This window comes from Saimiri boliviensis, chromosome 3 (genome assembly GCF_048565385.1).
Source record: "Saimiri boliviensis isolate mSaiBol1 chromosome 3, mSaiBol1.pri, whole genome shotgun sequence".
NCBI lineage: Eukaryota > Metazoa > Chordata > Mammalia > Primates > Cebidae > Saimiri > Saimiri boliviensis.
In genome coordinates this window covers 80,746,488-80,877,107 of record NC_133451.1, presented here as the reverse complement: position 1 = coordinate 80,877,107, position 130,620 = coordinate 80,746,488, and the positions used below count along the sequence as shown (strand labels likewise).

At 38.3% G+C, this 130,620-nt stretch overlaps 2 protein-coding genes across 3 annotated transcripts; both read right to left on the bottom strand.

Annotated features, from left to right (window-relative positions):
- Positions 1 to 69,825: 69,825 nt before the first annotated feature.
- On the bottom strand, positions 69,826 to 76,694 carry DMP1 (dentin matrix acidic phosphoprotein 1). Of its 2 annotated transcripts, XM_003923991.2 has the most exons (5): positions 76,641 to 76,694; positions 75,779 to 75,826; positions 73,609 to 73,641; positions 73,387 to 73,434; positions 69,826 to 71,201 (listed from the first exon to the last, which is right to left on the bottom strand). In XM_003923991.2, the coding sequence occupies exons 1-5, from the start codon at positions 76,692 to 76,694 to the stop codon at positions 69,843 to 69,845; spliced, it is 1,542 nt and encodes a 513-aa protein (XP_003924040.1). In that variant the 3' UTR covers positions 69,826 to 69,842. The 2 variants fall into 2 exon arrangements, with proteins under 2 accessions (XP_003924040.1, XP_003924039.1); XM_003923990.2 differs by lacking the exon at positions 73,387 to 73,434.
- A 30,182-nt stretch (positions 76,695 to 106,876) lies between these two features.
- Positions 106,877 to 111,940, bottom strand: DSPP (dentin sialophosphoprotein). The gene is made up of 4 exons (XM_039468600.1): positions 111,890 to 111,940; positions 110,644 to 110,730; positions 109,525 to 110,508; positions 106,877 to 109,045 (listed from the first exon to the last, which is right to left on the bottom strand). The coding sequence occupies exons 1-4, from the start codon at positions 111,938 to 111,940 to the stop codon at positions 106,877 to 106,879; spliced, it is 3,291 nt and encodes a 1,096-aa protein (XP_039324534.1).
- Positions 111,941 to 130,620: the final 18,680 nt, after the last annotated feature.

Below are 130,620 nucleotides of genomic sequence, written 5' to 3'. Positions count from 1 at the left end.
AAAAGCCACAGACATTCAAGGGCAGCCTGTGAAAGCAGCCAGGAGGGAGGATGTACCCAGCAAAGCCACAGGGGTGGAGCTGCCCAAGGCTGTAAAAGCATCAGTGTAACCTGAATGTAAAACATAAAGTCAAAGAAAATTATTTTAAAACTTTAAAGTTTAATAACTGCTGTATTGGATTTGGGACTTGCATGGGGCCTGCAGCCCCTTTGTTTTGGTCAATTTCTCCCATTTGGAATGGGCGCATTTACCCAATGCCTGTACCCCATTGTATCTAGAAAGTAACTAATTTGTTTTTTAATTTTACAGGATCATAGGCAAAAGGGACTTGCCTTGTTTCAAATAAGACTTTAAACTTGAACATTTAAGTTAATACCAGAATAAGTTAAGACTTTGGGGGACTTTTGAAAGGGCATAATTGTGTTTTAAATTGTAAAAACATAAAATTTAGGAGGGGTCAGGGGTGGAATAATATGGTTTGGCTGTATCCCCATGCAAATCTCATCTTAAATTGTAGTTCCCACAATCCTGATGTATCATGGGAAGGACTTGGTGGAGACAAAAATAGGGGCAGTTTCCCCTATCTTCTCATGACAGTAACTTCTCATGAGATCTGATGACTTTAGAAGGGCCTTCCCTCTTTGCTGGGCACTCATGCTTTCTCTTGCCTGCTGCCATGTAAAATGTGTCTTTGCTCCTCCTTCACCTTCTGTCATGATTCTGAGGCCTCCCAGCCACGTGGAACTGTAAGTCCATTCAACCTCCTTTTCTTTATATGACCCAGTCTTGGACATTTCTTCATAGCATTATACAAATAAACTAATATAGTATGGTTACTTGTCTCAGAGCCATTTATTAAAATCCTATGCTTCCTAAAAAATTGAATGACTATCTTTGGCATGCATTAAATTTTTTAATGTTTACTGGTGTCTATATGTGGTATATTTATTTTATTCTACTAACTTGATTATTACAGTTTTATACTACATCTTGTTATCTGGTAACACCAATACTTTCCCAACGTGTTCTTTTACAAACTTTTCATAAATTCTTCAAATAGTTATTCTTCATTAGAAATTTAAGATTATTTTAACTACACTTCCCACCCCCAATGACCTACAGAACAACTTGGATTCTAACTGAGGTTGCGTAAAGTCTATGTATCAATATGTTGATAATTTATTTTTACTAAATGTGATTTTTATGTCCAATAATGTTATTTATATCCATCTGTTTATATCTTTTTAATATAGTTTAGTATGCTTTTATAATTTTATTCACATAATCCTATGTCTACATTGTTATATTTATTTCTATGTTTTCTAAAATAGGTTTTTATCACTATTGGGAATGGAATACTTTTTTCATATCCATTTTCAGTTGTTATTACCAGACAGAAAAAAAGGTATTAATTTGTGAATACCTTTTGTTATTTACTTTGATTTTTTTCTCTACAGTTTTTGGATTTTATAGGTATAAAGCCAAAACGTGGACAAAATGTGTTTTTTGTAACCTTTTTTATTTGGTCTTTGTTCCTTAAAAATGAAGTCAATCACATCTAAAAATTCTCTTCTGACTCCCATTGTTTTTCAGAATTAGAGTACTCCTACTTATTGTTCTCTTGATATAACTTCCAGTTTGAGTTCCTCTTTGATTCATGAATTCTCCAGGAGCATGCTTCTTTACATTCACATAGTTAAGATTTTGGTGAGAGCCTCTTTCATTATTTGCTTCTAATTTTATTGGATTATGCTACCCAAATGTAAGCTATAAAATCCCTGTTTTTTAGCTTTTAAAATTTTCTTTATAAGTAAATGCACAACTGATTTCTTTCATAGACATATAGAAAAATATAAACTTCTACTGGAGGGAAACTCAGTTCCTCTACATTTTTGCTTAATGTTTTTGGCTATTGAAACCATACTATTCTAAAAGGAGTATGTTAAAGCCTTTAACTATCATCTTATTTTCACTACATTTTCCTTGTTTTGCTGACACTTCAATTTAATGTATTTAGTTTCCATATTGCATGCTATAACCAGGTTTATGACATATATTTTCATAAATTTCACAAATTGTACCTTTTATCATTAAATAATGTTAATCTTCATATGATTTAATAAACAGATTTTGAAGAGCTACTTAATAAATAGCATCTCTCTTCCCCATGTAAATAGAACAAGATAAGAAATAAAAGCTAATGAATAGTATCAATGGCTGGAATGCTGTGATAATTTGTAGATCCCAGTGTGAAAATGAAAATGTGAGCCCCCTTGTTTAACAGCCATTAAAAATTTCAAGATAGGCCAGGCGCAGTAGCTCACGCCTATAATCTCAGCACTTTGGGAGGCCGAGACGGGTGGATCAAGAGGTCAAGAGATCAAGACCATCCTGGTCAACATGGTGAAACCCCATCTCTACTAAAAATACAAAAACTTTCTGGGCATGGTGGTGCACACCTGTAGTCCCAGGTACTCGGGAGGCTGAAACAGGAGAATTGCTTGAACCCAGGAGACGGAGGTTGTGGTGAGCCAAGATCACGCCATTGCACTCAGGCCTGGGTAACAAGAGTGAAACTCCATCTCAAAAAAAAAAAAAAAAAAGAAAGAAAGAAAGAAAAGAATTTCAAGATAATGACAGCAGAACATAATGCTATTCAAGAGATTTTTAAAGTATGGAACACTGTGTGATTAGTTAGATTATAAAACCATGCAGCTGGCCCAGGATATGGAAGTCTAAGTGTTAACTTTGTTACTAATAAATCTGATAGAGCAGAATATATGAGAGCTAAATTGGCCTGCTAACTACTTATAGCTACTTATAGTTAGCAGGCCAATTTGGTAGATCTGTTTATGACTGACCAATACTACATTTCTGGTAGTCTAAGTATAGTGTTTCAAAAGTCAATAATTTGCTGGACGCAGCAGCTCACACCTGTAATCTTTGTTTTTTTGTTGTTGTTGTTGTTGTTGTTTTGTTTATTGCATTTTAGGTTTGGGGGTACATGTGAAGAACATGCAAGATTGCTGCATAGGTACACACATGGCAGTGTGGTTTGCTGCCTTCCTTCCCCTCACCTGTATCTGTCATTTCTCCCCATGCTATCTCTTCCCACCTCCCCTCCTCCCCGTCCCTCCCCCATTTCCCCCCAACGGACCCCAGCGTGTAGTGCTCCCCTCCCTGGGTCCATGTGTTCTCATTGTTCAACACCCGCCTATGAGTGAGAACATGCGGTGTTTGATTTTCTGCTCTTGTGTCAGTTTGCTGAGAATGATGGTTTCCAGGTTCATCCATGTCCCTACAAAGGACGCATTGGGAGGCCGAGGCAAGTGGTTCACTTGAGCTCAGGCGTTAGAGATCAGCCTGGGAAACATGGTGAAACCCCATCTCTACCAAAAAATAGCTGGGCACGGTGCCATTTGCCTGTAGTCCCAGCTACTTAGGAGGCTAAGATAGGAGGATTACTTGAACCTGGGAAGTTGAGGCTGTAGGAAGCCGAAATTGCCTCACTGCACTCCAGCCCGGACAGCAGAGTGAGACCCTGTCTCAAAAAAAAGTCAATCATTTAAAAATCTTGTTGCATATAATTAATGTGAAATGATGGCATCTAATAGGTAATTTTGTGTATGGAAGAAAATTCTGAGTAATGTCATTGAGCTTCCTCTTCCATATTTTTTGCATAGTTCACTTTCTCTTAACTTTTGCAAAAAGATTTGTGGATGAGTCATGGATAATAAATGTCCCAGGAGATTCTCTCCGCTTCCTTCTGCACGTGCTAGGAACAACACAGGCATTGGCCATGTGCACCATCTCTCACCACACTGGAACTGGACTTCTACCCTGACCTAAAGAGGCCACCCTAAGTGATGAGAAAGAGCCTGTTCTTTACAGCAATTTTATTCTTGGCTTTTCTTTTGAGGAGACACAAGTGAAGTACATAATTAGTGTCAACAATGATGGCATGTGTTTATTTTTTTATGATGTGGACACCCAGCTTCTGGGACCAGCTTTGAGGTCAATGCTTGAGAGACCACCCATATGGTTTCATTTTTTTGTTGTCTTTGTTGTCCTAGAAGATTAAGAGCTAAAAAAAGATCATGACATACTGGAAAAACGGCATATTACAAAGAGGATAAAACATAGTTCTGTGGTACACCAGTCATGCATGATGTATTCCCGTTTCTCACATTGAACAAACCAGTAGCAATATGCTATGAATAGATTCAGACATAGCCTTGAGATTTGCAGAAGCCAATCAGCTATTCTAATATTATTAAGGGTTGTGTGCTCTAACAAGTCAGAGGGAAGAAAGGAAAGTATTAGGAATTCTGTTAGTCTTTAGCCAGTGGATGGGAAGACAATCAATGATGGTGGTCCCATAAGATTATAAAAGAGCTGAAAAACTTCTATCACCTAGTGACATCAGTGCCACCATAAGCTGCACTCGGACCAGCTAATATTTCAATGACCTAAGCAAGGCCCACAAAGACAAACTTCACATATTCTCATTCATTTGTGGAAGCTAAATGTTAAAACAATTCAATTCATGGAGACAGAGAGTAAAATGATGGTTACCAGAGCCTGGATAGGGTAGTGAGGAACAGGGGGAAAGGTGGGGATGGTTACTGGGTACAAAAATATAGTTAGATAGAATGAATAAGATCTAGTATTTGACAGCACAATAGGGTAACTACAGTCAAAAAATAATTTCTTGTACATTTAAAAATAACTGTAAGAGTATAATTGGAACATTCGTAACCCAAAGAAATAATAAATGCTTTAGGTATTGGAGATCCCATTTACCACAATGTGATTATTACACATTGTATGCCTGTATCAAAATATCTCATGTGCCCTGTAAGTATAGATAGCTATTATATACCCATAAAACTGTAAAGTAAAAAATAAAAATAGAATCTCTGTATAGGTTCTCCTACTAGTCCCTTTTAACTATTTATTATTAAAATGTTTTCTTTCCTTGCTGGATTTCTGAACCACCTCTTTGAAGGAAGTTTATGGGAGAGGTAAAAGCCAGGGCCTTGTTCCAGGATGTGTGGGATTTTCCTTATGATCTAGGAATTTATAAGGGAGTTTATATAGCTTTTACTATTTCCCAGACAGTTGCGATAGGTGCTATTTCCTTCCCCCCACATCCAACACACACACACAATTCAAATACTGTTCTCTTTCCTTCTGCCACACTGCTCGGCTAGAAGCACTACTTCCTGGAAACATGGCTTGTCTATGTGACATTCCATTTGGCCATACTTACTCTGCTTCTAGAAACAAGTAAAGCTGTGGCTCACCCTTGCCTTCTATATCTTCGCAAATAAGAAACACTGTTTTCGTCCTTCAAGACACTCATATTAATTTTGTAAAGTGTAAAATTTTCAGCTTTTTGAAATATATCTATAGTAGTTGGGTCCAATTCATTCTGTCACTGTGCTATCTTCTCTCAGTATCCTCCCTTGCAACACTGGTTTTCATTTACCTTGTTGCTTTCAGATGACTTTTTGGCAGACATGAAGGAAATGCTGATTTTATGTCAACCCCCACAGATTTTAAATTTCTTGGACTATAACTTTCTTGAAACACTCTGCAAAAAATCGTAGTCCAAAAAGATAAGGATAAAAGTGAAACATAGTTAATAGTCTTATTTGTTGTGTGCCAGTTACTCTGCTACTACAGGAGATAAAATATCGTGCTAGACAGACACTGTCTGTTATATTCTAGTTACAGACCAAAAGAAAAAGAGTAAGAAGACCTAAATAAAATAGTTGAAAGTTATAGTAAGTGCACTGAAGGAAAGAATATGCCAATCACTTCTTAGAGCTGACAGCTGCTGTTGTTAGGTTCAGGTCAGATTTTGTTTTTAGTTTAAAAATTTAGCCACAGATGATTTTTAAAACTTCGGGCAGCATCTTTCTTTATTTGGTAAACTTGGAAATGTAGGTTCTATCCATTTGCCAGAACTGGCTTTGTGGCTAACCAGAGATTTAAGAGAAGGTTTGAGCAGCTCAGTTTCTTTTCCATTGAATGCCACAAAGTTAATGTTATCTTTCTTTTCAAGGGAAATTGTTTCTTAGTTAAAAAATTAAAACACAATGTTTCTTATTGGATAAAAACACATATATTCGACTTAATAAGAAGAAAAATTAACAAGTCTTATAATAAATAACTAGACATGTCCCTGATCTTAGTGAGCCAATGTTAAATATCTTTCTTTTCTTCTTTGGGCACTGAAATTTTTAGCTAGAGTTTGTGTCTAAGGCACCATGCCCATTCCTGATATAGATTAAAGCAAGGAATATAATAACTTACAGATTAGGCCACTAACCTTATGCCAAAAGATGTTTGGATGTTAGGAAAATTTTTAGAAAAATCAGTCAAAGACATTTGAAGAAAACAATGTGAATGTGCTAAAGAATGCAAAGGTGAAAATTCTAAGTTAATGGAGAACATGAGTGCTTTCTTTTATTCAATTAAGAAAGAAGTTTGTAAATCTGTTTTTACCTATGATCTTTTATGAAGTCAAATAATTAAGGATATGTTACAGCCCCTTACTAGTTCTCAGAAAGAATTTGTAGAATTATAAAGTATCTGTTCCCATCTATTTTCTGTTAAAGTGTGTTTATTTTGCAAAAAAAAAAAAAAATACAGATAAAATAGAAAATATCTTGCACAGTATACCTTTTTGCCTTCTTTAAATAAAGCAATTTTTTTCTTTCTTTTCTTTTCTTTTTTTTTTTTAGAGATGAAGTCTCACTGTATTTCCCACATTGGTCTGGAACTCCCGGGGTCAAGCAATCCTCCTGCCTCAGCCTCCCAGTGTGCTGGGATTTCACGCATGAGCCACTGTGCCGGTAATAAAGCAATTTTATTTTCATTTTACTGACACAGGGTAACTATTTAAATTTCTGGGACTATAACTTTCTTGAAGTACTCTTTAAAATGGTCAAAGAGTTATCCAAACAGAGCACTAAAGAGTGAGTATAGCAGGGGGTTATCAAAACTAGTTAAGGGATTCCCCAAAATTAGGCTACTTTCTATTAGTTATATTATTCTTTTAACCTTCTGGCCTGCAGACTCCTTTATTTATGAACTGACATGATAAATCAAGACACTTTTAATCCAGTTTCACATTGTTAATAGCCAGTCATATCCCAAAGTCTGAAGTGTAACTTCCTAAACTGAAAATATGGAGGTGCTCTACTTACACTCTGATGATCTTGAAATGATTGATGTTTTTCTTGCATATACTTAGAGAAATGTAGAATATATTTAAATGCAAAATGTTTATGATTTTTTTATTAGATTAAATAGTATAAATCTTCCTTAGCATCATGAAAATCCAATCTAGTACTTTGTTTTTCCTGGTAATATTTATTCATCTTTAAACAACATAACAAGTATGTGGTGATGATTTAAATGCTGCTATATTACATTCAAACCTCACTATCTGTGTTAGTGCTGAAAACCGAGAAATAGTTCCTGGTGGCTCTTGGAAGCTGAAAAACCATGTGTGACAAAACATGGCCAGAATAGAGTCTTATTCTGTAGGCCCTGATGGCAAGAGAACAGAATGATTTTAATGTCACTAATCCCAAGGAATTTTGCAGTTTTAGTTTTGCCTCACAGAACTCTAATTAAATTCAGATAAGAAGAAACTAAAAGAAAAATAGTGTATACTATTTCATATGGATATGTAAACACACAAAGTCTCTGGCCTCAAGATTAATTATGTAGCTATTTTTTATTATACCTACACTATTTGATCTGATCATAAAATCATCTAGAAGGGGTAAAAGGAAACTTTTTCTCTTAGCTGTGGCATGAAGACATTTTTAAAACATTGATCCTGTCTTTCCAATTTCCCTCAAATTTCCATTTGAGGAGCTAGGCTCTCTGAACCTGTCTCCTCCGAGAACGACACAATATGAAGTAGAAGGAAAACGGAATCTTCTTTGCTTTGGTTTTTAAAATCCAAAGCCTTAGGGGAAACAAGAATAATCCTGGCACAGAAAAAAATAAAAGGCAGATTAGGAGCCTATTCCATGAGTCACATGGAGAGAAGAGGGCAGGAGTTGGATGAAGGAAAGTGGATTTGTGGGTGGGAACCAGGGAGCTGAGCCTTGCTCCACCCATCTTATGGAGTTGGAGTTCCTGAAAGATGGCAGGACCCTCAAGAGGTTTTGTAGAGACTGGAAGAGAAACTGTCGCCCACTTCCTGGTGTAGAGCCCTGGCGAGGTGGGAAGATAGCAGAAATTTGAGGTGCCTAGGAGCAAAGGGCAGGAACTTTCTCTCTCCCTTCGCAGAGTCCTGATGAGAATGGAAGGGCTGCATGTCGAGTCCAGTCCCACAGAGCCAAAGGCAGACTTAGATTTCCGTGCTTCAGACCTGGACAGAAGCAGCAGAATAATTGTTGTCTCTCAAGTGTGATGAAAAAGAAACAAAAAGAGTTGCCACACTTGAAGGGGCCACATGGACAGGATGAGGGCTGTCTCCTTACAACCTGAGTGGACTTAATGACTTAGGACTCGGTAACTGTGAGAACAGGTGACTGAAGATCTTGTGCCTCCTCACAGGACCGTGGCACCACTCAAGCCTCTCATTTAGACACAGGTATGGAGAAGTTCCTAAATCTCCGAATGACTTTGGTTAAGTTTGGGCCACGTAGTGTACTGGGAACTCAAAATAGAAATCGCTGGAAAGAAAGAAAGTGTGGCACACTAGGCCAGTTGATCCATCTCTTTCCCAGGGACTAGCTCTGCAATTTGGGGGCTATAGTCAGACCACAAAATACTCCTTCTCTTACATCTTTCCCTCAGGGCAATGGATGCCTGAATGCCTCGTGTTTATATGATTCTTTTCTGCACCATCAGCCCATATGCCCCACTGACCACTGGACATTTTCACTTGGATGTCTCAAAAGCACCTTAAGATTCAGAATCAGTTCTCTTCAGTGTGTGGTCTCATAAGTGAGACACTTTGTAACCATAATACTAGTGATAAAGTCAGCTACCTGCCCTAGTCTTCAATAGCCCCCTTTTGTCACCACCCATCTTCAGTCTGTCACTTCTGTGCATTTCTACCGCTATCACTTAAACCCAAGCTACAACCACCCCTCCCTCTGAAGGGGTCTACCTGCATTCACTCTGTGCTTCTTACTCATTCTCTACACTGCAACCTGAATTATTTTCAAAATGAAACTCTGAGCATCTTATTCCTCACAACTCACTCCCTATACCTCACTCAGGTTCCATTGTGCCAAATAATTAGCCAGGTGACAAAGCTCTGCATGAGCTGCCTTTGCAAAGCCTCACCTTGAGTCACCTGCACCCCAGGCACACTGGCCTCCCTTCCCTTCCATAGGCAAGAAAAGGTCCTGCTGCCTCAGGGCTCCTATCCACCCATTCCCCTGAGAATACTGTTCTTCCCTTCCTCAGTAGGCAATTCCTACTCATACCTAAGATCACAACTCATTCTCCCTGACCCTGCATCTCATTTAAGTCCCCCATCAGTGGTCTCCAAGCACTAGGTATCTCTCCTTCATAGCAATGATCACACCTGCACTGTTTATTTGTTTGTAATTGCTTTCCCCATTAGACTGTCTGCCTAATGAGTAGCGAGACAATTCTGGACCCTCATTTTATCCACAGTGACCCAGGCGCCCAAATCATTCAATGCCTTTAGAAGTCTTCTCAAGCGAATCCCTATGAACAGCAATAGCAATGGTTGGCACTCTGAAAACTCTTTCAAGGCCAGCATTATTTGAGCATTCATTCCATGTGTTAGCTCTCACAACATCATGAGAGGTAGGTAGTGTTATTGTCATCTCCGGTTTTTGGGTGAGGAACAGGCACAAGCCTCCCCTAGCAGGCAAAAAGCTCTGACATCGTGTTCCTCCCCAGCATCCCTCACTGCTTCAGAATATGTGTTCCACCCAAGAGAGGCAGCTGCCAATGCCCAGTTTCATGATGAGTTATGAATTTCATCTGTATCAAATTATGTTAATTATAAGACCATAGGAAACTTGCATACATTAAATTCTCTTGGAATTTGTATGCATTCTCCATCTATTTAGTTAACATGTATTGAGCACTTACCAAATGCAGGTTATGTGCTGGAAATTAAAACATAGGAAGGAGAATGAGATGGTCCCTTATTGAGATAAATGGTGAGGGTGAGATAGATGAAGACAAATAAATCACTCAGTACAATTTGATGGAGTTGGTAGGGTTTGGCTCTGTGTCCCCACCCAAATCTCATCTCAAATTGTAATCCCAACCTGTTGAGGGTGGAATCTGGTGGGAGGTGATTAGACCATGGGGGTGTTTTTCCCTATGCTGTTCTCATGTTAGTGAGGGAGTTCTCATGAGATCTGATGGTTTAAAAGTAGCATTTTCCCCTGCACTCTCTCCCTCCTTCCACCATGTAAAAAGATGCTTCTGCTTCACCTTTTGCCATGATTGTAAATGTTCTGTGGTCTCCCCAGCCATGTGGAACTGTGAGTCAATTCAACTTCTTTTGTTTATAAATTACCCAGTCTCAGGTAGTAGCTTTCTAGCAGTGTGAAAACAGACTAATACAGGAGCCTTTATGGAGATGTCTACAAAGTGCTGGGGAGAGGGTGGGAGGGGGAACCAACAATCAGGTTTTTCTAGTAGATGAGGGTGGTCAAGAAAATAATCTGTTATCCCCTGGTTTCCATGAAAAATGACTAGTGGAGTCCTGTGAAGGATTCTTTCTTTTTTTTTTCCTGTGAAGGATTCTTAATACCCCTTATGCTCCTCTGTATTTTTCATAGCCCCAGTATTTGTTTGCTAGGGCTGCTATAACAAAAATGCCATCAACAGAGCGGCGTAAAAACAGAAATGCATTGCCTCATGGTTCTAGAGGTAGGAAGTCTGAACTCCGAAGAACAGGGTTGGTTCCTTCTGGGGACTGGGAGAGAGACCATCCCACACCTCTCTCCCAGCTTCTGGTGGTTGCTGGCTATCTTTGGTGTTCCTTGACTTACAGATGCATCACCAGTCTCCGGCTTTATGTTCACATGGCATTCTTCCCATGTGAGAGTCTGCTCTCTCTGTCCAAATTTCCCCTTTTTATAAGGACACTACTCTTACTGGATTAGGGGCCACCCAAATGACCTCATCTTAACTCCACCAACAATGTCTGCAACAACTTTATTTTCAAATTTCACATTCTGTGGAACTGGGTGTTAGAATTTCAACATATGAATTTTGGAGGAGGGAACACAATTTAATAACAGCTCTTTTCATCTCCTAACAAACTAGGTAAGTTATTTGTTTTTAATATTTATTATTACATTTATTATATTTATCATTATAATGTTTAAATTTATTTAAATTAATTTAATTGATAATTAATATTACCTTTACATATTTTAATAAATAATAATTTAATTTTTTAAAATTTTGCTGATTATTAGTTTTTGCTTATTTTTTGTTCTCTTGGTTTTTGACCCTGACTATAATGTTAGCTTCTTGGGGAAAGGAATGTGTGATCATTTGTTCACTGATATATCCTGCATACCTACAACAACAGCAGTCGGCTAATCAGAGGCAGTCAGTAGGTTTTTTTTTTTTTTTTTTTTGAGACAGGGTTTCACTCTCTCATCCAGGCTAGGGTGCAGTAGTATGGTCATGGCTTACTGCAGGCTTAAACTTCTGTCTCAACCAATCCTCCCACCTCAGCCTCCCTACTAGCAGGCCTACAGCCATGCACCACCATACTCAACTAATTTTTATTTAAAGAGATGGGTTCTTGGTATCTTCCCCAGGGCAGTCTCAAACTCCTGGCTTCAAGTGATCCTCCTACCCTGTCCTCCCAAAGTGCTGTAATTACACATGAGCCATTGTGCTCAGCCAGTAAATATTTTTTAATGAATGAATCAACAAGAAAGAAACAGGTAGAATGGAAAGGGTTTGTCTCCTACCCTCATCGTGCTTCTGGGTTGCAAAGAAATGCTGCAACTAGATATCAGTTATTCAAACAGATGACAAACAAAAATAAATAAAATGGTTCAGGATAGGGTGGATGTCTGTGTTGGGAAAGATGAGAAGGCAAAAAGAATGACAATTTATAGCCTTGATTTTCCCCCGTCTCATTCTTAGGGGTTCTCCCCCAACACCGCGATCTGAATTTTTGAGAATGAAGGCAGGCTTCCCAACCTCTAATACCATGGCTTTAAATCCTGCTACGGGACCCATTTCCTCCCAATCTTCTCCTACGAGCAGCTGACCTCTTTGGATTTTACATTTAAAGTATCCAAGTCCAGAATTTCACTTTCCGGACTGAAACAGAAGCATCCTATGATGTATCTGGTACAGAGTCACAGACAACAACTAGATAGATTTTCTTTTTAATGCCACCCACAGAAAAGCATTTTTGAGGAAAACTCTTTAAAGAATCAAAAACATCATTCTCTACCCTCTTCAAGTTTGTCTCTGTGCTGTGGTAGCATTGTATCACATAAACGTTTATTTATTCTTGTGAAAAATCATCTTTTCTAAAACTCATTCTTCAGAAATATAATATGAATGGAATTGAATGTCTTTCTTCAGAATTCTATTTTGTGGGTTGGTGTGATTGGTGGGTGTCCATCAAAAACCATTTTTTAAAATAAGCTAAATCTGCATGTCTACCCCTCTGCTAGGAAATGACCAGCACTGTACTCTTCTCTGGGGGCCAGTATTAAGATGAAGACACAGAAGGTTTCTCTCCTGCCACATAGGTGCTGCTTTTACTGACTGCAGTCCTGATTCTCATATTTGCTCCCTTGCATTTTTCAGAGATGAATAGGTTCTTGTCAAATAATCTCTTTCTTAGATTGTTTTTCTCTGACTCTCATTTCCTCCTCTTTTCAATTCATTTATAAACCCCAAACCTGCTTCAGCATACTTCTATTAAAGTGTCTATAAAAGCATGAGGGAGGCTACCCCCATGTCAGCAGCTTACGGGAGTCTTGAGCTCCCAGGTTGCATGGTCTTCTGGCAGGGCGCAACCTAGCAGGGTTTGGGGAAGCGCTGCCTGCTACCTCCCCAGGGGCCAACAGGTGCCAAAGCCTCTATCCATCACTGCAAGGTCTCAGGTCTGAAGTCCACTGCAGTCAGCCTTCCTTGGTGGTGAGCTGTGGTCAGAACCACCACCCCCCACACTTCTCCTCTGGGCAGCCCCACTCTCGTGCTTGTTTACCTCTCCTGATCAGGCCTTGCCCAGGTAAGTGACCTGCCCACAAGGGACATTCTGCTTGAGAATCTTTTAAAAAGTCAGGTTTATTAAGGCATCACTTAAACAATAAGGTACAGTTGGATGGGTGCTGACAAATGCATACAGCCCTGAAACCAACACCATAATCTAGATACAATATTTTTATCACCTTAGAAAGTTTCGTCAGGCCCCTTGATGTTGAATTCCCTTCTCCACCCTCAGCCATACAGTAGGCAATGAATATTTGATTAGCAAATATTTAGTCACCTATTAGACAAAGTGAGTTCTAATGTGCAGTAGCAAGAGCTCAGTCCAAGTGCCACAAGGGCAAAGAAACCAGCCATTTAACCTACCAAACACGAAATACACCAGGAAAAAACAGGACAAAAAAAGCAATAGGGGAAGAAATGTTTTAATAAAATAATCGCATTTTGCAAAACCATAAACTCCTAAAAGCTTCTGAAAAAGTCTGGAAGTTCCCTTCAGAATATCTATAGAAGAGCCTGTCTCTTCATTTCATTCTAATTATAACCATTTTTTTCCCCAAGTAGTGATATTTACAATAAAAATTTTAAAACATTTATTGATTTGTTTGGTAATTACTAGTATAGTCAGTCTTTAATTTACAAATGGGTTGTGATTTAAAAGTTTATTAGAAAATTAAATGCTTCCTAATATTTTTTCATAAATATGTTATCAAAAATGAGTACTCAAGTATTGTATAAGCGTATTCTAATATTTGTTAGTGGCCTGAATTCTAGATTCCAGAACCTGGGAACCAAACAGTGCAGAATCAAGGTACATATAGGATATAGGATAAATTTTTAGGAAGTAACAGGGCTCGACATTGATCAGAATATAGAAGTGACCTCTATGGAAGAATAAAATCACTGCTCCTGTGATTTAGATTTGGATAACCAGGTGGATGGCAGTGCTAGCAATTGAGAGATATAAAACACAGAATGAGGAGTGGAACTGGAGTGAGAGGATAGCAAGTTACATTTGACATTTGTCCCTACATGGGACATTTAGGTAGAGAAGTCTAGCTGGAGTTGGTTATAGAATCTGAAGTTTGGAGAAGATGTCGTCTGCATTGAGGCAATTGTTGAACTCACAAGACTAGATGAGATTTCCTAGAAGAGTATACGGTATGAAAATGCAGTTGACCCAAACTCTGAGGAAACCTAAGTATACAATATATGGCTCCATAAAGAGCAAGAAAAGAATCAAAAAGACTTTTTGAAATATGATTAAAGTAAATCTGAGTTAAGTGTCACATCCACCTGAATCTCAAAAAGGTTATGAAAAAAAATGTCAAGCTTTAATAAATTTCTGCTGGCTGCTACAGTCTGACAATCTGTCAGTTGCATCATAATCACCTGAGAAGCTTTTCAAAGATAAATATTCTAAGCCCACTCCTGTGTATTTTGATTTAAGAGCTCTTTCACAAGACTCAAAACTCAGCATTTGTAAAAGATCTGACATTGTGCCAGCTTTGGAAACTTCTTCAAAAAAAACTTTCACTTCTCACTGCCTCTAGTTGCACACAACATTTTTTTTGTATAGAAGAAAACATCTGGATGTATTTATTGAACATGGGAAAGCATGACCAATGACAGAAAGTACCTTCTATTTACCTAGTAGCACAAACCTTTGTGACTAAGAGAAACGTATAATTGCCAAGATAAGAAACACCTGTAAATAAAAGAGATAGTTATTATAAAAATAAGCACCTGTACAGTGTTTATTTTATTGAAAAGATAATGGTTTAGAGGAAGAATCCAAGCTATAATAAAATTAATTATCGTTCTGCATCCACCCTAAAGAAGGGTTTCCAGTGAAAGGAATTCATCATCACTATTCAGATATGCACATGGCTACTTGTATGTCAACTGCTATAACTGCTTTCTGACCTGCAACATTGGATATTTGGATAGTTTCACACAGTTTTAGCCATCCAGTATTCCATGGAATACTGATTTTCCTAAAGATGTTACTAAGTGGTTCACTAAGTAAATGTTTGTCACGTAATTTTTAAAATTCCTAATTACTCTTTCTCCTTTTGGAGCTTCACAAAGAATATTAGAAATATTAAGGGCCTTGAAAAGTCATACAGTCAAATGAGTTCATGTCCTTTGCAAGAACATGGATAAAGCTGGAAACCGTCATTCTCAGCAAACTGACATAAGAAAACCAAACACCACATGTTCTCATTCATAAGTGGGTGTTGAACAATGAGAACACATGGACACAGGGAGGGGAACGTCACACACTGGTGCCTGTTGAGGGGTGGTGGGGCTAGAGGAGGGATAGCAGGGAGTGGGGAGATAGTGGAGGGATAACATTAGGAGAAATACCTAATGTAGATGACGGGGGATGCATGCAGCAAGTCACCATGGCACATGTATACCTATGTAACAAACCTGCTCTTTCTACACATGTACCCCAGAACTTAAAGTATAATAATTTTTAAAAATCATACAATCAAGGTTCAGTTAATTTTGTTTGTTCTATTGTTTCCTGCTATGGTTTGGATGTGTCCTTCAAAAGTTCATGTGTTGGAAGCTTAATTAGATCCCACTGCTCATGCTATTGCACTAGGAGGTGGATCTAACAAGAGATGATTGTGTCATGAAGGCAGAACCCTCACGAATCAAACAATGTCATTATTGCAGGATCAGCTTAGTTATCTCCAGAGTGGTTGTTATAAAGCAAGTACAGCCTCTGGTTCCTCCTTCTCTGTCTTGTGTGTTCACTTTTACTTCTGCCCTTCACTATGGAATAATGCAGCACAAGGTCCTCATCAGACACCAGCACCATGCTCTTGGACTTCCCAGGTTTCAGAACTGTAATAAATAAATATCTTTTCTTCATAAAATACTCAGCCTGTAGTATTCTGTTAAAGCAACATAAAACAGGCGAAGACATTCCCCAAGTTCCTTATGACCACATTTTGCTTTTTACATGGAACACAGTCTTAGAAATGTTGCTTTATATAATACCATGAAAAAAAAATTAAATTCTAATGAGATCAAGAAGCAGAGTAATTTGTGGTCATTTGTTGAACATGAAATGAACAGAGCTTTAATATAATTTGTAATAATAGCATTTGATGGTAAATCTTGATAATACAAAGTTTCTAGGCTAAGATAGAGTATCTAAATGTACTAGTAGTGTAAATGACAATTTAAAAGAAATATTTTAGAAATTTAAGGTGGCCTACTGACTTCAAATATTTTAGAAATATTCATCTCTCTAAACCTATCAGTCTAATTAAGAATATTACTACCTATTAATTAAAATAATTCCTAGGAGCTTTTTCTTGCTAATGCTATTCCATATCCAACCTACCTTTCTAGTTGCATTCCCCCAACCCCAATCACTACACCAGACTTCACAGTACTCTCAGACACAAAATGAATTTTCAGAATCTTCCCACCCTTGCTTGCACTGTCACATTGACCTAGAATTTCTTCATGATTCATATCTCAAAACTCCACTCAAGTACATGTTTTTCTGTGATCTCCTCCACAAAACACTAATGACCTTACCATATTGTATCAAGTTTGTATAAATTTATCTCCCCTCCAAAGTTATGAATCCCAAGAGACCAAGAACTAAGTCACATTTACTTGAGTAACATGTAACAAATAGGGCTTTAATATATTTTTACTGCAATCAAATGTAGAATATTCTATAATTCATTCTTCTTCCTAATTAAAATCAATACCTTCCCTTGGTCTGAATTAAAGAGATTTAGTAGAAGGCATAGTACAAATTCTACCCCCAACAAAAGCCTTCCCTTAAAGTTTGGGCCCATTTGGAGATCTAATTTATAATAGTTTGTTAAGGCGGGAAAAAAAAAAAATTGAAGACGCTCATCACATGAATCCTTTAGACACAGTGGGATTGATTAGTGATGTAGAAACTTTGGACTAGCAAGAAAACATTTTGTTCTGATGCAGAACCTAAAATTTGACAATGTAAGTATATTAATCTGTTCTCACAATGCTAATAAAGACATACCCAAGATAATTTATAGAGAAAAGAGGTTTAATTGACTCAGTTTAGCATGGCTGAGGAGGCCTCACAATCCTATAGTGAACAGCGAATAGCAGTAAAGTCACCTCTCACATTGTGGCAGGCAATAGCACATGTGCAGGGAATCTGCCCTTTATAAACCATCAGATCTCATGAGACTAATTCACTATCAGGAATGGTACAGCCACCATATTCAATTACCTCCCACCCAGGTCCCTCTTATGATGCATGGGGACTATAGGAGCTACCGTTCAATATGAGATTTAGGTGGGGACACAGCCAAACCATATCATTCCACCCCAGCCACTCCCAAGTCTTATGTCCTTGCATTTCAAAGCCAATCATACCTTCCCAGCAGTACCCCAAAGTCTTAATTTATTTTAGCATTAACTCAAAACTCCATAGTCCAAAGTCTCATCTGAGACGAGTCAAGTCCATTCTGTCTAGGAGCCTGTAAAATCCAAAGCAAGTTAGTTATTTCCTAGATACAATGGAGGTACAGGCATTGAGTAAATACAGCCATCCTAAATGGGAGAAACTGGCCAAAACAAAGGGGCTACAGGCCCCGTGCAAGCCTGAAATCCATCAGGCAGTCAAATCTTAAAGCTCCAAAATGGTCTCCTTTGACTCTATGTCTCACATCTAGGTAACACTGATGTAAGATGTGGTTCCCATGGTCCTGGGCAGTTCTGCCTCTGTGGCTTTGCAGAGTATAACACCCTCTTGGCTGCTTTCATAGTCTGGCATTGAGTGTTTGCAGCTTTTCCAGGCACATGGTGCAAGCTCTTGGTGGACCTACCATTCTGGGATCTGGAGGATGGTGACCCTCTTCTCATAGCTCCACCAGGCAATGCCCAGTGGAAATTCCATGTGGCGGCTTCAACCCCACATTTCTCTTCCACATTACCCTAGCAGAGGTTCTCCATGAAGGCCCTGCTCCTGCAGCACACTTCTGGCTGGACATCCAGACACTTCCAAACATCCTCTGAAATCTAGGCAGAGGTTCCCAAACCTCATTTTTTTTACTTCTGTGCACCCAAAGGCCCAACATCTTGTGTAGGCTGCCAATACTTGGGGCTTGCACCCTCTGAAGCCATGGCCTGAGCTGTACCTTGGCCCCTTTAGTTTTGAGCTATGGCTACAGTTAGAGTGGGTGGGATGCAGGTCACCAAGGCTGCACAGAGCAGGGGGGCCCTGGGCCTGGCCCACAAAACCATTTTTTCCTCCTAAGCCTCTGGGCCTGTGATAGGAGGGGCTACTGCAAAGGTCGCTCACATGCTCTGGAGACATTTTCCCCATCCCATTGTCTTGATGATTAATGTTCGGCTCCTTGTCACATATGCAAATTTCTGCAGCCAGCTTGAATTTCTCCACAGAAAATGGGTTTTTCTTTTCTATTGCATCATCAGCCTGCCAACCTTTTGAACTTTTATGCTCTGTTTCTCTTTTAAACTTAAGTTCCAATTTCAAACCATATCTTTGTGACTACATAAAACGGAATGCTTTTAATAGTGTCCAGGTCACCTCTTGAACATTTCCCTGCTTAGAAATTTCTTCTGCCAGATGCCCTAAATCATCTCTCCCACATTCAAAGTTCCACAAATCTCTAAGGTGGGGCAAAATGCCACCAATCTCTTTGCTAAAACATAGCAAGAATCCCCTTTACTCCAGGTCCCAACAAGTTTCTCATCTCCATCTGAGACCACTTCTGCCTAGACCTTACTGTCCATATCACCAGCAGCATTTTGGTCAAAGCCATTTAACAAATCTCTAGGAAGTTCTAAACTTTCCCATATCTTCCTGTCTTCTGAGCCCTCCAAGTTTCTAGTGAGTTCCAGACTTTCCCACATTTTCTTGTCTCCTTCTGAGCCCTCTAAAGTGTTTCAACCTCTGCCTGTTACCCAGTTTCAACATTGCTTCCACATATTTAGGTATCTTTACAGCAACAACCTACTCTACCAGTACCATTTTACTATATTAGTCTGTTCTCATGCTGCTAATAAAGACATACCTGAGCCTGGGTAATTTATAAAGGAAAGAGATTTAATTGACTTACAGTTCCACATGGCTGAGGAGGCCTCACAATCATGGCAGAGGTTAACGAGGAGCAAAACCGCATCTTACATGGCAGCAGGCAAGAGTGCATGTGCAGAGGAACTGCCCTTTAGTAAACTATCAGATCTTGTGAGACTTATTCACTGTCACAAGAACAGCACAGGAAAATCCTGCCCCCACAATTCATTTACCTCCCACCAGGTCCCTCCCATGACATGTGGGGATTACAGGAACTACAATTCAAGATGACATTTGGGTAGAGACACAGCCAAACAATAACATTAAGCAACATCAGCAACAACAGAGTACAAGAGCCAGGCTTTCTTCTAAGGGATTTACATGGACTTATTCATATAATCCTCATAATCATTCCATAAGTTAGTCAATATTATTATCTCTTCCACTTTAAAAAGAGAAAATTGAGGCCCAGGAAAGTTAAGAAACTTGCCCAATATTACACATCATGTGAATAGTAGAACCAGGATTCATCTTCTAGGTTCATTTTGATGGACAAAGTAGAACCAGTAAATGCCACAGGAATGGGGTTTCCAGAACTAAGATACTTATGTTTATAGCTCAGTTCTAAGAGTTTTGTGATCTTGGATAAGATATTTTCCTCTTTCTGTCTGTATTTTCATCATTAAAAATAAGTTATGACAGTTTTTAGAGTTGAGTGAGTTCTTTGCTGAGATCATCTGGTTGTCTTGGGTTCTAGCTACGAAGAGTTCCCTTATCCAGACTTTCAGGGTTGTCCCTGAGAATAAAGGACTTTTCTGTGGAAGGGCTATTCTACCTCAATAGTCCATGTACTGTCAGGAAGGGCCATTCATTCTACCTCAATAGTCAATGTATTGGAGGTTGCTTTGAGATTAGGAAATTTCAGTATCTTATATGCAAGGCTTGACGTTTTTTTGCAATACAACTCCCTTAACTGTAGTAAGCTGCTGGTTTATATTATTTTTAGGACAATACCCAGAATGGAAGGGTTTGTTATTCATACACTGAATCTGTAGTTGAAGCAGGGCTCCACACTGTTGGCTTCTTTGAAACACAAATGAATACTCTGCCCTTTCTGCTAGCTTTAAGCTTTATACAACTGGCCTCAGGATTCTATAATAGGCTCGGGTGGTGGTGAAGCCAGTCAATCTGTTCTGGAATGCCATGTCTATCCCCAGGCTATATTCTGGCCTATGTCCTGGTCAGTGAGAAACATGGAGTTTTTTGATGGGCAGTGAATTTGCAGCAGAGGATTTTTGAAAGAAAATCAGTGCTTCCTGATTCTTTTAATTTTTGCCAAGTATCTCCATTACAATTGCCAAAGTTACCTCATTTTGTTTAACAATGCACTTAATTTTTTAGCTAGATTTTTTAGCTGCAGCAAATTTGATGGTTGCAATACAGCAAGGCTCTGATCATCTCATGCTTTGTAACTTCTAATATCTTGCTTCAGAAAATGGCTTTTCTTCACAAGATTACACACTTATTCTAATATCCATTATCTGCTTTCCAGTGGGCCCACCTAAAGGTGGTTTTTCTCTCAAAAATCTGCTGCTGCAAATTCACTGCCAGTCAAAAGACTCCACATTTCTCATTGACCAGGACATAGGCCAGAATATAGCCTGGTGATAGGCCTAGCATTCCAGAACAGATCTTAAAAATAAACAGATAATACAAAAGCTCTTTTTATCGTCCTTATTGAAAGCCACATTTCCTATAGCTTCTAAACATACAAGCCTTCTGCTAATTTGTCCCAAAGCCTCCTCGCTCCAGCTTCAGTGAGCATGAGGTCTGAATCCCAGCAGACAAAGGAGTTGGTTTCACTGCCTGCTTTGGTACAACATAACATCTCCAGTTTTCCATCCTAGCAGCAGAGTTCCCAAGTCTCACATGAATTTCTCAAGTCACACATGCTAGAATCTATCTCTTGCAGTATCCCAGTTCTTCCATATTTGTTTCTAACTGGTAATTTTCAATTGCAAGTAACTAACTCAAATCTAGCTAGTGTAAGAAGAAAATAAGAAATCTATTAGAAGGATGTTAGGATAGTTGAGAAAATCCAATGACAGAAATAGGCTTCAGGAACAGATTGAAACCAGAACTGATCTTTTCTGGTTAGCTTCATTTGTCTTTCTCTCTGTAGCCCAGCTTTCTGTTTCCCAATCTGCATTTAAAGAAAAAAAAAGAAATGTAACCAGTGATAAATTTGTTTTATAAGTTATAAGCCTAAGCACCTTTCATTTACTCTTGCAGTTGCTGGTGAAAAAACAGACCCAGTTTGGGTTACATGACTCAGTAAAACAATTAGCTATAACCAAAGGTCACAGTGTAGAAATGGGACAGAAATTATGTGAATGGAGACAGAGATTTAAGGAGTGAGTCTTAGAAGACAGGTGCTGAGTAGTCAAGGTAATATGTGTCCAGTTGCTATAGTGATGTAGCCAATGTTGTGAGAATAGGTAGAGGAATCTTATACAGATCCATCTCCATTCAGCTGATTCATTCAATGGTGATATGGCTTCTTACGGTGTGCTTAGAACCATGGGAGTAGACAGATGTGGTGATTCACAAATACATATTTAATTCGTTTAAAAATAAGCAAATTAATAGAAACCTCTATCAATTCAGCAGAAGTTAATTTTAAAGCACTTCATATTGGTGTACTAAAAAAAAATCAAAAAAAACAAACAAACAAACAAACAAAAAAAGCCCTCCACTTAATTACTGAAGACAAGAAATATCCTAAATATTCGCTCTGGCTATGCATGGTGACTCTGCCTGTAATTCCAGCACTTTGGCAGGCTGAAGCAGGAGAATCATCTGAGGCCAAGCATTCAAGACTACCCTGGGCAACACAGCAAGACTCCGTCTCTACAAAAAAAAAAAATTTAATTAGCCTGGTGGCATATGCCTGTAGTTCCAGCTATTTGGGAAGCTGAGGCAAGAGGATAGTTTAAGCCAAGGAGTTTCTGGTTACAGTGAGCTATCATCTCTTGGCACCCCAGCCTGAGTGACAGAGCCAGAACCTGCCCCCAAAAAAAAAAAAAAAAAAAAAAAAAGCTCCAAATGTTATTCTCCTCATAAACTGAAGACCTGAATATGTATTCCAACATACGGGAAGTATATGGAAGGTATTTCTCATTATATTCAATGATGAGACAATGTACTTGTTGCCTTCTTGCTCCATCTGGCTCCATCTCAATACATCTATGCAAAGGAGCATCATGCTAAGGGCTGACACAATTATTGTTTCTCTAACAAAAGTAGGGAAGCCTGTAATCCTAGCACTTTTGGAGACTGAGGTGAGGCAGGCAGATCATTTGAGCTGAAGAATTTAAGACTAGCTTAGGTAACATGGCAAAACACTGTCTCTAGAAAAAAATACAAAAATTAGCCAGACATAATGGCATACACCTGTGGTCCCGGCTGCTTGGGAGTCTTAGGTGGGAGGATTGCTTGGGTTTGGGAGGTTGAGGCTACAGTAAACTGAGACTTTAGTGAGCCATTGCACTGTGGCCTGGGTGACAGAGTGAGACCCTGCCTCAAGAAAAAAGAAAAAGAGACAGAGGGCGGGAGCGAGGGAGGAAAGGGGAAGGAAGGAAGGAAGGAAGGAAGGAAGGAAGGAAGGAAGGAAGAAGGAAGGAAGGAAGGAAAAAAATTAGGGAATTTTTAGGTATTATAAGCTGTATTAACTTCCCACTCCTTGCATATTAATATTCTTTATATAAAAGGACAGCTGTTATTTATTATCAAAAGATGTTGACAGAAGTTCTCACACCTAATATTCAAGTATCTACCATGGTGTCCCTTCCTTTTCTTCTTTCAACTTAGTTTTAAAATAGCCATGAATTTTCTCACTTGTTTTAGAAAAGCATTTGGGAAGGAGATCCATTCTCAGTATCAGTAACATCAAGCGGTTCTCTTGTAGCTATTCAAAATGAAAATGCTGCTCAATGAGGCTGGAGTTTAGATGGAGCTCTGGTACCTATTGTCCAGTTTGGCTCTATTGTCCTTATGCAGTAGTGCAATGCTGCTGTACATGGGACTACCCACCATCAAGGAGAGATTTTTTAATAGGAAAAAGGGGTGGATAAAGTTTACATAATTGTAGCTTGATTCTTTAATCATTTATTCTAAAAAAAACTGTTTACATTGAAACAATTTCATGCTTGCAGGAAAGTTATAAAAATGGTACAAGAAAGACTGTTTTACCCTGAACCATTTGAGAATAAGTTGCCAATATGCCCCATGACCCTTGAATCCTTTAGTGTATAATTCCTACTAACAAGAACACTCTCCTATATACCCACATACAGCATCAATATTATACAGGAAATTAACATTGATATATCACTACAACTAAACTCAAGACTCCATTCAAGTTTCCCAGTCATTCCAATAATGTCCTGTATAGAAAATGTATCTGGACGAGATCACATGCTACACTGGGTTTTCATTTCGCCTCTATAGGCACCTTCAATCTGATACAGTTCCTCAGTCTTTCCTTGACTTTAATGACTATGTATATATATATATATAGTCAATAGATAGATATATATAGTCAATAGATATGTATTTGGTCCCTGCTTCAGGTTCCTGGTACAGAGCTTCTAAAACCCTTAGAATTTCTTAGGGTAGATAGGGGTGAGAGAAATGCTTTTGGTTGTTCATAAAAGCCTCTTTCAACCATACCTGAATTTATGCTAATGAGGCAACTCTTGGAGTATTGGGGTTGGTTACCAGAGGAACCAACCTTGTGATTAGAGAGTTGAAAATTTCAGCCTCATCCTCCAGTCTCCAGTAAGGGAAGAAGGGCTGGAGAATGAGTTCAATGACCAGTGGTCAATGATTTAATCAATCATGCCAACCTAATAGAAGCTCTTAAAAAAAAAAAAAAAAAAAAACCTAAACAATAGGATAAAGACAGCTTCCAGGTTGAGCAAGAACACATGTATGTGTCAGGAGAGCAGCACACCTTGAGCTCCATGGGGACAGAAACTCCTGTGCTGGGACTTCCCTTGCCCTATGTATCTCTTCATCTGGCTGCTTATGTGTGTCCTTTAAAATATCCTTTGTAGTCAATCAGTAATTGTTAGTAAACAGTTTCCTAGGTTCTGTGAGATGTTGTAGCAAATGATGAACTGAAGGATGGAGTTTTGGACACCTCCAATTTGCAGCCAAGTCAGACAGAATTTGTAGGTAACCTGGGAAGCCACCACTTTCCACTGGCATCTGAGGTAGGGAGGACAATTCTGTGCAGTTGAGCCTTTAGTCAGTGGGGTCTGTGCGAACTCTGGGTGGCATCAGAATTGAGTTAAATTGTAGGACACCCAGTTGGTGTGCAGTGAAAATTAAAGTATTGGTTGATGTGGGGGCGGGTGGGGCGGGGGGAAGGGAATCATACTTTTGGTGTCAGAAATGTTGTGAGGATAAGAACAACATGTTTTTCTGTTTCTTGACCTTGACATTTTAAAAGGTGGAACTTAACTGTGGGGATATTCCATCATGTGGAACAGACCCCCCAGATCAGGTTCCATATGGTGGAATATCCCCACAGTTAAGTTCATCTGATATTCCTTCAGAAGCAGAGTCAGATCGTGCTTTTTTGGCAGCAACATTGTAGAAGCGATTCTGTGTTTTCACTGTGTCTGTCAGGTGGCACATGGTTTTGATTTGTCCCATGATTGGTTATGTTAGCTTTGCTCACTTATTAAGGTGGTTTGAAAGCCTTCTGGTACTATATTCTTTTTTTCTTTTTAATTAATAATTATTTTGTAATAAAGTAAGTTGAAACCATGTGAATATAAATCCCTCAACAAAATTTCAATGTATTCATTTATATCAGCATATCCATTTGCTTTCTTTATCCTCTTTGGGTAAATAAGTCATTAGCATTCTGCAGCAGATACTGTCTGTATCTAACCAATAACTCTGATTTCTGTACAAGCCAAAGACAATGCAACTGTCTCCCTGGGGGTTCTTTTGGGCTGTAGGAGCATGCTTTATCCTTGCTCTGGGCAAGCAGAAAGTCCTGAGGACTTAATGTCCCCAAGGGCAGTTCTCAACCAATGAAGGTTGAAAGCTCAGAGATACCACCACCCACCCCCTACCCAGCTTCCTTGCTCTTTGAGTTGGACAACTCCGAGCTTGTTTCTCACCACTTCCCAGAATTCCTCAGAAGGACTGAGCCCCAGTGACCTGCATCAGTATCTTGCTGGATAACATAATCTTTATTATTGGCTTCCTTCCCCTTCCCATTGAAATTTCCCACCCTCTTACCTCTACTTCCTGGGATGTCTTATCAATAAAGCACTTTTACTCAAATCCTTCTGGGGAGCTCAGCATTAAAGATGTCTCTTGTGTTTGCAACAAACTCATTATCTGACTATTCAGATATTATTCTGTCATTTCTTCAAGTCTTCGCTTTTCTTTATCTAAATGAAGCGTTTCTCTCTATGACACCAATTTCCCACCAAAGTGTTAGGTAAAAAAATCAATTATTTCAGGATGTTCCCCAGGTCTTTATAGCAGTGGACAATCAGCCCAAAGTTGTGTTAGCAAAATGTTGTTGAAACAAGGTGCACACGTGCCATCTGGGTCAATCAACTCATTAAATTCAGAAGATTATACAATTGTTTTCTTATTCTTTTGCATTTCCATGGTACGTTATGGTCAGTCCTTGAGGCTGACCAAACCATCTGTCTCCCATCCTCCACAGTGTAGTTCTACTGGGAATTACCGTTTTTACTTCATAAAAGCAAATGCATACAGTGAATGGCATTTTCTTCTCAAGAGAAGGCTGAAATAATAATAATGTAGTTGGACTTGCTATTCTTAACCCCCCTCAAAACCACTCAGTACAAACAACTTCTAGACCAACTCTGTCTGGGAAGAGCATATTTAGAAGGAAGGGAGACACTATAGACAGTACCACATGCAAGAAAGAAAATGTAACGTCTCAGCCTGATACACTGTGGGATGCTGCAGGATGTTGACTCACTCTGCAACTATAGTCCTTCCTGAGCTTAGAAAAAAATCTAAACAGTCTTTTCTGCACTAACTCCAGCTCAAACAAATCTCTCCTGACCCTGAATCGCTGCAGGACTAAATGTCGCCAATGTTAATATCTGTATTGGACACTCTGTGTAATTATTTTTCCAAAAGAGCAGACCAAACAATTTCTCAAGGATACAAAACTCTCTGTACACAGAGCACTCTCCTGCATAAGCAACAAGGATAGTTTGACAAATGAAAAGAAGCAAGAAATATTGATGAAAATTTTAAAACAAGCACATAGTTTCACCCTAATAAATAATATATTTGCAAATAGCACAACCTGCTAAATCTTACTGGCAAACAAGGTAGACCCAACCAATCCAGTAACTTCTCCTGAGGGAACTTGGAGTTTTTATGAAGAAAGTTTCCATAGTTATAAATAAATGTTCCAAACATCCCTATAATTACTTGTTTCTTCTAAAGTATTATCTGGGCAGAACTTCATTTTACCTTACGCATATTTTACAACTGACCAGTAATAAGGAATTTAGTCCAGGAAGGTACATTTTTACTCTGGGCAGGATAGACTGTAAACAGGGCACCTCCTTCTTCAATGTGCTGTGCATTTCCTCCAGAATTCTACCTTTCAATCAGAGACATCAAAGGCTGAGTCCTCTTGGCTGACTTCAGCCCTGGACTAGGTACACATACGATCACAGATCAAATCAACGGCTTTTCAGCAAAATCTGAAAGAAAAAAATATTTCCCACTCAAACAAAAGTGCCTTCTACAAAGAAACTGGTTTGTCGGAACCAGATCTTTTCTATTTCAGCTCCTTATTCTTGACCTTGGGAAGATGTGCTTGGTTCCAATGAGGGAATCCTCAGAGGAAATAGAAGCCTCTTTTACTTGCTTGTTTTCACAGCCTTTGAATAGCCTGGATGCTTCTACAGTCACGAGTGCCAGGAGTAGAGAGTGTGTCATTGGTTTCCCTGGACTTTCTGGCTCTGTCCAAACCACCAGTTCTGTTGATTTGGCTTGGTGAAAATGTCCTCTCCAACCGATAGCTTTTTCATAATAACATTAAAAGTGAGTATGTAAAATGATTGAATCACACTTTTAAAAGCAAAGAAAAAGGTTTTTTAAGACAAGATTTTCCAAGTACTTGATGAGATTTGAGGCAAAAAAAATTTCTGTCAACAAATTTTTTAAATCCATACTAGAGAAAAAATGAGGTTATATTATGAATATGAAAGTCATGCTTTAATGAATATTTTATCTAGAGTTTACTGCCTTATAACAAATATTTTTGAAGCTGAAGTTAACACATGTAATATCTTCAGGTCAGTAGATTGATTCAGAGACAAAGGGCTGTTTTGCTTAAATATCACACCATCTAGTTAGCCTCTACACTTTTTAATTTTAAAAAATTCTAATTTCTTTTTCAGTTAGAACTTAAAATTTTTAAAATTAGAATAAAAATTTCAATTTCCTGTTAAATGAACATGAAAACTGATAAGCAAAATATATAAAAGCTATCATATGTATCATATGTAACCGCTTCTTTTCAGTCATTCGTTATTTATGAAATACTTATTTGTGTCCACGGTTGCACTGAGTTTTAAGAAAATGTGAAATAAATATGAAAGCATAGACTTGCTGTTAATTAGGAGGAGGGATGCAGAACAACAGTTTTGTCCTGTTTTGAGACAGAGTCTCACTCTGTTGCCGAGGCTGGAGTGCAGCAGCACCGGGATGGCTCACCGTAGGCTCCGCAGTGACCGTCCCACCTCAGCGCTCCAGTAGGTGAGACCGCGGGCATGCAGGCCACACTCAGCTCATGTTTGTATCTTTTGTAGTGACAGGGTTTTGCTGTGTTGCCCAGGCTGGTCTCAAACTACTGGGCTCGAGCAAACCACCCACTTCAGCCTCTCAAGGCGTTGGGATTACAGGTGTGAGCCACTGCACCCGGTAAAAAAAAAAAAAAAACAGTTCTGATTACATCATTTCAAAAATGTCCAGTGACCCACTCTTCTACCCAATGATACCATTACATGGTGTTTAAGGACTTCTGCCATGTACCCTATCCCCTAGTCCTCCTCCACGTACTCTAAGGGGCAGTCAGATGACAGCGACTCATTATGCCTTGATAGTGCCCTCGCCAAACTCCATGTCTGTCAGGCAGTGCCCGCCAGAATGATCTCCCTCTCAGTATCAGAATCTTCTACCTCAGGTAAATGAATTATTATTTCCTCTGCATTCCCTTCTTGGTAGAAGTAAGTCTTTTAGCTGTCTTTATTTCTCAGGATACTTTTTCAACGGAAAATATTACTATAAATATTTGTGTATATTTCTTATTTGCCCAGCTAAAATTACCTAAAGGTGTTTGTAATAGCATACTTATCTATACATCTCCATATATGTTGCCTAACTCAGTGTCTGATTTATAGTATTTATTCGAACATGTAGTAGTTGAATGAACGAGCATTTGAGGCAATTAGGGAATAATTAAGAATAATAATTGTGTGGCACCAAATGCAGATAACAAGGGAGTAAAAGGAATTTAAAGGAGAGGAAAAAAATCGCTTGAAAGTGGATTATAATAGCCTAAGCAGGTTGAATAGAGGATTTAAGCTTGGTTTGGATCTTTAGGGATGATTATGCAAATTGGAACCAGAGTGGCTAAGAACAAATAGAAGTAGGAGTGTGGCTGCCACATTAGAAGAGGAGAGGAAAGAAAGCAAAAGGTAAGGATATATGAGGAAAGTTTCGGGAATTACCTAATGTGTGGCTAAGCAGCAACATACAGGCCAAATGATCAGACTCGATTAGCCGGAATCCCAGAAATTAAGCTCTGCTTCCAGAATTCAGGCTGTTTGTAGAGAAGTTAACACGTTCAAGAGCAGAAGAATGGAGTTTCGGGTTTCAAAAGGGCTGGATCTGATATCAGTTTCACTATCGTTTTTGTTAGGCATGGAATTCACTAATCCTGCATTTTCTCATCAATGAAATGGGAGTTATGACTCCCTCTGAACTGGGCTATTATGAGGGTTAAGTCAGATACAATGTGGGAAATTCTTGACACCTAGACTTCAGTAAACGATGACCATTATTACTGTCTGCTGTGGGCTCCAATGTGACCACTTGTTAGGTATGTTGCCTAGTCCATTGGCGGCCAGATGGTCTCTGGGACTTGTTCTGTTCCTAATGATTGCAGAAGAAGCCTTTCTCAAATTAAGATGGAGTTGACAATAGAAATGATGATGATGATGATGATGATGATGATGGCGATTGTAACAGAACTTAGAGTAGCTAATATTTATTGAGTGCTTATTATGTGGTAGGAACCATGTTAATTGTCTCATAAGAATTACTGCATTTAATGCTAATAAAAAATGTATATTATAAATGAAACAACTGGGACTCATCTTTGGGTGTTGTAGCAGGGGTTTTTTTGGAATAAAACGTGTCTAGATCCCAGAAATCCCAGTCACTGGAAATACAGTGGAAGCTGGAACAGGGAGGCCAGGTGCAGGGAAAAGGCCCCTAGATGCAGAAGGCTTACCTCACCGTGGAATTCAAGACAGTAGTCCAAAAGGGTAGGAATCTAGATATGACCAAGGAGGGGCTCTCTATGAGGCACTCTGATCCAGCAAGCAGGCCAGAGCACAGGGAGCCCAGGCAACAGGCACTGCTCCAGGCAGGTGATGGCACTGATTCCAAGCAGGAGCCTTTTCAGCTGCAGATTACAGGAAGCAGGACATAGCCTCCCTGGGGAAAGAATTTAGCAAGAGCTAGACACAATAGGAGCACCATCTCATGAACTAGGGCAAGAATGGCAAAAATCTGTGTCTCTTATACAATTTGAGCAAGCGAATGGCCCCCAGAAGCCTTGTGTTTGCGACCTGATCTAGGCCTAACAATAAAGAATATTGATTGATTAGTGAAGTCTGCCTCTAGAGCTAGGGAAAGAAGTGACAATATACTGCTTGTGAATCTTGGGTGTCCAGGAACAGTCTGGAAGACTTAAGAAAAAGGGAGTGACATTGGTATAAAAGGGGATTATCCTAAAGGGATTATGCAAAGCTTTTAGGGGATGCAGGGAAGGAGAAACGGTAATTTTGAGTATGTCAATTCTGCTGAAAACTGAACAGACGGCACATGCCTGCAACAATTCTGTATACCTCCTTTCCCCAGACTGTGACCCTCTTAATATTCACTATAGTGTCCTGGTGTCCCAGCTGCCCATGTGCTCCTAAAGTAAAGGCTTGGGATCCAATGCCCCATGTTCCCAATTTGCTACTTTTAAAGACTCATGAGTTTCTCAGAAAACTTCAATATGTATCTCAGAAGAAATCACACTGACAAACAAAATATAGAAGTGGGCAAAAAAGATATACACATATTAAATTTAATATTTTTGCAATGATATTAAGTGGTGCTATTGTTTTGCAATGAAAAAGAACAATTGTATTTTGCATGGAACCCTTTTTTGAGACATAGATTTAAGTTTCAATATATTTTATATTTATTTGCTTACATAAGCAAGGACACAAATGCCGGCAAAAAGAAGGAAATGTCTCAAAAAGCTTTCAACATATATTACAGCATATTATTCTTTTTTTAACAGGGAGATGGATAGTTGAACATTTTTCCTTTCTGAAACTACATTCCTGTGGTATTACTCAAATTAAATCTTTCAGTCATATTGAAAGTGGAAAGAGAAAATGACTATATTAAAACCAAACAAAATGAATCTGGATCTTTTCATTATATTCTTCTATGTCTGTAACTTCCCAACCTGTTCTGTTTGTAAAAATATACAAATATAACTTTCCACAAGAAGAGACAGCAGTCAGTCTCACCAGCCCTGTTTTTAAAAGTGGATTTTGTTTTAAGGGATCAAGAGAAAGGTCACTATATGTAGAACTGCCTATTTGAAAACGCTTCTTCTATTCATATGGTAACCTCTCAATTCATGTCTTACATGCTTTTTCCGAAAAGACAAAGTTGTGTCAGAAAATACAGTTAGAATGATTGCATAGATTTCCAAATTGTGTCTTTTGTTTTAACAACTTTCATTTTTGAACTGTGAAGTTATTTAGCATAATAGAACTCTCATCATACATAGAGTAGCAAGCATGATATATTATTTACAAAGTGAATTTACAAATAGAAGGTAACAAATAAAGATAAAAAAGTAATATTTCTTGTCTTCATCCTTTGTGTATGTAAATGCATGTGTATATACAGTTCACTTGTTAATTTACTCATTCATTTTAAAAGCATCTTTAGTGGGTTGCCTAAAGATATGTGTATTAGAATCTGTGATTGTGGCCTTCTTTGGAAAAGGATATTTGCAGCAGACATAGTTAAGAGTCTTGAGATGACATCATCATCCTGGATTACATGTGGGCCCTAAATCCAACAATAAGTATCCTTATAAGAGGCAGAAGAGAAGACAGAGAGAAACTGAGAGAGAAGAGAAGGCTGTGTGAAGATGCAGGCGGTGACTGCAGGTGTGCGGCCACAAACAGGAACAGCAGGTGCTGTGAGAAGCTGGCAGAGGCAAGCAAGTATTCTCCCCTAGACAGAGTTGGAGACCCTGGAGAGCCTTGATTTCCTACTTCTAGCCTCCTGAACTATGACAGGATCAATTTCTGTTGTTACCAGTTTGTGGTAATTTGTTACAGCAGGCCTAGGAAACTAACACAGCATCTTTCAGCACCTTCCTGTGCTTAGCATACTGTCAGGCAAGAACACATCTGTGAATAAGAGATCATCTTGCCCTAGAAAGGATCACAGTCCAGTGCAGAAGACAGGTACTTGACAATGTGTATTCTAGGTGCCGTTTACACCAAAAGGCAGTGGGGGTCTAGAAAGGGAGTCTCATTTACTGGGAGGGAACCTTCAATTTTGCATGAAGAGCAGACTGTAAAGGGCTCAGGTACATAAATATTCCAAGATCCCTGGAGGTACAAGGGGCATTTCTCAGCAGAAACAGTATTCTAGCCAGATTTGAAGTACGAACAGAAATTTTCAGGATGAAATGTTGGAAACCAGGCCATGTAGGAGATATCAAGCATAAGAAATTGGAAGTATAAAAGGCACAAAAATGTCTCAAAACAAAATAGAGATGTTTCAATTTGGCACAAGATGAAGCTATAAACGCATTCATTGAATCCAAATTACAAAAGGCATGTTTCCCTGGGGACGAGTTATGCTGTTAAGTGAAAATGGACCTAGCTGTTCACTAGGATGCCAAGGTGACGGAGAGAGGTGGTGGGGAGACAGTGGAGAGCTATATCCTATGAAAGGACATGATTTGAGGCTAGACACGGTGGCTCATGCCTGTAATCCCAGCACTTTGGGAGGACAAGTGGGTGGATGACTTGAGGTCAGGAGTTTAAGACCAGCCTGGCCAACACGGTGAAACCCCATATCTACTAAAAATACAAAAATTAGCAGGGTGTGGTGGTGTGTGCCTGTAGTCCCAGCTGCTTGGGAGGCTGAAGTAGGAGAATCTCTTGAATCCAGGAGGTGGAGTTTGCAGTGAGCTAAGATTATGCGCAACTGCACTCCAACCTGGATGACACAGTGAGACTCCATTTGGAAAAAAAAAAAGATGAAGAAGAAAGAGAAAAAACATGATCTAGGTTGATTTTAGAAAATCACTCTACTCTGGCGGTGGTATTTTTCTTTTAGTTAATAATGTTTATTTTCACCCCTTATTTTCCCTCTTGTCTTCCCCTGTTCATGTAGGTAAAATGTTCACGTGTTCCTTGCCTTGAGGAGGGTTTGAGACATGGCTTCCTGCTTTTGTTTTTAAAATTCTAAATTCACTGAAAGAATAGTTTGAAGAGGTGCCTCTTAGAAAATGAGACATAAAGAGAGAGAGAGAGAGAGAGAGAGAGAGAGAGAGAGACAAGGAGAGAGGGATTTCCCAGGCTAAGAAGAAATTTCTCTTCTGGATTGAGAACTAGAGTGAGGATGATGATTTGAGAGCAGTATAGATAAATGGACATACGTTGCATGTGACACGTGGGATCCTAGGCTTGGGGCTCTAGCTCACTGAAGACACTGTAGGCCAAGAGAGGCCAGAAGCAGCAGAGCATCAAGTTGAAAGATCTCTGCAGCTGTATAGGTGGGCCTGCGCTCTAACCAGAAATCAGTGCAGCCTCATGACTGATGATGTCAGGGACTTACCCAAAACTTGATACTCCCCTAGACAGCACAGTCACAGTCAGGAAAGTGGCTGCTAAGAATGAGTGAGGTTGAATTTTCCACCCACTCAACTAGGTAGAGACTTGACATCTAATTTAAATAAAAGAATATAATATGGTGTTTTACTGAGTCTTTAGGACACATAGCCACTAATGAAAATAGTGTTATGGCAGAGATCGTACTTGTATTTAACATCTTTTTTTTCTTTTTTAATAAGAGAACTCCTGAGTGTTAGCTGGAACCACAGTTGTGCAGAATTTAAAGTCCGTTTCCCAGCCCCCATTGTAGACTAAGCTCTGGGGTTTGAGTAATGTGCTGCTTATGGCTCATGCTTTTCAAGGGAGAGGGTGTACTCTTTCCTTCTACTTTTCTCCCTTCCTACAAATTAGAGTAAGAGCAAGGTAGTGAGCCCTCTCAGATGGGCATAATTCGAGGAGTGACAGATCCATAAGACAGAAGGACTTCAGACCCCTGGCAACTTTGCAGAAGAAACTTCCCATTCAAGTAGGAAATTTACAGAAATAAGCTTCTGTCTTGTGGACCAACATTTTTCACGTCCTTGTCAAATAAGCTGAACCAACATTCCACTGACACCAGTCTATGAAAGGAACTTGAATGGGAAGAGATTGCTGGTAGGGAATATTTTTGAAAATCCAACTTCTGGCCTTGGCCATGATGGAAGGAATAGATATTAGACTTATTCTTCCACTATTAACAAATTCGAGACTGTATAAAATACATGGATCAAGTCTTTTCAAACCTTGGTCAGCAGGCTGCTAAAGGCTATGATCCTTGAGAGAGACATGAAACATAAGTGGATGCCATATTACTATAGCTTACTGACTGAGAACAATTTCCAAATTGTGACCCCAAAAAGTGGAGCTTAAGCAGACAGCAACAGTCTTGCTGGCCATATAAAAGGGAGGCTGAAGTTTAGGACTACTGAAGGAGTTGGAATTTGCATCTCAGGTTACTAGAAAGAAAGGAGTTTAGTAGAGAAGGATCCCCAGAAATCTGCATCGATATCCTCTAAGTCTTTGACTGACTGCCTGTGCATGCATATGGTAAAATTCAAAGAGGCTTAGGAAAAAGCAGCTACTTTGGGGACTTGGCTTAAATGGAAATACCAGAGAACGCATAGTGCTGAGAGACAGAGAATGCTAACAACCCAAAACTGAGGTCCCAAAATGGTCATGATTTAGTAGTAGGACTACTCTAACCCAGCATAAGTGTACTCTAGACCTACTCTAACAAAGCTGAAAACCAAGAGTCAGCAGAATCAAGCTGAGCTGCCTGTAAATTAATCTTCTGCCAGAATAAGATCCAACATTCTTCAAAAAAAAAGACAAATAAATTCAGAATCTCAACGATATAGCATCCCATGTCAGGCATAAAAATTAAAAATTGCTAGCCATATGGAGAATTTTTTTAAAATATGACCAAACTAGGAAGAAGAAATGGCAGTAGAAACAGACTTAGAGATGGCATTCATGGTGGAATTAGTAAACAATGACTTCATATGAACAGATGTGGAATCTCAGCAAATAAATAGAAACCAAAGAGATGGAACCAAATGAAAACTAAAGAATTTAAAATACATAATATCTGAAAGTTAATCATTTGCTAACTTTAACAGCAGTTCGAATACTATAAAAAAAAGATCTTGAAGACAGGTAAATAGAAACTATCCAAATTAAAGAACAGAATGAAAAAAGAAAAAAGACTGATCATGTATATATACATATGAGACAGAGAGAGCTTCAGTGACCTGTGGATTATTATAAAGTCCTCTAACATGTGTGGAATAGAAGTCCTAGAAAGAGAAGAAAGATTTTGACCAGAATAACAATGTTAAAAGAAATAACAATTCAAAAATTCTCCAAATTTAATGAAAAACAAAAAAGAAAACCATGTCTAGGCATATCACAGTATGATTGCTTTACATTAAATGAAAAATAAAAATTCTAAAACATCAAGAAAAAAATTACATGTAAGAATATAGCAGTAGAATAACCATTAATTTCTCATCAGAAACAATATAACCCAGAAAACAATGGAATGGCAATTTTAAAATGCTAAAAAGTAAAATTTTAAATTAGAATTCTGAATCTAGAAAAAGTTTTCTTCAAAAGCAAAGGCAAATAAAGATATCTTCAGATAGCGAACGTAATGACCTATACTAGAAGAAATGTTAAATAGCCTTATTCCAGTTTTGGGGACATTATACCAGGTAGGAACTTAAATCTACATGAACGAATGAAAGAGCACTACGTAATTTTCTATTTTCCTCACTTCTTTAAAAAGAAATTGACTGTTGAAGCATAAATAATAGGAATGTATTGTGGGATTTATAATGTATAGAATTAGAATATACGACAAATAGTAAAAGGAGGAGAGAATAAATGGAAGTATATTTACATATGGCTTTTACATTATATATAAAGTGGTATACTATCAATTTAAGTTATACTATGATAGGTTAATAATGTATGTTGTAATCCCTGGAGAAACAGCTAAATAAATGAAACAGTGAAATAATAAGTCAAAAAAGGAGGTGAAGTGTAATACTAAGAAGTGCTTAATTAAAATGGAGGCAGGAAAAGATGGAAAAAGAAAAAAGGATAAATTGGCCAGTGAAAAAACAAATTGTGAAGTGGTAGACTTAAACCTATCCATATCAGGGATGTTAAGCTTACAGGTCCTAAACAACCATTCAAAATGCAGAGAAGCAAGACCCAGTTAGATGCTGTTTTCAAAGGATTCTCCTCAAATATGAAGGTATATGTAAGTTAAAATTGATGGGTAAAAAGATGTACCATGTAAACATTAATCATAAAAAACTGGAAAAGGCTGTATTAATATCAGACATAGTATCCACTTCAGAACAAAGCATATTACCAGCATTAAGAGACATTTTATCTGGATAAAACAGTTAATACATTAAGAAGATATAACCAGCCAGGCGCGGTGGCTCAAGCCTGTAATCCCAGCACTTCGGGAGGCTGAGGCGGGTGGATCACGAGGTCAAGAGATTGAGACCATCCTGGTCAACATGGTGAAACCCCATCTCTACTAAAAATACAAAAAGTCAGCTGGGCATGGTGGCACGTGCCCGTAATCCTAGCTACTCAGGAGGCTGAGGCAGGAGAATTGCCTGAATCCAGGAGGCGGAGGTTGTGGTGAGCCGAGATCACGCCATTGCACTCCAGCCTGGGTAACAAGAGTGAAACTCCATCTCCAAAAATAAAAATAAAAAAGAAGAAGATATAACCATGCTAAAAGTATATGCACTTTATGATAGAACTTTATAATAAATGAAGCAACAACTGGCAGAAGTAATAGAAAAACAGACCAACCTATAATTGTGGTTGGATAATGTAGTGCTCTTCCCTCAGTAATTGTTTGAAGTATAAAACACAAACAATAATAAGTGTTTTGATTTGGACCACACTATCAACCAACTTAGGCTAACTGACATTAACAACACTACATCCAACACCTGAGCCATACACTAGGTCGTAAAACAAGGTTTAATAAATTATAAAGGATTGGAACATTACAGATTGTGTTTATTTTAATTTTTATTTGAAATGGAGTCTTGCTCTGTTGCCCTGGCTGGAGTGCAGTGGCGCTGTCTCCACCTCCCAGGTTCAAGCAGTTCTCAGGCCTCAGCCTCCCGAGTAGCTGGGAATACAGGTGCCTACCATCACACTCGGCTAATTTTCATATTTTTAGTAGAAATGGGGTTTAAGCATGTTGACCAGGCTGGTCGTGAACTCCTGACCTCAGGTGATCCACCCCTCTCTCTGCCTCACAAAGTGGCTGGATACAAGTGTGAGGTAGCATGCTCAGCAGTTATCTAACTAACATAGAATTAAGTTAAAAGTAAATGAAAAGCATATCAGAAAGAAATTCTTACATGTTTAGAAATTATGCAACCACTTCTAAATACTATAATTTTAGGTGAGTTAGTTCAGAAAGGAAGATTAGAAAATAATCTGAGGGATAACTAAAAACAGTGCTTAAAGTAAAACATACAACTTAAAATGCTTATGTTAGAACGTAAGAAAATATTTAAAATACATGGTTTATGTTTTCACTCAAAGAAGATAAAAAGCAAGCGTAAATTAAACTGAAATTAAGTTAAAAGAATGAAATATTTGTTCATATATGAGCAGCAATAAATTATTTTTAAAAGAGAAAAGGGATACACAATAGAGAATATCAATGAGAACAAAAGTTGACCTTTTAGAAACATTAATAAATTTGATAAGCCTCAAACTAGACTGAAGAAAAAAGAGAGAAAATAATATAAATGGCAAACATTAGGACTCAAAGAATGAGCATCTCTCGAATGACAGACATTAAGGCCCGTAGGTGTTTAGGGTTAAATTTAACAAAAGATATGATAACTTCTTGTCTAAAAACTATGCAACACTGCTGAGAGAAATGAAAGAAAGTCTTTGAAAACAGAGATCTTAAAAAACAAATTCAGTCTATGAATCCCATGTGCACAGACTGAAAGATACAGATGTCAAGCAGATGCACGATGCTGATGTCAAATCTCCTCGAATTAATCTGTAGGCCCAATGGAATCCCAGTCAACTTCTAGTTGATTCTAAGCTATATATGGAAATACAAATAATTTAGAATAGTTTAAACAAACTTGTAATAGTACAAAATTGAATAGATTATACTACTTACTTCAAGACACACTATCATCAAAAGACACTATTAATATGTGAAGAGATGAGAAAATATTCACAAGACATTTATCTGATAAAGACTTGTATCCAGAGTATATATATATATAGAATTTCTACAATTCACAAATACAAACAGCATAATAGAATTATTGTGTAAAGAATTTTAACAGAAAGTTGACAAAGGAAGATATACACTGGTCAATACACACAGAAAAGGTGCTCAGCACAAAAGTTATTGATAAATGCACATTAAAACCACAATGAGATACCACTATGCATTCACTGAATAACAACATCAAGTGTTGGCAATTATATAGAGTGATTATAACTCACACATTGTTGGATAGAGTATAAAATGATACTTGCTTGACAAGCTGTCAATTTTTTAAAGTTGAACGTAGGACTTAGCAATTCCACTCCTAGGTGTCTACTCAAAAGAAAGAAAACATATATCCAGTGGTATGCTGATAAATGTTCAACTACCAACTTTAAAATTAATTTATAAAGGTGAAAAATTTTTAAGTCCTGATTTGTAGCATTGCCAATTGCTGTGGCGTAAATGTTCCCACTGTGGCCGATGTTAAGCTACCAACACAATGTCACTGAACACAGAGTTAGGAAGAGATACCCATTATCAGCTCTACTGAGCCAGTGAGAGCTAACTCCACCATACCCATGTATATGGCCAAAATGAATGTTTTTACTCATAGTTTCATCATCATAACAACAACCTGGAAGGAACCGAAATATTCTGCAACAGAAAAGTGAACAAACACATAGTGGAATATTCATATAACAAAATGACAATGAAAAAGGATGAGTTACTGGCACACGAAACATTATGAGTGAAAAAAAGCACAGACACAAAAGAGTATACAGTATGATTCCACTAATATGAAGTTCTAAAACAGGCAAAACTAATGATGGCAGTGACTGCTACCTTCATGCCGACTGCAGCAGGAGGACCGGCTGGGGCTGCACACTCCACATTGCTGGTGGGAGCCCCACCCCTTAAGAGTTGGCTTCTGATGCTATCCTGGTGCCACTGCAGCCATTCAAATCCGGTGGCCCACCCAGGCCTCCTGCTCTACTGAGCAGGCAGTGGCCTGCCCTCCTGGGCAGGGCTACAGCCGCCCAGACTGCAGCTGTGGATTTGAACTTCCTTGTGTTCTTGGGGACCCTGGGAGCAGACAGGATCTGCCCTCCCAAGTGCAGCTGCAGCCTCCCTGCACATGGCTGCAGACTGGGCCTCCTGGTCCACGGAGCAGGCAGGAGATGGGGAGTTGGCAGGGCAGAGCTCCCCAAGTGCAGCTGCAGCTGCCTTCCCAGGTGCAGGCACAGGACCCGGGCATCTCTGCAGCTTGCGCCCTCAGGGGCCAGGAAGTCCCATACCCCCATCCCTGCAGGCTGCGGGTGTCTGCTTCTGCTGCTTGGCCTCTCTCCTCTCCCAGCCTGGCCTATCTCCTCTCCCAGTGCTCCAATCCCTGAGCGGGGTTGGGGCTGAGCCCCAAGGCCAGTAATGGCAGTGTGAGGTACACAGATTCTTGGGTGGAGTGGGAGGCAGTTTCCTGGTAATGGTCCCTCCTTCAGGCCACGAAGGGCCTGAAGCCTGGGGGCCAAGTTGCCAGTCCCACAGACCAGAGTGAGGCCTTATGGTGCCTCCTCTGGGTACCCATAGCCACCCAAGGACCAATGGGCACACACTTCCTCCTCTCTGAGGTCCATAAAGGCCCTGGGATCAGCCAGAGAGGGCCAAAGATGAGACAAAGAGACAACCAGTTACAGAGCTACAGAGGATAGCTACAGAGCTATCCTCTCTGCTGAGAGGTTCAGAGATCTGCAGAGATGTCCAAATGACCAGTGGACAGAGAGGATCCACCCTCTCCAGAGCCTCCTCCCTGCTGGGAGCAGCAGTGGATTGGACAACCAACGGGCAGAGAGGAGCTACCCTCTGCAGGGCCTCCTCTTTGCTGAAAGTTGAATACTCAACCAGAGGGGAAGATTTGCCTTCAGAGAGGAGCTACCCACTGCAGGTCTCCTCTGAGCTGTTCTAACACTAAATAAAGCTCTTCTTCGTTGTCTTCACCCTTCACTATGCTGCTTACCTCAGTCTTACTGGACACAGAACAAGAACTCGGGCAAAGGTGCCACTGGCCACAGAGGTTGCCAGAAAGAAAACTGGCACCCAAAGACCCTGTAACACTAATTTATGGTTTTCGAAGTCGGAACAGATACTGCCTTTTGTGCTGGGGGTGGGCAGTTGACAATTGACAGGGTTGAGGCACAAAAGAGCTTTCTGGAGTAATGGAAATATGCTATATCTTAATAGTGGTATGGACTATATATGTGTACATATTTGTGAAATCTCATCAGACTGTGCACTTGGGACATGTGCATTTACTCTATGAAAGTACACCTCAGTTTAAAAACTTTCAAACTTTAGTTTTGCTTTTGCTATCCTTTCTCAACAAATATTTTCATCAAAAGTTGTAAAAATATGTCTGGATAGGTAATATGTTAAAAGGTTTGTAAATAAACTAAAATCGTAAAGGACTAGCCTTTGATAGAATTTAAAAAGTGTTAAGACAATTGGAGTATGTAAAGATTTTAGCAATTTTAAAAGTTTTAGGGCTTCATTATCTTAAAATTATGGGAAAAAGTGAAAATAGGTCTGCTAGCATTTCTACTATATGTTTTTATGCTCAGGGTTTTTATTTTATGGCTGGGTTGGATAATGTCAGTTTTTAAGTAATGCCACAAATATTGAAGTATTGGAAGATAAAACAAAATGCAAGTCATGAGTTTCCCCATTGACCTATCTTTTTATAGACATTATTTCTTTATACGGGTAACATAATCTTTGTATTTGCTAAGTGGAAGTATGAAGTGGAAATATGAAAGAAAATTTTATGTTCTCCTCAACTTCTTGAGACCTTTGGCTACTTCATATATACATTTTCTCTTTAACCTTTTCCAAGTTACTCTTCCTCTCCATCTCATCAAAGAAGTATATCTGTCAAGGTTAAAGGAAAACATCATGGGTTTATGTTTAGATGATACTTTAAGAGGTACTTCCAATCAAATGTTACAATTACTATTGTTACAAGTGGCTTTGTTGAATTACAGAGGGAGACATTCTTGAACTGCTCTCTAAATATGAATCAAATTCAAAGCATATTATTTTTTCCCAACTAGTGTCTCTTAACTCCCTTAAAGACATGAGCATTTTAAGTGTGATGTGAAACCTTTCAAGTTGTTTTATATTCATTCATGCTTGTCAAAACATTATTTTCAGGTAACTACTTATATGCAAATGTTCTTCTGAGCATTTCCCCTCACAGAAAGTTAAAGTAAAAAAGGTTAAATTGTAGTAAGAACATTTAATTTAGGGCTTTATCTTGATCAAATCTCATTTTAAAATGTATTTTTCCTAAAGCTTCACAATACATTTCTTTTCTCCCACCTCCTCATCCTGTATCATCATTTATATTTCATCAATCTATCAACATTGCAGAATTTTAACCAAAAAATGTTAGTAGACTTTGATTTAAAAAACAGGTTTAATAATTTGAGAACATGCTTAAAAGATAATCTGCATTTTTTAATATATAAGAAATGAATAACATTTATAATGGGAAGTTTTGCCTTAACAAAATATTTCAGGTATCCATATTCTTCACCTGGAAATGGAAAAGAGATGAGCTGTCTTAATGAATAGTCTCCACATCATACTTGCTCCCTTATCATGTGATTTTGACCTATGAGAAATAGCAATATCAAGAGATCAGAGGTTTGGAAGGAGATGGGGGTTGGGTATTAATACTCCCACTCCCTCCCTGCGTTGCTATGGTTTTGACAGTCCCTGTGAGGCAGCCCTTCTTTCAGAGCTCAACTTCCTCCCAGGCTTGGTAGCATGATTCCCTCCTTTTGATCCTTCAGGTCTATGAGTGGTAACAACTTCTCATGGTTGCAGAAATCTGATTGCCTTACCATCACTTGTTTTATTTTATTTTATTTTTATTTTTATTTTGAGACAGAGTCTTGCTCTGTTGCCTAGGCTAGAGTGCAATGGCACGATCTTGCCTCACTGCAACCCCTGCTTCCTGGATTCAAGCAATTTTCCCTGCCTCCGCCTCCTGAGTAGCTGGGATTATAGGCACCTGCCACCACACAGAGCTAATTTTTGTATTTTTAGTAGAGATGGTGTTTCTCCATCTTTGCCAGGCTGGTCTTGAACTCCTGACCTCAGATGATCTGCCCACTTCAGCCTCCCAAAGTGCTGGGGTTACATGCATGAGCCACCGCACCCGACCCACTCGTTTTCTTAACTGTGTCCATACCTCTTTAAAAAGTCCTTTCTTTAAATTTTCTTCCATTATGTCTTTTTAGGAATACCATGTTTTCTCTTTGGACCCTGACTGACACAGTGATTGGTTAGGTATATCCCCAGGAAACGGATTCTCAAAGTAGTTACTGGATTGATTGTCATGAGTCCCAGATAATCTTCTTAACAAGAGAAAATATGACGTTGGTAAGCTTTGGCATGAAAGGGCATTGTGTTAACTCAAATTCTCAGCAGTACTAGCATGAGACAGAGTGCAAGTGGAGAATAAGGTTTGGAAGATGAAGTAGCTGGACATTTGTTTTTATTGCTTTGACATTAATAACAAATCTGTAGGGAGTGATATAGCTACTTCTGACTGCCTTGGGGAAGTTTTTTTTTTTTTTTTTTAAATGATAAACATAAAGCCTTACTCTTCCAAATCAAGGATTGGGGGAAAATCAGAATACCTTTTCTATGTCTCTAAAGAAACTCTTTGTCTCATATAGCTGTAAGGAAGATAAGGTTAAAGGTTGATGCCCAAGGCATGATTGTGTAAGTTACAGAGTTACAAACCAGTTAAATAGGCAATCTGATCAATTTAGGCTAAGGTAATAGCCTCATTTAGAAAGTGCTGGGACTCTCAAAGTTAGTATAGGGACATTTGGGCAGAAATAACCTATATTGAGAACTGTAAAATCTCCCAGACCTCTCTGAATTGTTTTTGCCAATGGCAGTAGCCTTTCACCTTCTCTAAGGGAACAGAATTCCCCTCCATAAAATAATTTCGAAGCCTTCACATTTCATATTTTCCTTCAAGAGGGGGCACCAAATGTTGAAGGAATCCACTCTACCACTTCCCCTTGCTTCCAGATGTGTAGCAAATCCCAGCACAGTCTAGGAAGGTCTGCTCTAGGAGGAGATGGTATTTCTGGGGACTTTGCATGGAAATTGATTCCAAGGGTATTAGAGCCAGGAGAGTGAACTATACCGTTGAATTGGACCAGATTCATCAATATGGGTGCATATTCCTGAGATTTTGGATATAATGTATTGCCTCCAGCTCTTGGCAATGGTGCCAACAACTTGCTGTTTCATTAAATTAAGCATTGACTCAGTGGTAGCCTATATTCAATATGACTGAGATGCAAAACTTCTCTGGCATAGTGTTGAGAAAGGAATGTAAGGCTTAAAAATGTGAAAATATCGGAGTGAATCTATTATGTTGAATATACTTAGCCACTCTCTAATGCTACCCTCCAGACTGGTGGACCCTTCTTCTTCAAGACATTCATTCATGAAGGCAGCATTAGAATCCCTAAAAAGAAGGTTCCAGTTTGCCACTAGGGCAATGTGTTAGTCTGTTTTCATGCTGCTGATAAAGACATACTGGAGACTGGAAAGAAAAAGAGGTTTAATGGACTTATAGTTCCACATAGCTGGGGAGGCCTTACAAACATGGTGAAGACAAGGAGGAGCAAGTCACATCTTACATGGATGGCAGTAGGCAAAACGAGACCTTGTGCAGGGAAATTCCCATTTATAAAACCATCAGATCTCATGAGACTCATTCAGTATCAAGAGAATAGCCCAGCAAAGACCCGACCCCTTAATTCAATCACCTCCCATGAGTTTCCTCCCATGGCATAGGGGAATTGTGGGAGTTACAATTTAAGATGAGATTTGGGTGGGTACACAGACAAACCATATCATTCTGCTTTTAGCACCTCCCAAATTTCATGTCCTCACATTTCAAAATGAATCATGCCTTCCCAACAGTCCCCCAAAGTCTCAACTACTTTCAGCATTAACTCAAAAGCCCACAGTCTAACATCTCATCAGAGAGAAAGTAAGTCCCTTCCACCTATGAGCCTGTAAAATCAAAAGCAAGTTAGTTACCTCCTTGATACAATGTGGGTACAGGCATTAGGTAAATATAGCCATTCCAAATGGGAGAAATTAGCCAAAGCTACAAGCCCCATGCAAGTCCAAAATTCAGTGGGGCACTCAAATCTTAGAGCTCCAAACTGATCTCCTTTGACTCCATGTCTCACAGCCTAGTCACACTGATGCAAGAAGTGGATTCCCACAGACTTGGGCAGCTCCGCTCCTATGGTTTTGCAGGTTACAACCTCCCTCCCAGGGGCTTTCATGGGCTGGTGTTGTCTGTGGCCTTTCCATATGCAGAGTGAAAGCTGTCAGTGGATCTACCATTCTGGAGCCTGGAGAAAGATGGCCCTCTTCTCACAGCTCCACTAAACTGTGCCCCAGTAGGGACTCTGTGTGGGGGCTCCAACCCCACATTTACCTTCCACACTGCCATAGCAGAGGTTCTTCATAAGATCCCTGTCCCTGCAGCAAAATTCTGCCAGAACATCCAGGCATTTCCATACATCCTCTGAAATCTAGGCAGAGGTTCCCAAACCTCAGTTATTGACTTCTGTGTACCTACAGGCTCAACACCACATGGAAGCTGACAAGGCTTGGGGCTTGCACTCTGAAGCTATGGCCTGAGCTCTATGTTGGTCCCTTTCAGCCATGACTGGAGCAGCTGGGACACAGCATGCCGAGTCCCTAGCCTGCACCCAGCATGGGGACCCTGGGCCTGGCTCACAAAATCACTTTTTCCTCCTAGGCTTCCAGGTCTGTGATGGGAGAGGCTGTTTTGAAGACCTCTGACATGCCATGAAGACATCGCCCCCATTGTCTTGGTGGTTAAACTTCAGCTCTCCATTACTTATGCAAATTTCTACAGCTGGCTTGACTTTGTCCTCAGAAAATGGGATTTTCTTTTCTATTGAATTGTCAGTTTGCAAACTTTATAAACTTTTATGCTCTGCTTCCCTTATAAAACTGAATACCTTCAACAGTACCCAAGTCACATCCTGAATGCTTTGCTGCTTAGATATTTATTTATTTATTTATTTATTTATTGAGACAGAGTTTCACTCTTGTTGCCCAGGCTGGAGTGCAATGGTGTGATCTTGGCTCACTGCAACCCCCACCTCCTGGGTTCAAGTGAGTCTCCTGCCTCAGCCTTCCGAGTAGCTCAGATTATAGGCACATGCCACTGTGCCCAGCTAATTTTTGTTTTTTGTTTTTTCTTGAGATGGAGTCCTACTCTGTTGCCCAGGCTGGAGTGCAGTGGCGTGATCTTAGCTCACTGCAACCTTTGCTTCCTAGGTTCAAGTGATTCTCTTTCCTCAGCCTTCTGAGTAGCTGGGTTTACAGGTGTGTGCCGCCACATCCAGCTAATTTTTGTATTCTTGGTAAAGATGGGGTTTCATCATGTTAGTTAGCCTTGTCTTGAATTCCTCACCTCATGATCCACCCACCTCGGCCTCCCAAAGTGCTGGGATTACAGGCATGAGCTACTGCACCCAGCCTAATTTTTGTATTTTTAGTAGAGACAGGGTTTCACCCTGTTAGCCAGGCTGGTCTCGAACTCCTGATGTCAGATGATCTGCCTGCCTCCACCTCCCAAAGTGACAGGATGACAGGGATAAGCCACTGTGCCTGGTCACTGCTTAAAATTTTTTTCTGCCAGATACCCTAAATTATCTCTCTCAAGTTCAACGTTCCACAGATCTCTAGGGCAAGGGCAAAATGCCACCAATTTCTTTGCCAAAACATAACAAGAGTCACCTTTGCTCCAGTTCCCAACAAGTTCCTCATCTCCATCTGAGACCACCTCAGCCTGGATTTCATTGTCCATATCATTATCAGCATTTTGATCAAAGCCATTCAACAAGTTTCTAGGGAGTTCCAAACTTTCCCACATTTCCTGTCTTCTTCTGAGCCTTCCAAACTGTTCCAACCTCTGCCTGTTACCCAGTTCCAAGTTTGCTTCCCCATTTTCAGGTATCTTTTCAGTAGCACCTCACTCCTGGTGCCAATTTACTGCATCAGTTCATTTTCACACTGGTGATAAAGACATACTCAAGACTGGGGAGAAAAAAAGGCTTAATGGACTTACAGTTCCAGATGGCTGGAGAGGCCTCACAATGATGGCAGAAGGCAAGGAGGAAAATGGCAGAAGGCAAGGAAAATGTCAGCAGGCAAAGAGAGAGCTTGTGCAGGGAAACTCCCATTTTTAAAACCATCAGATCTCATGAGACTCATTCACTATCATGAGAGTAGCCAAGGAAAGACCTGCCCCCCATAATTCAATCACCTCCCACCAGGTTCCTCCCACAATATATAGGAATTATGGCAGTTACAATTTGAGATGAGACTGTGTGGGGACACAGCCAAACCATATCAGGTGAGTTGAGATTAAATGCCTAAGCCTGGCACACTAAGCAACCGTACACCCTGATCTTCATGTCATAACTGGATCTTATATGTTTTATAAATCATAAAGTTGGACTTGTATAGCATTATTGTATTATTACGTGGAGATGGTGTATGACAGTGGTCCCCAACCTTTTTGGCAGCAGGAACCAGTTTTGTGGAAGACAATTTTTCCATGGATGGGGTGAAGGGGTGAGCATTGGTGATGGTTAGAGTGAAACTTTTCCACCTCAGATCATCAGGCATTAGATTCTCATAAGGAACAAACAGCCTAGATCTTTCATATATGCAGTTCACCCTCCAATGAGAATATAATGCTGTGGTTTACCTGACAGGAAGCAGAGTTCAGGTGTTAGTGCTCATGTGCCTGTGTTCACCTCCTGCTGTGTGGTCCAGATTCTAATAGGCCATAGACCGGTATGAGACCACATGTAAGCAAGATAAGGAACAGGTAACTTACCTAAGTAGGTGGCTAGCATCTCACTAGGCTCTTGTAACAGAATTCCTTCCCTTGGCACCTTCAGACCTAAGAATGGCAATGGTGTCCCACTATTGCTAGTCTCTGGGTGCCTCACCATTCTGTTGGGATCCATAGCTCCACCCACGCATCTGTAGGCAATCTCTTCACTACATTATTAAGTTAAACCCTTTCGAGTGAAGGAATTATCTACTACCTACTATGACCCTGATCCTGATTAACTGCACAAAATATATACCTATATGTACACACACACACACACACACACACACACACACACACACACACACCTCACAATATTCCCATTATCCAGGATTATGCCAAAAAAAGTGGGGGAAGGAACCTGAATGAGTCAAGAGAAATAGTGTGCTGTTTTAGAAAACAGACAATCTCTGGTGTTACATGTTTTGAGACTTAATACCCAAAGTCATTATTTATTTTCCCCTTTTAACCTCAATTTCTTAGTCTGTAATGAAGAAAATAAGATTATCTCATTAAGTCATGGTGATGATTAAATGAAATAATGTATAATAATACATAAAGCACCTGGATATTACATGCATAATGTGTCATTTTATTAGTTGTATAAGATCATTTATCAAGAAGTATAAACACTAAAAGCAGGCAAATGAGTTTTTTAAAGCAGAGCAGTTTGAATAACTGAAGAACAAATCACTAAGGTGCATCCTGCTGGGTAAGAGTGACTTTCTATCAGACGGCAAGAGGCTGCCCAGTGTTAGAATCCACACTGCCCTCACAGAGTGCTGGGGAATCACTGTGAATTAGTTCAGTGACATCTTGGTAATCTGGCTAGTACAGCATGACTTTTAAGAGAGGCTGTTAAGAATGAGTGTTCTTTGCATGTTTTATGAGATCATCATTCTTCTGGGAGGTAAAATATCAAAACTCTAGGAATAACCATTAATTGAGAAAAGGCTGAGTAATTGGCTTTAAAAATTAATAATTTTCTACCTCATGCATTTTGCAATCGCTGGCTACTGATAAAAGCTATACAGGTAGTGCTCAACTTATGACCATGGTCGGGACCGCAGAACGGTGGTAACACGATTTGGTCGTAAGTTGAGTAGGCTATATGTACAGTTGAAATGGTGCACGTGGATATGGTAGTGCTGCCAGAAGCTGGTCGACACTATCATACACCCAGCTGGGCTACGTTTGCGCTGCCAGACGCAGAGCAGTCGTGGCTAGTGATTGTGGTCGTAAAGTCGAATGGTTGTAAGTTGCATAGGTTGTAAGTCGATCAGTACCTGTACTCACCTTGAAGTGCATAGTGGATTATTTTTCTTCTAAAAGAATCATGGAGCCAGGTGAGTTGGCTCACACCTGTAATCCCAGCACTTTGGGAGGCCGAAGTGGGTGGATTATGAGGTCAGGAGTTTGAGCTCAGCCTGGCCAACAAAGTGAAACCCTGTCTCTACTGAAAATACAAAAATTAGCCAGGCATGGTGGCACATGCCTGGAGTCCCAGCTACTCGGGAGGGTGAGGCAAGAGAATCACTTGAACCCAGGAGGCAGAGGTTGTGGTGAGCCAAGATCACCTCACTGCACTCCAGCCTAGGCAACAGAGCGAGACTCCATCCCACTCCCCAAAAACATGGACACCCAGTGGGATAATTGTATTTTCATTTAATTTAGTTTAGCTCTGTGTTGTTACTATAAAAGGATTTGAGGCAGCTTACAAAAATACACAAACGGGAAAAAACTAAATAGATGAGCAAACCTGAGTGAAGGGAAATAAGGGTAGGAAAATAAAATAAAACCAAGGGAACTGTGAGTATGTGAAAAATCCAAGTCACAAATTACTGTGCACTTATTAAAGCTGGGCCACAAGCATGTGTTTAAACTTTCCAAAAAAGAAGAGAAACACCATTGGCTATAGGATTCACAGAGTGCACGAGTTTAAAATAGATCAGTTGCCCAGAAGACACAGCATTTCCTGGCAATGAAAACTGACAGCAATTTCTCTATAGGTCAACATAACGGGGACTACAGAAGGTTATGTCCTTTACAACATTCCCTACAATAAACAAAATAGTATCATCTCACGGAACTATTTCATGTAACTTCCTTAAATACATTTGGTAAAAGTTAGTCATTCCATAGCAAATGATATAGTCAAGGTTCATAGGATACGTGTGGTCTAGTTTGGTAAGAATGGTAAAATTAAAACTCCGAGCAATAATTAGCATGACACATAACCACTGTTAAGAACTAGCAGAGTACTCAAGTTGATATTCCTATAATCTAATCTAATAATTTGGAGGGTAGAGAGTTGATATTGCTCACTAAAGACATATCCATTTGCCTTGATCATCGATTAAATGGTGGAAGACAGGTTTAATAGTGCTTATGAAAGTTGAGAAGCCCAACCAATACATGTGGCCAATCAACTGACCATCTTACCTTTATAAAAGGTAGACTGAGCGTTTATAAGGAAGAGCCAGGATCTAACATAAGAATTCCTATAATGAGATAAATGCTACAAATATTCCGTTACTTTTTTCCATTTGTGTGCAATTTATATTCTTTAACCTTTTTAAGTGGAGTTGAACTGACACAAAAGGTTTCCAAAGTATGTCGTACCTCTCTTCTCTCTTCACTCTGACATTGTTTGACTGCCTATTCCATCCAGATCAAACACTGTGTTAGATACCAGAAATGTAGCAATGGGAAAGATACATTTATGTCCTAAATGCCTAGGAGGTAGGCATATTTGTAAACACCAGTTCCAATGTAGTCTACGATACTACAGCAGTCAACCAAAAAAGCACTTAGCTTTTCTTGAAAAAGAAGTTTAGGGAAAACTTCATAAAAGAAGAGATGACTAAAATTAATTTTAAAAGATGAGTTAGGCTGGGCACAGTGGCTTATACCTGTAATCCCAACACTGGGAGGCTGAGGTGGGTGGATCACTTGAGGTCAGGAGTTTGAGACCAGCCTGGCTAACATGGTGAAACACCATCTTTTCTAAAAATACAAAAATTAGCCAGGATGGTGGTATGCATCTGTAGTCCCAGCTACTTGGGAGGCAAAGGCAGGAGAATTGCTTGAGCCCAGGAGGTAGAAGTTGTGGTTAGCCGAGATGGCACCATTGCACTCCAGCCTGGACAACAGAGCTACATGCTGTCTCAAAAATAAATAAAATAAAATAAAATAAAAGATGGATGGGAGTTGCTGGGTGGAGAAGAGCAGGGAACGTGCTTTAAATACAGAAAATAGCCCATGGAAAAGCATAAAATGAGAAACAGTGCTTCAAGCACAGAACATAAGTTGTGGAGAGATGCAGAATTGAGAAATGCATGACAAATATGGGTAACAGCAGGTAATTCAGCAATGAAGGTGTACAGGGACAAGTAAGGGAAGGAAGGAATGGAAGTCAGGAACTTTTAGGCTAATTGAACCATCCAAAGATGTTAAGTTAGGAAATCACACTATCATACTTGGCTTTTGGACAGTCTCTCCGGTAACAAATTGGAGGACAGCGTATAAGTTAGTTTCACCCCTGTATGGTTTGAGATCACTGTTAATGGTGGTCTGATATGTTTAGAATGAAATATTTAGAATATAAAACTGATGTGACTGTGTGATCAATTAGATTTGATGGGGAGTGATAAAGAAAAAGTATAATTGAGAATAACCTCCAGATTTCCAGCTTGGGCAACTGTGTGAATAATGACACCTTGGTGGAGCCTATGAAAGACCTTAAAGCAGGGGACCCAGCTAAGCCAAGGCCAGGTTCCTGACCCATAGGAACTGTGAGTTAATAAAATAGTTTTTTTTGTAAACTACTAAGTTTGGGAATAATTTGTTACACAGCAACAGATGACTAATACACTCACAGATTTTATACTTCTGCATCTAAAGTACACAGGCCCCTTCAAATAACTAAAACTTTCCCTGTCCTGAGTATTTATCATGACAATAACAAAACAAGTATTGGGTAGGAAGTGAAAGAGAATTTTAAAGGAAAAGCGGAGAAACTGATCAGGATATAAGTCAGTAATTTCACCTGTATGGGAGCAGAAATTGGATATAAAACAACCCAGATGAATGAAAAAGTGAAGGAGAAAAGTAAAAGATTTTGAACAAAAGGAGTGGAGGCATGAGGGAAACAAACTGTCTCTAAACTTGCTTTAAATAAACCCTAAATAAACTCAGTGCTTAAGGAATGAATGAGTAGCCCTTGCCACAGAACAGTCAAGATTCCTCAGCGTAAACACTGAATTTTAGACTGTGAAACAGCAAATTGTGATATAGAAGCAAGTCAGTTGCCCAGGGTAGCTCAGTGCCTCTCTAGTGGAATAGGGCATTGGATTAGTTTCCTTAGGTTCTGTGGCACAGTACAGCACTACCTTACGCCTAGGCCTCAATAATTATGAGCCACATCATCAGGTCTGTGCAGCCCCAGCCTCATCTCCCAGAAATCGAACCTGCTTCTCCTATCTGCATGGTTAGGACACATTTATTTTGAACAACTTGATCGTATTCCACTGGTCACAGATGATCAGTAAGAATTAGACCAGTCAAAATTAGCCTTTGTCCTCCCAAACCACAGATCTTTTAATGCAACAGTGACAATATCATCAGTCCTCTGAACTATAAAAGAGCATGTAGTATATCTATACATTCTGTCTAGTTATAACCCTTTTTTATTTCTTATTGGTTGTCTAGTCTGAGTAATATGGATAACATTTCTCTAATCAAATAAAAATAATATAGAGGTCCTGAAAAACTAAGTGCCTAGTTAAATGGAGCCAGAATTTTGAAGATTTGAATCAAGAACTCCTGGATTTAGTCTACCACACTGTCTGTTTTTGCCTTTTAAGTGAAAGGCAGATGATTTGGTGGGATCCTGATTTCATTGTGTTTTCAATATTTGAAAGGATTCTATTATGTCTCCTCTGAGTGTTAAATATCTTTATGATTCAAGTTCCCATTTTCAGTGTTGGGTATAAGGAAAATTACATGTCAGAAATAGAATTTGTACTCCCAGAAAGAAAATTGCTACTCTTGGGTGTCTTTTTAAAGGTTCTGAGATTCATGATGGTGCTCCTGCCAAAATAGAGAAGCCAGTTCAGATCTGACTCTAATGAAAGTAAGTTTTCAAAACTTACAGCTATTCATTGAATTATTAATTTGAGAATATAAGAACTGAATTTAAATCCTTCAGACCTATATTATGATCTGCCACAAAAATCCTGGTGGATGTTCCAAGCCAGTTCCAAACCATCAGCATCATCAAATCGCTTGATTGCATTCATGCCATCCCCCGTAGTTTCAACTTTTGCCTTTTCTTGTTTTGATTTATAGAACTTGGAGTTCTTTGATGCTTTCACCTTTTGTCTAATCATTCTCCATGTTGTAGAAATTATTTCCCCCAAAGGTTTCCTATGTATGTCCTCTTTTTATTATCCCTTCCACATCACCGTGGCACAGTACAGCATTACCTTACGCCTAGGCCTCAGTATGTACGAGGCACGTTGTCAGGTCTGTGCAGCTCCAGCCCATCTTCCAGGAACCAACTTCCTTCTCCCAGCTGCACGGTTAGGACACGTTCATTTTGAACAACTTGATGGTATTCCATTGTTCACAAATGATCAGTCCAATTAGGCTAATCAAAATCTTTCCCTAAGACTAACAAAATCATCAGACGGAAAATGTAGGATCCTCGTTGCTGGTCATCGTCTTCTCCCGTGTGTACCGAAAAAAAAAAAAAGAAAAAGAAAAAGCACCCGTCTTCAACAGAGAGAAGGAAACAAATACACAGATAAGAGTAAAGGCGTAAATTAGAGGCAGAGGTCTGATAGTGGTCACCTTCCGGGCTGGTATTATTCCTCGGGCCTACTGCATTCCAATTGTTTATACTGAACTCCTTTTTAAATTTCAGCAATTTAAATAGTCTAACTAAAACCCTGCGGGAATCTCCTAATTGTCCTGTCTTTCCCTGTTTGCATCTGTCCTGTATGCCACTGTAGGAGAGGCAAAATTTACCCCTACTCACTTGGAGGTTTATGGCTGAGCCTGAGACTGAAATTGGCATAAGACAGACCACTAGGAGAAAAACATACACATTGATTTAATACGAGTTTTGCATGGCACAAGAACCTTCATAAAAAATGAAGACCCCAAGATGCAGTTAGAGTTGAATATTTATATAGTGAATCAGACGAAGAGCAGAAAATTCTGAAAATGTGACAAAGCCAAAGGGTTTGGGCTAGGGGAGTTTGAGTGGAGAAGTCATTAAGAAGATAAGGGTTAATTTAATAAGGTTTGTTTGTACAGATTCCCCTCAGCTTCAGCTTCCCCCTGCTGATAAGAATGAAACTTTCCCTCTGGAACAGGACGGACATCTTTCACATGGGACTTTCATCTCCTGCTGTTAAGAGACAGAAGGAAAGTCAGAGAGACCTTCTTCCACCTGCTGTTTTCTATGTGCCTTCAACTCCAAGTAATCAGTATTCCAGAGCAGCATATTGTGAGGTCGTGTTCTTAACGTCACCACTGCCAGACAGATAAACTGGAATCAGTGGGTGAAAGGTCTTAATTTTCAGATTAAGGAATTAAGACTTTTTAAAAAAATGATCAACGGGAACCTATGTCCACTTATACGGAGTGGGTGACGTGGGGGAAAAGTTAGTTTTACAAAGTAAAGCTAACTCAGTTTAATAAACAGTTTCAGAAGCTTTTAGTAGTTAACAAAAGATGGTATCCCTCTGATGCAAGAACTGCCCACATTTCATCTTGTCCAAGGTTGACCATCCGCCTGTGCTCTGAATGGGACTCTTCTAGCCCCTCAGGGACCACACCAACGAGCAACATCGCCACCTGCTGGTTTAGTTAGAGAAATTACAGAATTGGATTACTTTTACTCAAATATTCTTGTATTTCAGGGTTTGAAGGTATATTAAAGAATTCTGTTTTTTAAAAAGAAATGTAAACAAATTTCAATTGTGTTTAATGTTAATTTTTATAGTTTGTATTATAACAGTATTGTTAAATTACAACTCTTAGGCTTGAACTCTGGAAAGCCTGCAATTTAGGAATTGCTGTTGTCTTTGAGTAATTTCCATTTTTACTCTCAATTGGTGCCATGAAATTACTAGCATTAAATCAAGAAACTATAGCCTATGTGTTTTGCAATAGATGGCGGTTAAGGCACATATGGTTCTGTGATTCTTCATTCAAACTGGGTGGAAGAATAAATGTAGTTAAATTAAAAGCCTTCTTGCCAGAGGGAAAAGTTGTTCAGTGTTACTCTTGGTAATGGATGCTTTTCTTTCCTCTTGAGATGGAATTTCGCTTTTGTTGACCAGGCTGGAATGCAATGGTGCGATCTCGGCTTACCGAAGTCTCTGGCTCCTGAGTTCAAGCGATTCTCCTGCCTCAGCCTCCGGGAATAGCTGGGATTACAGGGATGCGCCACCGCGCCCGGTAAATTTTTTGTACTTTTAGTAGAGAAGGAGTTTCTCCACGTTGGTCAGGCCATGAACTCCAGACCTCAGATGATCCACCCACCTTAACCTCCCAAAGTGCTGGGATTACAGACGTGAGCCGCATCACAAGTCCTCTTTTCTTTAGTTAATTTAGAATGAGCAATCTAGGATTTTAATCAGCAAAATAGTATTTGCCTAAAGTTGTTCATTGCTTCATAACGAATAGCAAAAGAAAAAGAGAAGAAAGACGGACAAGTAATTTAGGTAATGTATGATACCTTGAAAACTGTAAAAAACTAAGAATATGTAAGTTAAATGCGGAAAATAAAATTTCTATAATTGCAATTGCAGAAAACTATCCATGTTTATGGAATGGGGCCCCAGGAAGTCAAGCTGTGTATCTCCTGATGGAACTCTTCATGTTAAAGCATTTGCATGTTCTCTATGGTACCTTTACTCTGTATCATAATCCCAACCACATTAATCTAGTTTTGGCCAAGGTCTGAAGCACCCTGTCCACCTTCCTTCTATAGAACCTTCTCTGGACCGCTGACCCCATGTAGATTAGATTTAAAATTGCCATAAACCTGTTGAACCCCTCCCCGTCTTCACTACTCTCTTTAGTACTGCATTTGAAAAGTCAGGAAGGTACAGTCCACTCCCAGATAGAAAATCTTAACATTACAGCATCAAACACATAGAAAATCTCCAGAGGACAGTAAAAACAGTTATTTACTTCTGAAGGTTTATGGCAATTTTATTTACTTCGGCCCTCAAGACAATTATTAATCCATGTGGAATACAGTTCCCATGGATGTATCAATGTCTCTGATCTCCCTTCTCTGTCTTCTTCTTTATTTTTTCTCCTTTCATGACCTCTATTATTCTACTCTTTTCTTCCCTCAGGGTCGTTTGGTTTCATCAACTTTTTTCCTTGGTGAACCCAGAGTGGAGAAAAGTGGGGCGAGTAATGCACATCCCTCAGGTCCTGCATAGGATAAAGGACAGTGGTCCTTCTAGGTCTATCCTCAGAGTGAACTATCTAAAAGACAAACAAAACTTTCTCTTACTGATATTGTCTTCATTTTAAAATATAGCAAAGTTTGTCCTTTCTCCATCTATGTAAATTCCCTATTCATTACTCTCTTTCGATATTGCCTGGAGTTGGAGCGGAAGCATGATTTAAGTGGGGAAACATTAAGGAGATGAGAGAGGGTTAAAGTTCTATACCGGGTTGGGGTGGATGTGAGCCCACTGACCATGACCCAGTCAGACTCCCCACCCTCCCCCTGCCAGTCAGACCAGCTTCCAGGGTGCTTCCTTCCTCCCCACGGGGAACTTCCAGCCAATCTGCTAGACCTGCAATTTACAAAGGGTAGCTTGTGTTGCATAAAAGGATGGTAGCGGTCTCTTTCATATCAGTTACACAATGAGGCCTCTGAGCAAACTCTACATTTGTATTCTGTTGCTTAAAATAATAGTTATGATCTGTGCCAAAAAGGGAAGGCCAGACCTTCTGTTTCATGTGTCTGACCATGAGACCTCCGGTCTGTAGCTATTCCTCCTGCTGTAATTTCTTCCATCTGTTCTATTGTGGTACAAGGACAGAGGGAAACCATTCACAAGCTTACGTGAGATTTCTTTCGATGACGAGGTAGATGCTAATGGAAAGCCCGTGAGAGTGAAACTCAGAGATGTTGTATTATGATTGACCTTGGGACGGGAACTTTATCAAAAACTAAACTAGTCTTACATTTTTTCAAACAGCTGGTTATGCCTTCGCTAGTTACCATCTGTGAACTGATCAAAACTACACGTACTAGATACTGAAACGCTGGGCCTGTTAATGTGTTGGCAGAAGAAGCAGGAGAGCTGTGTGGCTGAGCTAAAACTTCAACCCATCGTAAGAAATGGGATCAGAGTTTGTTTAATATTCTATCTCCAATATGTGATCTATGCCTGGGACCCAAGAGTGGCCAAAAGTTTTCAGAAGTAACTATTATATGATAGCAGGTGTTGTCAATGCTGGCTGCACGTTAGAATTTAAAAGTACCACTACAGAGGTCTAATCTCAGAGTGATTAAATGAGAATCTCTAGGATGGAGCCCAGACAATAACATTCTTTAAAAGCTCCTCAGGTGATGTGCACCCAGGGCTGAGAAGTAGTACCAGTAGGCAGACTACAGTGGAATAGGAGCACACTTACATCCTGATCTCATTTTCATGACATTCATTTATAACAGCCAGATGTATAAACTGTACTTGCATAATTAATGTCTCAATTTAAAATTCTGACCAATAATTATAGTGTCTGATGTAGCAATTTACCAAATGATATTTAGCAGGTTGATTTTTAATTTAAATTTTATTTTAGATTCAGGGGGACACACGCATGTTTGTCACATGGGTAAATTGCACACTGGCGGGAACTGGGCTTCTAAGTGTACCCATTATCCAAACAGTAAACATTGTACCAAGTAGGTAACTTTTCGACCTTACTCTCTCCCACCCACCCCACTTTTGAAGTCCTCGATGTCTATTACATCCCTCTTTATATCCATGTGTAACCATTGTTTAGCTTCCACTTACAATTGAGAACATGTGGCATTTGCTTTTCCATTTCTGAGCTAGTTTGCTTAGGATAATGGCTTCCAGTTCCATACACGCTGCTGCAAAGGACATGATTTTATTTTTTATGGCTGCATAATATTCCATGGTATACAGATGCCACATTTTCTTCATCCAGTCAACTGTTGATGGACACTTAGGTTGGTTCCATGACTTTGCTATTGTGAATAGTACTATGGTGAACATATGAATACAGGTGTCTTTTTTGTATAATCATCTATTTTCCTTTGGGTAGATACTAGTAAGGGGATTACTAGATCAAACGGTAGTTCTACTTTTAGTCCCTTGGGACATAGTTCTACTGTTTTCAATAGAGATTGAACTAATTTACATTCCCACCTGCAGTGTATAAGCATTTCCTTTTCTCTGCATATATGCTAACATTTGTGGTTTAAAAAATTGTTTTAATAATAGCCATTCTGACTGATGTAAGATTATGACTCATTGTAGTTTAATTTTCATTTCTCTGATAGTGATGTTGAGCATTTTTTTCATGTGTTTGTTGGCCACTTGTATTATTCATGCCCTTTGCTCAGTTTTTATTTATTTATTTATTTGTTTATTTATTTATTTGAGATCAAGTCTCACTCTGTAGTCCATGCCGGAGAGCAACGGTGTGATCTCAGCTCACTGCAACCTATGCCTCCCGAGTTCAAGTGATTCTACTGCCTCAGCCTCCCATGTAGCTGGGATTACAGATACTCACCACCACACCCAGCTAATTTTTTCTATTTTTTTAGTAGAGACAGGGTTTCACTCTGTTGGCCAGGCTGGTCTTGAACTCCTGACCTTGTGATCCACTGCCTCAGCTTCCTTCTGTAAATTGCCCAGTCTTGGATGTGACTTTATCAACACCATAATAATGGTGGAGTGGGGCACTGCTGAAAAGATACCTGAAAATGTGGAAGCAACTTTGGAACTGGGTAACAGGCAGAGGTTGGAACAGTTTGGAGGGCTTAGAAGAAGACAGGAAAATATGAGAAACTTTGGAACTCCCTAGAGACTTGTTGAATGGCTTTGACCAAAATGTTGATAATGATATAGACAATGAAATCCAGGCTGAGTTGTCTCAGATAAAGATGAGGATTTGTTGGGACCTGGAGTAAAGGTGACTCTTGTTATGTTTTAGCAAAGAGACTGGTGGCATTTTGCCCCTACCCTAGAGATCTGTGAAACCCTGAGCTTGAGCGAGATAATTTAGGGTATCTGGTGGAAGAAATTTCTAAGCAGCAAAGCATTCAAGAGGTGACTTCGGGTGCCATTAAAGGCATTCAGTTTTAAAAGGGAAACAGCATAAAAGTTTAGAAAACTTGCAGCCTGACAATGTCATAGAAAAGAAAATCCCTTTTTTCTGAGGAGAAATTTAAGCCAGCTGCAAAAATTTGCACAAATAACAAGGAGCCCAGTGTTAATCACCAGGACAATGGGGAGAATGTCTCCAGGGCATGTCAGAGGTCTTCATGCAGCTCCTCCCATCACAGGCCCAGAGAATTAGCAGGAAAAAGTGGTTTCGTGGGTCAGGCCCAGGGTTCCTCTGCTGTGTACAGTCTAGAGACTTGGTGCCCTATATCCCAGCTGCTCCAGCTGTGACTAAAAGGGGCCAAGGTACAGCTCGGGGTGTTACCTCACAGAAGTCAAGAATTAAGGTTTGAGAACCCTTTCATAGATTTCAGAGTATGTATTTAAATGCCTGGATGCTCAGGCAGAAGGTTCTGCAGGGCAGGGCCCTCATGGAGAACCACTTCTAAGGTAGTGTGGAAGAGAAATGTGGGTTCGGAGCCCCCACACGGAGTCCCTACTGGGGCAAAGATTAGTGGAGCTGTGAAAGGGGGCCACTGTCCTCCAGACCCCAGAATGGTAGATCCACTGATACCTTGCACCATGTGCCTGGAAAAGCTGCAGACACTCAATGCCAGCCCATGAAAGCAGCTAGGAGGGAGGCCGTACCCTGCAGCACTACAGAGCAGAGCTGCCTAAGGCTGTGGGAGCCCACTTCTTGCATCAGCATGACCAGGATGTGAGACAGGGAGTCAAAGGAGATCAGTTTTGAGCTCTAAGATTTAACTGCCCTGCTGGATTTCAGATTTGCATGGGGCCTGTAGAACCTTTTTTTAGCCAACTTGTCCCATTTGAAATGGCTGTATTTACCAATGTCTGTACCCCCATTGTATCAAGGAAGTAACTAACTTGCTTTTTATTTTACAAGCCCATTGGTGGAAGAGACTTGCCTTGTTTTGGATGACACTTTGGACTATAGACTGTTGAGTTAATGCTGAAATGAGTTAAGACTTTGAAGGACTGTTGGGAAGGCATGATTGGTTTTGAAATGTGAGGATATGAGATTTGGGAGGGGACAGGGTTAAAATGATATGGTTTGGCTGTGTCTCCACCCAAATCTCATCTTGAATTCCTAAATGTTTTGGAAGGTGCTTGGTGGGAGGTAACTGAATCATGGGGGCAGTTCTTTCCTGTGCTGTTCTTGTAATAGTGAATAAGTCTCATGAAATCTGATGGTTTCATAAGGGGGAGTTTCCCTGCACAAGCTCTCTCTCTTTGCCTGCCACCATCCACATAAGATGTGACTTACTCCTTTTTGCCTTCTGCCATGATTGTGAGGCCTCCAAGCCATGTGGAAATGTAAGCCTGTTAAACCTCTTTCTTTTGTAAATTGCCCAGTCTTAAGTATGTCTTTATCAGCAGCATGAAAATGGACTAATACAGTGATACCTCTAGCTCTGTTCTTTTTGTTCAGGATTGCTTTGGCTATTCAGCCTTTTTTGATTCCATATGAACTTTAGAATTGTTTTGCTAATTCTGTGAAAAAAATTACTTTAGTAACTTGATAAAGATTGTATTGAGTCTATAGATTGTTTTGATTAGTATGACCATTTTAACAATATTGATTTTTCCAGTCCATGAGCATGGGTTATTCTTTCCATTTATTTGGGTCATCTATGATTTCTTTCATTAGTGTTTTGTAGTTCTTTTTATAGAGATCTTTCACTGCCTTGGTTAAATGTATTCCTAGGTATTTGAATTTTTTTGTAGATATTGCAAATGGGATCTAGTTTTTTTCTCAGCTTGAATATTGTTGGTATAAAAATGGTTTTTGTATGTTGATTTTGTATCCTGAAACTTTGCTAAAGTTGCTTATGAAGTCTGAGTCTTTTGGAGGAGTTTTTAGGGTTTTCTAGGTATATAATTATGTCACCAGTGAGCAGAAATAGTTTTACTGCCTCTTTTCCAATTTGCATGTTTTTTATTTCTTTCTCTTGCTTGAGTTGATGCTTTGGCTAGTACTTCTAGTACTATGTTGAAAAGGAGTGGTGAGCATAGACACATGGACATCTTGTCTTATTCCAGTTCTTAGAGGGAATGCTTTCAACTTTTCTGCATTTGATATGATGTTAGTTTTGATTTTGTCATATGTGGCTCTATGGCTTCTATTCTTTTGAGGTATGTTTTTTTGATGCTAGTTTGTTGAGAGTTTTTATAACAAAGGGATGTTGGGTTTTATCAAAGGCCTTTTTTCGGCATCTATTGAGTTTGTCATATGGTTTTTGTTTTTGTTACTTTTATGTGGTAAATCACTTTTAGTGATTTGCAGGTGTTGAACCATTCTTGCATTCCTGGAATAATACCCACTCAATCATGATGAATTATCTTTTTGATGTGCTATTGGATTTGGTTTGCTATTATTTTGCTGAGAATTTTTTCATCTATGTTCATCAAGGATATTGGCCTGTAGTTTTCCTTTTCTGTTGCTTCTTTTTCTGATTTGGTATCAGGACGACGCTGGCTTCATAGAATGAGTTAGAAAGAAATTCCTCCTCCTTGACTTTTTGGAACAATTTCAGTAATACTCATACCAGGTCTTCTTTATGTATCTGGTAAAATTTGGCTGTGAGTCCATCTGGTCCTAGGCTTGTTGGGAGATTTTTTATTACTGGTTCAATTTCATTATTCATTATTGGTTTATTCAGGCTTTCTAATTCTTCCTCGTTCAGTCTTGGGGTTTTGTATGTTTCCAGCAATTTATTCATTTCCTCTAGGTTTTCCAGTTTGTGCACATAGAGGTATATGCCATAGTAGGTTCTGATGATCATTTGTATTTCTGTTTTATCAGTTGTAATGTCACCTTTATCATTTCTGATTGTGCTTACTTGAATCTCCTCATTTTTTCTTGGTTAATCTAGCTAGTGGTCTGTCATTTTTTTATCCTTTCAAAGAACCAACTTTTTGTTTTGTTGATTCTTTATATAACTTTTTTGTCTCAATCTCATTTAGTTATGCTCTGATTTTTGTTATTTATTTTCTTCTGCTAGCTTGAGGTTTGGATTGCTCTTGTTTATCTAGTTGCTTGAGGTGCAGTGTTAGGTTGTTAATTTGTCTTTCTACCCTTTTTATGTAGTCTAGCAAGTTCTTAAAATAGCATAACTTCCATTTATTCCCATGGAATAGTTTATATGCTGGGGCATTTATTACCCAGATTTCAAAGACTAACTATTTCATTCATTTTAACTGATTCTTTTGTGTATTTTTTTCTATACTTCATGGTTAACTCATAGTCTAAAAATTAATTTCATTTAAATAATACTAAAGCCTAGTGGGTATGTATAAAGATATGATAAGAGCACAGTTGAAGAACCTGTTTTCTTCAGTTATTAAATAAAGATTTCTCTATATTTCAGTTAAGTAAGAAACCTAAAGTATTAAACAATTAAAATTATATTCACATAGTCGCCGAATATACACATATATACATGTATTAGTAAGGATATAGATTAAGCTGCTGTAATAAGGAGATTCTAAAATACAGTACATCAAATAATGTTGAAGTTTATTTCTCCCTTATGAAGCAACCAAGAAGAAAATATCTTTTGTTACAAATAGGTTATTTCAGAGTTGTCAACTTCCAGTCAATGGGAAGAGAGGAAAGGAAGAAGGCAGAATGCATCACTTCTGCTCACATTTCACTGGCCAGGATTTAGCCATATTTGTATTCCTCATGCAAGGAAGGCTAGGAAATTGGAATTTCCATCTAGGCAACTGTACGTCTAACTGAAAACCAAAGGTTTCTATTTCTAATATAAAGGAGAAGAGAAAATATATTGTAGAAATTGTCAATCTCAACAACATCTTCATAAAACTCATAATCTAAATATACTTGGAATATAAAAATGATGTTATTTATAATTTTATTTTCAGAATATTTTTATTAGGGCTTTTAACTTTTAAAAAGCTTAAATTTTGTGTTCATTTGATCAAAAAGATATTTTATGATACACTATGTTCTTTTATACATAACTTTATCTACTAACCCTAGTAAGTGCTGCATGAAATATGGATCACAGTATACTTCTAACTCTTTAAGAGTAACGTTGGCTTGGGTTTTTCAAGCAGACAAAAGTTTAACAGAACAAGGTCTAGACAGATCTTGTAAGTATCATTCCTTTATTCGGTTGAATGGATTCCAGCAGCATACTCATGGCTCTCCCTTGAAAGTCTCATGAAAATCATGAATTCTCTATTCATATAGATCAATAATTTGAGGGAGTTTAGAGAAACCTCTCCCTATGAAGCTCAATTTTAGAATGCCTTAACTGTATGTAAGAGGATATCCTCTCATGTTTCACACCAGCCTGGCAAATTACATATAAAAATCATTAATCTCTTTCTCTGGGACCCATCAGTGAAATTCCTGGAGCACTGGCCTAAGGTGAGACATCTAGTGCAGGACCTGGGCATAATGACTACACAGTAAATAATGTCATTTCTGTTGCATTTCAAGGCTTCTCTATTCTCTGTGAGAATCCCTTGGTGTTTTACACTCTCCCCTTGGGATATAATGCCTTCCATCTTCCTTAACACAGATCACACCCCCGCCAGGGAAGCTGCTTGGCCATTCCCACATCATTAAATGCTGCTCTTCCTTCTGGCATGGACATGGTTCTTCACCTCATCAATGGAAGATTTTTCAATCTTTTTGCTCACTCGGCATCTGAGTCTTCTTCTTATATATGGTGCATATATCACCACCTTATATGTTTGCATGTGAGATGAAAAATACCTTGTTATATAGACACTAAAAATGAAAGATGCTGTCTTTATAGATTAACTTGTAACTAGCACATGGGCACTTAGTATAGGCTTTTCTTTGAATGGAGATTAAGAACTTGTGATACAACAAAGCAGGGCCTATGGAGAAAGGTCTCTGGCAGCAGCGACAGCTGGAGATAAGGTTTCCAGGGGATGAGTAGTTCCAGTGTTATTGGTAGCATTTAGAATTATTGTCAGTGGGATCAGCAGTGCAAGCCACAGTGTCTAGTGCTTTATGGCAATATCTGCAGCTTCCAGGCTGAATGAATTCTGCTGTGCACTAAACCATGTTTGCTAAAGACTTCGGTGTAACATTTCATTTATGGAAATCAATATTTCTAGAGTTTCTCCAAAATCACCACTGCAGTTTTTTGTTTTTGTTTTGTTTTGCAAAAGCTTAAATAGTAATCTTTATCACTCTGATCTATACCTTCATGAGGAAACTCTGGGAAACATAAGAATGAACTTCTCTACTAAATGTGGCTCTCTCAAAATAACAGAACCAGGAAAACAAGTAATTAGGAAATGACTGAGAGTCTCTTGGATTCTTTGTGTTGAGACCAAGCAGAAAATATAGCATTTCCCTTGTCTGTTTCATTTTGAGCAGATAAGGTCGTATTCATGAATGTTACTCCACTGCTTAAAACTTTCAGTGCCTTATCATTGAACTGAAATGAAATCTAGGCCCTGCCATTTCTTGGATTTCAAACTAGAGTAATTAACTTAGCCTTTCTATGCATCATTTGCTCTTCTTTATTTTGTACATCTATTTTTAAGGGGAAGAGAGTTTATAATATCCATCTCAAAGGCATTTGTGCTATGTGTAATACATCATGTATGAAAACTCGGTGCTGGGAAAACTCTCAAGAAAAATGAAGACTACTCTCCTTAGTCTGTCATTCAGAGATCTTCCCATTGGATCCCAGCTCACCTTTTCAATCTCTCCTCTTATCATTTTCCCTTCCTCTTTTCTCTTTTTTCAATGCATCAGTTACTCCAGATATTTTAAAATCACATCTTAATTTGCCATAAACAATTCTGTACATTTACTTTGGTGTTCCCTCCGCTAGGAATGTGCTTCTCCCCTGTTTTCTCATTCATTTCCTTAGATCAACCTTGTTTATGCCTAATGCCTGGATCATAACATGTGTGCCTCATTGAAATCATGAATGTTAATGAACAAATAGTCTAAGTTGGAAACCATCAATTCGTATTTATTTGGGAGCCACAAGGAGGTGCCCACCTCACCAGAGAATTAGGATAAGCAAAGTAAGAATGCCACTTAGAAACTAAACTTTAAGATCTATATAGATATGCAAAATTATATAGACAAGGCAGAATAGCTCCAAGGCCAGACAGACTCCACAGATAGCAACTTGCCTGTACTACTTTACTTGAAGAAAGAATGACAATATTGGTGGGCATGTATGCTAGTACAGCCACTATGGAGTACAGTATGGAGGTTCCTCAACAACCTACAAATAGAACACCATGTAATCCATCAACCTCACTACTGGGAATTCATCCAAATGAAAGGAAACCATTACATTGAAAAGACACCTGTATCCCCATGTTTATTGCAGCACTATTCACAATAGCCAAGATACGGCATCAACCTAGGTGTTCAACAACTGATGAATGCATGACACAAATACGGTATGTATACACAATGGAATACTATTCAGCTATAAAAAAAAAAATGGAATACTGTCGTTAACAGCAGCAGGGATGGAACCGGAGGACATTATGTTAAGTGAAATAAGCCAGGAACAGAAAGCTAAGAACCACATGTTCTCATTCATATGTGGAAGGTAAAAATAGTTGATCTCATAGAAGTAAAAAGTAGAACAGGAATACTAGCTGCTGGGAAGGGTAGGAGGAAAGTAGAGAGTTGTTAAGGGGTACAAAATTACAGCTAGACAGAAGGAATAAATTCTAGTATTCTATAGCACTGTAGGATGACTATATTTAACAATAATATACAGTTTCACTAACACAGGAATAGAAAACCAAATACTGCATGTTCTCACTTACAAGTGGGAGCTAAATGATGAGAACACATGTACATATAGAGGGGAGCAATATATCCTGGTGCCTATTGGAGGGCGGAGGGTGGAAGGAGGGAGAGGATCAGGAAAAATAACTAATGGGTGCTAGGCTTAATACCTGAGTGATGAAATAATCTATACAACAAATCCCATGACACAGGTTTACCTCTGTAACAAACAAATGCATGTGCCCCTGAACTTAAAAGTTATCTTTAAAAAAAAGAAATAGGTTACCTGATAAAAAATAAAATGTATATATATATACATATACACACATATACATATTATACTGTATGTATATAAAAATATGTGTGTATACATATATATGATTTCAAATAGCTGGAAGGAGGATATTGAATGTTCCCAACATAAAAACATAATAAATTCTTGAGGTGACAGATATCCTATTTACCCTGATCTGATCACTGTACACTATATGTATCAAAATATCACTAAGTACCCCACAAATGTGTACGGTTATTACTTGTAAGTTTTAAAATTTTTTAAAAATAAAGAATGGGCAATTTAATGAAGAGTGGATCGGCCCCCTAACAAGCTTAGCAAAATAAGAATCACTGAGGCAAAAATTAATCGTGGCACTTTAGAGTACTTCTTAGGGAGAGAGTCGGGTTTCTAATGTTTCAGTTCCTACCCTGAGGTTTCTAGGGAGCATCGTAGATGCACCATCTTATTTTAGCCCAGTGCTCTTAAACATTCACACTGCATAGCTCACTGTCCTCATTTAAGCTCACCATACAGGTTTTTCGTCATTATTCTTTCCCATTATAAATTTAAAAGTATTTGCTAATTATAATTTGGTTTCCCAAGTGGACTCATCTACTACAGACTTCAAGAGGATCTCCATGAGGAAACGTCTATACCTAGAAAGCCAAAGATGAAGTCCAGCCACCTTTCCTTTGACTAATTTGTCTCTACCACTTCCAGCTGCGAGACGCACCAGTGCCTATAGCTAGCACATGAAATGAGTTGATGGGAACTTAAAGGAACCCCCCCCTACACCTGCCCTAGAGGGGGTTTCTATCATGAACATAGCTGAAATTCTTATCGCTGTTCTTCCTTCTAAAAGTCCTGTGAATTATCTTGATAAAGGGACTATAACAGGGCTCCTGATACCCCGGTTAGGAACCAGGCCACAACAGCAACAGGCGAGCAGCAGGCGAGCGAGTGAAGCTTCATCTGTATTTACGGCTGCTCCATCATACTACAGCCTGATCTCCTCCTCCTGTCAGATCAGCAGTGGCATTAGATTCTCTTAGACACGGGAACCCTATTGTAAACTGCGTACATGCCCGATGATGTGTCACTGTCTCACATCACCCCAGGATGCAAACAGCTAGTTACAGGGCAACAAGCTCAGGGCTCCCACTGATTTTATACAATGGTGAGTTGTATAACTATTTCATTATATATTCCAATGTAATAATAATAGAAAATAAGTGCACAATAATGTAATGCACTTGAATCATCCTGAAACCATCCCCCTCACTCCTGGTCCCTGGAAAAATTGTCTTCCATGAAACCAGCTCCTGATGGCAAAAAGGTTGGGGACCACTGGGTTATAGGAGTGAGGGCCACTAGCTAACATAACATAAGTTTCTAAGTCTCTGATCATTAGGGATTTTGGTTGCCAGGAACAAAGAGTCACTCATTTCCTCAAGAAAGGTGGGTGCCCTCATACGGGGGTCATTTGAGAAGACAAAACATCCCAGAATCCAGGAAGGCCTGGGGGCAACAGGAGAATCAAGTCCAACTTGTAGGCAGGAAGATGGTTCGTTCACCCCGCAGCAACAGGAGCTCCATGATTTTCCATTTTGTGTGCCACAGTAATGCGGTTTAGGCCATTCTCCATTGCTGCCTCTCTGTGTTTTCCCTTCTGTTTTTTTCCTAGCCACTTTCTGACATCTCTTTCATTAAATATTCAGGTTCCCAGAGAAGGAAAATAAGATTAGACCTCAAGCCCCATCATCTGTGTTCAGGCAGAGCCTTTGCAACGTGCCTCCTTGGAGGCTGCCAGCCAGGCTCCCCTTGGATCAGGTGCTCACTCTGTCCCATCGCCTAGAGTGAGGTGGAGCATGTAAGTGGTTAGAACCTGGCCACCTGTGCCTCAGGCACCCAGGATGTCTGAGCATAGGGCAGTACTTCTCAGAAGGAGCAATGGGTTGGCAGGGACCTGTAGGCTAAGGGAGTCAGATAATTAATCCAAATGGAGACCCCAGATGGAGATATGTGGATGGGCTCTATCAGAATTTCCTGGAATCCTTTTCAAAATACAGAACTCTGGGCCTCACTCCAGACCTACTAAATTAAAATCTCTAAAATCTCAAGGGGAAGCATTAGAGAACACACACATGCACACACACACAAGGACACACAAACACACAATTTTTAAATCTCCCCAAGAAAGCCCAGCTTTGACCTTGTGAGGGAACAGAGAAATGTGAAGGCTGGGAAGGGTGATACTGAAAGAAAATCGTGATTCTTCTTTTTTTTTGAGACAGGGTCTTACTCTTGTCGCCCAGGCTGGAGTGCAATGGCATGACCTCAACTCACTGCAACCTCCGCCTCCAGGGTTCAAGTGATTCTTCTGCCTCAGCGTCCTGAGTAGCTGGGACTACCACCACACCTGGCTCATTTTTTATTTTTAGTAGAGCTGATGTTGGTCAGGCTGGTCCCAAACTCCTGATCTACCTGCCTCCATCTCCCAAAGTGCTGGGATGACAGGTATGAACCACTAAGCCTGGCCAGGGAGTCGTCTTGATCCTTTTAATGATTCTGTCAGGGAGTTCTGATGTACTCTTGTGGAAGTGTGGGTAAAAACACATTTGTAAAGTAGAAGTACTGAGATGAAGTTGTTTATTTCAAAGAAATAAAAATATAAGGAATAAGGTTCTCCGTACCTTCGAGAACTTACACAAATGAATCTGAGAGACTAGCAGGAAATGTTAAGCCTAAACACGATGAACTTTTAGTGTGGCCGCAAACAAAAGTTGAGAGTTTGCTTCATTTTTTTCTCCCTGTTCTGTAACAATATAATTAGTGAAATATCATAAGCAACACATAGTACTTTTATCAAAGTGCTACCTGAATTACAAATACAATTTTCAGGAACTAATTTAAGAAAATCTTTCATTTAATAGGAGGAAGGTAATGAACTATTCGGGAACGCTTTAAAGAAAGAGTTGCTTAACATAACTATATCCTACTGCATTATAATCTTTATTACAAAACAAGTAAAACAAGTATTTTATGTTGAGGTAACATTTCAAATGGTATCTGGCAAAAATCAGTTGAATCTTATATACAGAATTTTTCTCTGTAAAGGACTCAGAACAGTTTTTTTCTAGCATTGCACATAAACTGATTTTTAAAAACATAAAGCTGAAAAGTATCTATGTAAAAGGAATTTCTTTCTCCCACTCCTTCATATCATCACTGGTGATCAGTAAGGTGATGTTTATGGGAGTTCTAAAAAAAAATAAAAATAAAAATAAAATAAAAAATAGTGAATTGACTAAATTAATTGGGAAGAAAAGATTTTCTTATCTAAAACAACTCACTGTGCCATAATTTCAAAGTGATCTTGCAAAGAAAATATTTAATCCTATAGAAGTAACTATTATTTATCCCAAGAATAGAAATCTCCAGTCTCCAATGAGGAAACCCTATGCAACCTTGCAACTCCAGTGTCTTCTGCTATGAAGCCCTTCCTCTTCTCTCCAAGGCATTGGTCACCCTTCTCAGTGCTCCCAGATAGATATCATGGTCATAGCTCTGTCTTGGTACTCACCATACTGGGTTGTAACAATTCTCGTTTCTCTTATACGTACCCCTCTTTAACTCTGTGGCTTTATGGATTCCTCTATATGCTCCTCAGGAGCAAGAAACAAGTCTTCACCTGCTTTACATTGCCAACACCTAGCACAGTGCCTGGTATATCGTGGACCTCCAATAGCTTTGTTTGTTAGGTTGATGAGTTAAGAACTATCTCAGCGGCAAAGATATCGTACAGATCCTTTCTTGCTTCTAGCCTCTTTGGATGGGTTCTGGTGTCACTCCACAGTATTTAAACCTCTACGAAATGATGACATCCTAGAAACAAGTGTAATGTCCAGCAATTCCTTTCAGGAAAAAAAAATGGCATCTGGTTATTCGTTTGGTAAAAACATCAATAAATTATAGTTATCATGAGATACTTTCAAACTCCCAAGGCTCCTTTAGGTGACAGCCACTTCTTAAGACAGTTGATGCTAATAGCCATCTTGGCAGTCATTATCATCTTGGTCCCCAATGGGTTTGTTGTGATAGGCGTCAACTGTTAATTTCCGGCTTTCTACCTCAATGTTTTTCAATCGGCCATCTTCCTCACTGCTTGATTTGCTCTCCGTGGAGTTGCTATCTTCTTTAGATCTGCTGCTGTCTTGAGAGTCACTGTCATCTTCCTCAGACTGGCTTTCCTCACTTTGACTCTCTGCTGAGGCGCTGTGAGACTGGAGGCCTTCCTGGCTGGAGCTGTTCTCATCCTCGGGAGACTCCGGGCTTTCCTCCGAGGAGTTGAGACTCTCGCTAGATTCGCTGTCTGCTTGCTCCTCTCTGGATTCACTTTCAGAGTGGGAAAGTGTGTGCGAGCTGTCCTCTTCGCTGGAGTCGCTGTCTTCCTGGTCTTCTACATAACTGGTTGTGGGGTCGGGGTTATCTCCCCTGGACTCACTCACCACCTCTTCCTGAGACTCACTGCTGCTCTCTTGGGATGGAAGGTCTGCCTCTTGGCTGGACTCACTGCTGGGGTCATCTAGGTTTTGGCTGTCTTCCTGGGATGGATTCTCCTTGCTGTCTTCTTGAGAGTCACCCTTGCTGTCTCTCCTGGGTTGACTGAGGCCAGCTTCTCTGGAGTTGCTGTTTTCTGTAGAGTCACTCTTGACTTCTTCCATCATGTTGTTGTCATCAAGTTCACCTTTGTCATCTTCCTCTGAGATGTGAGACTTTCCAAACATTTGTTTAGTAGGATGCTTCACCAACTGGCTGTCACCTGAATCTTGAATGTTTGCTTGCCCACTGTTTTCTCTAGATTCTTCTGATTTCATGCCTGCACTGTTCATTCTGGAGTTCCCCCTCTCACTCCTGATACTGTCTGGGTCGTCACTCTGCATTCCCTCATCGTCAAACTCAGAGCCATCTCCATGGCTGCTCTCCCCATCACTGCCACCGCCCACCCAGTGCTCTTCACTCTCACTCTCCTGAGTGGAGTCACCTCCCTCAGGCCTGCTGTCCAGCTGGTCCTCATTGTCAAGGTCCCTGCTCTCAATGGTGGTATCTTGGGCACTGTCTTGCCCTTGTGGGGTGCCCTCTTCACTGGATTGTGTGGTGTCAGCAGAGTCCTCATCACTTTCCAGTCTGGAATTTCCTCCTTCTTGTCTGTCTTTGGGCCCTGGGCCATTGTCATCATCGCCAAAGGTGTCATCTCCACTGTCATCTTCATCATCATCTTTATCATATCCTTCTTCCCCTGTGCTCCTGGAGAAGCCACCAGTTGGTCTATAAATGTATTGACGATCATCAGAGCCCAGCCCCTCTTCTGATTCAGCACTGTCACTGGGGTCTTCATTTGCCTAGAATTTGGGGTTAACAGATGTGATCAGTACTCCAGGAACTGAGAGAGAAGGAGTTATCTAGAGCCTGTCCAGTCTTTCTGCTTCCTTCTTCCTACATCCCCTCTAACCCATGGTCACTTTTACTGCTCAATAATATCTCTACCAAAACTTAAATAGGAAGGAAGAGGAGTTGAAACTCAAGTGGTTCCATTTTATATAAGCACACTTCACTCGATGCTGCCAACATTTTCTCAAAAACCTTTCTTAAAATCACATTTATGAAACTCAAATCATATTGTACATATAGTTTCTTTTAAGAAAACCTCTTGGGCCAGGCATGGTGGCTTAAGAATGTAATCCCAGCACTTTGGGAGGCCAAGGAGGGCAGATCACAAGGTCAAGAGATCAAGACCATCCTGGCCGACATGGTGAAACTCCATCTCTACTAAAAATACAAAAAAAAAAAAAAATTAGCTGGATGTGGTGGCACACGCCTGTAGTCCCAGCTACTTGGGAGGCTGAGGCAGAAGAATTGCTTGAACCCGGGAGGTGGAGGTTGCAGTGAGCCGAGATTGCACCACTACATTCCAGGCTGGTGACAGATCAAGACTCCATCTCAAAAAAAAAAAAAAAAAGAGAGAGAGAGAGAGAAAGAAGAAACTCTTAGATAACTGTTTGTGAATTAAAGAGTTGGTTTATAATGCTCATTCATCAAAGTGTTTGGTGTAAAACAGAGTTTTTAAAAATACTGAGTGATCTTAAAATGACCCCAACTTTTTTCCTCTGGGGGGAAAAATGTGCTAGGACAGGAGGATGAAATCTTCATCTAAAATAAAAATAAAGGATTACTGTAAGGTATATACCTCCCCAAACCATGTTTCTACCTCATTAATACAACCAGGAAGTTGCCTGTAGATGATTCATCAGAAGACACTAACTAGTGTAACCACCAAGTAGCTTAGGGCTAAGTGGGAAGTCAGAGAGGTGAGCCCTGTATGTACAACAGTTGGATTCTCTGCACTGGTAAGGAAGGCCAGTAAGTCTTCATATATTATGTTCTCAAAATATCTGCTGTCTTTACGATACCCTAAACAGAGCACACCTGCTAGTTTGTTTCTTTGTTTTTCTACACGTCGCTATGGATCAATGTCAGAGTCTATAATTGAAAGTACTTGTATATAAGTTACTGACATCTCCTCCTAGCACTGGAGTTTTATGCTGGTATGGTGGAAACGAGAAAGGGTTTAACCTGCCATGCCTCATTAACCCAACTCACAAGCAGAAATTGCAGGAATCACCGTACCTTATTAACCCTTTCTCAAGAAGGAATTGCTACCCTCACCTCAGAGCTTAGAGACCCTTGAGGCAACAAATCACAAAGTCCCTGGCAAAGAGCATTTCCCCAGTTCTATGCTTTTAAATTTCTAGAATGTTCCTTTGATAACCTTAAGTAAATAGGGACGAACAACCTAATAATTCATCTTCCAATTCTGGCTAAGTGTGGAATGCAGCATAGATCAGAGCCTTGGGGAGAAGCCTGGCTCCTGGACTCTCTGGAGCCCCACAGGATTGAGTTCAGTCAAAACAGTAGCATAGTCAAGAAACTAACACTTAGTCTTAGAAAAATGAAAAAGAATGCCAGTTTTAAGGGATATACACTAAGTCTGCCTTTCTCACTCCAGAGCACAGTCCTGCAGACGGGACTATTTGAAAGAGAAAGTCACTACTAAAGCAGCTGTTTTCATCAACGTTTCCTCAGGATCCTACTGTCCTGTCTTCAAGCAGGATCCTTCACACAGAGAAGTTCCCAGGCACTTCCTCACCTAATATGAACTGCTCGAATTGTAAAAGCAACATTTTAAGTTGACAAGTAAGTCTGACATGGTCAATGACCATTTGTGACTCTGTGTGTGTGTGTGTGTGTGTGTGTGTGTGTGTGTGTGTGTGTATTTTAACTAGGAGAGACATTTAGGGCCACAATGCTAACAATCTAGCCACAGTGATGAAAATAAGATGAATAGCATGTCTACATGTGAATTCTCCTTATTCATTTTTCTCTTCTTATTTTACGGGACTCTTTAGCTAACATAACTCATAGTTAGAAAACTATTATATTTAGAACTGTTTCCAGGTAATTTAATCTAACATCATTTCCTTCCACTCCTAAGTAGTCTGAAAAGTTAAGAAAGGTCTGTTTAATTACCTGTTCCTCTGAGCTAACTTTACGTCCTTCTGATGACTCAGTGCTCTCCTGAAAGGGGAAAATTTATTTTTCTTTTTAGTAATTCCTCAGGAAAGAAAAAAAGTGATACACATTAATTGCTTGCAGTCTGGATTTACTACTTTCAAAATTGTAAAAGGCAATGAGAAGAGTGTTAAAGTTACTTCATGAGATGTTTATGACAAAAATAAATGAGATAGTTACCAAGGGTGGAGTTGGTGCCTGACCCAAATGATCCTGCAGAAAAGGAAAGGAAGGAAAATAAATTATTCCCTCACAGATGGATTTCATTATTGAAATTATTTAGAATAATTTTAGGTGATTATTTTTAGTTTCTTGGTAGAGATCTTACATTTACATGAGTAATAATGAAATTTTATGAAGAGATCGTTCAAAAAAGAAGGTAAAATGACTAATGGCTTGAAAAAAATCTTGGGATATAAGAGATCTAGACCATTTTTATATTTCTGAATTTTTGTTTATAGAAATAAACATGCTTTCTTTGAACCTGGCTGTTCATACAACCTAGAGGAAATGTAATAGAGGAAAAGCAGCATTGAAACTCAGAATCCAGATTTACGCCTCAGATAACCAACTCACTGGTTTTGGTTTTAGCCCTGAAAACCAATCATCTTAGTGTTAGCACTGAAAGTCATGTATGTGTTCCAGGAAACCCCTAAGTCCCAGATAAAGTGAGATGGTTGGTTACTCTAGGTGAAGATGGGCAACTCATTTCACGTGTTTGACTGTCAGTTTCTTATTCATAAATTAAGAAAATTAACATCCACTGTGCCTGCCCCACAAGGTAGGTACAAGGATGAAACCAGCTAATGCCTAAGGAAGTATCTCGAAAACTGTTCAACATGATATAAATTAAAGAAATAATCCACTTTGAGAATATCCACCTTATAAAATTTCATAGTAAACAAAACTGAATTGAGAAAGCCATTAAACCTTTCTTGAGTCATGTAAACGCTCTGGTATTAAAAACAAATGCTAAATCAGAAATTTAACTAGTCATCCTTCTGATTTATTTCACTTTCTTTAGTCTCATAAACACTGTAAGAATGCCTTAGCAACTTCTGACACCCCTCCCCAACGCCTCTCCCCTATCCCCTTGAGGAGGGCAAAGTCCTATGTAGAACACCCAAGGCTCAAAGTAGAGCAGGGAGGAGCTGCTATTGACCTGTCTTCAATGTGAGTCTCAGCGGTGCTGGACTGGGGATATCTCCTTAGAGAAAGGAGGTATCGTCACTCTGTCTTTGGCCTGCGACATTGCAGGCAGGCACAATGGCAGGCTCTGCTCCAATGATTGGAATGAATGGGTGGAAGGGAGCAAGACATTGTTATTTTTCTCATGCCAAGGCTAGACTTGAGAACAGGGCTTGTTTGTGTGTCTCTGGTTAAATGAGAGAGAGGATCTACAGTGTCTGCTTTTAAATTAACCAGCCTATGGCTATCTCTGAAGAAAGTTCATAATGAATACTGCAAAGTGTATTCCAGACTCGGGCAAGGGCAGGACCCCGTCTCAGGTCTCTGGCATTATCTGGCCACCACCAAAAGCATTGGGCCTAAGCTTTATCATATGTAAAAGCCAGCAGGAAACAAGGTAGTGAACAAATTGCTCTGATTTTGCATAAGATTTTAACCCTTGGTGCCAATCTTGAGAATTTTTGGACCTCTTAGAGCCAGTTCCTTCCTGAGAGGAATATAAGACACTGATTAAGAATGTGGATTCTGGAGCTAGAGTAATATAATATCAAAGTCTGACTCTAACACTAACCATGTAACCTGCACAGATTGAGTTACTCTCTGTACTCAGTATTCTCATGTGTAGATAATAAAATATAATGCCTAATTCACAGAGGTGTGAAAATTAATAAAGTTAATATATGTAAAACACTCAGAACTGTGCCTGGAAATGATTCTTGAGTTACTGAGAGTTAATAATGATTGGGTTAATGACAGTCAACACTCTAGCAACATTAGCTCTTATTCCAGAGACTCTAGTGTCCTCTCATTCTTCTTTCTTTTCTTACCTCCTGGGACTTGACCTCTTGCCTACCAGATAACTCTTGTTAAAACAAATTTCAAGTCTAATCTCTCCTGAAAAGTCTTGGTTCATTGCCATCCATCGCCTGGCACTATTATACATGTCCATTACAAGCAGAAAGCTAAGAGAAAACATGCTTCCTTTCCAGAGTATACTACTAAGTTGGAATTGCAGTATTCTTTTCTTCTATGAATTCTATAGCTTAGCTTATCAATATGCTCATTAAGTCATTAGCAGTTTCAACATTTGCAATGAAGTCAATTTGGTTATACTCATAATACACTAAATTGAAATATTTCAAGAAGTCCTATTTCTACTCACCTTCCATTCCTCAGAACTGTCAGATTCATTATTTTGATACCTGGCCACCTAGAAAATGTAGTACAAATGGTAAATCCAAAGAGAAATTTCTGAAACAATAGTTATTAACACTTTTCATTCATAGGAGTAGAGATAGTCAAATTTTAGGTTGCATCAGAATCATCTGGAGGCCTTGTTAAAATACGGATTTGTTCCCTATCCCTAAAGTGTCTGGTTAAGCAGCTCTGAGGTAGGACCCAAGAATTGGGATTTCTCTTTTTTTTTTTTTTTTTTTTTTTTTTTTTTTTTTTTTTTTGAGACAAAGTCTCAGTATGTTGCCAGGCTGGAGTGCAGTGGCATGATCTTGGCTCACTGCAACCTCTACCTTCCAGGTTCAGGCAGTTCTTCTGCCTCAGCCTCCTGACTAGCTGGGATTACAGGTGTGTGCCACCAAGCCCAGCTAATTTTTGTATTTTTAGTAGAGACAAGGTTTCACGTTGGTCAGGCTGGTCTCAAACTCCTGACCTCGTGATCCACCTGCCTCAGCCTCCCAAACTGCTGGGATTACAGGCATGAGCCACTGCGCCTGGCCAAACTGGGATTTCTAACAAGGTCCTAGTTGATGCTGATGCTGCTGGTCCCAGGATGACACTTTAAGAACCACTGTTTACAGAGAAGAAAAATATGAGAGATAACTATATGAATGGCAACTGAACAGAGTAAGAAATAACTTCAATGATATTTTTTAAAACACAGCGTTACAAGAAAGTACCCTTTTTACTGGACTGGAACATACACAGCCATCTTGGTTCATAGCCAATGAAAACTGTGAAGTTTTAATTATGGAAAGGTTTTTTTCATATATTCCTACCCTCATACTTACTGGGAGAGCACAGGATAATCCCCAAAAGAACATGAGCAGGATGCTGATCTTCATAGTTGGGTGTGATACCTCTACCTGGAATGAAAGACATAGGTGTTTCTCTCCATGTTAAAGAAATAAAGTAGCTTCAACTTTTTAACAGTTTCTTCCTATTAAAAATTCATCGAAAGTCCATGAACTGATGAATGGATAAGTAAAATTTACATGTCTATAAAATGGAATATAACTCAACCATAAAGAGGAATGAAGTACTGATATGTGCTGCAAAGTAGAGAAACCTTGAGAACACTATGCTAAGTGAAAGAATCCAGATAAAAAGCCCACACTGGAATGATGAAATGTCCAGAAGAGGCAAATCTACAGAGACAAAAAGTAGATTAGTGGTTGGGTTGCCTGGAGCTTGTGCAGATGGGAGGTTGAGGGGTGATAGTTCATGGGCATAGGATTTCTCTCTGGGAGATGAAGAAGCTATTCTGAAATTTATTGTAATGAAGGTTACAAAACTCTGTAAATATACTAAAAACCACTGCGCTGTACACTTCAAATTGGTGAAGCATGTGGCATATAGATTAAAACTCAGTAAAATGGTTTTTAAAAACCTGAGTCCTAAGAAATAAACTGAAATGTTTCAATGAGGAGATCTATAAACACTAACATGTAAAGTATTATAAATTGAGGAGAAAGTAAAGAAAGAAGAATAGAGAATTTTTGTCCATTCACTTTTACAATAATTATGCAGCTTGGTATGGCAGAGTACCCTAGAAAACGTATTCTCCCTGAAAAATTACACTTATTGACGTGATTGATAGGTGGTAGGCATTTGTTTACACACACACACACACACACACACACACACACATACAGGCTTCTTAGTCACACTTACGATTGCATAATCATGTCTGCACAAAATAGATTTTGCTTTTTTTGTGATCTGGAAGAGATGTACTAGAGTGGGCTTCATACTACAACTTCAGAAGGCTCTTAATATCTACTGTGACACATTTAGTCATACATTATACATGATTATGCTAAATTCTTTTGGCTGTCATTCACAGTACTGAAAGATTTGGGGAAGATTAGAGGTTTGAAATATACTTGTAAATCATGCCGAGAGAAATACGCCAAATCAAACATTTTTTCTGGAGAGTAACTTCATTTCACACTTCAAGAACTGTTGCTTTGGAAAACACTTTGTTCTATATTTAAAAACAGATGTACTAGCTGCTAAAGTAAAAAGTTATTGAAATGGTTTCAGAAAAGCAATTTACCCTGCACTAGTAAGGCTTGGTAGCTACCCTAGCATCCTTGCCTGATGGACTTCCATACATTTCACAGATAATCCTGCAAGTTTGTTTTACTTTTGCTGATTTGTTCATTTTTTTTAATGTTAAATGTATACTGTGAAAGGAAAATAAAATATTGGGACCTCAAACTCACTAAACTGGAGGGAAATTCAACCCAGGAACTGGGTCACACAAACTGACCTCCCGTTTTGTTCTTAAAAAGATAGCTACAAGGACAAAAGGTTGCATACCACCCTCACAATTTTCTCACAGGGAAATTCCTTGTGGGCCCTGAGATCCTTACCATAAAACAGTGTGGGTGAATTTCACCCTCACAATGTAAATTAGCAGCTTACCTTCACAAGTTCAGGACAAAGGACAGAACTAAAAGTCATCTCTCTCCTCACCTGAGATCGACGCATGTCTGACAGCCTTCTCTGGTTCGTGTTTACTTTATCGTATGTGAAAATGCAGATTCACTGAGCATGAGACAAATGCATAGTTGACTATTCCTCTACCCTCTCCTTTCACATATAAAATGTGGGTTCAGTGAACACTAAATAGAGACTCAAAGGAATGCTATCACTTGCCTCTTTTATCTACCCTTCCTTTTTCTCCCCTTCCTCTTTCCCCTTTAAATACAGAAGTCCCCAGACCCTCTTTGTAAAGTAACATGGATCATAGATGCTTCTGGTGATTTTGTGTTCCTTTTTCCATGTGCACCTCAATTTTGGCAAGATAAGTCTCCAAAAGTAATTGAGACTCACCTCAGTCATTGTCTTTGACTTACAATATGCCACGTGAAGGCCTCAGAAGCAAAAGCTTCTCTCTGACCTTCTCCTGCCCTCCTATCTCTGGCCTCTCACTCTCCCATGAGACCAACTGTAGAAACTAGAATCCCTCTTTCCAAAGGCGGGTTATAGAAACAAGAACCTCTTTTCCCCAAAGCCAGCAATAACACCTAAAAATATTACCGAGTGCCCCTGTTCTTCTGTATAACAACTGGCCATAAAGAAATTCTCTGACCCACCTTGTTTGATTGGAGGTCATAAGACCCCCATTCCAGAGAAGTTCCTGTCCCATATCAAGAAGGAAGAAATACTACACGGAGAGGCCAAGAAGAATCTGGACAGACCTTGCTGGGCCACCCTACTTGATCCATTAGTATAAGATCAAAAACTTTGTCCAATCATATTTCTGTACGGCTGCCCATGTTTAGTTGAACATAAACATAAAAAGGACAGTTTCTTCTGTATCTTTAGGTCTTTGTTCTGAAGGCTCCCATGTGGCAGAAAAAATAAATTTGTATTTCTTTTCTCCCATTAATCTATCTTTTGTCAGTTGATTTTCAGCAAACCTTCAGAGAGTGAGGGGGAACTTTTTCCCTTGGCCCCTAAACTAATGATAAGAGTTATAAGCCAAAGATTCTCAATCCTAACTGTATATTAGTATCACCTGAGAAGGGTTTTTAAAATGCCATTGCATAAATCCCATCCCAGAGCAATAAATCCATCACTTGGCTGGGCACAGGAATAGGTTTGTTTTTAAAGTTCCACAAGAGATTTTAACACTTGATCTAAGAAATAAGAATATTATAATCAGCCTGGAATGATGGCGCATGCCTATAGCCCCAGCTACTCAGGAGGCTGACCAGAGAGAATTCTTTGAGCCAGGGAGATCCAGGCTGTACTGAGCCATGATCATGCCACTGTACTCCAGTTTGGGTGACAGAGCAAGACCCTGTCTCAAAAAATAAATAAATAAATAAAAATAAAAGTTAAAAAAAAAAAATATATATATATATATATATCACTCAATAATGCCTGAATATGCTTAATATTGTCTGAAACATTGGGCTCAATAAGTCATCTAATCTTAGTTTTTGAATGTTGTCAAGGAAATAATAGAAATAGTAAGTTAAGGAGTCTGATCAGCCATCTCATTTCTACTTTCACACAACTCAAATAGTCAAACAGGACCACTCATGTATTTTATAGGCATTATCTCACCTCCGCATAGTTATTCTTAATTTGTGCTACTTTCTTTATTCTAATTCAGCATAGTACATATCAGTTCTTATGTTTGATATTGTCTTAATTTATTTTAAAAATCCTTCAATTAATATTAACAGAGAAAAATATATGAAAATGATCAACACCAAAATCAAGCCTATTTTATAGCTGTTATTTCTCTTTAGATCCCACAATTAAAACTTTTTTAAAAATTTGTTAGGTTCATTTCTTCAGGAAAGCAAAATTTTCTCAAATATCATATTTTTAAAATAACCCTGTCAATGGTTTCAGCTTCACAAATCAAATGAAAATGAGGTAGTTCACCATTTTAATTTTCAAAGTAAGGCTGGGTGCAGTGGCTCACGCCTGTAATTCCAGCACTTTGGGAGGCAGACGTGGGTGGATCATGAGGTCAAGAGATCGAGACCATCCTGGCAAACATGGTGAAACCTCATCTCTACTAAAAATACAAAAAAAATCAGCTGGGCATGGTGGCGCACACCTGTAGTCCCAGCTACTCGGAAGGCTGAGGCAGGAGAATTGCTTGAACCCAGGAGACAGAGGTTGTGGTGAGCTGAGATCATGCCATTGCACTCCAGCCTGGGTAAAAAGAGTGAAACTCCGTCTCAAAAAATAAAAATAAATAAAATAATTGATTACAAAAATTTCAAAGTGAAATCTGAATAAGGTTATAATTTCACAATTCTCTGAAAACTAGCAAATATTAGAGCCATAACAGAAGGTCAGTGACTATTGAATTCTCTTGTATTTTCTTTAGCTTCTCTCATCTAAATAATTAGAAAATTGGGATGCCATTGTGCATTTATTCTAAACCAATTAATGTTATGTTTTTTTTCCCAAGGAAATGCATGCCCCTAGTGCTCCAGTTTTTTAGGGATGACTATTCTAAAACATAAGAAAGATGCACTAACTTGCTCAGGATTCTAGAAATACTATTTATCACCCTGACCTAAAGCAATAATTTCCCAGGTGCAAGTCTGGTAAACTAAAATAAAAGACAGCCTAGAGTGCTGAGAGAGCTGATGTTACCACCCAAAGAATATAGTGCAACCTTAAGCATTGAAGAAAGTCAGATCTTAAACCCCATATTAGGTTTGCATGTAGTGTTTTTGATAAAAATAATTATAATTTTGTGAAGCGCATTTCCAAGCAAGAGTTCCAAACTTTTATAAACATTTTGGCTACTATTCAAAACAGAGTACAAGCAGATAGGCAGTAGCCGTATTCTGAGCAAGTGTGAGCCACAGCTACAAAGCCTAAACTAAAAATCTAGAACTTTGAGTTCTTCTTCAATGATTAATGTCCTTCTGCATTTCACTTGTTGTCATGCTACAGTGAGATGATGTAATGAAAGGAAATCAACAACTTGAGTTCCATTCACTTGGAAGGCAGTGTATTCGAGAATTTCTGCCTTTTTGAATTGTTTTCATAGAGCTGGAAAGAAACAAATGTTTAGAATGTGGAGAAGGAAACTAAAGTCAAGATTTCAAGTGTAGGCCGGGTGCGGTGGCTCACGCCTGTATTCCCAGCACTTTGGGAGGCCGAAGTGGGCGGATCACGAGGTCAAGAGATTGAGACCATCCTGGCCAACATAGTGAAACCCCATCTCTACTAAAAATACAAAACTTAGCTGGGGGTGGTGGCATGCACCTGTAGTCCCAGCTACTCGGGAGGCTGAGGCAGGAGAATTGCTTGAACCCGGGAGGTGGAGGTTGCAGTGAGCTGAGATTGTGCCACTGCACTCCAGCCTGGTGCCTGGCAACAGAGTGAGACTCTGTCTCAAAAAAAAAAAAAAAAAAATTTTCAAGTGTAGCCAAACTTCTTTGAGCTCTTAAGTAAGGAAATTTGTTCTAGTATTTTCTCAAGCTTAAGATCATTTGTAAAATATGGGTCTTCTTTTATGTAAACCAAAATAAAGGAACTAGGCCAAAGAAGAAAATTAAGGTTTGAAAAATCATAGGCCTTTTTTTCTTTTGGAAAACAATCATCATATTAATTTGCTTTATTTGTCTTAGTATTGCTATCTTCAGGAACACAACTGAACAATAAATTCATTCATTAGTAGTCAATAGATATTTATGAACATCTAGTGTGCTGGCCACTTTTCTAGGTGCTGAGTATACAGCAATTTGTAATAATAATAAAATAACCTGGTTTTATAAAAATAAAATTACCCAGAATCCAACTAACTAGAACCTACTAGAATTTGTTTTCTTATTACTCTTTGAAAATAGAGTAATACTCGGCCGGGATATGAACTCTATCAGGAATTCAGAGAAACAAACAAACAAACAAACAATTCCAATTCTTCCTATTATAAGTGCCTTAAGGTCAATTACAATGAATCCAATATTATATGCGTTTAACCACAGGAAAATAACTCTGAGGTGCCTCCAAAATTAAATATAGATTGTTTCACATCAGCATTTTCAGGTAGATAAGTGGACTAACACCCTTTAGAAAATTGTTCACATTTTTAAACAATAAGGTTAAAATAGGATAGTACAGCCTCAGTTAAACAGAAAGTATGGTTAGCCACAAGTTACTACTCTCAAGGAAGACAAGTTGCTAAAACACGTGAACTCTTCTAAATGTCATATAGATGAAGGAGTGCACTAAATACAATGAATACAAATACATATGGGCAGGAACATATATACAAATTCTCTACACTAAAAAATGTTTTAAAAGACAATTATATTCAAAATTCATTGAGTTTTGACTGTACTCAAAGCATCATGCTAACACGAATACCAAGCTAAATAATACAAAAACCGTAATTATCACACCCTCAGTTATTTCAGTAGTTTAATCATCTTTTAGTTTCTTATGCAGTTCATAATAAATATTACCAGATGCTCTCTAGATGAATAACATTACACATTTTTAATTAAAAAAGATCTTCTTTTGAAAATCCTGCCATCCAGTTTAGATGTTTTTTTTCACAGTCTTGTAGGCCACAAACATTCCCATATTTATGAAACCCAAATGTAAAAGTTTTGTATGTTTTGCTAATTAAAACTAAATTTCAAAATGACCTTCCATCTGCCTCCTGTTCTATAAACTTTTCATTTTAGAAGTATCATGCAGAGATTTAATTAAAGCATTACCAAGAAAAACACCTGTCTCTAGTGACTTAACATGTCATTTTAATATCATTATTTACTGTGACATAAACAACAAGCACAAAAATATGAACTGTTTTTACCCAATGCACAGCTCTCCCATTTCTCTCTACATGGTATACTGCCTCAAACATGTATATATACTTAATATTTTCCAAACAACCAGCAAGTTATTTTTAAAAATTAAATTACAAAAATGGCTTACCCTCCTTAGTGCACAAAGACTTTTTTCAAAAAGTCTCAAAAATCAGTTTGACGTTCTCACAGAGGAAATCTATGCCCAATGAAGACACTCCTGTGTTGATATTCTGAACACTTCTCTGATGTTGCAGGAATTTAAACTCTGCTGCAACTCTTCGTGGCCAATCAACCTCAGCCTGGGGGCGAGTGACATCACAAGGTGTCACCGGGACCCTGGTACACCCACACTTCCTCCAGCTGGCAGAGGCAGATTTTCCCTAAAAAGCTCTTGTGGTTCCCAAATGACTAGACTAGTTTCCATTAAATTGAAGATCTTCCCAAAGCTTTATTTTGATTTCTAAATATATGTCATTCACATTCAGGCAGGCTTATGAACATCATAAACAATGACAATGTCTGCTACCCACTGACAGATTCCGGCAGACCCAAGGAAGGGAAGGGCGGAGGCAGGACTGGGTAGAAAGTTTCCTGTTAATGTACATTTCCAGGTTGTACATGAAGAAAGCTACTAAAATACTAGAGTTCCTTAAATTGTTGATTTTGAGAATATGATCTTTTATTTCTTCCTTTTTCTCTTTTAACAACCTCTACTACTCATTTCCTTTTCCTCCCATCTCCCCACCCCCCATATACACACAAAGGTCCCAAACTCCTACTAATCTAATAAAGTGTACACCAAAGTACCCCGTTAAGTAACTATTGTTTTATTCAAAAAATTTTAAATCGAACACTTAATTATTTGCTGTTTGCCACATTTTAATGACTCTTTGAAATCAGAATTGGATTAAGGGGAATACTTGTTGGGTAGCATCCAAAGAAGCTAATCTTGAAAGGATGCTGTGCCATCACTGAAAACATAATGAAATGGGTAAAATAGTATTTATCAAAACATTTTCAAGGAAGTGTACTAGAAGTTATAGGGAGCGGAAGTGGGTTTGGCACTTTCTAAGGAGCGTGTTCAAGTGACAGCAGGATGACCACTGAACAAGTATTTAGAGAATATTGGGTGCTGGACCTTAATTTCCTTAAGAGTAGGGATGTTTGCTTGTTTGTTGGTCTATAATCAGGGCCTGGAGACCTACAACAGTTCTTTGGTCATAAAAAACACTCAGTATTCTTTGAATGACTAAGTCGATCGGCTTGAAAGTTAGCCAAACTGTTAGCTTGATTGCAGTATCTACAGCACTCACTGTGAATTTTGTAAAAAATGTTTTAATTGTTCAAAAATTTAGCTGATGCCCCTAACAACATGGATCTAGAGAATTAGAGTGCCCAATTTATTCAGGCAACTAACATCAGATATATGGATTGTCAACGTATTTAGTATGAACTCTAACATGAGGGGTGCAGACAGTGAGGAAAGAGATGTCTATTTTCATTTAGGGTTGATTAGAAAGCCAAAGTCCACATGGGGAACCTATAAATTACCTGTGTTTTATTCTGGTTCTGAATTACACTCTCTGATGGTTTCACGGGTCTTGACCGAGCTCTACACTAGAAGAAACTTATAATCTTTTGATAGAGTAGATTCTGGGCAGATTTGGTCAGATCACATTACATACAAGACATTATTTTAGACTCTCTTCAAATCCCTACATAAAAACTGAGGAGCAACTGGATAACACAATTTAAAACCGTGGATAACATTTATAATAAAACTAGGCATTTTTTTTTTTATCTATTGCTATATTAAAAACAACTTCAATATTTTTGATTTTAAAACAACTACCATTTTGTTATCTATCACAGCTAGCACTGTAGTCATCTGAAAACTCAGTTGGGGCAGAGCATTTCAGATGGCCTGAGCACTCAGCTGGAGCTGTAACTCTGAGCACTTCAATTCTTTACATAGCCTCTCCTTGGCTTGGCCTCCTCACACCATGAAGGCCGAGGACCAAGAGTTCCTAGAATATCACTTTTTTCATATTCTATTGGTCAATCAGTCACAAGGAGATCTCAGATTTATAAGGAGAAATACCCTGTGTCTTTTAGTGTCAGATCAGGATGCACATGTATAGGGAGCAGAGGAAATGCTGAGGCCATTTTTTATTAGTCTCCACCCTGTATGACAAGTTATATCCGCTAACTCCAAGGTGGCAAACAACAAACCACCAACTGCCACAAGTCCTGGAGAGTCTATGCAGGAGTGAGCAGAGGGAAGCAACAGGAAATCTGATGAACATGAGAACAGCAGAACCCAAAGCAGTCAAGAATTACTGCTGCTGGGTACCAATGGTTCATATCGCAGCAGAAGGATCTATAGCAGTCTAGCCCCTAAGGATTCTGAGTCACTACAACTGCTTTCTAACACAGGCTCGCATAGAGGAGAAACTGCTGGGAGTGGAATAAAAATTGCACAGAATATAGACAGTGGAGAAGACACAGGTAAGTATGGGAGAGAGGAATAGATCCAAGAAATCTTAGAAAGCTGCTATTTTTTTTTTAACATAACATGAAAGCAACAAAAGAGGAAGCTATGTGAAGTTAGAAAGTTACCCTAAACTGGCTGGGTGCAGTGGCTCATGCCTGTAATCTCAGCACTTTGGGGGGCTGAAACAGATGGATCATGGAGTCAGGAGTTTGAGATCAGCCAGGCCAACATGGTGAAACCCCGTCTCTATTGAAAATACAAAAATCAGCTGGGCATGATGGCAGGCACCTGTAATCCTAGCTACTTGGGAGGCTGAGGCAGGAGAATTGCTTGAACCTGGTAGGTGAAGGTTGCAGCTAGCCAAGACCACACCACTGTACTCCCACCTGGGCAACAGAGTGATACTCCATCTCCAAAAAAAAAAAAGAAAGAAAGAAAGAAAGAAAGAAAGAAAGAAAGAAAGAAAGAAAGAAAGAAAGAAAGAAAGAGAAGAAAGTTACCCTGAACTTACCCTGAACTACCATGCTTCCTTCTAAAAGTACAGGAAAACCAATTTCATATAAAACAAACAGCAAAAAACTGTGAAAGTTAAATCCCACAGGAGCAGAATAGCAACCTGATAGACAATGAAAGTATGCTGAAAAGACATAATTAAACAATAAATTAAAACCATAAGCTTTTATTTTTAAAATAACAAGTATCAAGAAAATGACACAATAGGTGAAAAACAACATATATGAAAACTAAAGTAATTCAGATAATAAATATCAGGACTCCGGGAAATATTGGGATAAAAGAAAAAAAATATTTTAGAAATAAAGACTAACCTAGAAGAAACACAAAAGGGAATAAATATAATAGGTAACTATTCAATGGAAGTAGAAGGCAAAAAAAGAGGAAAACATTTTAAATTTAAAGAAATAAAGAGAGAAAAAGTGCTTGGGAGAAAGTGACATATATTGAAGATTGGCAAAGAACATCTAAAGTACAGATTATAAGGGTCCCGAAGATAAAAAAAAAGTAAGGGAACAGCAGAAGTACTAAAAAGCAAATGAATAACAAATGAAGCATTCAAGGAAGTTTCCCTGAATTTAAAAGAAAAAGATTAAAAACTCTTAAAGAGTATGTCATATACCTAAGAATATTGGCCCACAATGACCAACACCAAAACATAGTCTAATAAAATTATTGAACTTTGAAGATAAATAAAAAAGTCCTTTGGGCTTCTAGACAAAAGCAAGAAGTGATTCATAATGATAATCTAATATTAAATTATCATTAAGACTTTGACAGTAATGCTTTATGCCAGGAAAAATAATATAACGTATTTAAGGCATTCAAGATAAGAAAATGTGAAGCAAGAATCTCGTAAGTCAGCAAAACTGACTTATAGGTATGAAAGGCTAAAGCAAACTATTAGCAACATGCAAGAATTCAAGGACTATTATTTCTTCAAATCATTGCTGGGGAATCTACAAGAGAATGAGCTTCAGACAACCAAAATAACTAGAGACATCATCGTAAGAACAGGTGATAAGCATAAAACATATAATTACTTGTAGAAATAGAATTAAATGAGGCTAAACAGGAGACAGCACAGTATATAATGATGAAATACTTAGCATTGCTATAGTGTAGCTTTTAAAAAGGTGGAAATGGAGAGCATATATGCAAAAATAATTTCAAGTCTTCTCAATAATTATACCAGTGATGGCAATATTATTGTTATTCTGAGAATGCTGTATGTGGAATGTGGGATAGAGCACATTAGTAATTTTGAATTATTCTCTAACCAATGTGTCCACGAGAATCAGGATTCTCAGTGTGAAAGAAAGGAAATACAAATGTGCTACAGAAAAGTAAGAGCACTTTGGGAGGCTGAGCCAGCAGATAGCTTGAGCCAGGAGTTCCAGACCAGTTTGGGCAACAAGGTAAAACCTCGTCTCTATAAACAGTACAAAAAATTAGCTAGGCATGGTGGCTCCCACCTTCAGTCTCAGCTACTCAGAAGGCTGAGGTGGGAGGATCGCTTGAACCCAGTGCATAATCATGCCACAGCACTCCAGCCTGGGTGACAGAGTGAGACCCTGTCTAAAAAAAAAAAAAAAAAAAGAAAGGAAAGAAACTCCATAATCCTGTAATCCTGAATTTAAATGGAAAGGATTAGAATTTACTCAGGAATTATTATAAAAACACACACAGACACACACACACACACACACACACACACACATACCACATGTATATCTTAGCTCTGTCACTGTAAAGACCTAAAAACGCAGTCGTAGCTAGGACCCCTGGCAGCTGGATTGTGGTCCAGCATCCGGAGCCTGTTGAAAAATTGGTTGATTCCAGGTCTAATGACTCAAAATGTGCAAGATGAGTTTGGAACATCTTGTCATCCCAGATTGCAGAAAAGTTATCAAAGATTACTAAGATTCTGTCAAAGGACTCGAGGGCCAACTTGAATAGGCCTCTACTGGCCAAAGGTAGAGCTAGTCTTTAAAATAGGTAATGATTGCAGCAGACCAAAACCTATCAAACAATTTTAAATCTGTGAGCTCATAAAGATATTACAAAAATGAAATAGAATACTACTTGGTCACCTTGGGATGATAACAGGAAGCCACTTAATGACCTTGAAAATTTGTGAATAGGTGGAAATCATGAGGCTATTGTACAGACCTCTATGAACTAAACCAAATTAGAGATGAGGGGAAGCTTATCTTTGTAAAAGAAGTGTGTGATGATTAATCTTAGGTGTCAACTTGACTTGATTAAAGAATACCTAGAGAACTGGTAAAGCATTATTTCTGGGCATGTCTGTGAGAGTATTTCTAGAGAAGCCTGGCATGTGTCTCTGTGGACTTGATGAGAAGGATCTGCCTGCAGTATGGACAGGCAATATTCAGTCTGCTAGGGACCCAGATAGAACAAAAAAGGCAGCAGAAAGATGATTTCCTCTCTCTCTCCTGGAGATGAGGTACTCTTCTCCTGCCCTTGGACATCACAACTTCAGCATCTATGGCCTTTAGGCTCCAGGATTTATACCAGCCCTACCCCTCCCCACACCCAGGTTCTCAGACCTTGAGCCTCAGACTGAAAGTTACATCATCAGCTTCCCATGTTCTGAGGCTTTCAGACTTGGACTGAGCCACAATACCCTAATCTCAGCTTCTGCAGCTTGCGGGCCACATGTTGTGGGACTTCCCAGCCTCCATAATCACGAGCCAATTTCTCTAATAATAAGTTATTTATCAGTAAATAAGATATATATATCCTATTTATAAATATATATTTATATATCCTACTATGTATGTATTTATATGTCCATTTATATAGGATATATACACAGATACATATACATGCACATATATCCTATATAAATAGAATGCATAAATATACATATGACAAGATATATAAGTACATATAAATAGGACATCTGTATATATGTATACATATAAATATATCCTATATAGGATGTGTGTATATATCCTATAAACATATATATACACATACAAATAGATATCCAATTTATATGCCCTATTTATATATATAATATATGGGGTGTATATATGGATATATACATATATACAGATATATATGTATGTGTGTATGTATCTTATGTATAAACAATATATGTGTATACATAGCCTATATGTGTGTGTATATATATATATATATATCCTATGTATATGTCTCTGTACTTGTCTCCCTGGAGAACCCCAACTCCATATATATAGCTGTATGTAATATACACAGCTATATTATACACATCTATATGGATGGTTATTATACACAGCTGTATTATACACAGCTATATATATATATATATGGAGTAAGGGTTCTCCAGAGAGACATATACAGAGCTCTATCTGTATATGTCTATCTTATAAGAATATGTTTTGGTGTTGGTTATGTAATATTATTATGAACTCACAGATGTAAAATTATTTGATAGGTTTCAGTGTGTTGCAATTATTATCTTAAAGATTACATAGTTCTACCTTTGGCCAGGAGGGGCCTATTGGAGTTGGTTCTTGATGTATATTTCTTTATATGTCTCTCTGGATAACCCTGACTAATACATATTCTAATTAATAAATTAAAAGAAAATGATGTAAGTCACCATTTTACACCTCCCAGTCAAATTATCCAGGCATTGCAAATCAATGTCTACTTAGCTCATGAAAAGAGAGACAACCAGACTATGTGGTTCTTGGTGAAAGAATCCAATATCACCACTAGTCTGTTAAAGAGATCAAATTCATTGTGTTCAAACTGCTGGATCCAGCCATCAGTTTCAGGACATACAAACAGCAGGGCCATTTTGAGCTGCATTACATGTGTTATCGGTAACATTTAGACTGTAGGAAACTCTACAATTCAAATATCCCAGGTTCTTCAACAGATAACTTATTAGCCATCTTTTTTCAATGGGCAAAACTAAATTATAGTGTCAAGGTCACACACTTGGGTAATAGTACTGTTAAAAAGAAATGATTTCTACAAAATTCAGTGTGGTTGTTACTTCTTAGAAGAAAGTGTTTCATTGAGATAGAGCAAGAGAGGAACTCCAGAGTGACTGATACTCTAGCTCTCGACCTGGGTGGTGATTTCAAGCATATTTTTCATATAATAACTCACTAAGCTAGAGATTCATCTTGTGGAGTTTTCTGTATCTGAGGTTATTTTACAATGAAATTTTTAAAATGTATTTAAATCCATGAGTTTATGCCTTTTTTTGAGACAGGATCTCGCTCTGTTGCCCAGGCTGGAGTGCAGTGGCACAATCACAGCTCACTGAAGCCTTGACCTCCTGGGCTCAGGTGATTCTCCCACCTCAGCTTCCTGAGTTCCTGGGACTACAGGTGTGCTCCACCACAGCAGGTGAATTTTTTATTTTTTTGTAGAGATGGGGGCTGGTCTTGAACTCCTGGGCTCAAGTGGTCCTCCTGCCATAAAAGGAATGAGATCCCATCATTTGCAACAATGTGGATGGAACTGGAGGACATGATGTTAACTGAAATAAGCCAGGCACAGAAAGACAAACTTTTCATGTTCTCACTTATTTGTGGGAGCTGAAAATAAAAACAATTGAACTTACAGAGATAGTGTAGGACAGTTACCAGAGGCTGGGAGGGGTAATGGGGAAGTGGGCATAGGGGGAAGTGGGGATTGTTAATGAGTACAAAAAACAGAAAGAATGAATGAAACCTTGTATTCAATAGCACAGCAGGTGACTATAGTCAATAATAATTTAATTGTATATTTTAAGATAACTAAGAGTATAATTTGATTGTTTGTAATACAAAGGATAAATGTTAGAGGGGATGGATACTTAATTTACCCTAATGTAACTATTACACATTGTATGCCTATATCAAAATATCCTCTATACCTCATGCATATACATACCTACTATGTACCCCCCAAAATTAAAAACTATAAAAAGGCCTGGCTCACACCTGTAATCCCAGCATTTGTGGGGGCTGCAACAGGAGGATCACCTGAGCCTAGAAGTTCGAGACCAGCCTTGGCAACATAGCAAGACCTCGTCTCTACTAAAAATTTTAAAAATTAGCCAGGTGTGGTGGTGGTATGTACCTGTAGTCCCAGCTACTTGGGGGCTGAGGCAGAAAGATTGCATGAGCCCATGATGTCAGGGCTGCAGTAAGCTGTGATCATTCCATTGCACTCCGACCTGGGTGACAGAGCAAGACCCTGTTTAAAAAAATTTTTTTTAATTAAAAATATACACAATCCGGGCCGGGCGCGGTGGCTCAAGCCTGTAATCCCAGCACTTTGGGAGGCTGAGGAGGGTGGATCACGAGGTCGAGAGATCGAGACCATCCTGGTCAACATGGTGAAACCCCGTCTCTACTAAAAATACAAAAAAATTAGCTGGGCATGGTGGCACGTGCCTGCAATCCCAGCTACTCAGGAGGCTGAGGAAGGAGAATTGCCTGAACCCGGGAGGCAGAGGTTGCGGTGAGCCGAGATCGCGCCATTGCACTCCAGCCTGGGTAACAAGAGCGAAACTCCGTCTCAAAAAAAAAAAAAAAAAAAATATATATATATATATATATATATATATATATATATATATACACACACACAATCTGGAGAATCGATTTGTATATTTCATAATATCAGTATGAAACCCAGATGAATTTCCTATAAATAAAGGGTAATTTTATGTAACTATAAAATTGTAAGTCTATACAACTTAAGTATATAGAATTCAGATGGATTAATTTATTTTTATTGTATATAAGTTATATTCAGTAAAATGCAAACTCAACACACAATAATAAGCATTAGATAAGATGCATTTAATAAAAAGATACATAAATATAATTAAAGGTTAATTATAATTCTAATTTCTTCCTTATTCATGTTTGAATTTAAATGGGTGAAATAGGTCTCATCAAACAGTGCAGTATCCTTAAGTAGGCAATACTCCTACAAATCATTGACTCCGTTTTATTTTAAAACACATGGAACTTAGATAAATCAAGGATTTTTCCAGAGAAAAATCCAGAACAATTAACTTTTCCAAAATTTATACTTGTGTATTTATTCAAATGTCTACTCTGCAGTTGAACCCACGTGACATTGTGAATGGAGACTGGGAGTGATTCAAGAACATTCCAAATCTATTCAAAGGAATCTCTTTTCTCTCCTCTTTTCTCTCTATCTCTGCCACCACTCCCTGCCCCACTCCATAAGCTGAAGGTGGATGATCACTAATACTTGTTTCATAGTCTGCTTCTCACATATTTAGGATGTTGGAAAACTATTGTGTTGGTCACTTGTGTCATGTTCTCAGCCTTTGGAACCGCATTTAGCATTCTGTTTACTTTCTGTTTTCACCACTGGGCTCTAAACCTCCTTGGAGGTAGGTCAGTCCAACAGGCAATTGTCAAAAGAATGCTGTGTCAGGTATTGTGGGGGAAGAGGGTATGGAGTATAAGAAGAATGAGTCATAGCTTGGGCCCTGAAGTTGGCATTCTAAAGCATCATGTCCAGAAGAGTTTTCTGAGATGACGAGGTGTTCCATGTCTACATGTTTCAATGTAGTAGTCAGTAGCCATTGGCAAAACTCACACAAAAGTATTTCAGAACGCATATTTAGGTGCATATTTACATACTAAGTAAAAGAAATGCAAGGAAGGCAAGGAAGTGATTGCCACAGTCAGGCTGAGAGTTGTCTCTGGGGGAGGGTTATGGAGTTGCTTTGGAGAGGTAGCAGTATTATTTTTTACAACATGCATGGTGATTACACAAGCATTGGTTTAAATGTTTGTTAAAGTTGTATTATATTTAATAGTAAAAAGTCTTTAAGATAAATATTCCATTTTCAAAAAATTAATGCTGAATATGATAGTTAAGATCAGCTCTTCTGTGAGCTCATAATGTAATTTCGGCATTTTTATGGGCATCACTTTGGTTGGTTTTTCTAATCTTAAGTAAGCAAGTATTTGTAATATTTTTATATCAGAATGCTTTTGGTTTTTAAAAATGTTTATCTATTCTTCATGAAGGGAGTTTAATTAATTCTTTGCCTTAGGATTCAGAAGCAGACAAAACTGTTTTTTTAAATGTTCTTATTTGTCAGAACAGTTGAAAGTTGCAGCCATTGGGAGATTGTTTTTGAATTTACAACACCACAAGTTGGTTATTTGAAAAAGGTTGATTTCACTCTGCCACAAAAATTGGTTCTTTTCCAATCTGGAGACCTCAAGATGTTCTGATCTTGGAGAAAATTGCTAGTAGAATAAAAATGGCTAACACTGAGAACACTATGTCCCACATTTTTTTTTTTTTGCCAACTTTAATGCTTAGAATAGATTACAGCATCAGTTCTCCAACATTTTCTCCTTGAGACTTCCTTCCTACCACCCTTCATGGTCAATAAAAGGATTCCAGAAGAGTCAATTCTTAATTAGCAAAAGGAAAAAGATTGGCCTAGAAAAGAGTAGCTTAATCTGAAGATAAGTCTTCTATCAGTGACAGACTGTACAACAGTAATAATGCAGATAGATAAACATTCCACTTAGATATGCATTAAGCTTCATATCATATTGTCGCATCTGCAGTCCTTGGTCTGATTAACATGTTCAAGAATCCACATGAACTAAGTTAAGGTTGTCCCCTTTAAACACAGGTGTGAAAATTGCTAACCTTCTCAACGCTTTCTTATATTCCCATTAATTATAAACCAAAAAAGTTTCTTCTTTCTTAGCAATAGAATATCTATATATCTACTATGTTACTTTTCTGTGCTCATTTTAACATTTTTTCTAATCTTATTTTCAACAATCTAATCTATTGCTATTTCTTCACTAATGCTTTTTTTGTTTGTTTGTTTAAGACGAGATCTCACTGTCACCCAGGCTAGAATGCAGTGGCGCAATCCCTGCTCACCACAACTTCACCTCTCAGGTTCAAGCAATCCTCCCACCTCAGCTTCCCGAGTAGCTGGGACTACAGGCACATGCCACCATGCCTGGCTAATTTTTATATTTTTCTGTAGAGATGAGGTTTCACCATGTTGACCAGGCTGGTCTTGAACTCTCGGACTAAGTGATCTTCCTGCCTTGGCCTCCCAAACTGCTGGGATTACAGGCATGAACCACCATGCCTGGCCTCCTAATGCTTTTAACTCAAAAATTTTGCAATTTCTTCTACTCCTTAACCTCATTCTCTCTTCTTTCTCTAGATGCTTGCTAATTATCATCAGGGTCAGACAGAATCCTGTAGGCACTTTGCAAAAAGATAACATTTCCTTTCTTGAATAATTTAACAGAATGAATAGGTTTGTCCAAGATCATATTTATTATTATTTTGGGTCAAACTATTTGAAATTGCTGTTTTTTACATTACATTTTTTAAAAACCAAAATCCATTGAAATGTAGTAATGAGCATTGCCCTACATTATTTTTTCTTAGATCCCAATCTCATCTTCTTTTTCATAATGTCTCTATGAATCTTATGCTCCAGGCATATTGGTCTAGTCATTGTACCCCTCAATACATTCTGCTTCTAATCAATGGTTCACCTCATTCAGAATGCCCTCCTTGCCACCTATCAATAACCTACACATCATTTATTTATTTTTTTAATCTAATTTATTTTTGAGACAGAGTCTTGCTCTTGTTGCCTAAGTGCCCGGATAATTTTTGTATTTTTAGTAAAGATAGGGTTTCACCATGTTGGCCAGGTTGATCTCAAACTCCTGACCTCAGGTGATCCACCCACCCCACCCTCCCAAAGTGCTGGGATTACAGGCATGGGCCACGGCACCTGGCCATAACCTACACATCCTTAAAGGCCCCCTTCAAATACAACAGTCATAGATAGTCTTCTTCCTAACAACTCACAAGTACTTCTTCCAGCACTGTTTACATATTCAGTATTTAACATGAATTTATTGATCAGATTAGTTTTCAGGCACTGTATTAGGAATACAAAGAAAAATAAGACACACTCTCTTCTGTTCAGTAATTTAAAACCTGATGAGAGACGCAGACACTAAACTGATTATCATAATATAATGAAATAATGAGAGCAATACACAAGTACACAGGGTATTTAGGGTATTGAGGAGAGACACCTTATCAAACTGTTCCATGTGTTTATTACTTTTTGGCAAACCATCTGTTGCTTTATTCAAGCTGCAATAGCAAACTATCATAGACTGGGTGGCTTAAAACAACAGACATTTACTTAACACAACTCTGGAGGCTGGATGCCTAAGATCAAGATGCCAGCATGGTTGGGTTCCAGTAAGGATTCTCTCTCTCACATGGCTGAAAGAGAGCAAGTTAGCTCCCTGCGATCTTCTTATAACGGCACTAATCCCATTCATGAAGGCTCATGACCTGCTCACCTTCCACAGGCTCCACCTCCTAACACCATCACGTTAGGGGTTCGAATTTCAACAAATCAATAGGGAGGAGTGGAACAAATATTCAGCACATGACGCTATCCCAAAACCTAGTGACTTGAAACATCAATTTATTATTATCTTTTGAACTTCTGTGGTTCAACTATAGACTCAGCTAGGTGATTCTCAACTGGGGTCTCTCAGGTGTTTGCTCTCAGATATTGGCTATGACAGAAATCATCCAAAACTTTCTTCAGTCACATGGGTGACTACAGAGATAGCAAGAAGAGCTAAGGGTTGGTTATCCAGGGCCTCTCACTAACAGGATAGCAGCAGAAAGTTAGCTGGATTTCTTACTTCACAATGAGAGCTCTAAGAGACAAATACAGAGGCCTAAGACACAGATGAATCAGCCTTGGACAGATACAGAAACCATCTGAAGAGGAAAGAATGGATACAGATGAAGATAACTTTTAGGGTAAAGGAGAATGAAACTACTAAAGTATCAATCCCAAAATTGTTCTGTAATATAGATTCCCTAGGTGGCTAGTAAGTAATGCAGGGCAAAAAAGATCCCATGACCAGATTTATTTGAGAGCTTCTCGGTTTAAAAAAGTCAATGAGCTTCTTAACTATAGGAATTTTCAGAGCCTTTTATTTACTGATACTTACTGGTAATCTCCAGAGCCCCCCTTTTTTATTGAACATCCTTCAGAATGGGGTTTTATGGATCACATTCTAGGAAATGCTATACAAATGTATCTCCCAACAAGTAGCAAGAAGTTGACTACAGTTGTCATTACTTCTTTATCAGTCAAGATTTTCCAGAAAAACAAACCCAATAAGATATATAGAGAGAGAAAGAGGGAGAGAGAAAAAGATTTATTTTAAGGAATCGGCCCACTCAGTTGTGCAGACTGGCAAGTCCAAAATCTGCAGAGTAGACTGGCAGGCTGGAGACCTAGAGAAGAGTTGTAGTTCTAAAGAGTCTGAAGGGAATCTGCTCTGAATTCCCTCTTCTTCTTGGGACATCAGTTTTTTCTCTCTTAAGGCCTTTAACTGATTGGATGATGCCCGCCTGTATTATGGAAAGTGATACGATTTGGGTCTGTGTCCCCACTCAAATCTCATTAGCTCCCATAATTCCCATGTGTTGTAGGAGGGACCTAGTGGGAGATGATGGAATCATAGGGGTGGGTCTTTCCTGTGCTGTTCCTGTGATAGTGAATGGGTCTCATGAGATGTGATGATTTTAGAAACAGGAGTTTCTCTGCACAAGCCTTCTCTTTTTGTCCACTGCCATGCACATAAGATGTTACTTGCTCCTCCTTGAATTCTACCATGATCATGAGGCCTCCCCAGCCACGTGAAACTGTGAGTCCAATTAAACATTTTTCTTTTGTAAATTGCCCAGTCTTGGGTATCTCTTTATCGGCAGCATGAAAATGGTAATTCTGCTTTACTCAAAGTCTACCGATTTAAATGTTAACCTTGTCTTAAAATACCTCTAAAGAAACGTGTAGAATAATGTTTGACCAAATATCTGGATATCATGGCCTGGCTAAGTTGATATGTGAAATTAACCATCACAGTTTCTAAAATAATTTTTGGGGCACTTTTTGCTACTTCTACATATGAAAAAGAGAATTCTCATTGGTCATAAAAACTTGCCCCAAATCTTTGATGCCTATAAAATATAGAAAACACCTATTTCACTTACTTAGCAGAAGCTAAGTTAGCTTGCAGTGAAGGAATCCTCCCAGTCTAGATTGTCAATTGACCATGCACTCCAGAAGGGAAAAGAAGATGTCGTTATGGATGAGTTTGTATCCTCGTTAAGTAAATTAATCAATATGCAGCATTCAGATGTTAACATTGACTTTCCTGATTTAATCCAAGGTAATTAAACCTAACCTCCCTTTCAAAAAACTTACTTCACTGCAGATGCTAATACATACACTGCCTGGTTGACACTGTCTAACTCAGGGATTCTCAAGGCGTAATTTTCCAGGTAATAGTATCAGCATCACCCGGGGATTTGTTAGAGATGCAAATCTTGGCCTTTACCCTTACCTAATCAGAAGCTCAGCAGGGTAAGATAGGGGATTGATCTGTGTTTAAAACAAGGCCTTCATGGGTTTCTGATACATACTCACGTTTGAGAACCACTGGATTGTGTCACAATTCTTTCCATCTTTTCCATGTGTGGCTCTTCTCTCAATCACTCTATTGAGTTTCAGAGAACAAAACAAGTGATTACTAATGTTCAAGGTGTCCTGGATACACAACCTTATGATTAAATGTAACCCATCCTAATTATCTCTGGTTATGCTATGTGGTTCAGTCCCCCTCTACTGCAAGAGGGGAACCAGTAAGAAGGGTCATAGAAGATATCTGAGGATGATAGGAAGCAGTGAGAGGATGGTAGGGAGTAGCAACGAAGAACCTCTTACCTGAGACAGCAGCTGGCAGAGCCAATCCAATGCTAGTAGTTGTCCCAAAGATTGACCAAGATGAAAACCAAATTGATAGTCCAAAACAGGATCACCTAATACAAGAAACAGGAGAATGTGGGAGTCAAAAAGAGGAGAAACTACAGGAGTTGATGAAGGAGAGGCGTTTAAGAGTACAACATAAACCTATCTAATGAAATTCTTGAGATAAGTACAAATACTCATGTTAGCTTTTTAAATTATCGTGCTAAATTGCTTTGACATTTGAGGGGCATTTTTTAAAGCCCCCCTGAAAATCTACAGGATTATCAGTAGACTTTAACAAGTACCTTTGATGGATAACTCCCCATAGAGGCTCTTCCTTCCACAGGGTCAGAATATCTAAGAACATACAAGGTACTTTTTGGCTTCCCTATATTTTCACTGGTGGAAGTCAGCCCATTCACACCTAGTGAATAGAAAAAAACAATTGGTTTAGTTTAATATTACAGTAAATCAAAAGGCAGATGGCTGCATCTTCTCGGAGCTATCTGAACTCCTGCGTAAGAATCGGCCTCTTGAGCTTGGTAGAAAGACACCTTGCTGGTTATTTTTTCTTGAAAGACCAGAAATATTAGGAGATTTAGATTTCAGGAAAACAATCCCCTAATTTTTAAGGTTTTTATTCCTGTTGTTTTCCACCAGTAGCCCAATAATCTCATTTTAACAGATGTCAGATGGTCATGGGGAACATCTCTGAGATTTCTGGCACATGAAATATAAATTTCTCTGATAACTGCTTCAGCTCCTCATTTAGGTAGCCCTTTTATGTAGTAGGATTTCTATTCTTTTCACTGATGTATTTCAGAATAATTTAGATGCTTAATTTTCAGTTGTCAGTGAAAAAAACAAAAAAAAAAAAAACAAAAAAACAAAACAAAAAAAAAACCCTTAGACCAATGCAGTTAAACAGAGTTTAACTGGGCAAAGAAGGATTCATGAATCAGGTAGTCCTCAAACCAGAATAGATACAGAGAGATTGCAGCACTGCCTCATGGTAAGAAAGGATTTATGGACAGAAATAGGAAAGCAGTGTACAGAAAGCAGAAGTAAGGCACAGAAACAGCCAGTTTGGTTTCCGTTCGGTGTTTGCCCTGTTTGAACACAGTTTGAACATTTGGCTGTGAGTGGTTGAAGTATGCCTGCTGTGATTGGCTGAGACTCAGCTGCTTATTACAATGGTAGGCTACTTACACATCCAGTTAGGTTACAGTTTACTATGTATGGGTAAATCTTTAGGCCAAACTTAAAATATGCAAGGGGCAACTTTAGGCTAAATTTAATTCAATAGTAGTCATCTGATAGATATTTCTCAAACTACCTATGATTAAAAAACAGCTATATTTTAATTTTTTCAGATCTACCATGGATCAATACTCTTGTAAAATTCAATAAAAATGAATTACTAGAAAAATTATCACATTTGGATTTCATGACAGTGTCAAGTTTCTATAAAAAAGAAATGCTTACACTCCATTTCTGTGCTTTTGAACTTTTGAACTCTATCAGATTACAGGCAAACACAGCTTCACTGGTCACACTGTGATTGGCAGTGAGGTTGATACTGTACACATCTGCAGATTGATAAGATTATTTTAAGAGCTCTAAAGGTCTGGAACTACCAATGGTGTTCCCAAAGCTCCATTCAACAGACATCTAGATTTGGACATTTCTCCATCAGACATTCCTCTGATGATAGTTATATGAAGCAAGGAAGACAATAGGTGACAAATTGATCTATACACAAACGCTAACACCACTGAGCTGGAATTTTCCTCTCTGGTAAGTCCAGGTAAGTTTACTTACCTATCAACTGCCATTCTGTTTCAGGCCTTTCTCTTTCTAAAGTGGAGAACACTGAATAATATCCTGGATGTGCTTTCTGATTAGTTTGTGGATTTTTTTTTTTGCTTATTTTGTTTGTTCGGGATCTAGTCAGAGTGGAAAAGAGGACTCTGGTGAGAACTCTAGGTTCAATGCTCTTCTTTTACAATCCTGAAATGAAATTCAGTGCCATCAACTGGCAGATAATTATGGGTGAAGATTTGAGCTGTACTGAAAGAAAAAATTTGCAACAGTTTTTGAAGATTAGACTCTTCACTATTCAAAACAGCAAAGACATGGGGTCAACCTAGATGTCGATCGCTGGTGGTGTGAATGAAGAAAATGTAGTACATATATGCTGTGGAATACTATGCAGCCATAAAAGAATGGAATCATGTCTTCTGCAGCAACACAGATGCATCTGGAGGCCATTATCCTAAGTGAACCAACTCTGAAACAGGAAACCAAATACCACATGTTCTCACTTGCAAATGGGAGCTAAGCATGGGTACTCAGGGACATAAAGATGGCAACAACAGAAACTGGAGGGTACTAGAGGGAGGAGGGGCAGGAGCTGCAAAACTAACTATTGGATCCAATGCTTGGTACCTGAGTGTTGGGATCGACTGTACTCCAAGCCTCAGCATCACGCATATCCCCAGGGAACAAATCCGTGCATATACCCCCTGAATCAAAAATGAAAGGTGAAATTATAAAAAATAAAAACCAAAATAAACTCTCTTGGAAATCTTTTTTTTAAAAAAATGTGTAATTTTAACGGTCCTTCAGACAAGCTAAAAGGGTGAGGAGAAGCATGCCAAAATTAGAAACTGAACTTCAGAAACCCAGAGCCAGGGGAAACTCTGGGAAAGAAGACATCTACAAAGTTAATGCACAGCGACCTGGATTCTAGAGAGGATTGTTGAGTTCAGTTTAGAGATGAGAACTGCTAACTCCCAGAACTTAACAACTTATGGTAGGCTTCTAGTAAGAATGGGATAAACAGAAAAGAGACGGAACATGGAATTCCATCTACATGGAGCAGGTGAGAAATGAGTGTGAAGGAGTTGTGCCACACTGCAGGGTTTAAGCAATGAAAGTTGTATGCAAAACACAGGAATTCACAAAACAGCAATGTGCTTTCAGGGTACAGATAATAATTAGCAAAAGAGAAACAGAGACAATGGGAGTGATGCAAAGTCCAATAGGTGATATTGGGTGATATTTAAAGAACAGACAGACATCTGGGAATTCTGCCTGATTCTGAAGAACTAGCACAGGAGATCCCAACCACTGGGTCGCAGACCAATACCAGTCTGTGGCTTGTTAGGAACCAGGCCGCACAGCAGGAGGTGAGTGGCAGGTGAGCAAGTATTACTGCCTGAGCCCTGCCTCCTGTCAGATCAGCCACAGCATTAGATTCTCATAGGAGTGCAAACCCTATTGTGGGCTGTGCCTTTGAGGGATCTAGGTTGCACTCTTCTTAAGAAAATCTAATTATAAATGTAATGTGCTTGGATCATCCTGAAACCATCCTCTCCCTCCCCTGACCTTGTCTTCCAAGAAATGGTCCCCGGTGCCAAAAATGTTGGGGACTACCAGACTAGTGGGATAGGCAGAGTCTTAGTTTTAACAGAAACATACATCCTCAGAAAACAAAAATTAGCTCAGACTGAGAGAGTAAAAAATCTGCCCGCCGTTTCTCAGACTACATTAATAGACATATACAAAGACAGCTGCAAACTGAGCAGGAAATAATATTTCTCTTAAGGATGTTGAAGCTATAAAATAACAACTCTCTTTGTTGAATGACCCCTGCCTTATTAGTCATTAAGAAACTTTATTTTTTTCAAAATCAAAGATTATCAAAGACTTTGTTGTTGTAGATTATATTGGTAAGAATGAAACACTTCATTCTTTCCTGGAAAGTCTAAGCTCCTTTGACACACAGAAGCATTCTCAATTTACAACCCAAGTGCAGAGAGATTCAGATAAGGGGTTTCTGGATACAACAGTCCATATTCGTCTTAACTTTGTACATTGCAAAGAAACAGGAGCCTGGGTCTATTTCATAGTCCAAATCCTTATCCCTGCCTTGCTTTGAACCTTTCAAACACTGCTTCATTTAAATACCATCTAAATTCCACTGTTTCCTGCAATCTTACAATAATTCTATCTTTTGCTTTGCTGAGTCATCCCCTGCTCTGGTCCACAGTCGCCTTCATTGCATTGGGTCCATAAACTCAACTGTATCAGGTAACAGTTGACACAGCTTGCTCCTGGTGTTCTCAGGCTGATTGGGCTGGGGAAATTCTCATCCATTTACCAGAATAGTATGAAGAAGCTAGACAGAAGCCAAGTTCGAAGATAAGGTCACTCAAAGAGAATTGTTGCTTTGTGACAAGGTCCGAGTCTACTTATAAGATACTAAGATAAGACAAGAAATCAGTGTGCCATCGCACCATACCTCAGTGTTGGTCTGTTGCTCTTGCCTTCAGTTCTGACTGGTCTCAGAATAAGAAGATGGAGTTAGGATAGCAAAGAAAGATTCAGTGATTTCAACTGAGGAAAGTGCCTGGAAGGTAGGAACCAGCTGGTTGAGACTGAAATCCAGGAGTGTGCAAAAAGACCAGTGATATAAACCCAAGCACAGCAGTCCTTGGCCAGAGGGTTTGTCTGGGTTCTCACAAAGGGAGATACCTGGGAATTAAAATCTGCAAAGGGCAAAGAGTTTCCTCCCCACAGAGCTTTCTTAATCTCTTTGAAGAGAAAAAGACTAGGGAGGAAAATAAGGAAACAGAGTAAAGGAGAGAGGGGTAGAGCAGGTGGCAAAGTCCAAAATAATGAGTTTGGGAATAAGTGAAGTGCCTTCTGATCAAGCTCTATAAAGTCAGTGTTTCATGCTAGAGTGGGAACTGGGAAAACTCATGAAAACAGGTTTAGTCTTATGTATTGGTGATCTTTAGACTTTGCACTCTTTTTCTGAGCTGCAAGGCTGCCCCATAGGAATTGACTTCTTTCTTTAATTTTTCGGCATCTGAATTCAAGATCCCTGTTCAGGGGGTAGAGGATGGGAACATTGTGTTGTTAGTTTGTTTCAGTCTCCAGAGGATTTGCTTCTAAGCAGCAGTGAATGGATCACTGTGAGAACACAATGATATTTTCATCTATGACTGAACTAGTCTATTCTGTTTCTGCTCCTTTTAGGGAGAGGAAAATTGTTCCTGGTTATTTTGGTCTAAAGTGTTTCAAAATTTCCATTACAAAGCATAAAGCAAGTTTGACTTCTGGGAAATTATACTTCAGTTAATAATTTTAAATGCATTTGTATGGTGAGGTATAACTTTATACAGGTTATCTTTCTATGTAAAAAATAGATTTTATAAACAACAACAAAAAACTGTCACCATATTTCCTGATTGGTGGTATGAGTCCATGCAGAAGGAATTCTCCAGTCAGATGGGGAAGACAAGACCACCTTTGGAAGTAAGTTTTCAGATCTTGTCTTTAGTCATAAGTGGAGTAATCCATGTAGCCAGAGAGAAATCTAACAAATCCACCAACACCATCATGATACTCTCTTGTTCAAGACTGACAATGTTTCCTTGGCTCTTTTCCTGTGGTACAGATAAATCTAGAAACACGTTCCACTGCCATTCTTCCCTGACCCCTCTGCACGTACATCCTTCTTTCTTTCTTGGTTTTGTTTGTTTGTTTGTTTGTTGTTTTTGTTTTTGTTTTTGTCTTTTAAGTCTCTGCTTCAAAGTGGGAAAGAAACTTAGAGGCTTCCAAGGAAAAAAAGTCAATGTGAAAAAGTAAATATAAAATGATTACTAGCAGGAATTATTTTCTAAAGCAACTGCTTTCAAACTTTTAAAACTACAACCAAGAGTCAGAAAAATATTTTACATTAGGTCCTATTACATGTACACTTAGATATATTCGTGTGTGCGCATATATAGATAGATATGATCCAGCTTCACAAAACAGTACACTATAATTTTTCTTTTTTATTCTTTTGTTTTATAAAATACTTGTCATTAGTCACTAAATTGGTATGATCTACTAAATGAGTGGCAGCCTGCAGTTTAAAAAGTACTGTTATTGTGGGCAATATTACCAGGCAGTGTCTTAATCTTTATTCCAGAAAATAACTCACAATAAACTTTGCTTCCTAATACCAGAATTCTTGTGTTCAAAGGATCTGCTTTTGCAATGTTCTTTCATAGTGTGTCTGCTCCATTCTTGCCCTGAACATCCAGAAGTCAATGCAGATGTTATTGTATAAAAAAAAAAGATCATTTCTTTGTTATTTCTGATATCAACCTTAGATTCTAAGCATCCCTTCCCTCAAATATTTCTTAAGGTAAAATCTTTATAAGCACTGACTAGAAATTGATGCAGCTTACTCTCTTACTGCAGGCAATATCTGCAGAGACTCTTATTGGACTGGAACTGGCTTAGAAAATGATGGAACAATAAGGGCAGATCAAACCTTATGGCACTTCATAAAATGAAATCAAGCACACCTGTGAAGAAAAATGAAGTTGATCTGTGTGCTATGAACCAATATTTAAGGTATTTGTTAAATTGAGAAAAGCTAGATGAACGTATTGTATATAGTAGACTTCCACGTTTTCAAAAGAAGAATGTATGTGCATAGACTATTTCTGAAAGGCTCCACAAAATATTGGTGATAAGAATGGCTTACAGGCAATAGGAAAGAGAAATAGAGGGCTGGGAGTCTAGAAGGGTCAAGATTTAAAACAAAACTTCTGTAGACCTTTTTATGGTGTTTGATTTTTTTATTTTGTGCATATACATATATTCCTTTTTCAATTAAAAATAGTTAATTTTAAAAGAAATATTATACATCGGATTTTGTGATAGAAGGGTTATTTGCAGATTCTTTAGGATGAAGAGAATTTTCCGTGTGAGCAATTGTATAAATGGTTGTCTATTATAACACTGAGATTTCTCGCCTTCATTTTTGTATCTTGTATAGTTTACAGAGTTCCATGTCCATTGCCTGACTTAGTGTTTATAGCCACCTTTTGAAATAGTCGTGACACGTACTAGAAGCAGTGCTTTACAAATTAAAACAAAACAAGAAAACCCTAAAATATGAAGAAATTTAAAACCTAGAACATATTCTAAGGAAAGAAGTTCAGAGTCATGATGTGGCTGTGATGTGGTAGAAACCTGGACATTTTACACTCTTAAGAATTACCAAGAAGTTTATGAATAATATTTTAAAACTCTTCAACAATATTTCTTACAATGTTGATCCCTTAACTAAAGAACACTTGCATAGGGGAGGAAGAAGGTAGAAAAATAAACCTCCTGAAACTCTTTTTATAAAATATGCCTGCCATTAGAAGGTAAATTGTCAACTACTGGTTTAAAATTAACATTAAAGAAGTTGTGTTCATAATCTCACTCTATAGATTTTCAGCTTTGCATTAGAACAAAGCTAAAATAATTATCTCATGGAAAAAGATGGAGATTTCAAAGCATCACTACTAAACCTTGAAAAATACCCTTAAGCCTTATCGGTTAGGGTTATAGTATCTCCCAGTTTCCCTGGGACAATTTCAAATTATATCTCCTGCATCCATATAGTTACTCATATCACCCCTTTCATTCTCCAAAGTGCCCTAGTTTAGATGATAAACTATATCTCCACCCTATTAAATGTTCATCTCTATTCTCATACACTTTAAGATTGTTATTTTCTAGGAATTGGGCTTCATCTTGGGCCTAAGAATTACCTTCATTCATGCCAAAGCTGAGTGATACATACTCAGATTGTAACTGCGTAAAAGAGTTTTCCAAACCATTCCCCAGCAGCCACTTTAACTTTATTAAAGAGATTAATAGTGGGAAGGGTGGCTTAGTGTCTGGTTTAGAAGTTTTGGTACGTTCAGGTTTTCAAGAGAAATGTGAACAAAGAATGACTTGGTGAGACTGATGTAAATAATTGATGGCACGTAACACAGTTCTAGAGTTCAAAAAGTCATGCTCTAATTAGAATTCTCTGGGTCGGCAAGTCAAGGCGGTATTGATCTGTGTTAATCTGAGTAACTTATTGCTTAGCCTATAAATAAATTCCAAAATATCCAATTTAAAAAAAAAAGTGATATTCCTCCAGAGTCATTCATGTGTCATTTACTGGTTAACATTTGGAGTGGCTCCTGGGAGTAAGACACTGTTCTAAGTACTGCTTGCCAGTAGTTTTCGGGACTTTGTGCTAAATTTCCTGTGGTTTGCTGAGATGTATTTTTTTTTTAATCAGATTTTAACATCAGATGTTATACATCAGATTACGGATCAGATTTTATACACCAACTCATCTCTGAGCTCTTTTCTGACTAGCACTCTTTAAAATTTCTGTGATTTATAACTACTCTATTTGATCGTTAGAAAGATTATTCCCATGGCCCAAATAGGTTGAATGGTAGCTGCAATATTTTTCATGTAACAAATGTATTTCTTCCATAGAACAAGCAACTGAATCTGAAACCAAGTTGGCTATCACAGAACAGCATCTTTTACTCAGCAGTAAGCAGACCACCTCTCCAGAATACATAACTGTGGAGACCTAAGGCAATGCCACAGGTTGCTTTTAAGATGTGTTCACCTACTGCATTCTCTGAAGCACACAGCACTTAAATTGAAGTTATCATGTAGTGATTACTTGAGGTTTCTGCGTGAAGTATTAAAGAATATTTTAATTGTTCTTTTATGTTTAGATTTACACTTTTAACAAAATATCTTCCGAACATGAATATTAACAGGCATGTACCAAAGGTCATGCATTCAGAGTCTCTCTCTGCAGGAGTTAGGCCTTGGTTCTGATTCCAACTGTTTGACTTGATTCCCCTAGTTTTTTTTGTGGATGTTTACGTACATCTCCTGTTTATTTCTCCGATTTCTTTACTTTCTTGGAAATCTTTTTTCTGCTCCATTACCAAACTTTTACAAAAGGAATCTTGTGGGTTTTTTTCTTTTGTTCTAATCATCACTAGTTGAGTGGTTACTGTCACTGCCTTCACTGTCACTACTGTCATTGTCACTTCCATTGTTGCCATTACCAGATTTGCTCTGGCTGTTATTCTCATCACTGCTGTCAGATGTGCTGTCGCTGCTGTCGCTGTCACTGCTGTCGCTGCTATCGCTACTGTCACTGCTATCGCTGTCACTGCTGTCGCTGCTATCACTACTGTCACTATCGCTGTCACTACTGTCACTGCTATCGCTGCTGTCACTGCTATCACTGTTGCTGCTGTCGCTGCTATCACTACTGTCGCTGCTATCGCTACTGTCACTATTGCTGTCACTGCTGTCACTGCTATCACTACTGTCACTGCTATCGCTGTCACTACTGTCACTGCTATCACTGTCACTACTGTCACTGCTATCACTGCTGTCACTGCTATCACTGTCGCTGCTGTCGCTGCTATCACTATTGTCACTGCTATCGCTGTCACTACTGTCACTACTATCACTGCTGTCACTGCTATCACTGTCGCTGCTGTTGCTGCTATCGCTACTGTCACTGCTATCGCTGCTGTCACTGCTATCGCTGTCACTGCTGTCGCTATCACTACTGTCACTGCTATCGCTGCTGTCACTGCTGTCACTGCTATCACTATCGCTGCTGTCACTGCTGTCACTGCTATCACTATCGCTGCTGTCACTGCTGTTGCTGCTATCACTACTGTCACTGCTATCACTGCTGTCACTGCTATCACTACTGTCACTGCTATCGCTGCTGTCACTGCTGTCACTGCTATCACTACTGTCACTGCTATCGCTGCTGTCACTGCTATCACTACTGTTGCTGCTGTCACTGCTATCACTACTGTCACTGCTATCACTGCTGTCACTGCTATCACTGCTGTTGCTGCTGTCATTGCTGTCACTGCTGTCACTGCTATCATTGCTGTCATTATCACTGCTGTCACTGCTGTCGCTGCTATCACTACTGTCACTATCGCTACTGTCACTGCTATTGCTGCTGTCACTATCACTGCTGTCACTGCTATTGTTGCTGTCACTATCACTGCTGTTACTGCTATTGCTGCTGTCACTACTATCGCTGCTGTCACTGCTATCACTGCTGTCACTGCTGTCACTTTCACTGCTGTTGCTGCTGTCACTGCTGTCTGACTTACTGTCACTATCACTGCTGTCACTGCTATCTGATTTGCTGTCTGACTTGCTGTCACTGTTGTCACTACTGTCACTGCTATCACTACTGTCACTGCTATCACTGCTGTCACTACTGTCACTACTATCACTACTATCACTGTCACTGCTATCACTGCTGTCACTACTGTCATTGCTATTACTATCACTGTCACTATCACTGCTGTCACTGTCACTGCTGTCACTACTATCACTACTGTCACTGCTATCACTGCTGTCACTACTATCACTGCTATCACTACTGTCACTGTCACTATCACTGCTGTCACTGTCACTGCTGTCACTACTATCACTACTGTCACTGCTACTGCTGCTCTCACTGCTATCACTGTCACTGCTATCACTATCACTGCTATTGCTGCTCTCACTATCACTGTCACTGCTGTCACTGCTGTCACTGTCACTGCTGTCACTGCTGTCGCTACTGTCACTGCTGTCATTACTATCATTGCTATTTGATTTGCCTTTGCCACTGTCTGATTTGCCATTGTCATTGTTCCCATTGTTACCATTGCCATTATTGTCACTATCATTAGCATCTGATGTGCTATCACTGTCACCATCTTCTCCTTTTGAGTCACTGTCATTGCCATTATCTTTTGATTCATCAGAGTTATAAGAAGCATCTCCTTGGCTATTGCTGTCATTGTCACTTTCTGAATTAGCATCATCATTGCCATTAGATTCATCACTGCTGTCAGGATCATCTCCTTGCATGGACTCATCATCAAAATCATAACTGTCATAACCATCACTCTTGCTGTCACTACCTGTGTTGCTGCGTTCAACTTTATTTCCTGGTCCTGATTTTTGGCCAGGTGTTTCTGTGTTGTCAACCTCCCCTTGTGTCTTCACATTTCCTTTGCCCAAGATCACTCCATGTTGTCCTTTATTCTCTTTATCTTCGTTGGCCTTCGCAGCTTCTTTCGTAATATTTCTGTTGCCACTGCTGGGACCTTTGATTTCTATTCCCTGTGGAAGGATGAAGGAAAGAATGATGAATTAGTGAATATTTGCTGCAAAATTGTATTGATCTGAGGAAGAATAATGGGGGAAAGTTACCATAGGGATAGGAGTTCCACTTCTAGTACTTCACAGTTATTTGTGAAAATGTGCTTTATTCCATAATTGAAAGCACCCTGGTGTTTAGATTCCTTAAAAACCCATTCATATACCTACCCAGTAGGAACTTTTGCAAACAATTACATGGGGGAGCCATAATTTTGCATAAGAACTTTCTAGAATTGTAACCAAGTTCTCAGAAATGTATTATTTTTAAAGTTGTTCTGTATTAAAGACTGGCAAAGCTTCTAGCTTTCCTTTAAATAGTCAAGTAATGTGGATGCAAAAATACATGGATGCTTGTCATGGTTTCATGTTTGTGCTAACATCAGTAGATGGAGGGGAAGAATTTGAACTGCCATTGAAAGAGATCAGCTTTACAAACTTACCTTATCTTGGGTCTTCCCAACAGCATGTGGCTCTGATTCTTCAGTGATTCCATTTTCTACACCTTTGCTTTCTCTGTGGTAGAGCTGCTGGGAGTCCGCTATTCTTTGGCTGCCATTGTCTTCTGGAATACCAGCAGAATTCTCCTCACTCTTGGAGGTGTTGTCTCCCTCACCATCATTGTGGGGGTCTTCTTTGCCTTCAGGGTCATAATCTTCACTACTATCTGAATTTTGACCCATGCTACTATTATTATCATCTTTCCCATCGTCCTGGCCCTCCTGGCCCTTGCTGTTATCACTGCCGTCTTTTCCATTCCCTGCCTCTTCATCTTCATCATCACCAGAGCCCTTGTCTTCATCCTCCTCTGCTCCATTCCCACTAGGACTCCCGTCAGAATTATCCAGGCCATCATCTTCTCCAATGCCTCGTGTCACCTCAGCCTTCTGAGTCCCATTTCTCTCGCTGTTGATCTGAGGTGTTATTTCACTTCTATTACCCTCATTTCTACAGGAGTTCTCAATTATTTCATCCTCATTGTCTGTACTGTTATTGCTTCCAGCTAGTTGGGGTCCCTCTTCCTGGACAACAGCAGCATCCTCATTGTGACTTGCATCACCAACATCCCCATTTTGGGTATTCTTATCAGTATTTCCACTAGTGTTGCTTCTGTTTGTGGCTCTGGCATTGTCAATGATGATTACTTGTCCCTGGATGCCATTTGCTGTGGTGTTTTCTTCTTTCCTGTGTATTCCATCATGACCATATGTTTCTGTTTTTCCTGTGTCCCCATTCCAACCCTCAATATTCCCCTCTTCATTTGCTATTGTGGAATATGTAGGAAAACTCTTCCCTCCTACTTCTGCCCACTCAGAGCCATTCTCTTCTCCCTTGTGACCATCTTGGGTATGCTCTTGCCTTCCTCTTTCACTTTCATGCATGGGGACACCAGTTTCTTTAGTGGTTCCATTGGCATTTAACTCATCCTGAAAAAGAGAAACAACTTAATTAATTATAAGTATCAGTGATCTTGAAGAATAGCATTTTCCAATCTTGGAGAAGTTAATGGAATGTAGCGACTCAGAAATAGAAAATAAAATGAAATATTTTATGTCCTATACCTGTACTGACAGTTTTAATCTTGTGAAGAGAGGTAAATTCCCAGATTTCTCAACAACATGTCTCTCCAGTGGTTTGCTCTGAGGAACCTGCCAAGTAGAAAATGCTGGCTATTGAAAAGGTTTTTATTTGTGAATATGTGCATGAACAGGCATGCACTCACATGCACGCACACGCACGCGCGCACACACACACACACACACACACACATTTTCCCTCAATGAAGAAGAAAGATTTAACACAAAGGCCAAAGTATAATCTAATCAGAAAGAAAAGAGAAGTGGCTTCTCACAGAATGTGTGTAGAGTTTAAACTGGGTACATGGAAATGTTTCACTGTGGTATTATCAATTTTATGGATGTGTTAGCTCAGCCAACTTAACTGTAGAAGAAAAGAGTCTTTTAGAAAGATGAGGGGATAGACTGCTGGTGTTTCTGTACAACAAACCTCTCTTGCAATAGCACAAGACCCAGTCTAAGTGTAATCTTGACCAAAGCTCTTAAGACAACGGTAGGCATGACCAGAGCCTGCACAGAAGCAAAATCAAGTATTATGCTATTATACTTCTATGCACTGCAAGAGCACATCTGAAATACTTGAGAACATTTTCAACTACATGAATATCAAATTATTGGTATTATGAAAGCATACCAAAATGTTAAACATGGATGCTGGATAGGAAAATTACAAATGGTTTAATTTTCCCAACTTTTATTGGTATTAATGCTGTATATTCCAAATTTTCCTCAGTGAGCACGTAAATAATAACTCTCTGAGTAAACATTCATTTCCCATATGTTAAAAAAAATCCTACTTTTTCCTATTATTCTTTCGTGGAAACTTCCTAAGCAGTGTGGACTTTGTTCATATTAAAATGAAATTTGCAGAGTATGAAGCAAAGATTGACAAAGTCTCCATGACTTCTGGGCACTAAGTGTAAATTTATCTGAATAAATGTTTTAAATAATAATCCTTCAAACAAGACGTGAGTTTCTATAGAGGAAAGAGAATATGAGTTGAAGTGGTTTTGTTGAGACCCCACATAATGCCTTTTGTGCAAATCTGAATGTTTAGAATTAGCCTATTAACAAAATATTGAGGAAATACACACACACACACACACACATACACACACATGCATGCGCACACACACACACACACACACACACACACACACTACATTTTGTATTAATGTTAGGTTAAAAGAGATAACAAAGTGAAGAGGTTTTCTGAGAAAGGCATACTTACTGGAATGGCCCATGCTACTGCCCAAATGCAAAAATACGTAATTATCTTCATTTTCTTTAGGAATAATAATAATCAATGGCTGTATAAAAAAAAGGAACAGCACAAAATTACTTATAAAGTAAAAGTGATCATCATAGTGCTATATTATTTTGACATGTAAGCATCTGTCCTTTTCCTAGGCAAGGAGCATGTATCTAACATGAGAAGACGTATGATGTTCCAGAACATACCTGGTGTGGTGATGGGGTCATTACCAGATTCAGCACTAATGTAGCTTCCTAGATTTTTTTCTGCCTGTGCCAATGAAGGAAAACAGCCATATAGGTACAAAGGGCATAGTCATAACTTTGTTCTTCTGCAATTCTTGGATGTAAAAACATCTCTTTCTCTTCTGAATAGCTTTAATCAAGTATTAACTAATTCTGCTGAAATTGTGCTTAAAAGATGAAACACTTGTTGTCTTCACTCCAAATCTATAGAATTGAGCTATACTAGACTTTAAGAGAAAGAAGTTACTAACATGAGGGAACCTATGATAGCGGAAGAATATGGGGTTTGTATTCAGAGACCTGGGTTCAGATGCTACCCCTGCTACTTGCTGTGGAAGCTTGAGAAATTTGAGTAGCTTTATTATCCCTCCACCTGGGATGATAACAATACTTGTACTTCAGGATTATCCTGAAGTTTGGTAGAATTATCTCTGAGAAGCCCTCTCTGACTTCCCTCCAAGGATTTTTGGTATCTCTTTCCTTTTTATACCAAGCAGTTTTGCGCATCTCCCTAGAAACACATTGCACTTTTTAAAATTGCCTAGTTACTTATGTGTTGCCCTGATTTATTGAAAGCTCCTGAGGCCCAGGACAGTGTCTTGGTGATTATTGTATTCCAACGCAAAGCACAGATAAAGACATTTTCTGAATGTTGTTGATAAATGTTTATGACTATAAACAATATCTAGCATTGCTTCAGGCACTTTGCAATTTTCTAATAAATGATAGCACTTATTATATGGGACTTCTAAACACATGATTCTTCATCCCTGTTAGAATTCAAATTCAGAAATGGTCTAATATATGTTTTTGATAAATTGGAATAGCTATTTTGCAATCTGTGTGAGTAAAAAAATTAATTTATATAGCAAGTTGGATTTCTTGATGTAATGATGCCATTATTATAGAAAGGAAAGTTTTACTCCTATTTCATGAACTCCCACTGGATGTATAGATTATAATTCTGCGTGTCGTAAAATGGCCTTAATTGGATTTAATGATGATAGTGAAAATATAATAAAACTTCACTGAATATCAACTATCATGAGAATTATTGGCATTTTCTCACATGTAAAATGACATAGTTTCAGGGGTACTGAGGGAGAAAAAAAGTGCTCACTCTTCTAGCTGTTCAACAGAAAGCCAAGAAGAGCTAGGGTCCCTTCTAAAATGCCATAGATTCAAGTGAGGCTGAAGTGACACCAGGACAAGTGTCGCGCAAAGCTCTGGGGCACAGATGTTGAAGGCCAGCTGTTTAGTAAGCCACAGTTATCCTGTACTTGGCAGGCCCAAGCCTAATCATTACATAGCGCTGCAGAAGGCCTGTCTGCACTCTGATTTGGAAGAGCCACAACATCCTGGAAAGGTACCTGCAGCCAAGGCCAGAGTGATGTGTGTCCCGTTTCTGAGCTGCAATCCAGAAATCTGACCACTACGTCTCTCTTTCAGCTCCCCTCCAGAACACTTCCACATTGATGCTTGTCACTGTTTGTCAGGGCAGGTGAATGACCTCGAAGACTACTATAAAAATGGCCCAGGTGTTCTCAGCCTGAAGCAGAGACTTTAGAATTTTGTGAACCTCCTTCAGATTATTTCATTTATTGTCACACATGAAATGAGATTTAGCTTCATTTCATTTAGCAATTAGATTTAGCATCACTAGTGATTACTAAATCTCTTTGTATGTGGGACAATAAATAATAAGTAAGTAATAAAATACTGGAAAGCAAAGCCTAATTAAAGCCTTGTTTGAAAGCCCAAGGTGGATTTTTTGAAATCTGAGTTATTTCATTTTTTTAATCAAAACTAATCAAAGTGTCCAGATAATTAATTATCAGATTTCCACCTCAGTTGGCCAAGTTTTCAGTACATCTTTCTTTTTCCCAATCTAGCTCTTCCTTCGCTCGTAATTGTCCATTATCTTGTACACATACTATCAATAAGACAAGTCAAAAAGGAAGCAAACAATCTAATTGTTAAGGAGTATTCATTCACATATAGATAGATAGATAGATAGATAGATAGATAGATAGATAGATAATTAGATAATTGCTCTTTAGGTTCTGGTCATTCACTTCTTAAAATCAAGCTGACTTCCTCTTTGAAATTCAAAGTTCTTTCTAAACGAATCAGTTGGTTCTGAGTAAAAAGGATGTTTCATCTTACCTTAAAGGGCTTCAAAAGGACTTTGAAAATCCAGAATTTCTTATCTTTCTTTTTGAAGACTGAACGTGGCCTACTGTCCTGGACTTTTGCATGACAATTTTGTACCTGCTGAAATTTAAACTCAGTTTGATAATTTTCTCAACCAATCACTGTTTAGGATCCCTGATACGGGGTTATAAAGTGTCATCGTGTCTACGAAGCACATAATAACTTCCCCACTTCCTTCACTTGCTGATATGTATTTGCTCACTGAACCGTTCAGTTCCAAAAGGACTAGACTTACTTTCACTTAATTAAATAGCTCCTGTGAGGCTGTTTCACATCTTAAATATAGAGAATCAGTGTAACATATCTGAAAAGAGCCACTTAAACTCTGTCACCCTGACATTTCTTGTCTTGCCAAGGTTGGCAATCTAAGAAAACTCTAGGTTTCTTTAGTAAATATGACTGCCGATTTAAGACCCCTATCATTCCTGAGGTAGGTATTAAAGTTTGTGCGCTATAATTCAAGAAACTGTCCACATGCAACAGCCTTTATGTTGCCTGAGGGATCTTTAACAATCTATAAACAGTAACTCCCCTGAAATCTCTCTGATTTAACTGAAATAAGCAGTGACATAAAAGCTTAAAAATCTGTCAATTGAGTATTCAAACTACATTTTAAAAACAGACATTCAAAATATCAAAAGTAGCAAGATGTTCAAAGGTGCAGAAAGACAACGGATTTATCTGTCCATTATTTCTCAGTTATCTGTGTTAGATGCAGAATGCAAAATAGAAAACGAGACTTTATGTCTAACAAGTTTTGGGACCAGAATGCATCTTCTCTTGAATGCTAGATGTACTATAATGCAGGTAATCACTGAACAATTCCTTCATTTCATTCGTTCAAAAACTTGACACTCTCTCTATATAAACTTGTTTAGAATTTTCAAGAATATGACAACTTTTGTGTTACAATATTAAAGAATGTGAAACACATAAGACCACTAACGCTATATCACTGTGCAACAGTGGTATCTCCAGAACATATATACAAAAATTCATGGTATTTTTATACAGCATAAAGCTTTACAGGTAGGGAAAACAGTAAGGTTAAAATAAGTGAAGGGAATGGTAAGGATATTTGCCTTGAAGCTGTTTTCATAGTGAATACTTTGTTTTTATTCACATAGTGAATTTACTTGGGCAGATTAAAGGGGCTAATAACTTTTAAGAAGGCTCAAGTCACTTCTGGTCATGATACCCTCCCCCACACATACATTCATCAGTGGAGGTTGGTGAACTGAACCTGCCTTCCTTTTCCTTAATTTAAATTAACATGAATTATAGTCAGAGATTTCAATAACCCTCTCTTAACAGAAAAACACAATTGATATACAAGCTTTAAACAGAAGTATCATCCAACTTGATCTAATTGACATTTACAGATCACTTCATGCAGCAACAGCAAAAGAAACATTCTTTTCAAGTGTACCTGGACCATTTACCAAGATAGAATGTAGTGTGAGCCCCAAAACGCATCTCAATAAATCTAAAAGAATTTAAGTCATACAAAGTATGTTTACTGACCAAAATGGAAGGCAAATAGAAATCAATAACAACAGAATTCTGGAAAACCCCAAGTATTTTAAAGCTAAGTGGAACACTTATAAATAGTCAATAGGTAAAAGAAGAAACAAAAAGGGCAATTCAAAATATATGGGATTGATTGAAAATGAAAGCACAGCATATCAGAATTGGTGGGATGTCACTAAAGCAGGACTTAGGACTTAGCAGGACATATATAGAACTAAGTAGCCATATATGAAGAGAAAAAGTTTCAAAACAATGACCTCAGTTTCCACCAAAGAAGGAAAAATTAAGTTCAAAGCATGTAGAGGAAAAGAACTAATAAATATCAGAACTGACATTAATTAAATAGAAAGCAGAAAAATAATAAAGCCAGTGAAATCAAAAGCTGATTCTTTGAGGAGTTCAATAAAATTTAGAAGATTCTTTCCATATTAATGAGGGAAATAAGGGAGAAGACACAAATTAGCAATATCAGGAATGAGAGAAATGACAACTCTACAGATTTTATAGACATTCTATAAATATTCTATAGGGGATAATAAGGAAATACTAGAAACATCTTTATGCTAATAAATTAACAACTTAAATGAAGTGGATAGATTCCTTAAAACTGTCAAAGCTCACTCAAGAAAACATAGAAAACTTGAATTGCCTTGTATCTATTAAAGAAATTAAATTCATAGTTTAAAACTTTCCCAGAGAGAAAACTTTGGGCCCAAATGGTTTCACTTGAGAGGCACTGGTGGTTCAGTGGTAGAATTCTTGCCTCCCAAATGGTTTCACAGACAAATTCTGTGACATATTTAAGGAAGATGTCATTACAATCCTACACAAACTCTTCCAGAAAATAGAAAAGGAGAAAATACTTCACAGCTCCTTCTGTGATGCCAGCATTACCGCAATACCAAACCAAAAATGTTCTAAGACTATAACACTATTGACCTATATCCATCACAAATGTTAATACAAAAATTTTAAGTAAAATGTTAGTGAATCAAATTCAACAATATGTTTTTAAAAGATAATACATGATTAGCAAATAAAATTTATTCCAGGTATGCAAGGCTGGCTTAACATTTAAAAATTAATCAATGTAATTCACCATATTAACAAACACAGAAAACCACATACTCTCATAGGCAAAGAAAAACATTTCAAAAATCCAACATTCACTTCTGATTTTTAAAATCAAATTAGGCAAGGAAAACACATCTCAAAAGTCCACCGTTCATTTCTGATTTTAAAAATCTCACTAGGCAAAGAAGAAACATTTCAAAACTTCAGCATTCACTTCTGATTTTAAACACCTCATTTGGCTGCTGAGCACAGTGGCTCACACCTGTAATTCTAGCACTTCGGGAGGCCAAGGTAGACGGATCATTTGAGGTCAGGAGTTCGTCAGCCCAGCCAACATAGTGAAACTCTGTTTCTACTAAAAATATAACAACAACAAAAAATAAGCCAGGTGTGGTGGCAGATTCTTGTAATCCCAGCTACTCAGGAGGCTGAGGGAGGAGACTCACTTAAACCTGGGAGGCAGAGGTTGCAATGAGCCAAGATCATGTCACTGTACTCCATCCTAGGTGACAGAGCAAAACTCCGTCTCAAAAAAAAAAAAAAAAAAAAAAAAAACTCATTAGGCAAATAAAATGTATTTTTAAAATCCAACATTTACTTCTGATTTTTAAAATCTCATTAGGCAAAGAAGAAACATTTCAAAAATCCAATATTCATTTCTGATTTTAAAAATAAACAAAAGCTCTCAGCTATCTCAGAACAGAAGGGAACTCCCTAAACCTGATAAAAGGCATTTTTTTGTGCAAAAGCAATTATGTTTTTTGCAATTACTTTCTTTTTTTTTTTTTTTTTTTTTGAGACGGAGTTTCACTCTTTTTACCCAGGCTGGAGTGCAATGGCGCGATCTCGGCTCACCACAACCTCCGCCTCCCGGGTTTAGGCAATTCTCCTGCCTCAGCCTCTTGAGTAGCTGGGATTACAGGCACGTGCCACCATGCCCAGCTAATTTTTTTTGTATTTTTAGTAGAGATGGGGTTTCACCATGTTGACCAGGATGGTCTTGATCTCTGGACCTTGTGATCCACCCGCCTCGGCCTCCCAAAGTGCTGGGATTACAGGCTTGAGCCACCGCGCCCGGCCTTGCAATTACTTTCAATAGTAAAACAGCACTTACTTTTGCAGTAACCTAATAACATCACACTTAATGCTTAACTACTGAATGCTTTGCCCCAATAGCAGAAGCAAAACAAATATATCTGCTCTCACCATTTGTATTCAGTATTGTTCTTGAGTTTCCAAGAGAAGAAATAAAAGGTATTCAGATTGGAAAAGAAGTAAATTGTCTTTATTTTGCAGACAATATGATCACCTATGTAGAAAATCCAACTGAGTATACAAAAAGGTTACTAGAACTAATAAGTGAGTTAAGTAAGGTTATAGGATATGATGTCAATAATAAAAAAAAATTATTTCTATTTGCTTGCAATTACCAATCAAAAATTTAAATTAAAAACAATAAATTTATAATTCAATCAACAGTACAATATGTAGTGATAAACCTGAATACTTGAACATTGAAAAACTGCAGATATTACTGAGAGAAGTTAAAGACTAAATAAAGATATATACCATGATTATGGGTCAAAAGACTCAATATTAAGATGTCAATTCTCCAAAAATTTATCTATAGATTCAATACAATGCCATTTAAAATCCATGACAAAATTTGGAAAGTTATTCCAAAATTCACATGAAAATGCAAGGGAATTTGAATTACCAAAGTAATTTTTCAAAAGAAAAAGAGAGCTCATTAGGTTAGGTGAGACTCACTCAGGCTTTCCTTTATTTTAAGGTCAATTGATAATTACATCTGTCAAGTCACTTTCAATACATAATAAGACATAATCATGAGAATGATATCTCACTATATTTACAGGTTTCACCCACACTCAAAGAGAAGGGGATTATATAAGTGTTACGGTCATTGGGGGGTTATCTTAAAATTCTACTTACCACACGTTTTAATCTATAGTGACAGAAAACAGATCAGTGGGTGCCTGAGGTCAAGGGGGAAGGAGTGGGAGAAAGGAATTATAAAGGAACACAAGGAAACTTGAATGAATATTTTTCATTGTCTTGGTTGTGGTAATGGTTTCATACCAACAATAAAACTAATCAAATTGTACACTTAAAATACGCACAGTTTGTTGTGTGTCAATTATATCTCTGTAAAGCTGGTTTAAAAATAATAATAATAATAATTAACCCGTTTCTGCCAGTGCCATTTCAAATTTTATAAACTGAGAAGTTAAAACTAAGGCTTTATAGTAAAGAATTGCTAAATGGAAACATAAACACCAATTTGTTGTGGAAACTGAACAATTACCTGAAATTTAAGATCTGAACCCAGAAATCTACCTCGATTTAATAACTAAGTAAGTTCTTTAAAAACTCTTAATTAGAATCAATTACTCTATTCCTAAGGAAAGAATTTAGAATTGAACTCTTCACCTAGTTGTCTATTCTATTACCATGATTTTGAACCATTTGCCTTTCTCTTTTCTTAAATTTGGAAAAACATCACTGAGCCAAATGGCAAAACTAAGGCAAGAATAGTAATAGCAGCACATCCAGAGGATCATCCAACTCAAATTACTTTAAATTGGTGCAAGACTTATTCACAAAACCAGCAGAAGGCATTTGAGTAGGGGGTCACTGCATATGCAGATTTACAACATCCCTGCTGGGTGTCTTTGACTGGTGGAAGTTTAAAAGGCAAACATCTTCAATTTGATTTCTCAATATTGGATTAATGGCAGTGCAACTCAGAAGACAGATACAATACCAATTTGGGAAATAAGAGTAACACTTAAATTTGGTGGATTTTGAGTAAAGCAGACAACCTCTATAATGTGGATGGGTTTCATCCAGCCAACTGAAGGTCTGAATAAAATAAAAGGCTGATCTCCTCAGGCAAGGAGGAATTCTTCAACAGCCGATTTTGAACTTGAACCACAACATCAGCTCTTCCGTAGGTCTTCAGTCTATCTGCTCATTCTGCAGGATTTGGTCTTACCAGCCTCAATAACCAAGTGAGGGAACTCTCAACAATCCTCTCTATGCATATACACTTACCCTATTGGTTCTGTTTCTCAAAAGAACCTAGAATAATATATTCACCAAGTCCAAGTCCTTTGCTTGTCATAAACTTTCTTAGAATTGCTGGCAAAGTGATATCTTTTAAATTAAACCCCAAAACATTGATACCTTATTTTATTCAATATTATAAGTAAATCACTAATCTTTGGTAAAAACAGAAGTTTTGGGCTCTGATTGTTACTCTTGTCATGGGCATTGAGTCTCCTAATAGACTCATTTGTCACCAGTTTCTGTCTCTGCCCATTCCAAATTTCCCATACAGTTGCCAAAAAAGCTTTCTAAAATCAAATCTAATTATGTCACCACTTTGATTCAAACTTTTCAGTAGCTGTTTAGTCTGGCTTTGAACTTCTCAAATGATCCAGCTTCAGCTTGGGCCACTCACTCCCCTTTGAGAACTCATGGAACTTGCAACACAAGCTGCTCTGGGAATATCGCAGAGATGCAGGCCTGAGATACGGCCAGCATCTGGTTGCCAGGTGTACTGTATGTGCAAGAGGTGTCTTGTACTAAATGATTTTGTCCTGAGTCCTATATTGGCTTTGCTAGGATGCCTTAAATGTCCTGTATTGAGTTTTTTTTTTCAATAATTGCAAAAAGTTGACAGTTTTCTGCCACAGTTATTGGTACTTGAATCTTAACACTAGCTAAAAAATCATACCTCCACAAATAAACATCTGGATATTCCTTTATGATTCCTCTTGCAGGTTTGGCTGAGGACAGATCAAAAGGGGGAAACTGAGAGTTAAAATATTTATTTTTCATATTCAAAGAGGAAGGCTGTCCTTTGACTAATGTCCCAACTCATGAACAAATAACTACTGTTAATTAGCAGTAACATATCAGTACACATGCTCTGAAAATCAGCCAATCAGCAACTTCCTTGCACCAATAACTGTTTCCAAAAGTTAGGAAATCAATGGCCCCCAAGCTCTGCAAATCAGCTAACTATGACAAGTCTATGCCTCTAGACAATAGCCAATCAGTAAATGCCTCAAGCCAATGACCACATTAAAACATCTGAAAGTCCATCAATCCCTGAACACTCCCGCTTCTGAAAGTCTACCAATCCCTGAATGTCAGGCTTCCCTAACCAACAATTTGGAAAGACCGTCTTGCTGCAGGTCTACCTTGTAGGCAAAGGGAAAGTTTCACCTTTTTCACATCAGATATTGAGTTCAATTTATTGCTAGTTTGCAAGTTTGCAACTCTTTCAAAATTTCAGCCCCTGTTTATGATTAGCTATTAGTTCTGATTGTGAGTGACATACTATTGTTACTGTTACGTTATCAAGTTCAGTCTTTTCAGTTCTAGTGGTGGTTGTTCTTTATCTGAATTTGTGTATATTTGAAAATCAGAATGACAAAATGTAAGTATAAATTTTGTGATAAATTTTCTGAACAGTGTATATTTATTAGATGAGAAAAAAAATCCTCTGGAATCTATTAATATTTGTATAGTTTCTAATTGTTCATTTAGTATAAAAAAAACTATGAAAAGTCAGATATAAGCCAACATATGCCAACTAAAGATAAGAGATACATGACTTCATCAACTACTACCAAAACTGTGATAAAATAATAAACTTTTAAGAGAAATTCAGATAAGAAAGATAAAATAATCATAGCAGAAGTTCTGATGGCTTTTCTTAGTTTAGGCTGCCATAACAAAATACTATAAACTGTGTAGCTTATCAACAACAGAAATTTATTTCTTTTATTTCGAGGGCTAAGAAGCCCAAGATCAATGAAGTGGCAGATTCAATGTCTGGTGAGAACCCGCTTCCTCATGGGTGGCCCCTTCTTGCTGAGTCTTCAAATGGTGAAAGGGGCAATCAAGCTCCTTCATTCAGGCCTCTTTGGAAAGGGAACTAACCCCACTGAGAGCAAAGCATGACCTAATAACCTTCTAAAGACACTGTCACTTAATAACCAGAGATTAGATTTCCACATACGAATTTATCAGGGGAACACAAACATTCAGACCATAGCATATGGTGCTATGCTATGTGTGCTGTGTTGTGTTGTGAGACTCTTAGACTCACCTAACACATAAAGACACATATAAACTATGTGAGATACTGTTCTATTCATCATGCTAGTTGTTGTCTAAATACTTTTTTTTTCATTGTGTTACTGTTGTATAGGTCTTATGGATTTATGCTTTAAGGAGGTTCTGTTCTGGTGTATTATAGCATTTCTTGTAGCACAGACTTGGTAGCAGCAAATTCTCTCAGCATTTCTTTGTCTGAAAACACTTTATCTCTCCTTCATGTATGAAGTTTAGTTTTGCTAGATATGAAATTCTTAACTAAAAATTATTTTGTTTAAGGAAGCCAAAGATAGAAACTCAATTCCCTCTGGACTGTTAGGTTTCTGCTGAGAAATTAACTGTTAATCTGATAAATTTTCCTTTATAGGTTACCTGATGATTTTGTCTCACAGTTCTTAAGATTCTTTCCTTTGTCTTGACTTTAGATAACCTGATGACTATGTGCCTAGGTGATGGAATTTTCCAGGAGTTCTTTGAGCTTCTTGTATTTGGATGTCTAGATCTCTAGCAAGGCCAGGGGAGTTTTCTTCAACTATTTTCTCAAATAAGTTTTCCAAACTTTTAGATTTCTCTTTTTCCTCAGGAACATCCATATTCTTAGGTTTAACCACTTAACATAATCTCAAATTTCTTGGAAATTTTGTTCATTTTTTAAATTCTTTTTTCTTTGTCTGATTAGGTTAGTTCAAAAGCCTTGTCTCTGAAGTTTTTTTTTCCTACTTGTTCTAGCCTATTGTTGAAACTTTCCACTGCATTTTGTATTTCTCTAAATGTGTCTTTCATTTCCAGAAGCTGCGATTGTGTTTTCTTTAGGATATCTATTTCTCTGGAGAATTTTTTATCCATATCCTTATTGTGTTTTGATTTAAGTTGATTTTCGCCTTTCTCTTTTATCTCCTTGAATAGCTTAATAATTAGCCTTCTGAATTCTTTATCTGGCAATTCAGAGATTTCTTCTTGGTTTGAATTCATTTTTGATGCTTTATTGTGATCTTTTGAGGATGTTATAGAACCCTGTTTTGTCATATTTCCATAATTACTTTTCTGGTTCCTTCTTATTTGGGTAGACTAGTTCTTAAAATTGTTCTTGAATTTAGTTTTGATTGGACTGTGGTTTTGGGGGATTTTGTTGTTGTTGTTCCTCTCTTAAGGATCAGATTTAATGTTTATTTCAGCCTAACGTTACTGTTGGTGCTTGTAAGGCTGAGATTTCTATATGAGATCCTTAGTTATAGGGAGTCTTTGTGCACTGGCTTTCACCAATGCTGGTTGTGGTAGTTATATTTTTGGTGTGTAGATTAGTTCACTGTCTCCTATGTAGTTGATAGGTCATCAAGACAGAAAGTCAACAAAGAAACAACAGACTTAAACTATACCCTGCAACAAATGAACTTAACACACATTTACAGAACATTCTACCCAACAACTGCAGGATACACATTCTTTTCATCAGCACATAGAACCTTCTCCAAGATAGACCATGTGACAGGGCACAAAACAAATCTCAATAAATTTAAGAGAATCAAAATCCTGTCAAGTATCCTCTTAGACCACAGTGGAATAAAACTGGAAATTAACTCCAAAAGGAATCCTCAAAACTATAAAAACACATGGAAATTAAATAATCTGCTCTTGAATGATTTTTGGGTCAACAATGAAGTCAAGAGAGAAATCAGTTGGCTGTATTTGCCCTTACTTCTGGGTTCTCTACTCTGTTCCATTGGTCTACTTGCCTGTTTTTATGACAGTACCATGATGATTTGGTGACTATAGCCTTGTAGTATTGTTTGAAGGTAGACAATATGATGCCTCCAGGTTTTTTTTTCCTTTACTTAGAAAACACAAAAGACTCATCCAGAAAGCTCCTAAATCTCATAAATGATTTAAATAAAGTCTCAGGATACAAAACCAATGTACAAAAATCAGCAGCACTGGTATACATCAACAACCAAGCTGAGAATCAAATCAAGTACTCAACCACTTTTAAGACAGCAGCAAAATGAAAAATAATAATAATTAAAATATTTAGGAATATACCTAACCAAGGAGGTAAAAGATCTCTACAAGTAAAAATTACAAAACACTGCTGAAAGAAATCACTGATGATACAAACAAATGGAAATACATCCTATGCTCATGGATGGGTACTCAATTTTGTGAAAATGACCATACTACCAAAACAATCTACAGATTCAATGTAATTTCCATCAAAATGCCATCATTGTTCTTCACAGAACAAGAAAACACAATCCTAAAATTCATATGGACCCAAAGGAGAGCCCACGTAGCCAAAGTAAGACTAAGCAAAAAGAACAAATCTGGAGGCATCACATTGCCTACCTTCAAACAATACTACAAGGCTATAGTCACCAAATCATCATGGTACTGTCATAAAAACAGGCAAGTAGACCAATGGAACAGAATAGAGAACCCAGAAGTAAGGACAAATACTTACAGCCAACTGATTTCAACAAAGCATACAAAAGTATAAAGTAGCGAAAGGACACCCTATTCAACAAATAGTGCTGGGATCATTGGCAAGTGACATGTAGAAGAATGAAACTGGATCCTCATCTCTCACCTTATACAGAATCAACTTGGCTGGGCACAGTGGCTCATTCCTATTATCCTAACATGTGGGGAGGCCGAGGCAGGTGGCTCACTTGAGGTCAGGGATTTGAGACCAGACTGGCCAACATGGCAAAACCCCATCTCCACTACAAATCCAAAAATTAGCCAGGGATGGTGGTGCATGCCTGTAATCCCAGCTACTGGGGAAGCTGAAGCAGGAGAACCACTTGAACTCAGGAGAGAGAGATTGCTGTGAGCCCAGATGGCACCACTGCACTCCAGTCTGGGCAATAGAGTGAGACTCTGTCTCAAAAAAAAAAAAAAAAAAAAAAAATCAACTCAATTGGATCAAAGTCTTAAATCTAAAACCCTAAAACCTGAAATCATAAAAATTCTACAAGATAACACTGGAAAGATTCTTCTAGACATTGTCTTAGGCAAAGAGTTCATGGCCAAAAATTCAAAAGCAAATGCAACAAAAACAAAAACAAATAGGTTAGTTAAACTAAAGAGCCTCTGCACAGCCAAAGCAATAATCAGCAGAGTAAACAGACAACCCACAGAGTGGGATAAAATCTTCACAAACTATGCATCTGATGAAAGACTAATATTCAGAATCTATAAAGAACTCAAACAAATCGGCAAAATAATAATAATAATAGCTCAATCAAAAAGTGGGCAAAGACAAGAATAAACCATTATCAAAATAAGAAGATATACAAATGGCTAACAAACATTTTAAAAAATGCTCAACATCACTAATTAGCAGGGAAATGCAAATCGAAACCGCAATGAGATACCATCTTACTCCTGCAAAAATGGCCATATTCAAAAAATCAAAACTAATACATATTAGCATGGTGGTAAAAAGGGAACACTTTTACAATGCTGGTGGGAATGCAAACTAGTACAACCGCTATGGAAAACAGTATGGAGATTCTTTAAAGAACTTCTTTAAAGATTCTTAAAAGTAGAACCACCATTTGATCCAGCAATATTCTACACAGAGGAAAATAAGTCACTATATGAAAAAGACACTGCACATGCATGTTTATAGCAGGGCAACTCACAATTGTAAAAATATGGAACCAGCCTAAATGCCCATCAACCAATGACTGGATAAAGACAATGTGGTATATATACACCATGGAATACTATTCAGCCATAAAAATGAATGAAATAATGGCATTTACAGCAACCTGGATGAAACTGGAGACCATTATTCTAAGTGAATAACGGAAAATCAAATCTTACAGGTTCTAACTTATAAGTGAAGGCTAAGCTATGAAGAGGCAAAGGCATAAGAATGATATAATGAACTTTGTGGACTCAGCAGGAAGGATGAAGGGGTGAGGGATAAAAGGCTACATATTGGGTACATTGTACATTGCTCGGGTGATGGGTGCACCAAAATCTTAGAAGTCACCACTAAAGAACTTATCCATGTAACCAAAACCCACCTGTTCCCCCAAACTATTGAAATGTTAAAAAAAAATTAAAAAGAAAGTAGAGACAAAAATAAAACCAGTTCCAGAAGACATTATATTAAGTGAAACAATCCAGGTACAGAAAGGTAAATATTGCATGTTCTCACTCATAGAGGGTGAAATAATGATTGCCAGAGGCTGGGAAAGGTAGCAGAGAGGAGGAATAAAAGAAAGATTGGTTAATGGACACACAAATACAGTTAGAATGAATAAGATCTGGTATTTGGTAACACAATAGGGTGACTATAAGTAGCAAAAATGTATTGTATATTTTTAAATAGCTAAAAGAGTAGAATTGGAGTGTTCTTGATGCAAAGAAATAATAGATGCTTGAGGTAATAGATACCCCAATTACCCTGATTTGATCATTACTCAATATATGCCTGTATCAAAACATCATATGTACCCCATAGACATATTCAACTATCATGTACCCATAATAATTAAAAAATAAATAAAACAAGTGCCTGGAATGGCTGATATTGGAATATCATTCTCTGTCAAGTTTTCTGATTCAACTCTCCCTCCTCCATCTCCAAAAAAAAATTTATCATGTGCCAGGATGAAGTATACTGCAAGAATTTTAAAAATGTAATAGTTCCATTTTCTGTTACAGAGCTTACTGAAGACCTAATGCCTTACATTTTTACAGTATAGCTAAGGATGCAAGTAATTTTCATGCAGAAAACATGTTTCCTTTGCTTGTGCAATATTTTTTGTATGAAAAAGGGTTACTTTTGTTTATAACTTTTTATTTCCATAGGTTTTGGGAGAACACATGATATTTGGTTACATAAGTTCTTTAATAGTGATTTGTAAGATTTTGGTGCACCCATCTCTCAAGCAGTATACACTGAATCAAAAGGGTAACTTTTAAGATTACTGTAACATCTCTTCCAAATGAGACTTGAAAATTCAAAGCAAATTTTTGCAAAGCCTCTATTATTTACTGAGTTAAGAATTAATGAGAAAAATTGTACTTCTTTTTGTGGTGATAATATGAATTTTGATGGATACTTGCATAAAAGTGCAGATAATGTTTATTCAAAGTCAAAGCAAACATGAATGGAAGGTGTTGACTGTCTTACTATATTCCAAATAATGCTGTTGAAACTGCACGTAATGTTCTTTCTAGACATTGAAGTCGTTGCCATAAAATTGTTCCCCTACTTCAGCATTTATACTGTTCAGAGTATTTAAAATATTTTTGTGATTCTGTTGCCATGTAGCAGTCTTCAATTCTCTTGCATTCAGAAACCCACTGGCTCTCTTGAACAAGGGCATTTGAGAGAATCCCCAGGTTATGTGAAGCATTTAAATCATATTTTAATTCTAAATAAAAGACTCCCAAAACTTTTGTTGACTTTTTAACTAATCCATTGAGTGCGGCCTATTTATTTCTTAATCATACTTTTCAATATCTCTTTAACAATTAGATTATTCAGATTGAAAGAGCTAACAGTGTTATTGAAGTACTTCAATCCTTAAAGAAAATTGTTAAATGCATTAAAGAAAGAATTGCAGGAAAAAAAAAATAGCGCTTTAAGTGTCAAGTCTGTTCTTAAAAGGAGTAACTACTTACGAGCAGGAAAAGAAATTCCAACTTGAAATGAATAATTATTATGGCACTATTCATGACTATCTTGTGAAATAATTTCATTCCCTGAAGAGTTTGATATAAAACCATCAATCATTCTGTTTTTTTATTGATACACAATATTCGTACACATTTATGGGGTACATGTGATAGTTTCCTGCTTGCATACAATGTGTAATGATCAAATCAGGTTACTTAAGATATCTATTGCCTCGAACAGTTGTCATTTCTTTGTGTTGGGAACATTTCAAATCTTCTGGCTATTTCAAAATATGTAATATATTGCTGCTAACTATAGTCACCCTACTGTGCTATCAGTAGGGTGATACCATTCTTTGCTCTACCTCTATGCGATCAACTTTTTCAGTTTCCACATGTGAGTGAGAACATATGATATTTGTCTTCTGTGTCTGGCTTATTTCATTTAACATAATGACCTCCACTTCCATCCATTTTGCTGCAAATGACAGGAATTCATTCTTTTTCATAGCTAAGTAGTATTCCATTTCATATATGTAATACAGTTTTTAAATGCATTCATCCATTGATGGGCATTTAAGTTGATTCTATATCTTAGCTATTGTAAATAATGCTGCAATAAATGTGAAGGTGCAGGTATCCCTTTGATATACTGATTTCCTTTTCTTTGGATAAATACCCAGAAATGAGATTCTGGATCACACGGTAATTCTATTTTTTAGTGTTTTGAGACACTTTTGTATTGTTTTCTATAATGGCTGTACTAATATATATTTCCACTGTATATAAGAGTTCTCTTTTCTCCACATCTTTGCCAGCATTACTTTTTATCTTTTAATAATAGCAATTCTAACTGGGGTAAGATGATACCTTATTGTGGTTGTGATTTGCATTTCCCTGATGATTCATGATGCTAAGCATGTTTTCATCTTTTTATATTCTGGATATTAGTCCCTTGGCAGATGAACAGTTCGCAAGTATTTTCTCCCATTCAACAAGCTGTCTCTTCACTCTGTTGATTGTTTCCTTTGGTGTGTGAAAGTTTTTTGAGTTTAATATAGTTTTATTTGTCTATTTCTGTTTTTGTTGGCTATGATTTTGAGGTCTTAAAGTTTTTTCCTAGGCGAATGTTGTCCTGAAGCATTTCTCCCATGTTTTCTTCTAGAAGATTTATAGTTTTAGCTCTTAAATTTAAGTCTTTAATTCATTTTGAGTTTATTTTTCATGGAGTGAAAGATAGTGGTCTAGTTTCATTCATCTGCATATAGATATTCAGTTTTCCCTGCATATGTTTTAAAGAGAATGTCATTTTCCCAATGTACATCCATGGTACCTTTGTCAAAAATCAGTTAGCTGTAAATATGTAGATTTATTTCTAGGTTCCCTATTCTGTTCCATTGGCCCATGTGTCTTTTTATACTATTACCATGTTCTTTTATTTACTATGGCTATGTAGTATATTTTGAAGTCAGGTAGTGTGATACTTCAGCTTTGTTCCTTTTGCTCAGAATTGCTTTGGCTATTTTTGGTCTTTTGAGGTTACATACACATTTTAGGATTATTTGTTTCTATTTCTTTTCTGTGAAGAATCCTATTGGTTCAGTGTAGTAAAGACAAAATTTAATGAAATAAAATTTTTTAAATCAAGAATGTTATTGGTATTTTGATAGAAATTGCATTTAATCTGTAGATTGTCTTGGGTAGTAGAGTAATTTCACAATATGTGGGATTAGGGGTGGTACAGCATTAGGAGAAATACCTAATGTGGATGATGGGTTGATTGGTACAGCAAACAACTATGGAACATGTATACCTATGTAACAAACCTGTCCATTCTGCACTTGTACCCAGAACTTAAAGTATAATTTTTTAAAAAAGAAATGCTACTGATTTTTGTATGCTGATTTTGTAACCTGAAACTTCACTGAATTCATTTATCAGTCATTCTGCTTTTAGAAAAGTCGACCGCTGGGAATCTAATAGCTTTGAGAGGAAAGACATTAAAAGAAAATAAATTAATCTCAGAATGTTTCTCACTGATTTTCAACTGGCATCAATATGGCACACAATCAGAATACAAATATGAAATCAAGGTTTCTGAAGCAATTAGAACAATTATTTTTCATAATTTTTCCAAGACTAGGAAAAGTTTATTGTCCCCAATGTGCAAAACAATACACTAATTCATAAAGAATTTTAGACAAAGAAAAGGACTTAAAAAATAAGATAAAAATGGAAACATTAGGGCAGTGTTTTTCCAACTTGTTTTTAAATCATAGGCCACAATAAGAAATACATTTTATATCACAATCCAATATTGTGTGTGTGTGTGCGTTTACAGTTACTCCTCACTATCCTCTGGGAATTGATTCCAGGATTGCCCAAAGATATCAAAATCTGTGGATGCTCATATCCCATATACAAAAATAATATAGTATATACATATAACCTATATACATCCTCCTGTGTAATTTAAATCATCTTTAGATGACTTATAACACCTAATACAATGTACATGCTATGTAAATAGTTGTTATTCTATATTTTAAATTTTGTATTCTTTGTTATTGCTGTATTTTTTATTTGTTTTCCAAACATTTTTTTATCACAATTGGTTGCATCCATGGATGCCAAAACCATGGATATGGAAGGCTAGCTGTATGTACCTATACATGGATATGAAAGACTAGCTATGTATACATATGCATACACATACCCATGTACATTCACAGAGTCCATATATGCTAACTTGCCTACTTGTTAACATTTACTCGTAACCCCAAAATACTTGCAAAGATTTTGTGGTAAGTCAGGAATATTCTCAAGGGCGGAGCAGCACAAAATTTGAGTAGCCCTACA

Coding starts and splice junctions, on each gene's coding strand:
- DMP1 (XM_003923991.2), bottom strand. CDS start 76,694: ATGAAGATCAGCATCCTGCTCATGTTCTTTTGGGGATTATCCTGTGCT. Junction 75,827..76,640: donor GATTATCCTGTGCTCTCCCA/GTAAGTATGAGG, acceptor TACATTTTCTAG/GTGGCCAGGTATCAAAATAA. Junction 71,202..73,386: donor AAGTTAGCTCAGAGGAACAG/GTAATTAAACAG, acceptor CCCAAATTCTAG/GCAAATGAAGACCCCAGTGA.
- DSPP (XM_039468600.1), bottom strand. CDS start 111,940: ATGAAGATAATTACGTATTTTTGCATTTGGGCAGTAGCATGGGCCATT. Junction 110,731..111,889: donor CAGTAGCATGGGCCATTCCA/GTAAGTATGCCT, acceptor TCTACTTGGCAG/GTTCCTCAGAGCAAACCACT. Junction 110,509..110,643: donor GATTAAAACTGTCAGTACAG/GTATAGGACATA, acceptor TCTCTTTTTCAG/GATGAGTTAAATGCCAATGG.